The sequence below is a fragment of the Molothrus ater genome, chromosome 10 (assembly GCF_012460135.2).
Source record: "Molothrus ater isolate BHLD 08-10-18 breed brown headed cowbird chromosome 10, BPBGC_Mater_1.1, whole genome shotgun sequence".
Taxonomy (NCBI): Eukaryota; Metazoa; Chordata; class Aves; order Passeriformes; family Icteridae; genus Molothrus; species Molothrus ater.
This window is the reverse complement of record NC_050487.2, coordinates 10,733,419-10,877,597: the sequence shown is the minus strand read 5'-3', so window position 1 is coordinate 10,877,597 and position 144,179 is coordinate 10,733,419. Positions and strand designations below refer to the sequence as shown.

Below are 144,179 nucleotides of genomic sequence, written 5' to 3'. Positions count from 1 at the left end.
TGCTCCTTTACTTTGAAACTCTCACTGGACCATTGCAAGATCATTCATAAACACCAAGAATTTCTTACTGGTTATATTGGTTTAGTCAGATATATATCTAAAAGTAGGAGAATATTTTAAATAATGGCCATGAGGCCTGAAGCAGTCATCTGTGTTATTCACATCAATTATGACTTCAAAGAAGAGGACAGCATGACTGTATCCACTTTCTTTAAAATATCATGCTGGATATAGAAAGGAGGACAAAACAGTTAAAATAATAAAGTATCTCTTCAAGTACCATTCCAGTTTCCTCCAATAATTTCAGCTCTTGGGAAGAAAAAAAAACAAACAATAACAACCAAACTTTTAAGAGCTGTTTTGGCTTCCTCTTCTTATTAAATGTCCTGGAAAACACTTCATCTGTCACTCGTTAATCTTAGTCTAATTTAATGTATCTCACAATAAGAGCTACAACAAAGTTGCATCTTTGCCAAGCATCAGAGACTCTATTTCAGACAAAAATAATCCTTTGCCTTTTTTCCACCCCTTGTATCATTCATCATTTGCTACTTATTTGACACTGGTATTTTGTTTCATGTGCCTGCTTGGTTTACTACTTTTAGACTGCCTTTTCAATGATTCCTAATTTCCATTATATTTGATGCATTTTTAAACATTATCAGTTTCTAGAATACCACAATCTTTATGCAAATGTGTCTTGTTAGTCCCCAAAAAATTATTTTAATTAAGTCCTTAACAGACTTGTCATTGTTAATAGCAGAAGAAAGAAAATGTTCTCTTATGAATATCCAACAGGGAGTAACTAGTAATTAATGAAAGGTATTTTCCTCTACAACATACTGAATAAATTATTGGTGATTATCATTTTCTCTTTTCATTAATCCTCTTAAAGGTTTCTTACCTGCTTATGCTGAATATGCCTTTTATTTGCTGGACAGTTCTGGCTCTATCAGTTTATTAAAGGTTTCCCTTCTTTCTCATTTCATAAAAATTAAATTAGTGTAACATAGGAGCTGAACACTACAGATATAAGCAAATCAACTGCAGCAACAGCTTAGTCTCTATTTCCAGCTAACTACAAGCTTCCCTGCCAGCAGTATGGTCAATGGGGGGAGCTTTATCCAGGAGATTTCACTTAGTGCCATGAGGATTCCAGAAATTAACATCTTCTGAACACTGCTGGTTCAGATATACCAGTCATGACATTACTTCCATGCTGATTCTGACAGAAGTTGACATTTGGAACGAACAGTCAAAATGCTGAGCATAGAAGAGCCCAAAACAGCCAATCAGGACTAAAGGGGCTCAACCTCACACAACTGAACAGGCAAAGTCAGGCACAGAACACTTCTGACCCTCTCCTTGTTCAATATGAACTGAAAGTAAACCCTGAGCCCAGGACCTTGGGTCTAGATGAATATTTTTGTTGTTTTGTTTACTTATATAAGAAAGGTTTAAACAACCACAGATCCAACTACATTGTCAGTTGCAGGATGTAATTGCAGCAGCACGTTAATACCTGAGTTAGTTTGAATAGTGACAGAAAGGAAGATACACAATTGCTCACTTCAGCCTAGGCCAGTCACACAAATTCCTGGGATCCCAGACCTGGTGGAATCACAGCAAAATCCCTAATCTTGGTGATCTTCCAGGTTTCCACAAACACTTGAGGCTGAATCTGTGTCACTCTTCTCAACATAAGGTGTTTGTTCTTGATCCAGGTAAAGGGTTAAGTCCATTCCTTCAAGAACCAACTGCATCACTTTTGTTTGTCCTGCTTCACTGCCTTGCTGTGCAAACACTTGTGCTGGCCCAGGGAAAAGGGGTAGGAACAAATACCTGTGCCTGGGAAGTGGTGAGCCTGCCTCTTTTGGGAAGCAGCTCTTGGAAGAGCTGGCACCACCTCCTGTGCCTGCTACCTCTTAACACAGCCTTGTAACTTGTTTAAACTGGTAGGAGCCAGGCAGATACCACACTGCTCCCAGTGCCTGGTCCTTCTCCAGGCTGGCTGCTCCCTGGGGACAGGGAGATCGATGGCAGCGAGCAGAGCAGCTGGCTCACCAGACACCCTCCTCCTGTCCTGAAGTAAGGGAGCAGGGCAGGCTAGGGGTGGGAGCCAGGGTCAAAACAGGTCATCAGGCAAGTTCATGACCATGAGGCAGGTCCAAGGTCAGGCTGAGAAGTCAGTCTGCAAGTGAGGGTCAGACACAGCCCTGTGACTGACAGGCAGGTCAGTGATGCCAGAGCAGAGCTGAGGTCAAGCCAGGAGTGGTCCAGCCTCGTGATCCCCTGTCAGGACAACAGTGAGAGGAGAGAGCCGAGGTGAGGCTGGGAAGTCAGTCCATAGGTCTGAGGCCAGAATAGTCCACAATGCCCAGATCAACAGGCACAGATACAGGCACAGGTATGGCTGTGGTGAAATAGGTAGTGAATGTAAACAGAGCCTTTGGGCCCATGGGTAGGGCTGTGGGGGAGGCCAATAAAGGGTTATTAGAATCATCAGGGTCCTGACAGTTCTACTTATTCCTCTTCCCTGCTCCTCCCACCCTCCTCATTCTAGCTTAGTGCTTATGAGGCTGCATGTGGAGTCAGAGCAGCTCAGGAGGAAACCAATCCTCTTGGTAAGGTTATTTCCCCACACTGCTGTGTGAACACCAGAACTGGTGCTGTGGAATTGGCTGGAATGTGTGGCTCAGGGCTGAGAATCAATAGACAGGGGTAGATGTGACAGTGTGGTCTAAGTGGGGTCTCTGCCACTTGTGAAACTACACTCAGAGTCTTCTGAAATAGCATAGATATGAATTTTCAGATTGCAATTACCTTCTAACATAAGAGCAAGTGTATTGCAAGTGTCACTGCTCACAAACATAATTATAGAATTAATTTTTAAATTTATATAGCTCTACTTGGTGATCTGTATGCAGCTGGACTAGATGGTTGTTGTAGGTCCTTCCCAGCTGAAATATTGTATTCTATAGACACAGTTGTGGATATACTTATATTTGCCTCCAAGTACTAGAAGACAGTCAGTGTGTCTAAGAGCATAGTCTGGGCTAGAAACATTAAAATAAAGGAGAACCAGTCACAAGGAAGAAGAAAGGGAAAAGGAAACAATGTCTTTTTTTTTTTTTTCAAATCAGAGCTTGTTTTTTCTTTCCACACTCTGTGTAACAACCCATCAATGGAATGCAAATTAACATTCATGGTTTTTTTAAACAATAGCCTTTGTGTTCTGAACCACACTGACAAAACAGAACAATACAAAAAAACACGATCACAAAATCTTTTTCCAGCAATGTGCAAACCAGTTTTGTTGGAAACATCTAACTGCAAGGGAATCTATTTTGGAAAGTAATAATAAAGAGAAGTAATAAAGAGAAGTTGGAAGTCCAACTTCTCTTTACTCAGTGGAGAATGTATTTCATTTATTTCTCAAGCTGAATTTCAAACTCTTACATCACTGCAAATTCTGTGAAGTCAGTATGGTCCTGGGCTCTAGGTCTAGGCAGCCAGGCTGAGCAGACATAAGCAAGGGCATAACTCAATTTCCAGGATTTTTGTTATCAATGAAAAATGCACTGAAAAGCACAGTGCTTCACTGTCAGAGACCTGACCACTCACTGTGCTTGCAAATACAGAAAACAGAATGTATCACCTAAACCTATTGCCTTTTGAGTGGAAGGCACCGAGAGAAAATATTCATGATACTTGATGCCAGCTTTACTTCTGAGTAGGAACACTAAAAGGTAAAAATACATGTAAAAGCATGCTTTCTCCTGAAAAAAATGAAGTTTGGAAACCTAATCATGATTGCAGTTACTGCTGGTAGATGTCAGCTCCTGTGGAAAAGAATTTATCTGCTGCCCGATTAAACTGCTGTGTAATCTCTGTTTAGGCCCAATCACTGCTTTCAACCCACCTGTGTAAAATATCCCAACCTATCTTTCATGTGGGCAGAACCACATGGCCTGAGAGACCTTCCTGGAAAGTGTTGAATAGCTCTGCAGGACTGTAGAACATCTGTCATGAAGGTGTCACAAATGACTGGTCCATTGGTACACTGGCAGTGCTTGGCAGAGGTACCCCAAGTAGAGCCAACATGAGAGTTCACCTGCTCCAAGCATGTCCCACTCAGGGGGGGAGGCTGGGCACAGCCTGCTCTGGTCCAGGACAGCTCACAGGGTCTCACTCACGACAACTGTTTATAGGGTTGCAGAAGAGTTGGCTTTAGTCATAGCAATTTTCCATCCTGGTCACAATCAGGGTCAGTGACTTTCTTCGAAAGTTTGATAATAAAAATGTTGTTCCACTCAAGTTGTTATTCAGGCTTGAAAACTAATTTTCCAAGGCTATTTTTTGAAAAACGGGACCTGACAGAGTTTCTGACAAGCTCAAGAGGAGCTTAGTCCAGGTGCTGTTCATAAAGGCCGAGGCTTAATGGGTGTTTCTGAGATGATAGTGCAGCCCAGGGAGCAGGGGGGGATGCACCACCAAAGAAGGCAACCTCAAAGATACACTCCAAGGTGTTTCTGTCTACATTCTCTGAAATGATAACCACCAACGACTGTCACCACTCTGAAATCCTCTGTGTAAACCATCAGAAGATATCCTCTCCATTTACAGTGGAGAATATACAAATAAACCATCATAATCCACTGAAGGGAGAAGGACCACCACAAGGACAATTGGTTTCTGTTTGTCTTTTCTGCACAGCATGCAGTTCTCAGCCGTTTTCAGCCTGTGGTTACTCACTGTGGGTGAGCAGGTTGGCTGCTGCTGCTCTCTGAGGTTCTCTGCCACTTTAACCAGAGAATAGTGGACCAATGTCCATTTTACAAAAGCAGAGTAAGAGCAGAGACAAAATAGAGTATTTTGCATTATGCATTTAAAGCATTAAAACACAACAAAGCAAAAGTAACTTAAGAGAGCTTTTTAGAGCTCTCATAAGGGATAAGGAGAAAGGCAGAAATTAGCTACATCCCTCATTAGCTTTTGCCTACCTGACAAAGATTCTACTGGCATTACCTCTTACTTTTATAAGGAAGAGCTCTGTGGGAGAAAAGGATTTGATGATCCTGGAATATTTAGTGTCTTGACAAATATAACATGCTGAGCATACTTGTTTGAGAAAGTCTGTGAATGCCTTAGCTTGTGGTCTACAATCATCTTACTATGATTAAACTGCATAAAACCTGGTATTATCAAAAGTTTTATCAACTGGAATTTACTTTAACTGCAAACTCCAGTTTGCAGTTTAAAAGATACCAAAATTACTATTGTTATAACAGCCACCATAAATCTGCATTAGTGACTGAACTTAAGACCATCTGCTCCTGGGGCTGTAACCCCAAAGAAGCCACAGAAAGGAAAAACTGTGAACTGCTTCCTGATATCCAGGACATAGGGCTCTTTGCCAGGACAAGTGCTTGTGAACAAGACACTCAGAAGAGAGGCCTCATCGATCACACAGCTTGTGTTACCAGAATTCTGTAGAGATGACTGTTTCAGTTTGCAGTTATTCTAAATCTGGTCATGTTACTCCAGTCTTCACGCAGACAGTACTTTTTTCCACCTGTCAGCTTGGACTTTCCCCGTCCTCCCTGTAGCAGGACTCTTCAGAGCAGGACTCTCCTGTTCTGATTCAACACTGGGAATAACAGGGTAAAATAAGAAAAGCAGCAGGATTTCAAATTACTTATGGAGGAAAAAATATTAATAATTCCAAGTTGTTTTATTTTCTAGTATTTGTCAGGAGTAATTTTTAGGTTCCGTTGCTAATATGGAGCAATGGCATTATATAGATTGTTTTCATATCTTTACATAGCAATTCAGTGATGTTGAAATGTGTGCATTTCTAAAAGACCTGTTCAGGAGTTGTGACTTGTACAGGAGTTGTGACTTGTACAGATCAGACATCCTGTGTTGTTTTTGACATCCTGTGACGTTTTCTTCACTGAGCTCTTGGTTTAAACAAGCGCTCGAGAAGGCGGCCCCGGAAAGGCCCGGCCGAGCAGCCCAGCCCCAGCCCCGCGGTGGCTGCGCAGGGCGGCAGGGGCAGGGCTGGGCGGCTGCAGGCAGCCGCAGGGCTCAGCTCACACACAGACCTCGGGCTGCTTCTGTTTTCCGAGTCATTACCTGCGTGCCATTCTCTCTGCTACACTGCGACGCAGGCAACTTTTTCCCCCATCATACCTAAAATTCAGGGCTCATTCCAAAGTGGAACTCATTATCAGCTGACTTTAGTTTTCAGTCTCTGTGCAAACTGTGCTGTACGTATGACGACGGTAACAGGCTAAAATAAAGACCAAGCTGTGGGCTGTGGTTAGGCTCATACTTCCTCTTTTTTTTTTTTTTTTTATTTTTTTGTGTACTTCAGGTTACAAAGAGGGATCTCATTGGCTCATCTAAACCCACTGCCAAATAAGCAGGTTTTAACTACTTTTTCATCTGCTTGCCAGATCTGCAAGACCATGTGGACAAGGCCACTGCTTTCAAATTTAAATGTCACAAGTTGTGCCTGTCAATATGTAGGGAATGGTACAGTAATGCAGCAGCTACTGAAATTTACCCTGAAGTACAATGTAACTTTTTTCCTCATCGCAGCGTTATGAGATAGGATTTGGGGATCCTATTAATAGGAAGTGTATTAGCATTTATTTAAAAATAACTTCTAGCTTCACAGATCTTTATCAAAGCTAAAAGCAAATATAGCCTGTAAAGTTAAACATTAAAACACAAGCGAACACCAGATTTGCTTTCGTTTAGTTTTATAATCATTTAAAAGCTGACAATTCATTTTCTGGTGTATGTACTTATGAATGATCTCTTGGAGTTCACAATGCTGGCAAAATTTTCAATTAAAAATTATTCTACTTTTTCAGATTTCTATGTCTAGGTAGCCTCTCTCAAAATAAATCCCCGAGGATTTAATTAGCCTTACCTTACTTCAAAAGGCAACCTCTAGACTTTCCAGAGCATACAGTGAATGTAAGGAAGCCAGAGGTGTAAATATGCATGTCTTTCCTCAAGTACAGCAATTTTAGTGGTCCTACAAGAACAATGAATCAGCATTGTTAGATCAAGAACTCATTGTTTTAAATAACATAAACCAAAAGAATTTGTGCTCCTATTTTTTGAAGTATTTCAGAATTCAACAGTAAAAAGGACAAATTCACCAAAAAGGTAGTTCACTAAAATCGTAATAAAACTTCATTGGTCTAAATGTAATGAGTAAAGGAAAAATAGATGTGTAAAAATATGTGTACATCTTTTCATATATTAAAAACTATTCTGAAACTTGATTCTGCAAGTTGATTTTCCATTTGGAAATATTGTTAAGTGGAACCTACTGCTGTTACTTGCCTATCTAATAATAGTTACCTTCAGATAGACTCCATCGTATTCTTTGTAGTCATAATTTTCATTGCCAGTGAAAGTAGGTTTTCATTTCTTTTAAAATAAATCCTGTTTTAGATTTCATTTGGCAAACCTGCAGCATTCTCACATGCCAAGTCGTACTCTGTCTTCTGCTTGATCTTGTTTCATAGCAGCTTCATAGTAGTAGGGTCATAATAACAAGAATATGAAAATTGTTAAAGGAACGAAGCAGTTCAACTTCCCTTAAGTCTCAGTCAGTGTCATAAAAGCACTTTGTGCAGGAGTATCTAAGGCTTTCTCCTTTATTTTACAGTCCTGATGATCATAATTTCTTAGAAAGTGGAAAGTTGGAATTTTACATGTAAGATCACTCACCTAGTTCAGCAAACTAAATAGCTGCTGTGCCATTAATGTTTGCCATGTATTGAGTAATTGCACCAAGTCTTCACCCCTTGAATAGCTTGGTTTGCAGCTCTTTGTTTCACTGACCATAAACCACAGGGTTAAAACACAGTGCAAATAACAAAGTAAGAAGGGCTGTAAAATAGTGCTTTCATGGTGTCTTCCAACAGCTGTTATCAGAAGTAGCAAAAAGGTGCAAACTCAGTTGCAGTCCATGAATAATGATAGTTTTTCTGGGCTTTTTATTTTAGATATTTGAATGCCCATCATGTTTTTCTTCTCTGCAGAAGAGACAGTAGTCAATTACAATGATGATTATAGGAACTATAATTAAAACAATTCCAGCTGCTCTGACAAAAGTAGCTCCAGGCAGAGTTGGCCATGAAGTTCTGTTTGAGTATACCTTGAGGTGTTTCTTTTCTGCCTTCTGTAAGTAATAGGCAAATAGCTTCAAGGTTTGTTATAATCCAAGCACAAATGATGACTTGGTGTTTCACTGAGTGCACTGCTGGTAAACACTGTGGAGATCAGCGTATGCAGCGAGATACCGGTGAAGTGCCATCAAAGTGAAGTGCCATCCTGCCACGTGCTCCTTGTATTCCAAACATTGTCCCTATTACAAATCCTGGAGTTACCACATTAAGTACTTGTAGTGTTTAACAGATTGCACCAAGGTCACAGAGGAGGGAAAAACAGAGCAGGTAATGGCACAGGAGAAAATACTGCACTTATTTCCTCATTTGAAAGCATTTTCAAACTATCTCTAGTATTAGCAAACTAAGTGAAATAATAACAATATAATCATCTGTTTAAAGGAATGTTTTTAGTACACTTTCTATATGCACTGATACTGAGAATTTCCCCTCAGGTGAATTACTAAACACGTTCATGATCTTTAAAGGCAGCTCCTAGGTCCTGTAAAAAAAAGAAAAACCCAAAGGTATCATAATTTGTTCAGTTAGCTTGATGCTATTTCTTCCCACAACCATAACAACCTTGGTGGAAGCTTTCACTTTGCTCATGGCCAGCTGTTAGCCTTAGGATTCCTCCTGACAAATTTTCCAGGCTGCTTTGGAGAGCCTGGTGACCTCATTTTTATTACAATGAAGACCAGCCTGTGCTGGGCTGTTGGGTAACAGCAAGCCACAACACAGGTACTACATAACATTTCTGTCTTAACAAAACCCTAGAGCAGATTTTCCATAGTTCACCTACAGTCATCTTCTTCCAGAATACTTCTGAATACAAACAGCATATGGATGGGGGAGAATCAGTATCTCTTACTGACTCTGCATGGTTCAAGAAGGTGACATAGAACCTCCATAGACATGTGTGGCCTTTGGGCACATGGAGAAGAAATAAGCATTTAAAATTATTGCATGGGCTGCAAAAAGTCGGTGGAAAAATACAGAGTATATGAAGTTTATTTTGATGAAAGTGTCAGGGACAGCTTTACATAAAAAGAGAAATATTAGTATTTTTCTTTTGTTAAAGCAAAAGGGGCCAGTGACTGCAGCTTCCCTCCAAGGGGCTGAATCACCACTTCCTGCCAACTTGTCAGCACTAACACATCACTTCAGAGCTACAGCTCCAAAGCTTCAAACTGCTCCACACAGGCCAGCTTCTGTTTGTACAGTGCAGTCACTGAGCTGCACTTCAGCAGTGTCAATACTGGTGGCTGGGGCTATTTTTAAAGTGCACTGCATTGTCATGAATCAGCCTTCTGGTCTCCTACTGTAATCTGTTAAGCAAATGGTGCATTTAGCTACTTCAGCCACTTTATATATCTCTCTATCTCTCTATCTCTCTATCTATCTATATATCTATATATCTATATATATATATATGTATATGCATGTTGGCACTCAGTCTTCCATTTATTGTGCAGGATGATGAGCTCATTGAAAGGGTGCATTAAATAAGCAGAAAACTGCTATTGTTTTTGTTAGAATCTCAGAATAGACATTGTAGAAGGAAACCACTGAGTCCTATGCTTGTCAGGGGCTCTAGAAAGTCAATTTTATATGTGCATAAATAAGGAAAGCTTTGCTTAGTCATTCGTCTATCAGTTGGTCTTTTCCTATGTACGGGCAAAAGATAACAGTGGTTAAAGGGTCTTCTTGGCAGTTTAGATCTGTATGCTGATTAAGATCAGTCTGCAAGGCATGTGGTAAAATTTCAATTTATGAATTTTTACAGTTCTTGTAACAGAGTCATGGGGCCTGTTCACTCAAGTCTTTACCCACAACACATGGAAGTCTTCATCTTGCAGATTTTCCAATATTGCAAAAGCTTAAAGAATGTTAGCACCGAGTTTGATAGGAAGTGAAGCCTGTTTGAACATCAGTTTCTACATGGAGCTAAAGCTTCATTTTAAAAGCATCAGACTTAATTTGGAGTTTTTATTTAGACTACATGGAAGTAAAATTATTTCATTTTAGCATTTTAGCATTTACACAAACAAAAAAACCCCTCAATATATCAGTTGTACTATTTCCCATGGGCACTGCCCATGGACATTAGAATTACAATATATTGATAAATAAATCAGGAGACGTTTAAAGGAAATCAAAATCAGATTGCCACTGTAATGTGTCGTATACTATCTTCTATCATTGCTGCATTCATTGACTTTCAAAACTCCAAACTAATTTTGACTAAATATATATAGAAATATTTAATAATCTGAAAGCAGTATTTCATCACTGTGGAAACAAAATGATTTTTAATACTTAAATATTTAGTGGCTGAAGTGATCTGGTAATGTAAATCAAAGAGAATACACACCCAGCAGAAGAGAACTCTCCCTGCTCAAGAGGGGCAGTTTGATCTGGCATGCAGGACCTCGTGTTCACCAGCTGCCAGGGCTGTGTCCTGAAGCGTCCCTGTCTCAGGAGCCTGGCTGGCCCATGCTGCAGCCAGGGCTGCTGCAGTGTGACAGGAGAAGGAGCTGCCCCCTGTGTGACAGGAGAAGGAGCTGCCCCTTCAGCAGGTGTAGCTGGGACAGTACTGACTCAGCACTGTCTGCTGGCAGTGCCTGAAACATGGCAGCTCCAGGGGTCACACACTTCAAGCCCTCTGTGCTCCAGAAGAATGAGGCTCTCTTTATTCTGACAGCCCCATCACATCCAACAGCCCCCTATGCCTGTCTTGGCTAACTCAGGGTGCTTTAAAAGGCACTGGAAGCTTCCATTTAGGAAACTGAATTTCATCCCAAATAACACTGCATGAGCAGCCTGCTGCTCTGATTCTGGCCTGCTTCTAACTTTAATCCTGATATGAGAGAGACTTCAAACAAGGAAAAATGTGGATTACAGTGTGAGATTGTAGGAAGGCATCACTTGCTAACAGGTCAGACTGATGTTCAGATAAGGTATTTCTAACTGTCTGTAATACCCCAAAGCTGACTGGATCTATTCTGAAAAAAATATCCACATGATGACAGAAAATTATGTGTTACTCTAGCTAAAATAATGGACTTTCTTCCACTGAAGCCAAAGGGTACTGCTGGTTTCAAATTGGACAGGACTGGTTTAAGATGGAAGTGTGGGAATTGATGCTGAATGCTTTCTAGTCTGTTGCAGTTTTATTCAGACTCATGAGAAAGAATGTTGTTAGCTATAGGTAAAATGTTAAGAAGATAACAAAAGTATTTTGATTTTGTACCAATGATCTATTCCCAAATTTAAGAAATATCATTTGGAGAAGTTTCACAATACAAAAATACAAAAAGAGTACACAATACAAAAAGAGTATAGGAACATGGGGAACTTAAAGGGACAAGAATGATGAAATAAAAATAATTCAGAAGTAGAAAATTTTTAAGTTTGAACCTACTGAGGCAATATTTAAAGACATATATGACTCAAATCTTAGGGTGCAGACTCGCTGAATAATATCAAGAATAACTTTCAAATATATCTTGTAGACTTTAAATATAAAAGTATATTTTCCAGAAATAGTTTTTCTTACTACTGAGAAGAATAATCTGGTGTATCCCCACTCTTTTGGTGTTTAGCTGTTGGGTGTAGTTTTATTATTTGAGTGTAACACAAACTCTTAAATTCATCTCTTTACTGATAAGAGTTTCATGTAGAGAATACCCAGATTTTTATTTGGAAAAGACAAATTTTAAAAATAGATAAAACATCAATTTCAGTTGTACACTCATGCCTATCAAGCCCTGATAATAAAAGGAATATGATGTAACTTGACTGTATCTTCAAAGAAAGTTAACTTACCTTGTATTTTGTCTCTGTTCAAACTGGAGTACTTTTTGCATGCTTCCTTCTCTGTGTTGCTAAAACATTGCTCATTGTAAAAGAAGAAGCAAGAGAAATTAAAGAGAAGCAAAAATAGAGAAGTTACTTGGAAACCAAAATGTCTACAATGTCATTACATACTTAGAATGTGTGTCCTTCTAGAGGCGTTTACAGTTTTTTATGCTATTAAAGACTCAAAAAGTAATAGCGAGAGATATAAATATTGTAATAAATACAGTAAGTTCACAGCTTACTGGTGTGAGTACTTACCATAGATTTACTGTGGCCTAAAATTTTACAGAAACAGAAAAAGTAACAAATCTCAGCTCCCCTTACTTGGAATGTAATTCTCCTAATTAATTAGCTGTGGTAAAGAGAATACCTGCTAATAGCCTAAGACATATTGTGCACATATATTTTTCATGCAAATTTTGGTCCCAAGCCTTAGAATGGTAACAGCCTTTCCCCCAAACTAGCTGTCAATAACAGTCCTAAATAAGTATCTGCAAGCTGGTGTCATAGGTAGAAAACAGCAGCAACCAGGGGTATCTGCACCAGTATATTTTGTATAATGACACAGGCACGGGGGAAAATATGTCTCCCATCTTCTCTGACTTGTCCTCGAAAGCTCCTCCTTTGCTCCAACCACCAGAGATCAGCAGGCAGATTTTCCTTTGGCTAGTTCTTCATGCTGATCGTACCTTGTGGCTGTCTCCATGTACAAGTACCTGCTGCATCAGACTGACATAGCTACAACCCACTGCATTTTGTTAATACTTCTCAGACAGGGCTTGTGACTTAAAAGGGGCTGCAGCATGCTTTCAGCAAGACCACAGTGGGCTTGCAGGCTTTGGGGTGTTTTTTTTAATATATAATTTTATGAACTAGGGGTAATAAAGTTATTCTAGTTCCATTGAACACATGGAGGTAGATAGAACACGTCTGAGAAGCTATATTATTGCTAGTTCTCAGGGAAAAAAATCTGATAATATGCTGCTTATGACCAGCAGAGAGGATGAGGGCCTTGCTCTATCATGTTGTTGAACTAGTGAAGATTCTCAGGGTACCATTACCCTGGCTCTCTGGGTGACAGTGAGCTAAGACTGCAGAAGTGGTAAGGTAAGGAGAGTTGCAGCAACACACAGGTAACTTTCAGCTAACATCCTACAAACAGCAGCTGCCAACAGCAAATTAGGTGATGGCTGTGTGCTGAGGCAGTGAGCAGGGCTTTTCACAGCACAGCCAATTTGGGGTGTGCTGTAATTGGGGTTTGGTAGGTGTGCAGCAAATTCAGGAAGTGCAATTTGCACCTCTTTGTGCCACAAACGGAATGAGTCAGATCCTTGAAGCTTCAATTTCAGCTTTGCTGCTGCCTCCTCATTGTTCTGACTAATACAATGATTTCATACCCAGCTAAGTATGGTAAAAGCCAGCTGCATGGCCTCTAGGTTAGAGCCAGCTCATGCTGGCGTCAAAGCTAAAAGACTCCCACAGACTTCAGGGGAGCAGCTGCAGGCCACTCCAACTACCTGTAAGCAAAATTATTAACTACACTAAGAAACATAGAAATCAAGGTACATTTAACAGTACAACACACTGCATCAGAAGTCATGAGCATCTCAATTCTTCGGTGCCTAATTTGAAACATCTGAAAGAGGCCAGAAGTTCAGAAAGAACAAAGCAGATGGGCATAAGACCTCTAACATATTAAAAACCAAGAAACTTAAAATAGGCAGGAACTTTAAATGCAAAATCTAGCTTTCTAAACATAAGAAAAAAAGCCCTAGAAAAATGGCGTGTATGGTTTTAGCCCTAGATGTCCCAAATTGCTGCACGTCCCAAATGCACTGTGCTGTGATAAGTCCTGCTCAGTGCCTCAGCACATGCTTGTCTAACACCACAGGATCAGTGTCCTGTGTTAACTTGGTCTGACCTTGATCCTGGGCAATGGGCAATACTGAAACCTCTCTCTTTCATGAGACTTTATATATGTACCCTGGCACTTTTCATGGTCAGCGTACACATTTACAGAATACAGGCTTCTTTTCAATTTATTAAATTACTTATAATTATTTAAAAAACAATTTTTTACTAATGGGTACAACGATTTTTCCTTCTGTTTATAAATTAACTTCAGTAATTTGTGAAGAACACTGAGGGTGAATGATTTAAAATAATGTAACATTTGAAAGATTTAGTATTTCCCTGTGTGCTCCTACTGGAACTACTACTTGGCAATGCATTTGATAACTGTTTTTCCTTCTGATCTTGTGTAAGCCAAAACCTTGGTCTGACAAATGATATTGTGAGAGCAGTTATCTAAAACTGCCTGGAGCTCTGGCAGAATCAGGCCAAGGGCCTTGATGCTAACCCTGCAAAAAGTAATCAGGATTTGCAGTTGGCTGTCAGCAGAGTAAGATTAGGTTTGGTTCTGTAAGGCTGTAACTCCAGAAAATGAAGACCTCATCCTTCAGCAGTGTTCCTAGTTAGTCCACAACATTTTTTCTTAAAAGGTGAGGATAAGGTCAGTGGTGAGACCCAGAAGCTTCCCCATCTCTCCAGAAGAACTGCAGGAAGAAAGATCAGGGTAATTTGACACAGAGGTCAGACTTTGTATGTACTTGCTGTACAGTATTCTCTAGTCTCAGAATAGTGCAGCTGACAGCTAGGATCCCTCCTTTCTAACAGATGTCAGGTGTATTTCAGTAAATATCGAAACCATGGATAGCTTTCTGAGCCTGATGTGAAAACAGAGATTCTAAGGTTTCCTGCACGCAATTTCTAACCTCCTTAGAGGCCCCGATGATCAGCCTTGCCTGCCTATCAAGCACTACTCGCTTTTTGGGTCAAAGAGGCATCAAAATGGGGTCAGAGGACGAGCTCATTATTTCCTGTCTTCTCTGCAGTCTGCTCCCAGTGTTTCTTGGCTCCTCTGTGACGAACCTGGCATTGTTTGTGAAACAATGTCATGTTTTAATGATTTGCAAAGTACTGTGAATCGTGCATATGAAAGATACTCAGAAAGCATAAACAGCTGCCATTTAGTGCAGCAAAGTTTTATAAAATTTCAAGAATATAGACTAATTATGTGTTGAACAATAAGCCCCCATCATAGTGGGCTTACTTAAATAGCCCATCAAGACGTCAATAATTTGACAATAGCATGAGAGAAATTAATATAGGATTTAAAAATATTTTTAATCTAATTTGCTACATCTAACGTAGCGATATTTTCAGATGGATCTTAGTTAAGTATATAAAATAAATATTAAAAATACATAGAGTACACTTGACAAATAATTGAACTTTCAGAACCCTATAAAGTGTCTGACCCCAGAGTGACCCGCTCTACTGCGCGGGTCTTACCGGCGTCATTCCCGCCGCGCCCCGCCAGGAGCGCCTGCCCGGTGTGTCCCGTCATATCAGCACCTGGGTACCCTGCGGAGCTGCTGCTCCAGGCCGGGACGAGCCGCGGCCGAGGCTGCTCCCGCTTGCAGCTCCCGCACGGCCCGGGCGCTGCCTGGGACGCGGCGCTCCCGGAGCAGCCCCGCCTGAGGCGGCCCGGCCGCTGCGCCACGGCGCCCCCTGGCGAGGCGGGCCCGCCATGGCGGCCCCGCTGGCCCCGCGCCCTGAAGGAGCACCGGCCCCAGCGCGGGATGGCGGGGAGCGCGGCCCCGCAATGGCCCCACAGCGGCCCCGCAATGGCCCCACAGCGGCCCCGCTGGGAGCACCGGTCTCACACCGGGATGGCGGGGAACGCGGCCCCACACCGGCCCTGCTGGGAGCACCGGCCTCACACCAGGATGGCGGGGGACGCGGCCTCACAGCGGCCCCGCAATGGCCCCACAGCGGCCCCGCTGGGAGCACCGCTCTCACACCGGGATGGCAGGGAAAGGACCTGCCGGAGGCGCTGGAACATTATTATTATTGGGGACACTAAAACGTTGTGGTCACTGCCCCTTGCAGGAAGCCTTATTAAAACTAATTGTTGCTCCTCATTAGAGCCGCAATACAGTTCTGTTAAGAAGTACATTAAAAGATACAAAGTGGCAGAAAAGTCCGGCCAGTAATAGTATAAGCTGAATAAACCTTCCATTTTTTAATAAAACCTTGAGAATAGGGTCTGCAATATTTAACCTAAAAGACAATGTGCCTGGTTGGCAGAAATCATCATCATCCCAGTATCAGGAGCACATTAACCTTTCAGAGTACAAAAAAGAAAGTGCTTCCAAAATGATGTTTGTAGAGGTTAACAATCATTTCCTTTCATAACATATAAAAAAGTTGAATTGAAATAATATTTACATTCCCTATTAAAACAACTCAGCAGATGACCAGCTGATTTGGGCTAAAGAGCATTTACTAGTTTGTTTTTTGCATTGCAGCCACCACAACAGCAGGACCAGCACCTCCAAAATCTGCCTGGACCACTGGCAGCACCAGCCCCTGGAGCTCGAGTCCATTTTGAAACCAGGGCGAAGTGAACAGCTGGCTTGAATGAACGCCTGGGAGCCCACACCCTCGCTCTCCCTCAAATAACAATGTTTATTGCATTCTTGTTGCACTGAAAGGAAAGCAATAAGCATTTGGGAAAACAACATCTACAGGCTGGTGTGTGGGAGGACATTGCGATGTCATCCCGTCAGCAATCTCTTACTTCTCTCTCTCCATTTGATAATAAAGACAATGACTGAACAAATGTCCCTTTCATACTTGGTCCTCTGCTTTTTGTTCTTCGTCACTCTCCCTAAAACAACACAAACTGAGCCGGTAATAGTTTGTCAGATTCCAGAGTCTGGAATGCATTTTCATCAGCCCATTTCTATGTGGACAGAAGTGCAGAGCTGCTGCAGCAGCCACAGAAGCACAAGAGGTCCCATACATCCCTGTGGCTCCTCTCATGCTGGAGGAGAATTACAGCTATCGATAGGAGTCCATACTCACATCTCTGCCATCTCTCCTGTGACATCTCTCTGCACACTGTTCCATCCCCCTCTCTAAGCTTCTGTGCTACTTAAAGCAATTACAACTCGAGTGACTCATGACGCCACAAGTCTTGGAGTCACTCCCCCATACAAGAAAAGAAAAGCTCTCCCTCTTTTCTACGAGATCTACTTTCTGCTGGTATTTGAGTGAGATGGTGGCAACCCAGACAGAACTGTCATCCAACACTTCTTCTCAAGTAGCTTTTTACCCCTTAGTGACTTGGTAGGAACAACAAATACAAAAACTCAAATGAAATGGAACTGGAATGCTCCCAGTGACACACAGTGCAAGACAGGGACTTGCAGGTGAGAAAGTGCCTCTCCCTGAAAGATGAAGACTCTGAAGTTACCTACTGACAGCTCCCCCACCTACCTGTGTGAAGTTTTATATGGCAACAATGAAGAGAAAGAAAAGTACTAATAGAGAAAGTGAGATAACAAAAACACAAAATAGAAAAATATGCTAAAAAGAAGCTCAGCAGCAGAGTTAGAAATCAAAATTTCCCCTGAAAACAGCAACAGGAATCTAGCCAAGAAACAATGGTCTTGGTATACTTTGGAAACTAGAAGTAGAATAATTAGAGGCACATCTTATTTAATCAGTAATACATAAGAAGTATTTTCTAGAATCCTAAATATGGATTTAGTCCTGTAAATCTTTACTTGCGTAAGAAGTTTGTACTTGCAATGAATAGTGAATACCTGGAAGATGTTTATGCTGTTCTTTAAAAATTTGTTTATTAGGAGACTGAAACAAAGCAGTAGATTGTAGCATCTAATTATGAAAAAGAGGATACACATCACATCCAAGTATTTTGACACTCTCTTTCTTCTTTTAAGGTGAACACCACAAATGCTGAAAACATTTGGATTGAAATAAAAAGCTTATAATTTAGGTACATGCTTTTTAAACTGAGGATCAATCTGGCAAATGCCAAGAAGCAAGCTGCTCCTGTTCAACCTAAGCATGCTGTATTGTACTTCTGAGATTAAGCTATTTATAATCTTTACCGCTTTATTGTTGTTTTAAAAAGTGCATAGATGTATGTAAATATTTACATACATAAATATTTTACTATCTATAGAATAATTGTATTCTGCACTTGCAGAAAAGTATTAATATGAAACCATATTAAAATGCTATTCATATAATATTTATGTTATACATGAAAAACAAAATATTGTATATTTTTGGTCAGAAAAGCTTTCAAGCTCTGACAGCATTATTTGACGGTTTACATATGGAAAAATGGAAAGAAAATTATTTTATTATCCTCCGCTAGAGGGAGAGAGAGCAGCTCTTGTTGCTGGGCAGATTCTACACTTTCATTCTGCACCATTTAAAGCAAAGATGTCAAGTTTTGGGGAAAAAAAAACCCGAGCAATTTAGTTCATTATATTATCAAATACGAAGTAACTCCTAAAATACTGAAGACATGAAATCTAAAGTTTCATTGCTGCCAGGTTACTTTCTGGAATCAATACTATACCAAGTTGATTTCTTTAGACATCCACGTTAACATAATTATTAAAACATCTGAAATAAACAGCAAAAGTAACAGAAATTATTATAGTTACTAATTTGATAATAAAACAAAGTTACCTATATTGTACTTTCTATTCTGTATTGGATGTGGAATATTACTACAGGTACTGCATTTTTTTACTGCTTCCTTAGAAATAAGAGCATGATTTCTTCCACCCAGCAGGTGCCCTCTATCTCAGAAGCTCAGACAGAAGCTCAGAGAAGTCTCCCCTCTCCAGAGACAATTTGACAGCAACTGTTCAGAGTGTCGATGTTTCCATTTCACCTAAATAACCTGATGATCCAGTCCATGATATCCACACAAGTATCTGTCCCTTTCAGTCCTCTGGACTCGTGGTCCTGCTGGTTTGCAGTTTGTGGTGGGGTAAGAAAACAAGAGCTGGTGTCTGTGTGCCCACAGAACGTGTGTGCCCCAGCCCACAGAAACATGAGACTCAGAGTACTGAGCAGGACCAAGTTTCTGCTGCATTTATAAGGTCATTTGGAACAGTGGGCACGGGATGCTCAGTACCTAAAGGACAGCCATAGATGGCACATAATCAAAAGCTGAAATGCTACTTTCATCTAAAACCCACCACAGAAAGAGTAATGAAGAAAGGCTAGGAGGGGTTAATATGTCAACTGTCAAAGCAATAATTTAGCACTGGAAGTTTAAGTGACCTTGAAAAGTAAATATTTCTTTATATACTGTGACATGGACAAACTAAGCACAAGGCAACAACTGTTTGGTTTGTGCTCATATAGATTTCAAAGGAAGCCCTCTGTTTATGGTTCAAGAACAAAAACCTAACAAGGAAACACAAACCAGGCCTTAATACAATGTTTGAATTTAATTCTGAAGTTTATAAAATGCTCACAAATAAAAAATCCCATTAAATATATTTCTGTTCTGCAGTCCTGATTATGTTTATTTAAGTTTTCTAAGGAACTGGAGGCAGTTTAATAATACATTCCTTTCCTCTATCTCTGTTTAGGGAAAACTGTAGTTATTGACAGTATGAGCACTATGCAGAGATAGAAAAAACTCCAGTGAAACAAGCAAATGATATTGGAACAGTTACTGAGAAGGAAGGAATGGCTCTATCTTAGACACATAAAGGCAGCTTTTGTACAAACAGTTGTGGCTGAGCTGTCACAGGGATCTCCATTGCAGGACTTTGGGCTTTTTTGGCCTAATGGAGATCAGTCACACTCCAGCTCTCCAAAACAGCCCGTGCAGCTGTGGAGAGCACGACAGCAGCAGGACACTGAGCACACCCTGGCAGCTTCACACAATGTAAAAATCCCTGGTTCAGGGACTGCTGCAGATGACCTTATGAGATGTGAGCTACTAATGGGACACTGCAGTTTAGTTGTGAGCTGAGGAAGTCACCTGCTGTAACTTGGCTGAAATATTTACAGCTCTCAATTCAGTGGAGGACAGTGTATGTGTCTCCTTCTGTCTCTATGCATTGTTTACCTGCTCTGTTCTCATAAATCATAACACCATTGCTGTTCTGGTGTTTAAAAAAGACCTTTTCTGAAAATATATTGCTTTGGGACTTTACCCAAATCAAGTTATTGAAAGGTTGTGTTAGGATTTAATGAAAGTTTTGATATTTCACAAACTGTTTATAAAGAATGTAATACTTTGGCAGGGGTGCTACAGCAAATAAAAAGGGAAACAGAAAGGAAAATCACACAGTTCAAATCAGTCTCAGAAAATCTCAATGTTTACAAGCACAAATGCTGTTTTATATTATGTTTTCAAAATGTTTAGAGATTGGAAGATTCTTTTGACCAAAATGTCTGTCAAGATAAACATGAAGAAAACTACAGAACAAAGCTAAGTATATATTTTAAACTTTATGCGTAATCTGCAGCAAACCCAAATTTATTGGTTTGCACTAGACACTGCCCACTGGAATAAAACATTTCATGCCCACTGGAATAAAACATTTCAAGAGCAAAAGTTTAGAAAGCTACTGTGCACAGTACTGTGATTTGAGTGCCATAAAATCAGACATAGCCTTGGTACCACTAAAGTAAATACATGACTTTACATTAACTAGTTCAGTGCTAATTTGACCTTGCAGGAATTTGGAGTTAATTTGGTATATTTGCAACAGGTGCACCCCACAACCAAGTCATGCACTGCATGCTCTGAGATCTCTTACATGCCCAAGTCTGACCCGGAGGGAGTGACTGCAGTGCCAGTGTGAGTCATGCTGGAGGCCCCAAGTTCTCTCTCTTCACGCGGTACTTCAGATGTTCAGCCAGCTGCAACCACACCCTTATACTCACATGTTTTAAACCAGAAAAGCGAGATATCACCGTGTGCAAAACATGTTAGTGTTACAATTACACTTAGGACTCATAGGATTTTTCCTGATAAGACAGTTTATCTTCCCTTCTCAATATACAACTTTGCTAGCAAAGAAAGCCGAAGTTAAATAACACCACAAAAAGGGTTTTTTATCACCTCTTCTTTTGTTTTGTTAGCAAGTGTCATTCCTCCTGTGCTGTGACTTTCCGAATTAGGGAAATAACTATAATGAGTTGCAGAACACACATTTTCCTGTGGACGTCTTTATCTATAACATGGAAATGTAGGTTTGCTGTTGCTGCTGCCGCTGAAGAACTTAAGTGTGTGGGTGGCAGCAGTTCAGTTCAGAAGCAGCAGCCACCACACATACTCCTACCCATACAATGTACCCTGCCAGCTCTTTAGACTTTTTCTGCAACTCAGTGTCCTGTTTCTGCTCACTTTCTCCCTTCATTCTTGCTGCACTTCTTGTGGCAGGATGAACCTCCAACTTCTCATGTGAGGCAATGCTCAGTTTTGCTGGGAGAATCTCTAACATGAATCTTGACAAGTCACTGATAAAATAGCCTCTCCACTCTGAGGCAAGACTGTTAACCTCTGCAGCATTCCCAGCTGCTGAGAAACATTCTTTGGTTCTTTTAATACAGTCCAGGAAACTTTCGCATTTCTCACCGCATACACAGTGTGTTTTTTACACAATTTAATTAAAAGAGGGTAGCCTTAGATTAAATGGTGCAAAGAAATTCTTCCCTATGAGGGTGGTGAGGCACTGGCAGAGGTTGCCCAGAGAGGATGTGGCTGCACCATCCCTGGAAATGCTCAGGACCAGGCTGGACAGGGCTTTGAGCGACTCGGTCTAGTGGATGGTGTTCCTAACCATAGGAGGGGGTTTGAAACTACATGATCTCCAAGGTCCCTTCCAATACAAACCATTCTATGATTCTGCACTGTCCTCCTGAAGGATCTAAGGAAATTGAACAGGATCTTCTCTATCTGTAGCTGACATAATTCATCAGCTCTTGGAGAGAGAAGAGAGAAGACAGAAAAGAAGTTATTCTCCAAAAGGAAATCTCCATGCCAGCAATGATAAAAATGTTGCTTTTTCCTCTACTTTTGAATTCCATTCCCATGGCCTATCCTCAGTATTGGGTGAACTTGAAGATAGCAAATTTGTTCATTCTTTCCCATTTGAGTAAGACCCTGCAGCTATCATGGGAGTAGGCAAGGGAATTGCTGAAAATGTTCATACTTGCTCTGAGTATTGTTTGGTAATGTTGTTTTGTGATTGAATCCACCAAAGATACCAAGGATTCTCTGCAGACAGGCAGTGGGAAAAGAAGAAAATATGCATTATTTCTGTTTGGCAGTTTGGAGTTACCAAAATGAAGAGAGGGCACAAGCTTTTAGGGTGTTGCAAGGTAGCTGTACTACTGTGCAGTCTCTATGCCAAATGATAATATTGGGTTGTTTTCCTTTTTGCCTTTTTACCCAGCACCAATGTAACATGCCCTTGCAAATATACAGAATTCGTCAGTCACCCAAAGAGGCTCATGGAAGAAAGAGGAGGCAAAATCTCTAAATAACATAAATTATCTTTCCTTTTAACAGTAAGTTGTGTAATGAAGAATTGGCCAGGTCATTTGATGATACTTTGTACTGGTTAAAAGTTCAGTAGCTGAACAAAACAGGGCGGACTTTTTTTCTGTTCTGTATCTTGGTGCTGCAGCAGCCAAGCTCCTATTTCAAACCTTTCCTTCTTCATCAATCACTACAGCACTATGACTTCATGGGAAGCAGGGTGGCAGCTTAATGAGAGCTTTAGGGAGGAGAGGGATCAGCACTACAGCAATGGTAGAGGAAAAATGCTGGGAAGATAAATAGCACTTTATATTTTTATCAGTATGCATTTGCAGAGAGCTGAATCGTCTGTGAAATCTACAGCACAGCTGCCCTTTTAAGCAAGGGGGATTAAGCAACTGGTTGAAGCTGAAGAGTATGGTCTGAATGAAGGAACTGTGAGATGGGTTAAAACTGCATGGAATCCTGGGCTTGAAGAATAGGAATCAATGCGGTGTTTAGTTGGTGACCAGTACAAGCAGAACACTCAAGAGTCAATACTAGTACCAGAATTGTTCTTTACTTTGATTTTAGCTTGAATAATTATATAGGATGCACCTGCAGGAGATTTTCAGACAATACTAACTTAGAAGAGGTGATTTCCAAATCAAAAGTGGAGATCCAGTCAAGAGGCCTTTGGGATACTTAAAAACTGAGGCAACAGAAACCTTACAAAGTGTGGTGAGGAGTGCAAAGGGAACACATGCAGTTGAATAGTGCCAGGCTCCCGTGCAAGCTGCCAGAGCAACAGCTGAAGAGAATGTGGGGTCACAGTGGACACTAAGCTGAACATGAGCCAACGAGTTTTCATTGTGAATATTTCACCCTCTGAGCTACATTAGGAAGGGAGCACGGACAGCAGATGAATGGAGATTATTATCCCTCCTTATTTAGTGATAGTGAGTCCACATTAGGAAGGGAGCACGGACAGCAGATGAATGGAGATTATTATCCCTCCTTATTTAGTGATAGTGAGTCCACACCTGGGATAATGTGTCCTGTTTGGGGTTCCCCAGTTCAAGAAGGATGTCAAGAAACAGGAGAGGGACATGCAGAGGGGTGGATAAGATGGCAAATGGCCTACAGCATACAACTTGTGAAGAGTTTAGAATAAGTTGGGCTTGGTTTGCCTGGCAGATAAGAAAATAAGGGGATATCTGATGACAATGTAAAACTACTCAAAGGGAAGTGGCAAAGATTATTGAGCTGGACTCTTTTCAGTAGTAGCAAATGGCAAAACCAGAAGGAAAAGTCACAAGCTGAGTCCTTGGAGTTGTGTCTGAATGCATGTGATTGAGCATGGCTGGTGCTACACAGGAACATACTGCCCAGAAAGGCTGGCCAGTCTCTATCCTTGAAGGCTTTCGAGCAAGGGCAGCTTAAGCAAGGCCATGACTGACCTGCAATACCACAGGTCACAGTCCTGCTTCAAGTGGAAGGCTGGACAGGGTGGATCCCAGAGATCCCTTCCATCCACCACTTCTAGGGCTGTGCTGCCACAGTGACCCCCAGACAGTAAAGGAAATTGAGTTATCAATCTTCCTACTTCTGCCTTCTTCCGTCTCTCCCTCCACTCCTCTTTGCCTCTAAGTTATACTATGACATCTAATTACCTTCATGTTTAAGGGACTAGTAAATCATCCTTCCTTTTCATTTGGGGTTACTCTGCTTGCCATCCAAGCATTTTACACAGTTAAGATTTCTAAGGTACCAGTAAAAGCTACCTTAGAAAGGTACCTTTTAGATTAAAGATTTCTAAGGTACCAGAGTCTGTCACACTTTGTTTACCTCTTATTTTACTGGATCAGGCACCTTATTCTTCCTACCTAAAAATGGCAGACTTTTTCTGATACTATAGGATTGTCCTCTCCATTCTTACAAAATGGACTTTTTTCCTTTTGGAACACAATTCGTACTCTTGCTGTTAGACCTGCACAGTTTAGTGGTTACAATTCAAGTAGATCCACACATACTCATCTTCCTAAGGGACAACATAAATCCAGAACAATAGCCCAGAACCCCTGTGGTATATGAACCAAAACTGCTGAAGCAGTATGACACAGCTGAGTAAATTCTCCATCAGATCAAATCTCTGTTGGCACAAGGATTTAAGCACATAGGTGGCACTCAGGTACTGGAGGCACTGGGTTAACAGCCAGTCAAATCTGTTTCTGCAGCAGACTTAAAGGATGTTAGCATGTTAGATAATACATAAATCCAAGTGTATGTGTCTCAAACTTGAGTACTAACAGTAGTCAGTAAGCAGCTAATTTCAAGTGCCAAACCCCTAGCATTAAGCCTTTTAAGAAAGCAGACTGCAGTCAAAAAGCTAATGCCAAGTTATAAATTAAATTCTGGGATACAAGTGCCCATACACTGTTGGGCAAGGTATTATTGTAAAAGATTAAATCATCAGGGAACATGTGTACTGTAGAATGACACATATTTGCAATGTACTATCACAGTCTTTTAAAATGGAAATCTAGTTTTGTTTATGAAGGAGACATAAATAAACCTAATCACAAGTCTCTGACACTAATCTAGTTATTTGTTCTGCAAAAGAACTTCTTTTTGAAGACTATAACACAAAGTAGTGTTTTATGTAAAGACTGAAGCCCTAGCAATAGTTCATAATCTGCCACACACTTGAACCTGACTCAGATAGAAGCATATCATATTGATATATTTGATAAATTAGATCCATAATCAGCATCAGCACATTTTTAAATGAAAAAAACAGATCAGACTTGCATTTATCAGTAGATGGAGGAGTGTCAAGCAAAAATGCAGAAAAAATATTTAAAAGCCCCAAATTAATATTTTTAACCTTCTTCTGACCATTTCTTCTCTAACAGATTCTGTGCCATGTTTTGCATATAGGCAGTATGTGTAACACAGAACGTTCCTGTTGGCCTCTCCTCATTTTGTCTCCTCTCAAGATACTTCTTATGTCTTCTTGAAGAGCCTTCATTTATACTACTCAGTGCACTGCTAGGACATCAAGAATCTCTGAGAATGAAAGTTATGGGGTGGCATATGGTCACCTTAGCCTGGGTATATTCACTGCAAATAGAGCAACGAATTGCAGAACGTAAACCTCATTAGTCAGGTTACTTAGAAAGATCCAATGGAGGAGCAGATACTGGTCTGAAAAAGTAATGTATTTTTGCAGCTCTTCTCCCAAGGGTGGAATATTTTTGAAACTTATTTATAGTATATAAATATATATATATATATATATATATAAATACAGTAAACTTCCCAAACTGCATTGTCAGGGTGGTTTGGATACATAAGTTCAACCAGCCACTCTGAAATAAACATATTCAACGGCCGTTAAAATCTCGATACTGGCTGATTTTATTGGATCATATCCTCCAGCTCTCTGGGATGTAAATTTCCGGCCATAACCTGTGCAGCAATAAACTTCGTTCAGCCACAAGAGTGTGCATGTGAGAGGATTGCAAATCTGCTCTGCCAAACCAGAATTAGCCGGTATCGCAGGAATGAAAGAGCGTGGAGATTTCAAATTGCAGAGAATGGAGACAAGGCGGTGCAGAGGACGAGCTGCCTGGGGAGCAGGAGGCCCCAGACCTGTGCCGCACTCTTATGGAAAATAAGCCCCAGGGTGGTGAGCAGGGGCGAGGCTGAGCCGGCGCGGGCGCTGAGCGGAGCCGGGCGCAGGTGGACACCGGAGCCCGCAGCAGCCGCCGGGGTCCGGGGGCGCGGAGCAGCGCCGCGGGTTGGGCTGACAGCGGGACACGGTGCCGAGGCGCTCAGGGACGGCGGCGTTGGCGGAGCTCGGCGCGGTGAGTACCTCGGGAGGAGCCGGGAGCCACCACACGGCAGCGGCACCGGAGCGGGAGGGGAACGCGGAGCGGCCGCGCCGCCTGCGGCAGAAGCGCGCTGGGCTGGGCTGGGCTGGGCTGTGCGGGGCTGGGCAGTCCCGGGCTGTCCCGGGCTGTCCCGGCGCGGGGCTCCCGGGGCCGGGGGCGGCGGCCCCTCGGAGGTGCGGCGGACCAGGAGCGCGGCTGCCGCAGCGGGGTAACTCGCGGTCATCCTTTGTGCTCGGCGGGCGGGCGGGCGGTGCCGCGGCCGCGCCGCCTCCAGAACGCCGCCCCCGCCGCCCGGCCCCGCCGCAGCCCCCGCGGGCCGAGCCCGCGCCCCCGCCCCGGCCCCGGGCTGCGGGACAGCCGCGGCTGAGCTGTCCCTGTGGCAGCCCCGCGGCCCGGGCGGTGGCGGCCGTCCCCGCCCAGCTCTGCTTCGCAGAGGTGAACCGAACCTACGCTGGGAAGTGCTGGGAAGGCGTCGCTTGTGAAGCTCCCAAAGCTGTTCTCTTGGGAGAAAAAAGTACATCCCCTGCCTTCGGGCCGCTCCCGAAACAGGCTGTAAGCCTGTACAAAATAGAGGTGCACGCTTGATGCAAGCCGTGCACGCCCTTGGGACCAAGGGGAGATAACGGTTCACCGTCTGAGCCATTCCTGCTGTGTCCGGGGACGGGGCGCCACGCGTGGGGCACAGCGGGGCACAGCAGCACCGAGGGGTCTCCGGGGAGGCCGCCTGAGCAGGGCTCGGAAACATCCCTCAGGGAGGGGCAGCAGGGCAGCACCCCCGGTCTGGAAACGGAACTGCCGCCGACTTCATGCAAACTTGTGACCCTGGCAATTAGTTTAGCCTTTTAAGCATTTAATTTCCCTGATTTTGTGCTCCCTTCTGGGCATGCATTTTTATGCACTGGGGCTCTGACTGGCAGAGGTGGCCGGTGTCCACATCTCCGTACAGCTGCTGACAGGTGAAGTGCTAGGCATGTTAGCAAGGTGAAGTCAGACTGCTGAAACATATAGCAACCAAAATAAACCATGTTTTTAACAATGTTTCCTCTGTATGCCTTCAGCAACCAAATAATTACATGTGTCATGATTCTGGGAATATTACAAAGTAAACCTCATTACTAGTTATAATGCATATATGAGTTATCCATTGGAACTGTCTTTAAAGTACAATTTTATTCTATATTTTTTTAACACTGAGGCAGTCAAATGCTGGAGGTAGTTGACCAAATATATGTAAATTATTCATCATATGGACTTTTTATAGCAAGAGCAGATGTTTTTCAGTGATCTAGTTGACCTACAAGTTAGAGAGCCATAGCTTCACTATGGTACATAGAACTTGGGTGTTTTGCTGCTAACTTAGGTCTTATTGCAGCACCTGCATTTGTCCCTAAAATAGCTTATGAGTCAGGTTTTCAAAAAAGCTCAGCATCTTCACAGGCACTAATGCTTGGGCCATTTTTCTAAGAGCTCTGCATACTTTGTGTGCATTTAGTCTAAAAAGCTTTTCTGGGGGAAAAAAAAATCTCATTCTTTTACAGGTAACCAAATAAGAATCCAGATTCCCCTGCCTTTAAATGAAATTCTTCTGAGGGGCTGTATTCAAACACTGTTACTGTGAGTGGCTCTTCCCTGCCTAGCTTGTTGGGGAAACTGGCTGGCTTCATCAGCTGCTGTCATTTTCACTACAGTTTCTCTAGAATTTCACAATTGCAAAGGGTTCATTTGGCTCCTCTGCCTTTCATGAGCCTGTTCTTGGCAGTGCTGTGTGGGAAGAAGGTTGAAGGCAGGTATGTGCCTTTCTCCTGGGTGCAACAGGCCATGGGATGATCAGACTGTCCTGGGGAAGAGATCCAGGCATCCAATCCTTGCTTTATCCAGGGACTGAGTTTGTGCAGTTATTGGAGATGACCTCCTCTGCTTTTGAGTGTATTCACTCTGAACTTGTCACCTTAATGAAAAGTTAATAGTATGAAAGTAATAATAAGCAAGAATTCAGTTCAAATGGAAAATATATGCATTTTCTGAAGATTTGTGGGGGTTGATACAAGCATGACATTAACTTGCATCTACTCAATCTAAGCCAATTCTGTCAGCAAGACTGCAAAGAGGAGTGTCATAACTTTGCAGCTCAATATCAATTATTTTTCTTCAAATAATTTAAAATATGTAAAAGATGTGCCTATTTCCTGTCCAAAGAAGAATTTTTTTTTGTATCCAGTATCAGGATTCAGGTGTGCACAAAACCAGTCAAAAGTATAAGAGAGATAGGTGAGCCTTTACATTTAATCTTGACTCTGAATCTTCAGTTACATAATTTTGTATTCCATTATCTAAGATGCACTGTAATCCCTCACACATTTTCATTAATCTTATGCAGAGCATGTACAACAGCTTGCGATTTTCCTTCATTCTGCCTCTTCTCATTATTTCCCATTAGCATGATTATTCACTGTGTTTATCACCTTTTTGCACCTAGTCTCTCTCTGCCTTGTGAGTGGGCTGAATCCTCTGTAAGTAGTCCTGTAACCTCCAGCAGCAGAGGATCTGGCTCCCAGTATGTTATTAGGAAAGGGTTGAGATGTCATCTTTAAGACCTATCATTTGCAGAGGAAGGGTGAGGTATAATTATGACTAAGGCTGTCCTCTTTAATTTAATTAATAATATAATTTAATAATTGTGACCAGACTGTCCTTTTATGGTCAAAAAACCAGTCTGTAGCACTGCATGGCTCTGACTTGTTCCCCTGCTGCTCGTCCTCCCTCAAACACCCTGCAGGACCTCTAGAAGCACCTCTAAGCACTATCCCCATTCTCTGTTTCCCAGTTTGGAAAGGAACAGCCTGGAAGGCATTTTAGTATCCATTTCCACTGGCAACTCATCAATTGATCCCAGCTGATCTGTCTGTGCAGCAAGTGTTAAATGTGCACAGTTCTTGTTCTTCCTCACTGTGTCACCAATACCTCCCATGGCCAAGTTAGGGCAAATGACAACTTATGGATGTTCTTACTACAGAACATCCATCTGTGAAAGATTTGCTACCAGGAGTGCAACATATTTTAGCTGCAGCTCACTTGTGAGGCAGATCAGTGTGCTCTCAGAACCTACACGCTCAAGCTGTCCTTAGTTACACCTGATTCCCTGCACTGCCAGGAAGGGTCAGGTGGCACTCGAGTAGAAAGGGAACTTAGGCAGCAGCCAGGCTGCTACCAACAGGTGTTCACTGGTGTCTGGGACTGGCCAGCTCTGATTCCAGCTATGGGTTACTGTGGAATGCCCCAGCGCCTTCTCTGTGTGTTTATCTAGCAATAAAAAAAAGCAAAATGGTTTGGAAAGGTATTAACTTGAGAAGCAAAATGTACTCACATATTTAAAGACAAATCTTGAGTTGGTACAGAATTAAAGAATCTGGGTTTCTGTTTACTGCCTGTTTGCAGCAGTGAGGAGCCAGCCCAGAGGCACACATTCTGAGAGCTCACAGGAGACATAAGAAGCTTTTAAAATCAATTTTTGATAACTGTTTTCCCTTTCCACTGTCGTGAAGCTGATGTTTCTTTTTTATTTCTCTGGAGAAGAAAAGAAGACAAAAAATTACCATCTCTGGTAATTTGTATCATTGCATTCCTAGTCTCCATGGAAACCTATGTGGTGCTCCACAGTTGGGTAAGATTTGAATCTGTTGCTGCAGAAATCAGATGGAGGGAAGACTGGATTATGCACCTCGACTGTTAATCAATTAAAAGAGGTTTTGAAATTATTTTCACCTTGTGTTGCAATCTTGACTTAGAGTAACAATAGAATAAATCAAAGTAATCAAATTAGGCTAGTGTGACCCGATCCTATGTACACCTATGCATGTAACTCTGCCACTCAGTCTGATTCTGATAGGCATTGTCATTAATTTGGAAGAATTCTTTGTTTTTAGTAGGATTATAAGGATTAATACTATGGAAACTGAGCACATAATAGCAAACTGTTGTCATGTTGACTCTATTAAAAAGAGAGGCAGTAACAATTGCCTTGTTGTGATTTATGTAAGCAAAACATTTTGAAAATTAAGAATCTGAATTCCTTATCTTTTGCTGTCTTCATTTTGTCCTTCCACTGCTAAGGAAGAAATACATCCCCAAACTGGTTTCCTCTGAAAAGATGTGGTAACTTCATCTACCTGCTGCTTCTTTACTCCAAGCTTTATGAACTGGAACACAAAGGCACATCATCTTACTGGGACAGCAGAAGGTGACACAGAGAAGTAATATACAGAGAGACCAATCTTTTTTGTGACCACAGTCAACCCATGAAGAGTGAGGGCTTTCAGCCACCTAAAAGTAAGTAAAATATATAGTAATGGAAATAGTGCAGCCTACTGTCAGCCTGTAAATAGTCCTGCATAGACAGCCATGATAACAAGTTACACAAAGAAATAAATTAATTGGACAATTTCCTAAGCATTTTACATTTGAACAATGAAGTCACAGTGTTCACTACAACTGCACTAACTACAGTGGTGAAATATGATAGTGATTTATGGCATTCACCATAACCAAACCACAAAATCGGATTATTTTGTATGTACTTTTAGGTATTTACTGCATTTCCTTCAGAATACTGTGGAGAAAATGTATGCTAGTCGAGAGGATATTGGATATGATTTTGGAGATGACTCCAAAGTTGGAAGTAAGCCAATTAAACCTAATCCAAACATCGATGGAGGATGGGCTTGGATGATTGTACTTTCCTCTTTCCTTGTGCACATACTCATCATGGGCTCCCAAATGGCCCTTGGAATACTCAACATGGAATGGCTTGAAGAGTTTAATCAAAGTCGTGGCTTAACAGCATGGATTAGCTCCCTCAGCATGGGCATCACACTTATTGTAGGTATGTGCCAGCATGACGTATTTTAAAACTAGATATATTTTTAGAATATGTTTGCCATTCATCCCTAAAGTATTTTCTTATGGTTGTCCCAAGCTGACCTTTTAAAGTCACCAGGACAAATTTTACAATGTAGATGGAGAAAGGGAATAACAGGGAAGATGACAGGGAAGACAGTTAGCCCAGCAGACTGCATGAGCAGGAAAGGAGGGCTGTGACTTCCAGGTCTGACTAGAATTAAGAAAACATGATCTGTGAAGCTTGGAGTCCTCCCCCTGCTGCATCTGTGAGGAGAAAATCTTGAATTCACACAGTTTGTATTTCAGTTTGGCAGCTGAATGAAAGTGTATTTTTTCAGTTGTACTTGGATCAACCCAAAATAGTATCTGGAGGAAATGTTTGTGTGTATATGTATATACACACGTATGACTGCCTAAATGAAGACTGAAAAAAGTTATGTTTATATCTGCCTAAACTATTCTACTGCAAACAAGATAAAATGCTAAACTTCTGGTTACTTGTGAAAAAGTCTTGCACTTATAGAGCATCAGCATGGGGAACAAGAGTTTCATCTGATTCCTCTCTTTAAACTGTCTCTTCTTCATGGGGCAACTGATTGTAGGTCTTGCAGGTATTTGCTAAGTATTTAATCAGTTGGTTGTATTTCTCTTTCCATGATTTTAAGAAATAATATGAAAAATAAACTGACTTGCACGAGTTGCCTGATGTTTTAACATTTTGTTTATAACCTTAAGAAACTTAAGGTGAAAAATTATTAGAGCATAAAGAATTAAATACATAATTTATAATTTCTTTCATGTTTTTCAACAGGTCCTTTTATTGGTTTATTCATCAGCATGTGTGGGTGCCGCACGACAGCCATAATTGGAGGGATCCTGAATGCCCTGGGTTGGATACTGAGTGCCTATGCCTCAAATGTGCACTACCTCTTCCTCACCTTTGGAGTGACAGCTGGTGAGAGCTACACTAATGTCTGAAGGTTCTATCAATTATTTTTGATTACTTTGAAGCTTATTTGAGTGAGTAAATAGGGAAGGTAGACTGTAAAGTTATTTCAGCTCAACTTTCACACTTTTTACAGCCTGTTATCTTTTTAGGAAACTTATTCAGTGGATTGGGCCCAGTGACTTCTGTTGTAGTTTAAATTTGCCATGTGAAGGTGTAACTTCTATCAGTTTCACCCAAGTAAATATATTAGAGGGCATTTTTAATTAGGGGAGTTACTGTAACCCAAACTCTGACAAGTAAAATTTAAAGATGAATTTCATATCTAGCTAACTCCTCTCCTTGCCACAGGAAAGAATTTCTATACATAAATTTTTATCTAGCTTTCTGGATGGAGAAACACTGAGCTTATCAAAGATCACTCTGATGACTCTTTACACCACCTTACCGTAGACTTCAGTAATATTGTAAATTCCTGAACAAAGAACAATGATCACAGAGAGGATCCTGCCTTTTTCAGAATTTCTGCTCACTGTCCCTCCCTCACGAGCTGATCACTCACTCTCGGTCCTGCCCGCTCACTCCCATCCCCTCACTCACCATGCCCAGTCCCGGCCCATCCAGGGAATTCTCTCCATGTTCTCATGGCTGCCCCTGGAAAGCTGCTTTTCCCTTGCAGTGGCCACCTCTTGCTGCCATCACCTCTGGGCCTCCTCGCTGTGCCTGTGGGCCTGCTCATGGCTGCTGCCTTCAGGCCATCCCTCCGATCCCAACTTCATCTCTCCATTGCAGCCACCCTCAGCACATTGCCGAGGGCCCCTTCCCTCAGGGCTCCACAGCTCCTGGCAGCCGGCTGCGCTGGCAGCGCCCGGGCTGGCTCCTCACGGCAGCAGCCCCGGGAGCAGCGAGCGGCTCTCCTGGCAGCGCCCGGGCTGGCTCCTCACGGCAGCAGCCCCTGGAGCAGCGGCTGCCCTGGCAGCGCCCGGGCTGGCTCCTCACGGCAGCAGCCCCGGGAGCAGCGGCTGCCCTGGCAGCGCCCGGGCTGGCTCCTCACGGCAGCAGCCCCAGGAGCAGCGAGCGGCTCCTCTGGCAGCGCCCGGGCTGGCTCCTCACGGCAGCAGCCCCGGGAGCAGCGAGCGGCTCCCCTGGCAGCGCCCGGGCTGGCTCCTCACGGCAGCAGCCCCGGGAGCAGCGGCTCCCCTGGCATCGCCTGGGCTGGCTCCTCACGGCAGCAGCCCCAGGAGCAGCGGCTCTCCTGAGGGACAGAGAGGTCTCCCCGAGTCTGTGGTTGGGTGTGGGGAGGGACACTGGTGCAAAATGAAAGCCCAAAAATAAAAGCCCAATTTGTGTATTTGCCTAGGTAAGAAAGAAATAATTCTAACAAGCAAAATAGGTCAGCTCTGGTCAGCGTCACTGTTGTGACATTTAAGGGCTTTTTTTCGGGCTTTTTTGGAATCACATCTTTCTCTGGCCTAGCTGCAGCTAGATCATGCTGTAGCTGCATGCAGCTATGTTAGCACCTATTTAGGAAAACTTCTAAGTCACAAAACACTTCTGAATTACAATCACAGTGAGTTGGGAAACATCTTCTGCCTACACCTGTTCCAATCCAAATCCCTCTATGAAGAATATGCTGTAAGAAAAAATGGTGAACTGTTACCTCTAATGATGTGCTTGCACAATTCATCGCTTTCTGCTTGAAGTATATGCCATGAATACCCAGCCTGGTTTTTAACTACAGGTGAAGGGTTTTCAACAGAATTAGAGATCTGCCTTGTAAGACTGAGCAGCTACTGTGTGCCCTCCCTGGACTGCCCAAAGAGAACCAACCTGGAAGCCACCTGAGGTCCCACCATTGCAGTAACCCCATGTGCTGACTCCTCAAATACATGTCAAGGTCACTGTGGCTCCAGTAACTGAACAAGGACAGGAACTCTGTGTGAATCTTCATTGCTGGGGAACTTAGGTGAAAGCAACAAGATGTGCTCACTAAGCAGTTGTGGTCACTGATACCATCAGATGTGGGTATTAAAATTGCAGATATTTCAAAATAGGCTGTGTCTATGTTTGTCCCCATAGTAACTGTCACTGATTGGTTGTGGGACATTTGTAACTTTCAGTGTTGTCATGCTGACTTGAGATAAAGGTTTTGTATTCCATGTGTTTAGTTTTTCTGGCAATAAATATCAGTGTTGCATTCTCTCTAGAATGAATATTGCAGATTTTGGAAAACACTATGAAACGGAAATGAAAGCTAACATCAGAATTGAAAATCTATTATTGGTGTTACTACGATGCTTACACAAAAATGAGGAATAAAACGGATTTTTTTTCATTGCTTTTTATGTTGTTGGCAAACAGTTCAGATTTATTTATTTTTTTTTATAGGTATTGGAAGTGGCATGGTTTATCTGCCTGCAGTGGTCATGGTAGGGCAATATTTTCAGAACAGAAGAGCACTTGCACAAGGGCTCAGTACCACGGGAACAGGGTTTGGAGCTTTCCTAATGACTGCCTTACTGAAGTATCTCTGCACTGAATTTGGGTGGAGGAATGCCATGTTCATCCAGGGGGCCATTTCCCTGAACCTTTGTGTCTGTGGGGCACTTATGAGACCACTCTCCCCCAAAGAGCTCCGTGAAAAATATGTGGTGGGAAATGATAGTGAAGAAAATCGGGCAAAAGCTCTGTCCCAGTCTACAGAGACTATAAAATCTAATGGAGTCCTTGGGGAAGAACCAGAGAAAAAAGAAGAGACAGCAAATGAAGAAGTGCTTGGCAGTGTGCAGCACATAGAAATTGGAGGTAAATCTGGAAGTGGAAGGAGCATGTATGGACTGCGCCTCTTTAAGACAGTGAGCCAGCTGACAGTTACAGTCAGGAAGGGCTTTGCACTCTGGTACTCCAGCTACTTTGGAGCTGCATCACTGTTTACCAATAGAGTATTTGTGGCCTTTATCATTTGGGCTTTGTTTGCCTATAGCAGCTTTGTCATTCCCTTTATTCACCTTCCAGAAATAGTCAAGCAGTACAAATTATCTAGGCAGGACAATGTTTTTCCTTTGACATCCATTATAGCCATTGTTCATATTTTTGGTAAGGTGATCCTTGGAATCATCTCTGATCTGCCATGCATCAGCACATGGAATGTCTTCCTCATGGCTAACTTTACCCTGGTCACCTGCATTCTTACTTTGCCACTAATGCAGACATACATTGGCCTGGCTGTGGTTTGTGCTCTAATAGGATTTTCTAGTGGCTATTTTTCTCTAATGCCTGTTGTGACTGAAGATTTAGTTGGAACTAAACACCTTGCAAATGCCTATGGCATCATCATTTGTGCCAATGGAATATCTGCTTTGTTTGGACCACCCTTTGCAGGTAAAAAGTTCAAGTTGCTAACCAACAGATGTTTGTGTAATGACCGTGTGACTATTTGTATTATTAAACATTCTTATACTATGAGCATGTGTAGTTAACAAAATCACAGCTGCTCCAGAATGGACATAACATCAAGATTTACACTGTACAGATTTACAGCTCACAACCTCTGCCATCCCCAGTAGAAGGGAGAAGTGCATGTATGCTGTCCCTAGAGTTACTTAGGTTTAAACACACATTCATTATAAATTTCCTCATGGAAAGAGGTGGGGGAATACAGAAGAGATACAGGTACTGATTGTCAGTACTATATCAGACTCCAGCTCTCTTTTACAGAGGTGCTGCTGGGAAGAAAGCTATGAGAAATTTGGCAGTCATGGCCTTAGTCAGCCAGGGCAGCTCTAGGCTGAAGGGAAGGCAGCAGCAGCATGAGCAGCCCAGGAAAGCGAGAGCCCCTTCTCTCCCCACCCCTTGGTGAGTGACACGAGCGAGAAGAAAGCTCTCTCAGTGCCCCCTGAAAGTAGCAGTGTTTTACTCTGCCACGTTCCCTCAGCACCTCCCAGTCTGTGCTAAACCACTCTCTGAATTTGGTCTTTGGTTAAGAAGCAAATTGGATGCAAGCAGCTGATGTAAAGAGAGCTTCTGATCTTGTGGGTACATCGCAATGCAGCCAACGTGGAGTGAGGGAGTTTGGCTTATTTGGGTTCTCAAACCTTCCCGAAGTAATGAATGAGTAACTTTAATGAAGAAGTAACTTTAATGTGTTTTTGCAAAGGAATTGAGGCTGGAATGAGAGTCATTGCAGTATTGAGATTGTATCTCTTGAGCAGTCTTGTATTGGTATGTGAGGCTTAGAGACAGCTATGGCGAATGTGTTTGCTTGCACAAGCCATAGCATTTTAAATACCCAGTATTGGGCATTTTACAGAGGCAGTGATAGGGAGGAGGAACTAATTGGTTTGGGATTACAAAATGTTGATTTTAAAATCAAACCTGTGATAATGTATTTGAAAAATACTGTTTTTCCACAAAGCATCTATGGATTTGACAGAAATGTCATGAAAGAAATGTGAAGTATTTTTTGAATTTTCTCATGAAATGTACCTTTTTGGCAAACTTTGTAACAAACATGTTCTGTTCTTATTTTCCAGGTTGGATCTATGACATCACACAAAAATACGATTTTTCTTTTTACATAGCTGGATTGCTATACATGGTGGGAATAATATTTTTACTTATACAACCTTGTATTCAAAAGAAACAGTCAAGACACAAATCTACAGAAGAAGCACAAGTATAGAAAAAATTCCAGAACTTTTTTACAGAACTTTTTTGGTTTTGTGTTTCTCTTGTGTGACAGTATGAAGATGTTTTTTCTCATAGAACTAACCACATTTAGCTGCACTTAAGTGAAAAGCAAACGTGCTCCATAAGGCTTATAAATTATTGGAAATGTGCTTTTAAAATTAGTTAAGATATTTTACTTTAGAACTGCCAAATACAGTGATTAAAAGTACACTGCTAGTTAATCAATATTAGAACAATGATAAGAATACTTACCCTTGCTTCTCTTTTAATATTTCACCATTAACCATTGGTGAAAATCCACTGACTGCAGTGCAGTTACTCTGATTTACACTAGTCCTGTGAGAGAATTTGGTCAGGACAAGAATTATTTATAAAAGTCCTTTCTACTGTGTATTCAATCTGATGAAAGATTAGTTACTGGGTATTAGAAAATGATTGTATTTCTTGCCTGGCTACTCAAATACTGTTGAAATGCTACTATAATAATTCAATTAATTCAGCATACTAAGATTACTATTTCTGTGATGCAAATCTGAAGAAAAGTTCTCATATATTTCTGAAATTATTCAGTTGGACTCAATAGGTCCTTCCCAACCCAGTATATTCTGTGATTCTACTTCAACGACTTTCAATTTTGTTTTTTAAAGTATCAACTGCATCTAAAGTAGCCACCCTCAGTATACAGGCTGCATTTTAAATGCTTTGACACTTAATGCACCTGAAGCAAAAAACCCATAAAGGAAGAAACAGGAAACATATTGAAAATATCATTGTGACTGGAAAATGTTTCCAGAAACAGTTTGAGTTCTTTGGCCCCTTTACCTAATTAAAGTTATTGTAGAATTTAATAACATTGCCACTGACTTTTTCCATGGGAATGAACTCTACTACAGCACACTAAATTTTGTTATAATTTAATTTAATTGTTCATCAACTTTGTTACATATGAGCAGTTGTGTTGCTGCTTGTAATGTACCATGAACTGACTAAGATTCGTCATGTTTGAGAAATTTATTCCCTAGAAAATTAGATACTGCAGAGCATGGAGTAGCTAAAGAGCATTTAAAATATTAAAATAAATTTTCTTAACGTTAAGGATCTGGTAACCAGTGCAGAAGGTGATGTATGGCGGTTGAGGGCATAGTTTTTTCAGCTTTGAGAAGTGAGTTTGATGTTAATTTTCCTATCAAATAAGAACCACTGTAAGCTTTCATCCTCTTAGCTTTATTAAAGTTCTTTGCATGACGAATCAGGTTCTTAGTTTAATATTTCAACGTGCTGCTGGAATTCCTTAAAAGCAATTGGAACTATTCCATTATATTGAAGAACTGTTGGGAAATAGTTCAGTACACAACAATATCAATATCCTTATCTTTCTAGCTGCAAGGTTGGTTAACAAAAAGTAAGTTCTGAATGTGTATTTTTCTATATTGCAATTCACCAGCTTCTTAGTGTTGCACTTCTACGACTCTTGTCAGGGACATACTTTAAAGTATTCCTTAAAGATCACTGAAGTGAGTCAAGTTAAAAAATAAAACCTTAAGAAACCCTGAATTAGTTTAAGATTTACATCAGTGCAATCATATAGGGTAGTTATGTATGGCCTTTAAAATTCACATAAGACAACTGAGGTGGCACTGAACTGCAACACATGGTGTGAACACACAGTCAGTAACTTAAAACCAGCTTTTGTTATTGGAGAAAATGTACATGTAAATTTTCACATCAGTTCTTTGTTACAGGTTAAATGTCTTCTTGGTGGGAATGCTGCTGATGGCTCATTTGATCTGAGCTTTTTTTTTTTTTGAAAGATATGTATCCTTCATACATAGATCCTCACTTTGTCTTTTGTCAAAAGCAATGGTATTTGCATATTACAGTAATGAAAAATATGTTGTTCACTTGTGATATCTGCAATAGATCTTTCTATAGAGGTTCTTACAGGGCCATATGTTGGGAATAAACTTACATTACCCAAAAATACACTTTCTGTCCATTTATTAAGTTAGTATAGTATTTTAGCCACATAATAGAATTTGTATTTGTCATTATCCTAAAAAGAAATAATCACAAAGACGAAAGAATATATATGGAAGTGCTTCATATACATAAAGATCAACAGTCACTGAATGTTTCCAGCATATTGGTATATAGTTCTAGAACAAAAAATCCTTAATATAAATCAATTAATATTTAAGTATTAAAGTACTGGTTTATAAAGAAACAGAATTATACAAGAACCCTGTATTCATAGTTTTTAATCAATTTATAAAATTCAAGTTTAATACTTGACATGTTAAAAATTGTAAACTCCTTACACTCTTCAAATATGAAACTAGTATATCCAAATACTGAGATCACTGGTTTAATACTCGGGTCCTAGATCTAGTAAATTGTAAATGATGTATTAATTACCCTCTATAAATGACAATGCCACAGCATCTCCCATAAGCCATGGAGTACCTGTAGCATAGATACAAAACAGAGAAATCAGAATGAAGGAATACAAAGTAGCTACAACCTGTTCTATTGCAGTAACTGCTATGATGCTGATAAAACAAAATTTCAGGATACCCAACCTATTAAACATTGTAGTATTTACATGTTGCTCCTGGTAAAACATATTTTATTTTTCCTCTTTCAATCCTTAAAAAGTCTGTTTTCTGTAGTAAAGAAGAAAAGTCCGTATGTCTGACCCAATAAACAGCCATGCCTTACAACAATTACTTCAATGGAACATGCCCCTTTATTCAGCTAGTTTTTCGTTCTTGGCACTTTGCTCCTGCCCCCTTTGGAGCCGTGGCTGACATTTCTGTGTGCGAAGGTTCCCAGCCCAATTCCTGGGGGGCTCTTTCATTTCAGGTGGGGCTGTGTCACGCAGCCTCTCCACAAGAGCTTCTCCACAAGAGCTTCCCAGGGCACATTGCTGTCACGTAGCTACTTGTAAGAGAAAGTAGAGGCTTAAAATCATCATTTGGCTTACTCACTGCTGACTATTCTACTCCACAAAATGTGTTTAGACAGCACAGAGGCCTTGTATGAAGGTCACTTGCAGTGCAAGCTGCCCACGCATTTTGAAAGATGCAGTGATAGTTAAACTCACAGGAGATCAGAAGTTTTGCCCAGGGTTGCCAGTGCAAGATACCACATGTTTTTCTGTGAAAAATCTGAGAAGCTATTTTTGGTATAATATCCAAGGCCTTTCTGCCACTGAAAAAAAAAAAAAAAAAAAAAAGCAGCTGTCATGCCACGTACTTTCCTGGTGTGTAATTCATGCAGCTGCTCTGAAATCAACCAAGCTGTGTAAACTGATGCCAAAACCTTGTCAGTATGTAAAAATCACCTCAGAAATAAAATCTGTTCTCAAGGTAAGTAAAAGAGTCCTTGGGGTTTGAACAGAAATGTGATTTTAGAAGACTTTCAGATGTACTGTAAGATGTACTGTTTCTTGGGGGATGCTTCCTGCTTTCAGAATGACTTTCAGGTGGAAATAACATAAGGAAGAAAATGACTCCATAAACAGAATCAGGTGGAAATAATATAAGGAAGAAAAAAAAAGATGTAATCTGTTAGATAACAGAACCACCACAAAAAAAAAAAAAAATAGGAAGATACTCTGTGTGATATATTATCTACTCATTGTAGAACAAGAACATAGAAGAATGTTCTTTCATACAAGAACACAGAAACATTAATTTTCCCCACAAATGTTCCACTTTTCTTTGCAGGTGCAGTTGCAGGAGCCTAAGTGCAGTTGTACTCAATGACTCCAATGCAAGTGGTAACAGAAATAGAAAAGCAAAACTCCCGGTGTAACTTGTGTTACACACTGCAGATGTAGCTGGAACTGCTTCCCTCACTGCCTACAGCAAAGCTGTCTCAGAGTACGTGTGGTCCTGGTTGTTCTTATGCAGGCATACACAACATCCTAGCACATTCTAGCAGAGCAAAAGGAGAGATTATTGGGGGAAAATGTGTATAAGTGCTGAAATGAAAATGTATGAGCCTCTTAAAAGTTCTCTTTACATTTCTGCTTACTCTCTGCTCTCACCAATCTTCTTTGCCCATGAAATAAGGACACCATGAATGGTGAAGTTTTTAATGAAGTTAAAACAATATATACTAGTTTTTAGTATTGCATATTTTTATTTCCAAACACAGTGCTCTATAAAAAAAAATACAAGAAGAAAAGCAAAGCTGATTATCCCAGCCATTCCTGTGGCTCTGGATAATCCTGGTCATTCCCTGGCTCTGGGTTATCCCAGCCATTCCCTGGCTCTGGATCGTCCCAGCCGTTCCCTAGGGGGCTCTGGGTTATCCCAGCCGTTCCCTGGCTCTGGGTTATCCCAGCCATTCCCTGGCTCTGGACTGTCCCAGCCATTCCCTGGCTCTGGGTTATCCCAGCCGTTCCCTGGCTCTGGGTTATCCCAGCCGTTCCCTAGGGGGCTCTGGGTTATCCCAGCCGTTCCCTAGGGGGCTCTGCATTGTCCCAGCCGTTCCCTGGCTCCGGATTGTCCCAGCCGTTCCCTAGGGGGCTCTGGGTTATCCCAGCCGTTCCCTAGGGGGCTCTGGATTGTCCCAGCCGTTCCCTAGGGGGCTCTGGGTTATCCCAGCCGTTCCCTAGGGGGCTCTGGGTTATCCCAGCCGTTCCCTGGCTCTGGGTTATCCCAGCCATTCCCTGGCTCTGGGTTATCCCAGCCGTTCCCTAGGGGGCTCTGCATTGTCCCAGCCGTTCCCTGGCTGTCCCGAGGCGCGCTGACAGCGGCCCTGCCCCGGGGCGCCCTCTGGCGGCCGCCGCGCCCCGCAGCGCTCGGGATTTGAGGCGGGCCCGTCCGAAACAGCGGCCGGGGATCGATCGCAGGCGGGACTGGCGCCGGGACGCTGCACAGAACAGCAGCTCGCTGCCAAAGCATCGGGAAAACACACACAGTGCTCAACGGTGGTGTCCACGTCAGGACTTCTGTTACAGGACGTAAGAATAGCACCTAGTGAACAGTCTAAAATCCTCTGAAATGCACATTGAAAGAGTCTGGATCTCCTGGAGAGCAGGATTTATGCTCACAACTCCAGTCAGAGCAATGCCATGCTTGGGGTAACAATGCAGACACCTGCTGAGTTCAGCCTGCAAGGATGCACTGCATGGCATGGACACACAGAGCACCCACATTCCACTTTCCAGTCCTGAGTGGAGAGACTGTTCTATTTCTTCTGTTCAGAAATCTGAATATGCTACTTGATAATCCCACAGAAAGCAGCATTCCAGTATATACATAAATTACTCTGGAAATAAAAACTCGTATTATTTAGGCAAATTTTTAATTCCCTAGGTATACTGCTGAAATGAGAGAAAGGGAGCATGGCTTTACTTGTTCTCATAGTTTACTGCATTATGCCAAAATCATGTTTTTATTAGTATGCAACTTAATGCTTTCTAGGATTTCTTTAAATTCCAAAATATCTAAGGCTTTGTGTTAAACTAATGAAAAGTTTACTGCCCTCCATAATACCTTATCCTACTCCACTCACACTCTTCAAAATGACAGATGAATTCCAAATATACTGACAAATAATTTCCTGGTCTCTCATCAATCCATTCTCTTCCTCTCCTTTAGTTATTTTTACTCCCTTATTCTCCATTCAGTTGTTCCCCAGTCACAATATCAACTGATTTATCTTCAAACTGAAATACAGCCTAGAATTTTAGCAAGCTCATCTACTCCCATCTGGCCTTCATTTTTAAATTAATGACACGCTCTATATTCCTGTCTCACCATTTCCTCCTGTGCTTTCTTTGCCCCGTCCCCTTTTTCTTGTGCTCACTTGAACTCACTCTCACTAAAGCATCTGTAATGCTTTGGTAGCCACACAACAGGAACAGCAGCACAGCCGCATTCTCTGGAACTGCCAGTCTGACACAGAACTTTTCTTGAACTCTTGTCCCACATAGCCTCAAAATAATACAAATCCTGTATAAAATGAGCAATCTCATTTTGATTGGGATGTGCTCTGCACCAGACATGTCCCACTCTCCATACTACAAGTTTAATCTGCCTCTGAAGTCTTTCAGAGCATATCTAGTTGTCACAGCAGAATCAAGAGAACTAAACCCATTTTACAATTCCTCATAAGGTCTCACTGGTGCTTATGCTCTCATTAATAGCTCCACCCAGAAACTGATAGGTTTCATTCTGGGCCTCTACAGCACTCTTAGGGATAAGAATAAAGTTATTTTTCTCTTTAAAACATTTCTCTTCCAATTTTCCATAAGATAAAATATTTTTCTCTCCTACCTGAATACCTGCAGCAGCCTTTTTCAGGCTCTGACAGGGATAGAAAATACAATTTTGAGGTCAAAAATAAACTTCCTATATGATAGCTCTGAATTTTTTAGCTTTCCATCCCAATTTCCTGACCCTGCACAGACCAGGAAGCTGAAACAGTTGACCTCCCAAAGGCCTTTCCAAAACATTTTCTCTCTTTTGCACCAACAGATTGCCCCTCATTCTCCTGCAGCTTCCAGGTTATCCTTCCAATCCCCTACCCCTCATTCAGCATGGAGAGGATACCCTTAGCTCCAGTTGTCCAATAATGGCAACTTCTGTTATTCACTCTTTAAAGTTTCAATTCAACAAGTACATACTATTTCCCGTAATTTCCTGAGGGCTAGGAAGAGCTTCCTAGCAAGCAAGCAAAAGTCACCTCTTTCTCCTCCTGTGTTTCTAACAGTTCCCTGCTGCAAAATCTAAAAAAATATTGAAAAAAAAATCTCTTTCCTTGTGCTCATGTCTTTTGTCAAAGACATAAAATGTAAGGAATTTTTGTTTGGTGATGATAAGGGGACCCCAGTCTGAGGGTGACGTTTCTAGACAGTAAATAATACAAATCATAACACAAAGTAAAGGTTTCACATTTCCAATACTTAATCCTGGAAGTAGTGTGCAACACCCAGCCATGGGCTGCAATGGAATTACCTGGATCACTAAGTTTATTATAAAACAAAAGCTTGCAGGATAAACACAGCCTTTCTAAGATCTGGTTTTTACTGCAGCCATTCAGTTTGATTCATTTATTGTCTCAAAAAAAATGACAATCCTTATTTACTTGTTGTCTTAAGTAAAGCAGACAGATTGATGATTATGCTAAACCATGAATCAAAGACTGCTGCTCAGTAAAGATAACTATTTCAATTTGAATTTTTTGGGTTTTAAATTTTTACTGTCTCAAATCTGTGTGAAACTTGAGAAAGTCTGGCAATGTCTTCAAGCTCAGAAAGGAAATGATGTACAGGAGCAGTGGGACAGGAAGCTGTTTCAGGAAGTCATAGTTACCTCGGCACACATTGAGGACGTTCCAGAACTCTGGCACCAAACACTACAGCAATCTGAAGTGGGAAAAAATGAAACCAAATACAAGAGACAACAGATTTGTAAAAGCCTGGAATTTCTTTCCAGGTTATGCAGGTACATCTTAAAAAAAAAAAAACAAACAACACCAAAACCAACCCAACGAAAAGTCAGATTTTTCCCCCTATGTTTTTCTAGAGAAAAAATTATTTAACATGAATATTCAGATTCATTTTTGGATCAACTTTCCCACATACATACAGATTTTTTATGTAAAGACTGTGCTCTTTACTCAGAGGGAGGTTAGTAAAACAACTGAAAAAGATACTTCAGTCATATGCTTTGGGGAAATTAATGATGGCTCTGACATCATGAGTCCCTGTAGTTCTGCTTCTTATCTTACATAGGTACACTTAAACCAACATGAAACTGAAGGCAGTTCCCTTCTACAGGGATGTGGCATTTTTTGACTTATTCCTTTGTGATCCAGTACCAAACCAAGCTGTCCTTCTGTAAGTCTCCTACCTAGTGAGCAACTGCCCATCCTGCAGTCAGCTGAGTATTTCTGCTTCAGTGTCCAACTTGGAACTTGGCCTGTTGAGTTCAGCACTGTTTTCTTCAGATCACTTACCTAGTTTATCAAATTTCTGTAATAAAATTACTGGTTCACTACAAAATAGAATCCTGAATTCAATCTGCTACACCTTTAATGAACAATCAGTGGTACATTCTGAAGCTGCATGTTGTTTCCTAACAAAATGAATGCAGCCATCCAGATTTGTACAGGATTTTTCCCCCTTATTTTTCATGGAAGTTGAAACTATACTGTCTATTGGCCTATTTTTATGCAGCAGTTTACCTTCCAAAGCATTTTGTCAGATTAATTACAAAACTCAGCATTGTGTGAACACCTTTGAAAGAGCTTTGAAAATGACACAATTTTAAGATGTTAAGATTTTTTCTTCCCCCCCCCCCCCAATATTCCTGAGGTAACCACATGGGAGGAAGCTATCACCTTATCTTCCTTCATGTATTTGGGTAGGTGGCCCAATATTCTGCAGCTCTCTTTTCCATGCCATATCACACTGCAGAATCAGTTTGCTGTCAGTTCTCCTTTGCTTTTTTGCATTCCAAGCATCTCTGTTCTATACAGTTGGTAATTTCCCTCAAATTTCTTATGCAAGTACAAAATGATCTACACAGTCAACTAAAAATGGTCCGGCTGATCTAATTCAAGCTGATACGAAAGAATGCTTCAAATCTTCTCATCCTGGGAATGATGGGGGTAAATATTTTCACTGCACATCTATTTAATGTTGAATGATCAAGCAGGCTACTACACACATATTTGACTTTTTCTTTATTAAAAATTATTTATTTCTAGAAATAATAGTATGGCTATTCTAAAATACATTTAGTATTGAATTTTTTAAAATAATGTATGTAAAGCTAACAACGAACTAACTGTGAAAATCTATTCAATTTTAAGTTTTCTATGACATTTTCATTCTGAAAGTGCTGGAGAATATTTGATGACTTGTACTAATTGTTCACTCATCCAGAAATATAAGTAGAGCTTTCTTCTCTTGCTCAACACTATCATCAATTAATTTTCTATCATTGCAAATGTAAAAACCAAATCCAAAATTGTGCTCTATCCTCTTGGCTTCATGAAATAATGAAAAGAAACATAATGATATGTTATTTCACTGCCCAAAAAGAACAGAAAATATCTCAAAACAATCATGAATGTTTACAGCTGTATGGTTGTTCTTATAAATTTAGTTAAATGGTAATGTTTAGGTAATGTAAAATTTAGTAAAATGGTAATTACTAGTTCAGGCACCTTACTAAAAGAAAAGTTCTCTAAAAATCCCAATCACATGAAGAGAGATAAAATAACAGGAATGAAAACCAGGAGATAATGACAGGAAATACCAACACTTAACAGGAAAACATTTTAGTGGCAGGAGGGCACCAAATATTTAGCAGCAAACCATGGATCTGGTGAGAAGTATTTATTTGAACTCTCAGTTAGCAAATAAATCAGTACAGATAGCTAGAATATTATTCCAGAATATCTATCTATCTATCTATCTATCTATCTATCTATCTATCTATCTATCTATCTATCTATCTATCTATCTAATCTCTTCTTCCAGTGTGTATATATATATATAAAATATAATATATTTATGGAGAATTAATAGAAAAATAATAGAAAAATTCTATGTGTGAATACTTAGAAGCAGCAAAGCTCTTAACAGGAGGTGAGGAGGTGTAAAAACATCTGATTGTGTGGAACAGCAAGAACTATGGACAGAAATAATATCAGTATGACAATACAATTCACAAACGTAGTAATTTATACTTGTAATACTTCTATTTGTGTTTGCATTTTTCTAAAAAGAAAGCACCCTTATTTTATATTACAATTTTAATAAAAAGTAGAGGGAACCCTTCAATTTTAGCAGTACTTTCAGAAGGAGAAAGAAATGACTACATCTTAGAAAAGAATGGCAAATGTGGCTTTCAATACTTCCTATAGGGAAGGAAACCTTGGAACCACCAGTAAGACTTTTCAAGAAAAAGCAGGCAGATCTTATTTATAACCTACTGAATTATTTGTAACCTACTAAAACCACAGAATAACAGCAGAAACCTGCTTGCTAACAATAATTTAATTACCTAAATCATTGCACCCATGTAACATAAAACAGATGTTTCATTGTGACATCATATTAATATCAAATGCTGCAGAAAAACCTTACACTACAAGCAATGAGTAAAAACTAAAAAGCTAGAAGCCTTCTCACCAGCATATATTCACATCTCAAATCTACTTTTATAAGGTAAATAAAAAAAAGAGGTCAACAAAAAGAGTATAGAAGACTACTTCTTTGAAAGCTCAAATTTATAAAAAATTATGACCAATTTTGCCATGAATTAAAATGCAGTACAACTTTTTGCTTCAACTAATGGAGCAATTAGGAACATCTGCAAAACTCCAGCATATTTAAAGAGTGTCTGAGCCTGAGCCAAGTTCAACAGGCAGTCCATTTTCTGTTGGTTCAGGCCATATTCATTCCCCTCCTAGTCAAAACAAGCAGTAATAACTGGAATTAAAGATTGGTTTTTTCATGGACTGTGAGTGCTGATTGAAACTTTTTCCATGCCTTGTGCATATATATCCAGTCCCTTGAGCTCAGAATGTGAAGCCTTTCCATCCATGGAACACTAACAGGGCTCACAGCCCTACACAACAGCTTAAGGTGGTTTTATTATTTCTATCAACTTCACTTGAAACTGACCAGTTGCAAAAGTTGTAACAGCGAATCAGAAACACAAATGTAACAAACACAAACCTAAACATAGAAATTCAGGCCATATGAACTCAGCAGGGCTAAAAATCTCTCAATTGTGCTGTAGGATGTGTTCGATTTTAATAAGCAAAGCATGGAGAATGTGTTGGTCTAATCTGAGACTCTGAGTGAGGATACACTCCAATTTATTCTTGAAAGGAGATAAATGGTTGTACCCTCCCCTACCCCCACACCTCTTTCCCAAGATTCATATACTTTCTGGGAAAGCAGATCTCCTCCACCTCTGTGTAAATAATCACAGAATCACCGAGGATGGATTAGACCTTCAAGATCACCCAGTCCAACCATCAGCCCAGCACCACCATAATCATCCCTAAATCATTCTCCAAGTGTCACATCCAGACACATCTTGAACACTTCCAGAGAAAGTGACTCCAGCACCTCCCTGGAGAACTTACTCAAATACGATGATGATTACATAAGATGGTGATTCAATAAGATTATGTCAACCAAAGCTGTTGATGAGAAAAACAAAACTTTATTTCAAAATGACACTTTTCAAGGTCATCATAAAAATGGGATAATTATGAAGTCACATTGTAAATATTTTTTAATGTCTGTACAGACTCAGAATACAAAAGCAGTTTATTTTTAAAAAAGTCAAGATCTCACCAATCTGAGGTGGTTTGTGCTATTAGGTCTTGGGCTACAAAAGAGACTGCAGGTGCAGTTATGAAATTTTCCATTTCCAGACTAGGCATAGCTCACATCACCCATCCCCAGCAGTTACTGAATAAAGATGTCTCTGGATTAGTATTTTCAGAAAACTGTTTTCTCTGTGAACCATGATCAACTGCATCTTGTAACATGACCACCCCCTAAGTTAATCCATTACTGGGAACCAAAATTATAAGATGCAGAGCAATAACTACCTGGGACACATAGTTCCATGGAAATTTGGGAAAATGCATCATTATTTCAGATGTTCTCAGTGGCCAGTCTGTCTCTGAGGTTAACTTAGTGGTGTCCCCACTGCCTTTCTTTTCCTGGCTGTCTGCTCCTGGAGTAATTTTGCACTTGTATGGTCCCAGTCACCTGTTGCATTAGCAGTTGTTTGTGTCAAATTAGATTGGGAATTCAAATCTGGGTGGCTCACAACATGGCCATAGAAACAAATGTGATGGCACAGAGGATTATGTGCTATCAGCCATAAGAACATTGCTTTCTGGCCTATATTTGTTGCTAAAATCTCTGTCATTGTCTTACAATGAAACTATCAATGTTTCTGGGCATTATCATATATTTAGGTTTATTGTCACATCTTTTTGTTTTTTTGATTATTCATACATTAATTTATATTAATTAATTCATAGAAAGAAGTATGTTAGCCAAAGCAATCCCATCTTTCATGAAATTTATTGCAGATCAATATTGCCACCCAACATTTGTAATTATTATTATCCTCCTGGGATGCTTTAATTTCTCTAGGTCATAAATGATGAAATTAATTCCTAAGGGAAATTTTCCACTACCTGAAAATTACCTACAACTGTGAAAGAAAAAAAAGGAAAAAAGCAGATGAAATTAATATCAAGCACCATGAGATAAATATTATACCAGATTCAGGGCTGGGGCTATGTAAATATTACTACAGTCCCAAAAGAAAGTTTTCCTAAAAGATCAGACCACAGTTACATTACCAGCAGCTTCAAGGGACAATAAACATCCCATAATGCACCTGCAACAAGTGTAAAATGTTTTAACAACACCTGTATGCAAATTGTTCATAGAAATAAACACATACTTTACACACAAGATATCTCAACAGGCAAGACTATAAAGATTCTGGTTTTGTTTCTCATTTATTCATAGAATCCCAATGTATCTGGTGTCAAGTTATGTGGTTAAGTAGAAATACCCATCCAATTGCTCAGGCATTCAAAAGTGGCAGCTTAGAAGTTAAACTGGGATTTTAACATTTTGTAAAAATCAAAACTAATAGGACAGTTCAAAGCTCAGCACTTAAGAATTCTGAAAATTCTGGCAAAAGCTTTCCAGAAGTAATGTTCAACTCACATTTTCAGAGACAGAAAAAGAAAAGAAAATCTGCATTACAAAGCATGCAACCAAGACAAAAAAAATAAACGTGAATAGTAAACTAGATAGCTATGAAATGATGGAGTATAAGTGGTCCTAACTACCAGTAAGTTTCCCAGAGTTCTCTTAAAACATTACATACGTGCTTGAACAGTGTGTCACCTTTTAACACTGACTTTCTTTTTGTTGCTGTCACAGCTGGGCCTACACAAGAGGAAAGTCATCATCATTCACACGAGTTCCTCATAAAGAGCACGCTCCAAGCCACAAGTAAAATTCACTTGCTGTTATAGACAAGGTTAAAAAAACCCATCTAATCCAGTGTTACTAATATTATTCCCTTCCATTTAATTGAGAAAAGTCAGGACTTTACACTGCCATATCTATAGGTGGGTTCCTGACATGAGGGATAAAACTGATAAATGAGAATATTAGTGAGGTGAATATTTATAAACACATTCACATACATGTATGTATAAAAAAACATACTCCATAGATCTTTATTTTTTCTACTGACATGCCAAAGGAAAATTAAAAGCAAGCCTTGCATTACCTGTCAATACTTCCATATACTGACTGAAAAAAATGGAGTTACTTTTACAAATCTTAGCTCTGACAACAGTGGTATACATCTCTTAACATCAAATTTAACTTTAGATCTCTCTGGTATTTCACTGCTAAAATTGAGATTTTAAAGTTGAGCATTAAGTATTTGTAACTCCCAATGAGTTGTATTCAGTTTAATTTTCAAATTAAAACTCAGATTCCAGACTATCTGCTAAGGCAGGCCTATACCAATCATGTCTGTATTTTTCAAGTTTTTCTTTTATCCTGTTGATATCTCATATACAGCAGTAAATAAGTTAGAATAAATGCTTAACATTTTTATCTGAATGTCAAATATAACCAGGTAAAATTTATCATTTTGATGGTTATTGTGGCTAATATATCACTATATGGGGTAATCATAATGGCTAAATCACATATCTGATTGCATACATATAAAACAGCTTTGATTAACACTCAGAGATATCCACAGTACTCTGTAAAACAACCTTTTGTGTGAATAAAAGGAAAAAGTCCTACTCAGTTACATAAATTCATTTTATTTTACAATAAACAGTCTCTAGTCCTTTGCAGTGAAACAGTTGCATCTTTGAAGGCAAAAAAGCCCATATTCATCCAAAATGCATTCTAGAATTTAATATATGAAAAATAAATATCCCATTGAAACCTTTGATACAGTGGAATTAACATTTCTGCAAGGCACATGCACTATATAGACTACCATGTTAAAATAACACAATTTCATACACCAGTGGTAATGAGGATTCAATGCAAAAGGGATTATAAAGCCCTTGTCATTCTGTTTCACAGATGATGTTGCTACCTGGGAAGGCTTTAGAACTCGAATGTTTGCAGCCCAGCACAGGGATAATAGGACAGTGAATGCCCTACTGTACTTCCTAAAGCTCTTTTTATCTCCAGCAGTGTAGGGAGAAGCAGCTACTTCCATTCTTATTTGTGGAAAACATGAGGTGAGAACAGGGTCAAAACAAAACTGATACACCAGTAGAGAAAGAAAAGACATCTCTAACATGTTCCTCATCTTGCACATCCTTCAACATGGTCCACATGAATACAGTATATAGCAGAAAAACCCCATTGTTGACGGAGAAAAGAAACATGGTTAATAGGCTTTCTCCTGGCCTTTTCCTGTTACTGTTGGAAGTGACATTTCTTTAAAAAACAAACAAACAAACCAATTTGTCAGCATGAAAATGCCAAGTGTAACTGAAAAACAAAATAGCTACCTGTCTCCACAACCACTTACCAAAACTGATTAATAACTGTAGCTTTTAAACTTTTGAACTTGCATACCTAACAGTGTTCTACAGATTAAATCTACAAGTCTATACAGAAAATTAACTATACACAATTTTATAAGTCTGATTCTTTAAAAAGCAGAGCTCTGTTGCACCAGAGATTACAATGTGTTGGGATCTGTAATAAAATACATTAATCAACACTTTTTGGTCTGGGATATACAGTACAACAAAACAAAGTGCATACAGATAGAAAATATTCAAAATCTGCACTGCTGTAAGCAAGACAAACTTTTCACAGTAAGTATTCTATATAATTTTTTCTGTTATTTTGTGTATGAGTGAATTTATCTATAATGTAAGCTTAAATATACGTGAGTGCCCAAGTACATACTTATTCTAAACACTAGAGTGAGCATATGTGTGTTTAGACTCTTGAAAAAGGTTTTTATCTTTTCAGAATCTAACAAACTTTAAAATGGAATATAAGCCAATACTCTGCAAATGAAATATCCTTGTCTATTACAGCAGATGTTTTAATATGGGTATACAAATGTACTTTCTTGTACTTTCTTGTGCAATATTGTTGTACAATTCCAAATTATTGTTTTATAAATTGCAAGACATTTTAATAGGAATTTCAAAAAAACTAAAGAAATACATACTTCCATAACATTGCCTCCTCTTAAATGCTGTACCAGGAATCACACTGCCATGGAACTCTGCCAAATGGAAAGATCAGGCCAACATGTGGAGGCACAGGAAAAGTAAAATATTCAAGTAATTTTATTGAACACCACTGTGACTTTTTGAAACATTATTCTTCGATTTACAGTGGAACAAACTGTCAATAGCACCACTCCATTAAAAAACTGCTTTATGTACAAATACCCAGGGCAAATTGCAGTTACCTTGGTAATTTGTTAGCATGTGGTTATTTCAAATAAAAATATTGCATAGATTTTATATTACTCTACTATTTGCATAGATTAAAAGATGAAGAATGGAAAGTGTTATGAGTGCATCCTGGTTACCATGGACACATTCCATTCTCAATGTTATTTGGAGGTGCAAGTGGTAAAGGAATTCACTACCACACTGCTTATTCCATAGGCATTTTCGTCATTAAAAAAGAGAGAAGAGGAAAGGATGAGCAAACCCAAATCTAAACAGCAGGAACCAAACAAAGCTTCAGGTAAAAAGTAATTGCAATTTTTTAACCAATAAAACAAACATTTTAGTGAAAATTAGCAAAAAATAAACTATTTAGGAAGTATCTATTGTCAAAATGAATCTGAAGTGTAGATTACCAGAAGCATAGAACTCTTTACATTGTATGAGAAAATAATATTTGAAATTTGTCACATGGGGAGCCACCTTCCTCAGGATGTGGGTCTCACTCTTCCTTTACTCTCATTCAGAAGCTATAGAAGTAGGCAAGTCTCTCACGTCAGACTCATACTGTACACTGAGAAACCTCTGGGGGAGCTGAGACAGACAGTGTGAATTGTGAAACCCTGTACAAAGGCAAATATGAGAAACTTTCTCCTTCCCCAGTACACTTTATTAGGATTTCCCACTTCTTCAGATTCAGCTTTTTGCTTTGCTTAAAACTAGTAACTCAAAATAGAGTTTCTCAGATTACAGGCTATATGGAGGTTAACTTTTCCCTTAAATTATTCTCCTTTAAATAGTTAAATGTTCATTGGAGAAGGAAGGTGACTACAGAATCTAGAAAATAACACTGTTGAGATTCAGGAGATCTAGATTCAAACATTTTCCTCTGTCCCAGGTGAATGGCCTAAATCCCCAGTCTTTGCTTTTAGCCTTGGATTTGTTACTACAGTTCAAGATCTCATTCCACTGTACAGTGAAGGAGCGATTGTGTCTTCTAGAGAGAAAATGTCACATTCTCACTTAGTCTTAGAGACTTTATCTCTACTAAATCTCTTTACCCAGACTATTTTATCACACATTATATTACTTCCCTATCATATTTAAAAAAAAAACCAACAACATGTGCTTTGGTTGGGTTTTGTAGATTAAAGAAGACCAGAAAATTTTGATTTCAGAATTAGAGTATTCAAATGCTTCTGTCACTCATTTTATAATTTTATCTTTTTTTCTCTTGCACAGTGTTGTTGCATTTTTACTACAATTGCAAATTAATCTATTGGTTATAAAACAATTAACTTCCATGTGTTTTGGTTAAAAAATTGCGCATTTCACCCTCACTTAAATCTTTACAAAATAAAAGTGGAATAAATATTAACATTACTGAAATATCTTAAAGGAGATAACTATAAATTACACAGTTCTAAAATTTTTACTTATGAAAAGGCACCCTCTCACCATAGTTTTTTCTACTTCTACTCTAACATAGTTGCATCTAATTGAGAAGCTGATACCATAGTAGAGGGGTTTTTTTACTTTATAGTGAAGTTTTTCACACAGTTGCATTTACATCCACACTACAGCTTTGACTGCATAAGAAATAAAGGAAATTTTGAGTTGGACAACAGAAATTGTTAGGTTTAGACAAAGCTATGCTTATTCTGCAAGTGAATGAAGCTGAGGCTTCTAGGTCACTTTAAAAAATGCAAAACAGGTACCTTAAAATTTTACTAAATTTTCACCAAGAAGAGGCAAACATGTCTTGTGTCTAAACTGTGAAAGAGCCAGCACTGACAATGGACAGGTATTTGCAAAAGAACTAAATAAATGTTTCATAGCTTTAGAAGGGGCTGGAGTGAGGCTATCCTTAGGCAGGGACACTGACCCAGCTCAAGGCAATGCTATTTTGATCCCTGTGGGATAAGCTGCTGCAAAACAATAACACACATGGGCAATTGTTCCATGAGAGCCTACAATGGCATATTGTGATTAACTTAAAAGCAAGAATGCAGGTCTTGTGCAACTGAAGAATCTGTTAAGTCTCCTTTTTTCCTTCCTGCCTCCAAGACCACTTAGACAGTTGGTAATGAAAATATATGACTGGCCAAAGCAGATTATTTTGAGAGTTCTGATTTGGTTAATATGCAAGAATGTGAACACTAGCAAATGCAGTCTGGAAGAAGGGACTATACTGGTTTCAGGACTGGTGCTGGTATGTTGCTCAAAATTGCTGGCAGGGTTTGACCTGAAAAAGAAAGTAAAATGGAGTATCAAGAGGTTGCAGTTAATGAAGTCCTAATTTATTTGGGGTTCTCAGAAGTCTTTGAAGGACAGCGTTTTAGGAGTAAACACAAAAAATGACACATCTGGGTGCAATAGTGCAAGAGTCCACCAAACTGAAGACTCTGGTGCCATACACTGGTGCCATTCCACAATTTGGGGATGAACAATATGAAATCAAACAGTTACTACTTGCTGCCTGTTATGTCTGTGAAATCAGATGCTTTTAGTTCTTTTGGAAATTTATTAAGCCCTACCAAATTTAAGGCTTACAAGGTTCCTGCTTCATTTCACAACTGATACAAAACCTCAACATCTGCATTTGCTATAATATAGGAAATTATAGAAATTATACCAATTACTATTTTGTCTGTACTGATAGGATTACATCTCTACAAGATAAAAGCTTACTTCTGATGTGCACTCCTGAGAAATAAAAGTAGGTTTATTTGGCATTTACTAGACATGGTTTGTGTTTCAGTCTTTCTCAGAGATGTCCACTTCATTATGCCAAAGAGTCTAAAGTGTAAAAGCTAATACCCAGCTGTGCTAAAGGAATTGTTCTTCAAGAAATAACCATACACATCATTGAGTAGAAATTCTGGACAACAATGTGTACCTGAAAGTTTGTACAGATTCTTCTCAGGACCACATTAGTCATCATGGAAACCCACATATTTCCCTTCCCTTATGTCTGCTTTGGTTTTGGAGAAAAAGAAGTTTTAATAGCAAGGAAAGCTAAAATAAGCTTTAGTTTGCTTTAGTTAGCAAACAAAAATATACCAGTGACTGTAGCAGAGTTCAGAGATAAAGATAATGACACACAGAAAAAAGGTAACTTCCTGGTGTCAAGGCAAACTCTTTTGTGTGGTGCTTTTAACAAATATCTCAAGTGCATGAAGAGAAGAGAAATGTCTCAATTCTAAAATTTCACATATAGCAACTAAGAAGTTGATAATTTTTCCCTCACTTCACTCACGCTTGGAAACATCAACCCACTTAAACCAAGGGATTAGCTTTGCGTGTGTGTGTGCATGACTACCGAAGGCTCCCACTTAGAGCATCTGAAAAACGTTTTAGTAAAATTCAGGAGGAAGATATAATAAAAAGCTTGGAAATAATAATTGTCTTTTCCTTTGGGGAATGCAGCACTTATATTTGAGCACAAAATTTGTTGTCTTGCCATGGTCTCTTCACTTTCTTTCAGTTTCATACCAGGTTAATTCCTATTTTAGTATCTTTCTTCCATGGTTTTCCCAGAGCTTGTGGGTGGGAGAGAGAATAAATAAAAAGTGAAGAAAGTAAGGAAAAAAAAAAGTAGCTAAAGCTGTTTATCACAGCTGCTTACAGCAAAGGTGCTTTGGAAGATAAGGTGTACCTTTGTCTAGAATATGCACACATATCAGAGAAACAATACAAGAGTGAGAGACAATGCAGAAGGGAGGGGATGTGCTGAAGGGAAAGCAAAACTATCAGAGGGAATAAAATATTACTCTAGAGGATCAGAGTCTTCACTTATGAGCATGATACTTGCTATTTATTAATGTGATTAAACAGGCAGACCTAGATCAGACCGCCACAAAGAGATTATTCTACTATTTAACAGAACAAAGCATGTAAGCTAAGTGCAAGACATAACACTCCTTTCTAGATGGATAATACACTGACAGGTTTAATTTAAAACCATTTCTTTAAGTTTTGTCCTCCTTAATTGAGTTTCAAGGTCTCCCTCTCACAATTTCAGGTCTAGTCAATGCTTTGATTTTTTTAAATTTTTTTTTTTTGTGTGTGTGTTTGAATTTGTTTCATCTTTATTAGAGTAAAAAACTCCAAACAACAGAACAGAGCAGTCAGACTTTTGCTATCTCTCTAAAATGTCCTGAAGTACAGCAGTGTTACAGCGCAAAGTAATTTTTAGGGAATCTGCACCTCTTTTAGCAGGGTCTGTACATATAACTGGCAATCCTTTTTATTACAGATGAAGTCTTAGTTAAATCATCCCACTGCTCCCTTCTTGGATACTTCTTATCTTCCTGATTTGCACATATCTGCCACCCGTTTAATATCTGCTGAAAACTGTTTTCCTATATTCGTACGTGGGCAGCTCACTTTCAGCTCACTGACATCTCCTACTCTAAATTTTGAGGAACATCTATTGCACTGGCCCCTAAAATCTCACCACATTTTTAAAGAACAAACTAACACTATCAGTGTGTTTTTCAAAGTTCCCTTGCTGTCTATTTACAGCTTTAATTCCACCTCAAATCAGAAGACAGGAACACTAACGAATCTATCACATGGTGCAGGCATTTTCATATACTTGGCTCCTACGCATGACTCCAGTTTTTAGAAAAAGCTGTGTTAACAAGTGTGCCCTTTCTCTCCATCAGTTTTTGGCCCAGTACTACAGGCAGCATGTGCTACCTGTTGGTTGATTTTGTTTCCTGTTTCTTCAAACACTAGGATTTTTTTCAGTTCAATTTTAACTACTCTTTTTGCATGAAACTTACACTGATTACCTCTAGGTTTCAGTCTCATTATAAACTGCACAGGAGGAAACAACTGTACAACTCAGCTGTAGCACCAACTTAGCAAAAACTGAAATCTCTCATTATCATTTGCCATGATAATTTGATATGCACATGTATTAAAACATAGATTGCATTTTCTGTCACAAGTATCTGCTTGCTTTTTTGATGCTTTCCAGCTACACAGCTTCTCTTGCTTGCAATCCCCATCTGCTGTCATTCCTTTCACTCCATTGTTCACTGTCATCCTCTTATGTTATTTAGAACTCTGGCTTCAGACACTCTCCCAGGTTTCTGTGTCTACAGTATTATTTTGAGTTTTGCAACAAATGATTTCTATCATTTTACTGTGCACTAGTGTTCATTCTTCCAGTTCCCACCCTTCTCCAGATAATTTGTGTAATTCAGGCTTCAGCCAACAAATGACATGTACACTGGTTGTACCTAATTTTAATCTAATTTCGTGAACTCCATCCAAAAGTTGCAGGCACTTTTTCTTTGGTTTTATCTAGGCTTATTTCAGTTTAACAAAAACTGATTTAGTGTATACCAAATCAAAACCAAGCAAATCTGTAGAATAAAAATCCATAGAGCAGTTCAGACCACCAACTTTGTTTAAAAATTATTTCTAGGTTACACTGGTGCATCTTTGGATAAGACCTTTCATAGCCTAACTCACACTGAGATAAAAATTCGGAACTTTTTCTAGCTTTACCTTCTACACTTCTTGCCTTCTTCTTTCCCTCCAACACTTTGCTGAGTGCATTTAATTACTTTTGATAAATGAAAAAAGTATAAATATATGGTATGCCTAGTCAAGTAAACATATTTGACAGTTCTTCATCATGAATGCTACTGTGTATATGGAAAATTAAATAATGTAAACAGTTCTTGGTTAACAAAGTGACAGAAAAAAGAAATAATTATTTTTCTAACTTGAAGCAGGAAAAAGGAAAACAAAATAGGCAAGAACACAAACTTACCTTTGGTAACATGAAAGTAGAATTACTCTTGAGGTATCCCAAGACAGAGAACAAGATTGATAAGGATTTACTACCTAAGTATAAAAATATAACTAAATCTTTCTTTGTTTCTAAAGAACAAGCACTGTCAATAAGGAACATGTGCACATGACTTGGTTACAGCAAGAAACGTTTACATTATTAAGCAGAAAGTAGTTGTGATTGCTTACCTTGAGAAACTATTCACTTCATGACCTGAAAATCATCCTTGTCAGGCAGGACTAGATCAAGTATGATACTTTTAAAGAAAGGCACAAATATTAAAGCCATGCATAACAGTTAAAATGGGAGCTTAAACATTGCAATTCTGTGAGATCCTGCTGTCTGTATATTAAAGACTAGTTATAAGTAGACAAAACCCAGCTAAGACAAAAGTAGAAAATACATCTCTAGGCTACCAGTGATATAGTAAAACCAGATTAATGGCAAATTAACTATGATTACTTTATCATCTTTAACATACCTTAATTAAAACTGATATGAGAATATTACAATGCATCTTCAAATAACAGCTCAACCACTACTGAAAAAGGATTTTATAAGCCCACATGACAGCACTGCATTATCATAGGCTCACTAAGAACTCAACTTCACAAGTAATTATCACTCCATATAAGTTATATATCTAATTTCAAATCAATAAATGAATGTTTCACAGGGTTAAGCATTTAGTAATGTTTGTGGGGAAAAAACCCCAAAACAATCACCCTCCAAAAAGAGAATTGAGCCTTCTGGGAAGGTAAAACCCCACCACTTACATTGCTGTATGTAATGCCTTCTGTAGAGAAATCTTGTTCCGCTAATAATGAAAGCCCTGAAATTCCAGCATTGCCAGTGCAGCACATCACCAATTGCACTTCAGTTGTTAAAAGCCCAAATTTTCCTATGTCAGTTCTTGTGCTGTATTACATTTTCAGTATTGCAGCATGACCAAAGAATTCCCAAATCTTCCCCAAACCTTATGGATAAGATCTAGCAACTGCATGCACCCAGAGGTGGCACATCACAGAAGTGAGAGGTACCATCGGGCATCCAAACCATAACATGTCACAACACTGCTAAACTGACTTATTTTAGCTTTGGACTGGAACATCTAACAACAATATTCATGTTTTTGCAGTTCAGCATTATTTCCCTAGAGAAACTGTCTCCATTTTCTCTGAGCAGCTCTACTGTTTACTTTGATGTCTGAATTAGAGACAGCAAAAAAAAGCAAAGGTGATTTCCCTATGTATTTTAGGCTTAACGAACATTCTCCTGATAATAACTGATTAATACTGTGTGATAGCATTACCATGAAAATGTTTGATTCTTTTGGGAATACACCTTTTCAGCATAGCAGAGCATTTCCAGAGCTGGGACAAAATGGCTGCTGTCTCCTGGTCTCAGCAAACTATACTTGAAATATTTCTACTTTACAACAACTAGAATTTCCTATTTTACGCAGTTGAAGTCCTCCATACAAATAGCTCATAATAAAATATAATTTTTTAAACTCCCTCTTGAGAAATTTCTGTGGTCTTTTGATTTGCTTAGAGCACAAATTTCTGTTTGAAAAGTCAAAGAAGAGACTTGGATAGAATCTGGCTAGGTAGTAACTGGTATGGCATCCCTCAGGGTTCAAATGTAAATAAAATAGCAGAATTTTGAAAAAGGTTCATCTCCCACAGATATTTACTTAAAATAAGACTTATCTTTCAAAAAATTGTTTAGTGTAACATGAAATTAATTTCAGCTCAATTACTATTAGAACATCTGTTAATTTCCCCCCCCTCCCATCCATCTGGCTTAAGCACTTCAAATGGCATCTGCTGTCAATCAAATAGGTTACATATCAAATGTCATCATAAAGACTTGAAAACAAGCCCAAGATATAATAGTTAACTGTATAATACCAAATGGAGGAGCTATCCTTGCAGGTTTAATAAATCATGAAGGTTCTCACAACTGAAAATCAGCCAGCCCACCACTACAAGGGTCATTTATTAATGTCTCCTAAAATGGAAATTTTATTAAAAATGATAAGTTGTTGGCGTGTTTGGTTTAATTTTTGGGTTATGTTGGTGGTGGTGTGGTGGTGATTTTTTGTTTGTTTGGGTTTTTGTAGTAGAGATCATTTAGAGAAATGGGTTGTTTATTGAAAAAAGATTTTTTTTTAAAAAAAGGTTCTTTAAGATTTAAGTGCTATAGGTTCAGAATTTTTGCTTACAACTAAAAAAGCCCGAAAAAACCCTTTATTTTTAAAATTAAAACAACTAATTATAGGATCTTTTAAGCTAATATTATAGTACTCAGTATCGAAAATAATGTGCTGTGCTCAGAATGTATTGATTTAATCAGAAACTGATTGAAGACAGAGAGGCAAACACTAAACAATAGGAGCAATGAGGGGTAAAGAACAAGAACATTCATGAGAACTGTTTGCCCAGTTACTTACACTGTTTGCTCACCTACATGTCCTGTGTATGTCTTTGAGAGAACCCAGTTGCTGATCTCTGGCCAAACACACCATTCTGCAGTTGCATATTTGACAGAGTCCTGGCTGTTACACGAGCAGATCATGTGTGGAATTTTGCACAGAACCACGGCAGCCCTGTGAATGTACCAAGCTGGTCTTTTGTGGGTAAGTAGCTGAACATTTTACTAACATGACAAAATCTTCTGATTAGTGTAGCATTCATTAAATGGTGACAGATGCTAGTATTAATTACATGTTGAGCAGATCATTTTCCCATTACATTTCTTTTGTTACCAGCCTCATCATTCCAGTTATCAGCCTGCCCTATAAGCAGATTAAGCACCAGACTTTTTTCTTTTTTGAGGGTGGGGGATGTGTGTCTATATTCCTGTTTGACCAGAATGAGTGACTGATCTTTCCTACACTACCTCACCATCTGGATTCCTCTCTTGCACTTTTCAAAACCTGTACTTATCATCTGTTAGACAATTTATAAGAAATGTTATTTTGGAAGGTTATTTGCATGGCTCTCTCAAGCCATCTTACATTAAATGTTGGAAGCCATAGGATTAATCACTTGCCTTGTACAAACAATATCTATTGTGTTTTGTGATAAACGTTGCCAAATTATAACTGGCATATAAAACATTAATTTGGCATTTCAAGATTGAAAAACATGTACAGTAAAAGGTATATGTGAAACAAGTTGGATCCCTCGTGTCAGTCTTGAACAAAAAGATTCCCATTCTATGTAATAGTACATGCACTCAAACAAAACAAAAACTATTCACCATTCTAATGAATACTAGAGGGATTCCTAGAACACATTTTATGGCCAAGAATGATTTTTTATTTATTATGTTTATTCTGACATGTATACTAACTTCTCCTTCATAATAACTCAGAGCAGTGCTGGAGAGGAAAAAAAGGAAACAAACAAACAAACAAAATTAAATTGAAAAGCGCAAATGGCAAAGTCATTTATCTGGAAATAAATTCTGCCATAAACCAAAAGGTTATAAATTGAAAGTTGACAGAGGAGAAAGACATTGGAATAATAACTAATTGAAGGATGATCAACAGTCATTAATGTGATTTTGGTAGAGAAAGTTAAATACAAACCTAAAATTTAAATCACCCAGGTTTTTTCAGAAGACATGGGGAAGTAACAATGCTTTTGCACACGGTGCTTATTAGGCTTATTATTATGAAGAACAAAATTATTAATGGGAATAAGTGCAATGAGAAAATGAGACTGACCAAGAAGCAGAGAGTCTGTTTCACAAGTGGAGACTGATAAAACAAAACAAGCCCTATCCAGAGTGCATATTTATTAAATATATACAATATATCTCATATATATATATATATATATATATATATATATATATATATATATATATATATATATATATACACACACAGCATTGTTACCTGCACGAAAGATATCCAAACAAAATAAATGCAAATGAATAAATGAATTTATGTAACTGCACTTCTAACCATCAGAGAAGTGATGATCTGGAGCAGTTTTTATGTGTGAAGTAGCAGAGGAAAAAAGCTTCACTGCCTTTGAAACACATCAAATCCCATTTATGCTATGAAGATCTATTATGTAGCTGGATGAAACAGCAGGCACTGGGACTGGATGACCTGAAGTTGTCCCTTTCAGTCTTATATTTCTGCAGTGGAACTGGCAGATGCCCACACAGGGGAAATATGTGGAATAGTTTCTGTGCATTTGTAAAATTATGATTGCTGACTTAAAATAGCTACTTGAAAAAAATTATTTTCACTGATGGCTCAGAAGATCTCTCCTTCCACACAACCCAGCTGGGTGAATTACACATTTATGCTACTAAGTTTCTTGCCCTAACACGCTCTTAAGATTTTCTGTATTTGTACAGGATTTCTGGTTCTATGACAGTTTGACTTTATATTCAGCTGATAACTGGAAATCCTGGCCATGACCACAGGTCCACAAGCCTTGAAGCATTACAAGATATGCCCAGTAAATTTATAACTTCATCCTGGAGGAGCTGAATTTACTGCTTATGTAAAGCCCAAGTAGATTGTTCAAAGAAGGGCAACACTGGACAGTGTTATTATGGGAGCTTTCATGCAAATCCACTATGCAGCCACAAACTCCCCTTTTTGCTTTTAAAGAAAATAACAACAGACAGTGCTGAAACCACTCACTTCCAAGAAATGGGCTGTTCAAAGTAGCAGGTTTCAGCATTCATGTAACCCGGTGCTAAGCTGGAGGCTTAGACTGTGAGGCCTTTCAGGCAAAGACTGTTATTTATTAGGAAACTGCAAAACAGCTCAATGGGAACATGAGCCAACAGCGAGGCCTCTTCCATGCTAACCCAGGATGGCTAAATATATTTTACATGAGACACAACTTGGAACATCAGTGATGCACATACCTTCAACTGCTATTTTTGACACAGGTCTCTTTGCAGGAGATTCCATAGCCTGGAGAAAGGTTAACTAGCATCCAGAAGTTTTACATGTACAGAAGTTAAAACTGGAGACACTACTTACATGAAGGTGTTTTGAGGAGTAAGGAATTAAAATTTGAGTGAACTGGAAAGCTTTGCTGGAATCAGATGCATTAACTTCAGAAAATATAGTGATATATTCAAATGCATACATTCACTGCACAACACTTAAATGATCTTATTGCCATCAAATCAAAGCTGAATTTTTCAAACAGTCCAAACCAGTTATTTTTCAATGACACCAGCTTTCTGTTAATGCTTTGTACAATGAACATTTGCAGAATAATTTGAACTTACTTACACTGACAGTTATGAAGCGTTTTTTGCATGGTTTATGTTAACTGATTTTGGTTCGTTTTCAGGATATATTTGGGCAGCTGAAAACAAACCCAAGAATAGATACCTGAAGTGTGGGACAGGAAACAGATATGAGAACCAAAAACCTGAAGACAGTAATAATAATAAGAACCATCTTATTTTTATTATCCAAGTGCAAAAATGAATAGCAAAGACCTCACAATACTCAGCCACATTCCACAGACAAACAGAGCACTGGTAGGATTCCTATGGGGTCAGTGGGTCACTACAAAACTTCAGCTACTCAAAACCACATATTTCCCAATTATTGTGCAGCAGTTCTTCCCTGAAAGAATATATGTTCATTATTTTGGTTTACTTTATGAAGACAAATTGAAACTTCCTCTTAGTTTAAAAATATGTTGTGTTTTTTTTTGTTCTGGTGAGACATTTAAAGAACTTCCTCAGAAAAGTTTCTGAAACTTTACATTTTCTAAATCATTATGTCCAGCTTGAGACAAGTATTTGTGTTTGTCTCTCTAATAACTATAAGTAAATATAAGTAAAATATAAGTAAGTAATATATAAGTAAGTAAAATATAAATAAGCATATAGAAGTATAAATAAGTATATAGAAGTATAAGTAAGTAATTAAGTATAAATAAGTAAAATATAAGTAAATAAGTAAATATAAGTAAACTAAGTAAAAAATGTCTCAAAATGAAACAAAGATTATAGTATATTTGCATTTTTATTTCATAATCTTATAAACTCATAATCAGATTTGTTAAATTTCATTTGTTTACTGCCCAACATTTCTCATTGATGATTCTATTAGATTACTCTGAAAAATACTCATATTGCACATTTTGAAGGATATTTTAAAACAAAGGTTCAAAAAACTCTTCCAAGATATTTATCATTGCTTATTTCCCTGTTTGAAAAACCAGCTATCTACACTGGTGGAAGGCAGGACATGTAACATCTCCAGGTACAATGTGGAAAATGTACACGGCCTTTCCACTCCCAGATGTTAACTTCATGTCCTTGGAATGACATGTTATTGTTTACCCCTCCGCATTACGTCTGATTACCCCGAAAGTGCAGCTAAACTTTTCTTTAGAAGTAATACTTAAGGATTTGTCGTTTATTTGCGTTAAATGTCGTGCCACGTTTATTTGTGAGGCATTTCTGAGAGTAAACTTAGGGATGTGCATATACTACTTCGCAAGGCTTCTAACTCATATTTCTCTTTTCTCCTTTCCTCCGGTTCCTCATGCAGGGCCCCATCCCACAGACTGGGAAAGCCCAAGTAGAAGGAATCTCCCACATACCGAGGCTCCCCGTCTAGAGGCACTTTCGCCATGTCTGGAAATACCCTTTTGGTAGCCGGCCCTCACGCAGCCGGGCGTTCCCGGCCCTCAGGAGGCCAGGCCAGCGGCACTTACTGGTGGCGCCTCCCGGGTCGCTTCCTGGCGGCGTTAACGGAGCCCCTCGTCCTCCACCGGCACGGAGGGGTTCCTTCCCGGACGACAAGCCCTGGCTAAAGCCGGTGCCGCCTCAGGCTGCCGGTCGGTCGGTCTGCTTTCCTTCCTTCTTTCCTTCCTTCCAGGCGGCGGAGAGAGCAGCGGCCCCGCGCGGCTCCGCCGCCGCCATTTTGGGACGCCGGCGGGCGGTCTCCATGGCAACCAGGAAGGGGCGGACATCGCGCGGGGTCACCGCTAGCCCGGCCCCCTCTTAAAGGAGCAGCCGCGGCGGCCCCGCGGTGCCGGGCAGGGTCTGACCCCCGCCGCCGGTGCCACCACCGACCCGCGCCCCGGCCGCCCCCTGGCCGCCCCGAGGGGGGACATTCCCGCGGACCCGAGGTGACGACCCCGGCGGAGGGATACCGACTACCGACCGCCGCCAGCGGCTCCGCCGAGCGCAGCGAGCGGGCCGCGCTCCGGGCCGCGGCGGGGGACTGCGCGGGGTGCGGCAGCCGGGGCAGGGGCCGCCCGCCGGCCCGGGGCGCGCGCGGGCCCCGGCGGGGCCCCGGCGCCAGGAGAAAGTAGTCCCGCGGCCTCCCCCTCGCGCCGCTGGAAGGGGTTCGGCGGCGGAGGCGGCGGACGAGGCGTCGCTCGGTGCTGCGGCTTCAGCTGATAATTGAAGGGAAGCGAGGCGGCTGCTGCCGGGAGGAGGGAGGCACGGAGCGTCTGCGGAGGCCGCACCGGGACAAACTAGGTACCCGGGGCCCCTCCGCTCGGTCGGGGGGCGCCGGGGAGGCGGGCGCGGGGCGGCGGGGCGCTCGCTGGGCCCCTCGGCGACTCCGGGCCGGGCCTGTTGTGTCATCCTGGCATTAGCCGAGCTGCCCTTCCTGGCGGCCCGGGGCAGGGGGAGGGGAGCGGCGCCATCCCGGAGCATTGTTGCGGATGGGGGTGGGGGGGCGAATGGGAGCTGGGAACGACGCGGCGCCGTGCTGGTGAGTGTATGGGGCGGCCCGGAGGGGTGGAATGGGGCCCTCGCCGTGCAGGGAAGGGGTGGAAACGGAGCTGACAAAATGGCCAGGCGATTCCCGAGCCCGCTGCAGGGATATCCCTCGCCCCCCCGCCCCGGGCAGGGGTGCCGGGGGCCACCTGGCCTCTCCCGGGCCGCCTGGCGGGGAGGGGGGCGGCAGCGCGGCCGCCCCTCGGCGGGCCCTATGTGGCTGCTGATACAAAAGGGCAGTGTCAGTGTTGACACTGCCGTGCCGATTTCGATGCCCTTCCCTGTCTTCCCTCCCCCACTCCGCTTGGCCCCCTTTTCCTTAGTGGTCCTTTCTTTCCGACCCCCCCCCTTTTATTTTTTTGTTCCCCTCTAAAGAAGCTAGGAAATATCTTCAAGGAAAAAATAGCAATTTCTTTTTCTTTCCGTCCTGCCCAGCTCGGTAAAATGCTAAACAATCGGCCGACGTCCATATTTCACAAGCTTTTTTGGGGGGAGGAAGAAGGTGGGCAGAAAACGGAGGCGCCCGTGGGGTCGGAGTCACAAAGCTGGCTGCCCACGAAAGGGATTATTTTCGCAGCTAAATGTTTTCGAGCTGATGTTTTTCTTGTTTTCAGTCAAGAAGCAAGTTGCCTGGTCCTTGCGTTTGCTTGCATAATGCGTCGTACTTGGAGGCTGATCAAACGCTGGGTTCTGCCTTTCCTGCCTGGCTCTTCCTCCTTCCCTTCTCCCGGGGGGCTGGGTCGTGGCACAAGTTTGAGGGGGCTGGTGGCGCTGGGACCCCGGCTGCTGCCCCGGGGATCCGGGCAAGGGAAGGAACCGAGGCCGGGGCTCTCGCCAGACCTGCAGGCCTGTCTTCCTGTGTCCAACTTTTTTATTGTTCCCCCTTCCCCCTTCCGAGTGCTCGGGCTCTCCGGCAGGCGGGGGTTTGCTCGGCTCGGCAGTCCCAAAGTCTAGACGGGGAACCGGAAAATAATAGGGGAAAGAATGGAAAGTTATGTCAAGGGCTTTGGGGGAAAAACATCGACGTATCGAACAAAGGTCCTGCCTGTGTTGGAGAGAGAGGCCTGCATGTGAGGCCTGATTGTGTCGCATTTACACACGGGGAAGAAATGAGTGCTTGGTACTGGCCTAAATTTATTCTGTAAGTCTGGCATAGAACTTAGGAACGCTTTCAGAGAGTGTGTAGTTTGTTTTGGGAGTGTTTTTATTACGTGTAGCAATCCAGTAATAATTTTTATTTTAAATTCTTTTTTTCCTCTAGAAAGAGTTCAGGTTGTTTTCTTTTCTTCCTGCCTTCTTCAGCAGAAATAATACTGATTCAGAGCTTCTAACAGTGTAATGCAAAACTGAACTCGGACTAACTTCCACTGTTTTGTTGTGTGTAATATGAATTTTGAGCTTCCTGGTGCTTTAAAGGCTGACATAAAGAGGAATTGAGTAGTAACCAGCTGATAAATTTGAAGTACATGTATCATAATGAGAAAGAAGAGGATTTCTGAGCACTTAAATTTTTCAAGATTTTCTTGTGGGAACTCACACTGTGGATATACTTTTGTAAGACTTTAAAAGCTAGCAAGCATTCCTGTGATTATTTCTGTTTATCTCTGGTGTAGTCTCTTCAGTTCTCCCTCTTCTGCTCGCAGAACTAGAGTTCTAATTGTACAGAGTTGGGGTTCTGGTTTGGGTTGGGGTGTTTTTTTTTAAATTTTAAATTTTTTTAAAAAAATTTTTTGGTATTTGATTTCTGAGGTTTCTGAGATTTATTAAGGTTTTTGTTAAGCTATAAGTTTTTAAGCAAGTTATATTTTATGTATGCAAAAATATCCGTGATGGACATGAAGGTGCTGGAAAAATAACTATATCTTTCTATTTTTTGGTAGCCTACTTAAATATCAACAGGAGTTAAATGTATTTATGAAAATACTTGTATTGCAGTTTTTGCAGCTGATATTTTAACAAAATATGTTGTATCTGAACTAAGAAATTTAAAACAGAGGCCTGGTGAACAAATTCTGAAAACTATGCCTAAAGTTTTTGGTAATATACATGTTTTTAACTTGTAGTTGTTTCTGTATTTCTAAAATGCAGCTGATTGTGAGCAGCTCAGTTCTTTTGATCTTAAATGCAAAGGTGTTTTTTAAGTTTTATTGTTTGGTGTGTCTTATTGTTGTGTAAGAAATAGAGGTAATCAGATTTTTTTTTCCCTTTCTTAGGGTTTTTCTGAGAAAAATGAGTAGTAAACTTGAGCTAACAACCTTTAAGACTTCAATCTCCAGATGGTTGCATAGGTAGGAACTTAAACATGTCTTAGCTGTTAGTAGAAAGATAGTAGGTCATCCTCAGTGTGACATTACTGCTTATTAATATAGCAGATCTACTTCAGTAGGAGTGCCAACCTGTTGAGTAAGTGCTTATGAAAATGGAGTCTTTTGATGTCTTGCAAAAGTTTTTCAGGTCAAAGTGACCATTAGGGGAAATATTCTGCATCTTCCCAGTAAATAAATAATCAAAGCTGTCATTCCTAATCAGGAATCATGCACAAGTTTTTGTGGGTTTTTTAAAATTATTTTTAGTTTTCCTTTTTGTGTTGTACTTTGACTGTCTTTAAACGCAGAATGTAGATATGACAGGAAAAAACTGTAATGAAAACTTTTTCTTATAAAATCATTCCTAAATTTGAGGCCTAAAGCTATAGGTGACAACAACACTATTCCTTCTGCAGCAGCATAGCAAAAATAAGATGATTTGTCTTTAATGCCACCAGTGGAGACACAATCAATTTCCATGTAGATCCTTACATCCTGATTAGTACAGTTACTTACCTGCAGCAGTCCAGAAGCATAACCTGACTAAATTCCTTTTGTTTCTAAGTGATGAAGCTGAAGCAGGAGTAGGAAAGTTAGTAAGTAAACTACATGTTTGTACCTAATTTGCAGCTAAATGAATTTCACAGCTATCTGTGTTAATCTTGTAGTTGTAGGCCCTGCTATGTGCTATGTTTTCTAATAAACTACTTGGTAAGCATCATGTAGAACACTTTTGGTCATGGATCTGCCTTTTGTCACACTGAGGCTAAATTTTTGTGACAAAGTATAATTAAATACCGAAGTTGTACAACATGATTAACTAGAGCTTTGGCAAAAACTTAACCCAGGATGTGTCTGGGATCTCCCGTTGGCCTGTTGGGTGATCAGTGTCCTGTTCATCACCTGTCAAACTCGTAACACTCCGCGTAAAGCGCTTTGTTGACTCTGTTACACTCTTTTCATCAAGGTGTCACTGCCCCATTCAGTAGTGACTGAAGGTAGTACCACACTGGATTTTTTTTTTTTTTTTTTGATAGAGTAACATGTTAATTTTGGGTGAGTATGCTTAGTTTTCTGAAGAAGTAATATTTTAAATGTGCTCTTAATATTTTAATCACTACATAGTATCACAACAGATTTATGGTAGTATATGAAGCAACTTCTTGCTGAGTGTTTCCATAGATCAGTTTTAACGTAGGACATGAAGTTGGTAATTGCAAAAAAGTCATATTAACTTTTTTTCCTACTGATGTATTTTCTTTTTCAATTTATATGAAATAAAGTGCTTCTCAAAGAGCAAAACTATTTTCAGAGTTCTCAGTGATAAGCAGTAATGACAAAAATGCTTATATGTAGCCACTTGTCTCAGGATCTCTTTTTTTAATAAAATAATTGCTGAATTCATGTTTTAAAGTTATCTTCTGCAAACAAAGAAATTTTAGGTACCTATCAAATGTACAGTGTCTGAGGAGGACAGGGCTAAGTCAACTGGCTTCTCCTGCCTGCTTTCAGATTCCAGCAATGGTTGCTTTAGTATGAAGTTGAGTTTGAGGAGCAATTGTTCTCTAATCCTGCCATCAAGTTGGTAGAGTCCAACTGTGTAAATATGCATATTCTCCTTCAGTTCTGTCTGGCAGCCAGGGTTCAAGCACACAGAACCAATCTCTTTCCTTGTCTGTGATGATGCTTGTCTTGCAAGGTACTGACTGTTGCCAGTCTAACTTGACTCAGGAAGGTACTTGGTACAAATGTGGCAGCAAACTGCCCTGAGAGCAGTAGATGGTCAACTCTGTAGGGAAAAATGGAAATACTGTTTTCATATAGGAGAAATGGAAAATTTAGGTGTATTATCAAAAAAGTTAATAATGATAGTCTAATATTGGACTTCAATATTAAAGATGCATGAGAAATACTAGCAACGATGTTCAAGCCATGGTTGCCCTCAGTTGCTCCAGAAGAGCCTCTCTTGTAAGGACTCATACAGGCCTGTTAGGAAACCTCAGGAAGTTACTTGGCCCTTCTCACATTTGACTTCTTATACCCTTGAGTAGTTTTTAATTGGTTACAGCCTGCTAAAAAGGGGTCCATTTTCTTCAGTGATAACAAAGGAGAAAAATGCTCAAACCTTACAAACATACAAAGGTATTCTTGGAGAAGAAACTGGAATGATTCTATCAGTGTGTAGTAATACTCTGGACTGGAGGGGGAAAAAATCCCATTTTCTTGAGTGTTTTCTATATGATTTGCTTTGATGGTGTCCACAAGAAAGTGCACACGCTGAACTGCAAAGATCTGACCTTCATGAAAGGTATGAAAGGGTCTGAGTCATCTTCTGGAATGTGAACCTTGAGTTGTAGGGAGCAATTTGGTGTTTGAAATTGGAAGCTGAGGTCCCTGCTACTTTTTGAATAAGATGGCTTTTTTAAGATCTGAAAGGCAAGGTATATTTCACGTTTGTTCTGCTTTCAGAGCAACTTGTTGCTGACAACTTGTGTTGTGTTTCATGAAGTCCAAATAATTAAACTTAATGTAAAGAAGGGCACATAGTTGCTAGACTTTTGTAAAGCTGGAAATAAAAGAATACAAATATGTTCTTTGTTTTCTGAGGTATGTATGTGTTTTTGGGAACAAAAGTGTTAAACTTTCAGGAGGCTGTCAAGCCCTGAGATGGGCATTAGTTAATACTGACAGTGTGCACCTGTGTCAGTTTTGTGGCTGGCTGTTTGAAGCATGGTTAATACCAGTTTTTGTTAATGCAGAGCAGTAGCTAAGTTTTTACCTTGATTTTCAGGTGTAGCTTTTAATAGTAAAACTATTAGGAAAAATAGGTCTGTGACAAACTCATGCCCCTAGGTAACTAGGTGTAGATTTAGCTGTGTTTCTTTCTGTTCTCCCTCATTTTTCTCCTTTTCTGTCTTACTTTGAGCTTGTGATAGTTTGTCTTAGCAGCTCTGGGCAGGAGAAATGATCTTGCTGTGTGTGGGCTTTTACGTGCTTGAAGTCTGTTCTGTACCTCTGCTCTAGTCCAAGACTGCTTAGATGTAAAAGTACAGGTAAATAAGCGTGGAAATAAAAAAATGCACTCTTGTATAGTATCTTCTGAGTTGAAAACATTGAGTTTTTCTAGGATCAGGAGCAACATAAATGAGTTGAGGCACCTAAAAAGAAAAGATGGAAACAATGCGTAGTAATGCTAGTCAGGGAGGACTCCAGTATCCCCCATGCCTGCCCTCCTCCCCCTTCCCTCCAGCCCTAAAGAAAAGGAAAAACACACACCTGCATCCCACCCACTCATCAAGGGACTTGAATTACATGTCCTTGATACTGGTATAATGATTAGTTGCTTACTTTACCTCCTGCAGTTAGTGAGGAGAAGCTCTCTTTATGTTATATATGCCTTTGTGGAATATGTGGTAGATGAGTGTTTTTGGACAAGGTAATAGTGTAAGATGTGGTTAATGTCAGGGCTAGAGGATGGCATCTTATCCAAGTTAATAATGTTCTGTGTCTTCTAATTGTCAAATCCCTTATGTAATTAGCTTATTCAGTGTAGGGAGTGTCCTGTCCTGGAAGGTGTGTGCAGTGTAACTGAATCTTCTGATCACAGGTGAGATGTGGCTGTGCATTTAAAGAGGACAAATGGAGAAAGTAACTGAGGGCGCATGTTAATAGGCTGTGCGCTGAATTTAAACTTGGAACTCTGCCTTCCTTAGAGAGTGTTTTCTTCCTCTTTATTTTGGGGATACACTTTATTTATAATCAACTGACTGACTGCAAACTGTAATTTCTCCTTAAAACCTCACTTGTCTTGAGCTTTGCAGTTGTTTCAGGTGTGATGGCCCATTGTACAGGGGTGAGGGGAAGGTAGGAAATCACTCAGCTGAACAAGGACAGCAGACAGTCATAAGCTGTGTCAATAAGCCTGAGAGAACAGCACCTGAGAAGCAGCTACATAGCTAGGTAGGTACATATGAGATCTTTAAGTTAAGCAGCTGGAGAACACAATTTCAGCTGAATCTCATTTAATGAAGGGGATGGAAGCTGCATAACTTCGACAAACTTTAGGCCACAAATTCAAGTGTTGCAGCTTATACTTTAAAGATGTGCTGCAGTCTATTCTACAGTGTTTTTCAAGTTCATATGACGATAATGGATGCTGCCATATCTTACTTTGGTAATATTCTGCCTTTTATATTTAGCAGATCATAGTTTACAATAAAAGACTGTTAATAAAAATTAAGATTTGGATTATACCATAAAATTATGGAGTAAAGAAGTTAGTTTCACTCCCTTACTCAGTTACAAGAAGCTTGGCAGAAGAAAGATACGTTCCTTTGCCAGAAGTAAGATAGGAAATACGTGTTTGTCAAACTTCCTCCATGGCAGTTTTTAAATTGATATAGTTCTGCTGTATATTTGTAGACTTGCAAATGAACATAGCCATGCTGGATACCTGACTCTTGACAGCCCCTCAGAACTTTGATCAGCACTTTGTAACTAGAATTGGAAGAAGTTTGTTAAGGGAAATGCCATTGCACACCTCAGTCTGCACATTTAAATGCTCCATGGAGTGGGTAGAGAGTGAGCTCTCTTCAGATTAGCTGTGAAGAGGAAATGTGAAATTTAGGATGTGAAGGAATGGTTCCTTAAATGCCTGTGGTTAATGTTGACATATTTGAGCACTATGGCCATACTTTTTTTTAATAGTTCAAAGGTTCTTGATGTATTATCCAAATCAAACCAGAGTTGGAACAGAATGAGCACTGAAAATTCCAACTTTATTGTGCTTTATGGAGAAGAACTCAAGTAAGCTAGAACCTGAGAACTTTAATAAAACTGGGGATAAATAGGAATGTAGTGATGAGTTAATTTTTGGGACTACACTTAAACTAAATGTAAAGTGCCTGTGAGACTCCACTGCAATGACAGGCCAAGTAATCTCAATCTGTCACTTTCAAACTACAATGCAGTGACCATACTTGTTGCTATGCTTCATGGCTTCCAGAGGTTGCCTGGAGTAAAGTGTATTCCCTGCTTTTCCTCTGTCACAGACTTGGCCAAAAGCTGTTAAAACTCTTCTTGTAGTTTAAATAAAGTAGATTCCTATTAAGTAACCAGTCAATGGATAAACAATTTTATCATCTGTTTTTCAAAACTTCTTCGTTAGTTTATTTTATTCAGATGAAATCTTGGGTTTATATCAGATTGATATCTCACACTTGAATGAAAACTGATTCTTGCTGGTAGTACTTGTATTGTTATCAGGAACACTCCCTCAACCTGTTCTCAGCAGTCTGCCTGTGCTAAACTAGTGTTGCTTCTGTTTGTGGTATCTGTTCATTGGTTTCACATCTACCTTGCTATTACTGGAAACCCTATTAGGACTCATCTGTCCTATTATTTTAATTAACTAATTTTAATTGAAATAATTTAAATCCTATTTTAGTGGTGTTTGAGCATCTTAAAAACTTTTATCACAAGTAAGACCTGTAGATTGCTCTGCATTTCCAAATTGTGTAGTGTGTTTTAATTTAAAAACTGTTCCCCTTCAGCAAAGTAATGGTTTCTTCCTTAGACTCCCAGATTTGCAATATTGTTTGTCTTCAGCAAGATGATGTCAGGCTACTTGGAAAGTCAGCTCAGTAAGATGGCAAATCAAAACCAGATAACAGGTGATAGTGCTTATTGATCTAACAGCAGAGTTCAATTGGTATTTTGACTCTGTTGTGTAACCCACTCTGAAACATCATTTGAGTTGAATGTTAGCAACTCAGTTACAATATTTCTCAGCACTTTCATAGGACTCCTATGTTTTTTGTCTGCTAGTTCTACATGGAGCTCTTTCCACAAATGGAATAACTGGTTTGGTTTTTGGAATATATTAACTTTGGCAAGTTTCCTCCCCCCCTCCCCCCCCCCCCCTTCCATGTGGCAGATATCAAACATGAACATATGGGCACAGAGTGACACAGCAGTAGAAGGATCAAGCTGGATAAACAACCTCTGCACAGACTAACCCTATCCAAAAGTGTGGTGTATGGTTTGTGGTTTTTTATTTTTAAATCCTAGAACTTGCTGCTTACTGCAATAACTTGCTTTGTGGAGGGCTGTCTTCTGCCTCCCCTCTTCTTTCCCAGGAGAAGGTGTGGGGACAAGTTTTCTCTCTTCAGTCATAACAGAGCTTCAGTGGTAGGTACAATGGGACAAGAAAGACAGGAAAAGCTTCTCAAATTGTAGATAATAGAGGTGTTGGCTTCTTTGCAGTGTCTTCTCTAACTTCTTACACATTCTGAGAAAGAGGATGCCTGTTATTATAGCAAGAATGGTGTTCTAGTTACTTCCTTAGCCAAAAGGTCCAAAGGGGGGTACTAGCGTTTTGTAGGTACTGAGCCTTGAAAGAGATTTTTATACCTGAGCACATGAGCATCTCCTCTCTCTGGTGGGCATAGTAGGACAACAGAACTCAGTAGTTGTCTGTAAGGACAATGTCATACTTGCCTTTTTAATTCTTTAGTCCTCCTGGGATATTCTTTCAGCATGTCATGTCTCAAAATTTAGGATCATCTAGTTTCCAGCCTGAAAGTTTCTCTTAACTGTTTGCCTGCTAACTGTGTTAATACTATCCTCTCTTTATTTTCTTCTGTTGATGTTTTAGTATTAGCACTTACTGAAAGTATTTACAACCTTGTTGCCAGGCTAAATAATACAGGTTTTATTAGTTAACTTCTTTAAGATCACCCTTCTGGTTTTTGGCTGGAATTGATGTCTCTTGACAAAGGCCCACTGTGATGGGGTAGAGTATTTCAGATAAGCACAGAGAATTCTCAGTTTCTTGGTAATGGTGCATACACCTAAGCATTGGTTCCTCTTCCACACCTCCTCTCCCATTCCCCTCCTGCATCACTCTGGGAGGAACTGGAACATGCTGTGACAGGGTTTGGCTTACAGAAAATGCTTTTTGGGTTCAGTACTGAAGTACAGCATCTCCATCTTGAGTGGTAATATTGTACTTCATAGCATTGCAAGTGTCTCTTTAAAATCATTTACTGTTCCATATTTGGTTATATCCTTACTATTTTGGGAGAGGGACAGAGGAGAGAAAAGGGGACTTGCAAGTTTTGATAATTTTGGAAAAAGGGGAGTTTTAAGGGAAGAGCTCTGTGTTTAGATAACCATATCACCTGTGTAGTTATTTGTAAATAAGCAAGGCTATAATAATAACAAAGCTTTCATCTTAATTCATACTTTTCTTCTATGGGTAATAGTCTTCTGTCATTACAAACACTTTCTGTTTAATTTGTGCAATGATGCAATCTGTTTGGATGCTACTTAAAAGCAATCTAAATGGTCTTGGGTTTAACAAAACAGAAATAAAATATGAATGACCTCTCTTCTGTGAGCCAGGAAACAGTAACAGGTGTCCAGAGTTCTGCTATCAGAAACCAAAATCTTTTGCTTCTGGAGTCTGTTGATGTTCTGTCATTACTGAAGTAAGATTTCAAGATTTAATAGCATTACAAGTTGAACATTATTGCCTGCCTTCAAGTGTTAAAAATGTTTAAGCACTCACAGCCTACAGAGACACTATTTTCCAGTTGTTTTTCAAAACCTTGGGCCTTTGTGCATTCAGAGTAACTGAATATTTTAAGTCTACTATATCTGAATGGTAGAATATTCTTACTTGAGTGTGTTTGCTGTAACACAGCTTTGAAGCCTACCAGGTGGCAGCTGTGGTCCTCATCAGAGAACGTTTTGCTAAACTTTGAAACTTTGGTTCAATGAGAATGTCTATCTGCATAAATTCATGGAGTAAACAAATATAATGTCACAGCACTACTGACATAGGGAAGGAAGGTAGGTTGTCCTGTGTAAAGTACTTGAAAAAAATAGACTTTGTCTCTCAGCAAAGGAGAAGGCCTATTCTGGAAGTACAGTCAGCACTGAGGGTGTCTCTTTAAATAGTAATTTATTTTTTTAAAGCAAAGAGACAATTCTTCCTTCCTGTGTTTTTTGTACTGCTTTAGGCTGGAGGACTTAAAATACCTGATTTTTGTGTAAAATACCTAGTTGCCAGCTAAAGGCTAACCTGAGGGGAAAAAGTGAAGTGCAGAAGTATGTACAAGTGTTCAGTTTTCATACCACTGATTTTAGCTGTGTTGTCATAAATGTTACATCTGTACCAGGAGAGATGGTTTTCAGGCATTATAAAGATGTTAACCTGCCATATACCTGTCATATACCAGGCATTCTAAAGATGTTAACCTGCCATGCCTGAGCCTTGAATAACTGAGTCAAGGAACTCAAAAACTCAGTTTTGTGCCCATGGATTCAGGAATGCTGCTCAGAGATCACTGAGTGTGACAAGTAGAGGAGATGCAAGCTACTGTATTTCCTCAAATTTTCACCTAAACCTCTGAGACACTGCTGAGCTGGGGCTTGTGAACCCCTATCCTTGCTTTATGTAGATGACCTGCCCGGTTAAAAAGCCTACTTGATAAGGAGTTGGGCTTTCTGTTGACAACATCAAATGCAGGATGTGACTAGTGCAAGCCCAGACCTGTGGCAGCTAGAAGCAGCAGCTCAGCCTGTGGCAGAATATAGTGATTTAAATGGCTAAGTTTAGCTTAGATGCGTCCAAAAGCAAGGTAGTTTGTTACTACTTAATAGTATTCCAGGTTATGACAACAAATTAGAAATTCATTTATTCTTGGGGTGTGTTTGCTCTATTTTTGGAAAGGTTGGTGGCCCAGCTTTGAAGTGGGAAGAACTTGAAAATACAAATTTGTGACTGGCTATCATTTAAACTGTTTTGTTCTTTGTACTTCAATAGACTGGAGTAATGTTTGTGGTGGGAGAATAGAGGAGAAGCTGATGTAATTTCAAGTTGCTTCATCAGGATTTGAAAAGTCTAACTTGTGACAACTGGTGATAGATCAAAATGTCAGGTTTTAAATTGTCTATGTCAACTTGTACAGATGCAATCTATATTTTTGACCAATTCCTTAAGTTTAATGTGCTGAATTTTAACACGAAAATGGTCTGCACTGGCATAATAGTGAAGCTTATGATTGTACTCTATCCCCATACCCTCTGAGGTGTGTGCAACTTCGGATAAATACGTGTAATAGTTGGAAATTACCTTCTGTATAGTACACAAGACTTCCATGTAGGTTTGGATTAGAGCAACCAACTTGACTTCCTATTTTATCTGGGTGACCATACTCACTAGGATGTCTTCCAAGAAATGTAGTTGGGATTTTTAACTTCCATCAGTACTTGGTATTCTTTGGGAGATATAATGGAGCTCAGCTGAGCAACTGCATAGTGCAGACTCACAGCTCTAATGCCCTCAAGTCTGACCTGTTTGTTTTCTCTCCTTAGTCTGTGCTGTAACTTCAGTAGTGAGTTAAATATTGTATGAAGAGTATAAGGAAGTGTAATCACCACTAAGCTTAGAATTAATGGAGTTACAAAAAACCCCAAAAAACAAGTAGGTGTTTGGCTCAGAACGTCTGTTGTACTTGAATATGTGCAGAATATTTATGCTGTCATTTTAATTTAAAAAGTATCCATTATAAAACTCAGACTATGATGCCACATCTGAAATGTTTTCTTTAAAAATGAAAAAGCACTTCTGAAACTTTCAGGCTCTTATCATGCAACTGTTTAATATAATAAACACTACCATGTTAGTAATATGCTAGTGGTCTATTCTGCCCTTGATGTAGGAAAAAATGACTCTAGTATTCTGTTGTGAAAATTCAATGTTAGGTGCTTTATATCCTCCGCTTTTTACCAAAATAGACATTTAATAGGAAATAGTTTCAATTAGTTTTTCATAGATAACTGCATGTTTGGAGAGCTGTGTTTTCATCAGCTTTCAATTATGTGGAAGAAGTTTGTGTTGGACGGATCAGGCTATTTCCAAATAGCAGTACATGATGTCTGTGTCCCAAAACTGGTCTGTCAGGGGAGCCTTTAAATAAAAGTAAACATAGAGATAAATTTTGAAAAGTATAGAATAAAGCCCGTGCAATAATTTGGCATCTTTTGTAGCTGATAGGGGTTGAGGTGCTCTCCTTAGCACCTCATCCCAGTAGTTGATGGGAGACAAGATGTATTTCCAAGACTTTACATTGGGAAATGAAGATGTTAAAGATCTTAGGATTACTAGAATGCTTTTTTGCTCATTAATCATATGGGGGATGGGGATGTGCATGCTCCCGAGTGTCTTTGGTTTGCAAAACAGATTGAAGAGTAAGAGGCTGCAGCCTTTAGGAAATAGGTGTATTTTACCTGTCATATGTAAGATACTGTGCAGAGGGGAGGGAAGAAACTGGGCACACTCTTCTGCTGGGCAGAGGGGAAGGAAGAAACTGGCTCAGTTCCAGATATTTTCTGTCTTTCTTTACAAGCCTATCTACTTCATATTCTTTCTTTTATCTTTCCCTGAAGCCACTCCATTCCCTGTATGTTTTTTACTAAAGTGTTGTGAAGAGTTATTTTATCTTGCACCATGATGAAGCTGCCCTCTCCAGTTAAATACCCTTTTGTTTGTCTTCCTTACTAGTGCATTTTTTCAAATGGCTTATAAGAGGATGAGAGGAAGGAGGATGATGTGGAGTAGTTTTGCAGTGTCTTATGGGTATTCTTTAAAGAAAAAAAACCCAAACCATGAAAACAAACCAGAAACACAAAAGATCTTGCATGGGAATTGAGTGAACTCTGCCTCCAGTTCTGGGTCATATTACCAGTATGGGGTTATTTTCATGCATACAAAAATGTATTTTAGGAGTGGAGCAAGATGGATGCGTTGCTTTGCTTATATCATTGATGTATGCACAAAGCACTGGGGAGAAACGCTGTCTTCTTTTCCTCTCTTCCTCACCCAATTCTTTTTCAGTCCTAGATGAGACCAAAAGTAATGTGTTGTTTTGCAGGGCAGTAGGTTCTAGGTTTTGCTCATAAAGCATAGTTAATCATTAGTTTTGGATGAAAGGTCACCAGCATAGAAGACAACCCTTTGAGTGTTCTGATCAGGTCACAGAGCAAATTGCAAGAGCAAAGGCTTATCAAACCAGCTATTGTAATATCTTCTTAAATAATTTTGATCAAGCTATAGAAAACTTAGAGCTCTGCTTGTTCTTTTATGAGTGTCTCAGGATGGTGAAGAGATTTTTCTTCTATTATGTGTTCTGTATTCATCAGAAGTTAACAAAATGCCTTGAACAGATTTAGGCAGTACCTATTGGAACATTTTGTTGTCAGAAAGTAAGGAGCCTTTCTTCCAGCCCTGAAGTGATTGACTATTGACAGGAAATTCAGACTTTGACAAACCTGGCTATGCCAGGACCCTAGGAAAAACACCTCATTAGTGTTAACTTCTTAGTCTTGTGAACTGTAACATATGGGCATAGTTACAGTTGTTCTTGTTCAAGGCAAGTGTGTGGGTAGCCTGGGAAAGATGAAGTAAAAATCATTGGTGAGGTAAAGCAGAAAAATGTCCTAGTGGTACTTGCACATAAGGGAAGGAGGAGAGGAATTTGTAGCGGACTTTTTTAATGTGTATTTGGTGAAGTTGAATTCTCGTCTAGCTTAAAACTAAGACTAAATCTAGCATCCTGCTAAAAAGCACTTGAGAGCTCTAATACTAGTTTTGCTCAAGGTCAGCATCATGTACAGTGCTGTGTTACCACAGCATTCTCTTGTTTTATTTGTGGAGCACTGAGAAGGTGTAAATGTGCAGAGTGTAGTAGACACTTGTCAAAAAAGCATGCCATAAATTTGTTAATTTCCTTTATAAAGCTCTGGCTTCTGACAACTTTTTCCATGACTGTAAAAGAGTGAACCTTCCTTAAATACAATTGTGGGACATATATTGTATATTGTTACCTGTATTTAACATGAAAGAATAGCTCTGAACACTGTAAAGTCATCAACTTACAATTCATAGGATCAGTTTAAAGACAGCTTAATCCTTAGTGTTAACAGGTGTTTCTTGGGTTGTGACTTTGTTTTGCTCAGCTTTACACAGAACTTCTTCTGTTTATACAGATACTTGGTTGGCAGTTTGCTTCATGATTTCATACAAGGTAAATGTCTTTAATTGTGCCTGTGTCAGTAATATGGTATGTGTATTGGAGCTTGCTCCTAATTACATCACTCTAAGATAAAATGTAAATGTATAAATTTTTCTGTGGTTGACAGAATATGTCTCTGGCACACAATTCCAAGAAGCTGCTGGTTCCAAGCACTGCCCAGTTTAGAAAATTTAAATGTGTTTTAATCCCTTTGTTTGTTGTTACAGTGTTCCTGTGATAGCAAAAGATCCATATGCAGATCCAGTGCTGAGGAAGCCGGAAACTTAACCTGTTTAATTGGATTTCTTCCTCAATGACTGCAATTAAACCATTTCCCAGCTTGTGTCATGTGGCGTAGGGCTCTTGCTATGCATTAGGCCTATTGCCTTTTCTGCGTAGCATTTGGATGAAGGCTCTGTTCAGGGGAACAACATAACCTGCTTGAGCCAGTGTGGGAAGGGAAGCCTCAGTGGGCATTAGTCTGAATCAGTGCTAGACATCAGTGATTAGAAAAACAACACGAAAACTCCTGAAATCCTCCTGATTTCTCCCAAACTTGTCTAAATTATATTTTGAAGATGAAAAAATCTGAGGACCCATTCTAGGTGAGTAGAAGATAGATGAGTACCTCCTATGTGGCCTTGGAAGCATAAGTTATTTTTTGAAATTTTTGTTTTTAGCTTTGTAGTTTTCCTCTTTAAAGGCACACTGCTATTACTGAACAAATTGGTAGGCTGGTTTAGAGCTGAAGCAGAGTGTTATGAAAATGAGGATCCAGTCTTCTGCTTCTTTACCTTGTTTTTATAGTACACTTAGACCTGTGCTACTTTTTTAATCCACATCTACAAGTCAACTGGTTTTTGTGTTTCTTTTTCCAGCAGTAATTGCTTTGACATCTAGTCTCTGAATTTCTTCAGTCCAGTGGCTGATTAAAGTTCTTGGCTTGTTGTTGTTGGTTTTGTTTCTTTTTGTTTTTGTCTGTACCCTTCTAGTTGTTTAGGAGATTGCAGAGATCATCTGGTGTTAATTCATCTTGTGTTAATTCAGACTTTGGGTGACCAAACCATGTTTTACTAGTTACTGAGCTCACTAGGTCTCTCAGTAATTTAAGACAGCTTGGCAAAAGTTGGTGAGGAATTTGGCAGGTCTCAGAAAACCTTCCATGCTGCAACTTGGGACAAGTATTGTCTAACAGGCTCTGCAAGTAGGACATGGCTGTGCACCATATCAGTATTTGTCTTGTGCTCTTGCACTTGGTTTTGCTTAAGGGCTGTATGTGCCAGATGCAGGTGAATGGCAAACTGCAAATGAGGCACCATCTGGTCTATGGCATTAGAATAGGGAATAGGCTTGGTGTGTGAGCAGTAGGTTCTGCATTCAGACTCAGTGTTGTGAGTAAATCCAGCTATGCAGCTCAAAGGCAGCTGGGCATTAAGCATTGGTGGTGATGGTTTTGAGTACTTCTTGGGTTACTTGCAAGAAAGTACTGAAATAAGCTACTAAATTGAAATTTGTATAAAACACACAGCTAATTTTTTCTTTTTTTAATCTGGTAATAAATACGCCTTTTCCCAACTTTGCCACACTTCTTTTACTTGGTCTTAGCTTGACCACCTGCTTCTAGTTTGCCTTTTTTTCTGGCAGTGTCACTGATCTGTACTTCATGAAGGATTCTGTGCTTTGATTCATGTTGTCTCACAGAAGATAAAGCTCCTCATTCAAGTGAATTCCTGTCTTCTGAGTGGAGTCTTCTTCATTCTTGCCAGACAGTGTGGTTTTGTGTTTGTTTTGGTTTTTTTAATGTTTTTTGTTATGCTGTTAGTGAAAGCTTAAACCACTGTTCTGATAGTGACAGCTAAACAAGGGTTTCTAGAGTCTGAAAATGAAGATCAGGTAAGATTTTTACTTCTGTTGTTTATGATGTTTTTTAGTTAAAAGTCTGGAAGAAACAAAGGATTCACATCAGTTCACTTTACGTACAAACAGCATGGTTTTGGTCAGAATTTGACTGTTGGAAAATGTATTCTTTTCTGTTGGAGAGAGCTGCCTTTGTTTGATTTTTAAAAAGGGGAAGAACTATTATTTTCATTGTTATTACAAGTTTGAAGCTACACTTCCATGAACACTTGGTAGCAGAGTATGAGGCTATCATACTGTAGACATCCTCAGTATGTAACATTGCTTTTAAAGGTCCTGTAGAGGTGAAATCAAGTTCTTGCCGTAGGACTGATTTGGCAGAAAAATTTTGCTCTGTGACACATGTGTACAGAAGATGCAACTTTGAATATATTTGTTCCTCACTTTTCTTTTGTTTCTCATTGCTGTGCTAAAAGGGAAAAAGTTCTGTCAATAAAGATAGGAAACATGATTCAGTATTTTGCAGCAAACATTTGCTATGTTTGTGTGTGTCTGTTCTGTGTGGTCTAACAAATCTTTTGTGTTACTGACATGGCTTAAATACCTCTGGGCTGCTTCTGAAGCTGAGCTGTCTCTGTCTAGCTTGCAGCTATCCAGATCAGACTATTTCTTTATATAGATTGACTCAGGAGTTTCTGGGTTCTTATGCTTTTGATAATCTTTATATCTCAGTAGCAAAAAAATGAACTGCTGCAGAGTTGATGGAATTATGTAACAGAACTTCATATTTAGCTGGTTAAAAAGCCAAAGTAATAGAGAACACTGAATTTAGACTGAGAAACTACAGGTCTTGTAAACATAAAAATATTTTCTTGAAGCTTTGAGTCCTGGCTGTCGGTCACAGCGATAGCATTCTCTTCCTTTGTTAATAAATTCAAGTCAAACTGTATAGTAGAGGAAAACTTACACTGAACTAGTTTGGACGTGTTATGAAGGGTGACATGGAAAAGTATCAAATTTGGTTTATTTGGAGGAGAAAAACTTTATTATTTTAATTTTTTTAGAAGGGCAAATTCCTTGAATGAAGTAGTGAGTAAATGTTCCAGGAGATTTTTATAGTTAACTCTATTACTAGTGCACAAGAGGAATAGTAGCTGTTGACAACACTGTCAATACATAATGTAAAGCTACAGAGAAGCAAGAGGAAAAAAAATGAAATGCTTTCTATTTTCCCTAGTTTCTCCTTTGGATGAGGATCAGATGATGCATGTGTTGTTTTGGGAACCAAAATGCAGTCCAAAGAGTGACACAAATTGTAATATTTCAGCCCTTGATGAACATAAGAGATAGAAAGCAGTGATGTGACAGAACTGAAGAGGGATGTCCTCAAGAGACCATTATATTTGTTCCATTACTTAGTTTTTCTCCTTGGACTGCATTTTCTGTTTTTCCAGAAGACAAAAAAGGACTATAGGAGTAAGGACTTCTACTGTCCTAATGTTAGGTAGCCCTCTCAACCACTCTGCTAGAGTTCAGTTAAGATTTAGACCTGGATTTAATTTCTCAGTGCACAAATACAGTAATTTTATTTTTATTCACTAATGAAATGAAGCTCAGGATTCCTGTATACCATGAGCTAGGAACACCAGTTGTACAACCATACCTGATATACCTGAGCTTGAACTTGTATCCTGTACAAGCTTTAAGTTTTTTGTTCCTTTAAGCTATTCAGATGAGTGGGAAGGTTCTGCTGTCTAACTTCTGCAGGTGCTTAATCTTTTAAGTTTTTTTAGCCAACTTGTGGCCCTCCCCTCCATCCATAGGTTTCTCTTGGTTCTTCAGCTGACAGGCTAGTTGTATTGTTGGCTGCCAGTGGTACCTGTACTTCTCAGTAATTCTGAGTAGTGCCCCATTTGCTAATTCACTTTGACTTTTCCACAGCCCAGGAGGACTTACTGATGTTCAGGCTGTGGCATAAAGGCCAATCCATTGTTTTGATGGCTGTCAGTTCTCTGTAATCTTAATGGAACAAGTTTTTACATTTCTTACAGGTTCCTGAAGTCTTTAGTTTTCTTTTCCCATATCAAGTTCAATGAAAGGTCTCTGCACTCTCAGACTTCAAATGCAATTGACCTGCTTGAAGCAGGGGAGACTATTCAGCTTCTGCAACTCAATCATTGTCACAGAACTGTTCTTATCAACACTGAAACATGTGATACTTGTCTTTAGATCTTTTCTTAACCAAAACTTCTCATATCTTCCAGTCCTCGCAGAAGGACAGTAGCCAGAAGTCAGTAGGTAAATGTGCTGCTTTGCTTGCTTGGGGTCATGGCATGGATGACCTTTTGGATCACATAATCCTGATAGCCTGGGCATTCCTCTAGCAAGTAGTGCAGTGCATCTTTTCAGAGGTGTTTTCAGTGTCCTTACCACCTGTGGGGACTTATAAATCTTCTGGTTGCAGATAATGAGTATTTGAACTGCCAGTTAGCAGTAAGAGATTACAAATGTAGACTTTTTTGCTTTTCTTCCTTCCTGTTTCATACAGAGACTATGTCATTACACATATATGCATAAATGCAGTCTGGAAACTTGAGTAGTTGTTACATCCTTTCAGGCTCTTAGCTGCTCATTTTGCTGTTCTGTCAAGGTGGCCTTCAGCACTGCCACTCTCTTGGCTGGAAGGGTAGGCAAGGGCTGACCTCTCCAAAGTCTGGGAAAGGGAAAGCTCACTTCCTAATGTAGCAAGGCCTGAAGTTTGCCTTAATTTTCTGATGGCTATTGGTTGTAAAGTCAGTGGAACAGGGAATAACTCCCGTTCCTTGACTGATTTATTTTACTTTTTTTCTTCATATTGAAATCACTCCAATGATTCCAGAGAAACTGAATTAAAAAGAACTCTTCCACTGTAAATGAATCTAGGAAGACTATTTTACTGAAGCTTTTCTCTTTCTTTTTTTTGGCAACTTGGAAAATGATGAGTGGATAACTCTTGAATTTGGAAAGTATAGGAAGGGAGAATATTGTGTCAAAACCAGCTGCAGAAGACTGAGTTTAAAGCAACTCCTTGGACTAAAAAGTCATCTTAATTTAAGTCAGCTATTGAAGTAGAAGTAGTAATTGAGCACTTGCAAGTGCTTGCTTGTAAGGCAAGTAAAGAGGTGTGTATGTCTGCAGGTAAATGAGGAGAGCCTTGTGAACAGTGAGCAAAAATGAGGTGCAGCTGAGATCAGTTGAAAATGATGTAAATCTGAAACAATTCAGCAGTTACTAAACTGTAGGCAGTAATTTCTTCAGTTTAGTCACAATTGAAGTCTGAGCTCTTAAATGTGTTGTATGCTTATATATTTAGAGTGTTGTTTCTATCTTAAGTGACAAGATTTATCACAGAAACAGCTGATCATGTAAATTAATGTTGTCTACATTGAAGTAAATGAATATATATTTGAACTCTTAGGCTTAATATTTTCTGATATGTACACTGAACTCTGGGTTCTGGCGGGCAAGATGTGCAACTTGCTGGAAGAAAATGTTCTGAACTTGCAAGGTATATAAACGTCCTCCTGTCTTTTCCTTCTTCCCCTCCTCCTTTTGCCTAATACTGACTTCAGGGCAGTAAGTCTGTACAATTTTTAGGAGCTGGATTGCTGCAGCAACATTAAATAAGGCACCAGGTGTTTCGGGCTAAACTATGAGAGAGGAAGGATGCTGACCAGTGCACTTAGCTCAACTCCAAGCAGGTAACAAGTATTATAATGGAGGATTGTAGGCAGAGGTGCGAGGCATATCCTGAAATATTCAGGAGAGTGCAAGAGTCTGAAAAAAAACTCTTGCATTACCAGGATTTTTGCAAGGAACTTCAAAACCAAGAACAAAACAAAACTACCACCTAAAGCAACAGAACAAATCCAAACCAAACACCCTAAACAAGTCTTAGAGCTTATGCAAGTAGATTAAGAAGGCCCTTGTGGAAGAGTTCAGTTCATTTTTACAGGTACTGTTACTGATTTGTCATGTTACCCTGTAGTGGCCCTAGAGCGTGTTCGTGTTCTTCAGTTTAGTCATTGTCTTTTTTTCTCAGTAACCCATGTCAGGGTAGCTACATTAGCTCCTAGTATCCTGCAGGGAGTGACTTGGATACTAAGCAAAGGCTTCATGTGTAGTTCTCAGTTTTCCCAGTTTGCTACAAAAACATTGGAAGCATGTTAGTTGTTTCCTGTTGGCTTTTCCACAAGAAGAAAGGTAAAGGCTTCACTCTAAGTAACAGGTGGTTTTTGTCTTGTGTTCCTGTACAACCGCTCTGAGCCACGTGTTGGCCATAGATTAGCTATAGTGTTTGCAATGGGTATGTTAGGTCTACAGAAATGAATTCTAGTTGCTTTCCTGTGCAATAACAAAGATGACTTTAAATAGTAATCAAATAGTGTTTGCTGAAACTCAAATACTATGCTGCAGAATAAAAATAAGCACTAGATAGCAATGTTGTTACATAGCTTCAAAAGATATGTTGTGGATTTATATGAAATGCTGGCCTTTGGAATTAATCCTCATCCTAAAGAGTCTGCTGGTGGTGAGGACCTCTCCAGACCCATGCTTTGGCATCATCATAGCTAGGAATATGGAGTTATGAAACATTAACTAAAAAGGCTTGTGTGCAGATAACTTTATGCTAGAAGGGACCTGAGCTTAAAAATTCCAAAATAGCATTGTCTATTGTGGAAGCATGAAGGTCTGATGGAGGGTTGTAGGTTTTTGTTATTGTGGGTGTGAGGAAGAATCAGTGTAGTTGAGGAAATTGTCTTAAAATCTGGCAGGACTGCACTGGTTCATTTGGCTGGTCTCTGCTGAGCTGCACGTTTTTTTTGAATGTTGGCTGACAGTGGGAAAAAAGCCAAGTGCTTGGAGTGAGCTCAGAGATAGAGGGACAAGTCTGAATGAGAACAGCTGAGATTTAGGAACCTCTGGGCTCTGCTCTTGTTGTTTTAGGATGTGGAAGGCACAGTTGTGAAAATGTCTCTTCATTGCTGGACTAACTGGGCACATGGTATTTTGTGGCTTGCAGTGAGACTTATGTTAGCATTTTGATGTTAAAGGTCACAGCTGAGTTGTGAAGCTGCATTATATTTAAAAGCAAACTGGGAGTCATGTGGTAACAAGTACACAATAAGAAATGCAGTTAAGTTGAGAGGTATCAATATAGAAGATAGCTCTGGACATCATCTTGACTTGATAGATGCCTTATAGGATAAAACAGTTGTTATTTCATTCTTCTATACAGCTGAAAATACTGTGTGTATGACAGCATGTTGTGCTACATAACTTCTAAGCACAGACTACTTAAAGTGTCTGGCTAAACCCTGTGTCATGGTTTAATCCCAGCCAGCAACCAAGCACCAGGCAGCTGCTTGCTCACTCCCCTACAGTGGGATGGGAAAGGGAAATGGAAGGGTAAAAATGGCAAAACTTGTGGGTTGAGGTAAAGAGTGTGATGGGAAAAGCGAAAGCCATGCATACAAGCCAAGCAAGACAAAGAATTGACTGCTTCCCATGGATGGACAGGTGTTCAGCTTTCTCTAGGAGAAACAAACACCATCACTTTAAATGTCCTCTCCTTCTTCCTCCTTCCCAATTGATACACTGAGCATGAAGTCCTGTGGTCTGTAATATCTCTTTGGTCAGTTTGGGTCACTTCTTCTCACTGAGTCTCATCCCAACCTACATGCACCTCAAGCCTCCTAACCAGCCTGACTAACAGTAGAAAAAGCAGAAAAGGCCTGTCTAAAGGTTCTGTCTGTGATAAATAGGGCCAGGAGACCAGCTCCTTTAAAAGGCCTTTATTAAAGACAGCTCTGGGTAGGGAACTCAGGGGTCGTGCACACCGCCTGAACGACGCTGAGGAGGAGGAGGAGTGCAGCTTTGTCTCTCGCCAGAGCTGGGGCTTCTGTCCTCACGAGTCCTTAGGAAGACAATATTGGCTCGTAGCCCAGGGGTATCCTCCAAGCTGGGTCCTATCAAAGTTATGGTGACAGAACAGAATCCAGCTCTGGTCAAGAGTGGGTGACTTAGTGTGGTTCTGGTGGGTTAAAGTCAAAGTTTATGTGCTGGTTTGTTGTTTTGAGAGGGTTCATATAGTTCTCACAGCCTCTCATTTGAATTCCGTCCGGGTGCAAGGCCTCCTGGGAGCAGGGGAAGTGGTTCCCAAGGGGAATGGATACAAATCCGGGGTGAGACAGAAAGGGGTACAAACGCAGAGTATGACGGGGAGAGATACAAATACAAGGTAAAATACTAACATCTAACAGCAGCAACTAAAGGCAAGTATTAGAATTCTAACATTCAATGTTTAACAACAGACCAACACTTCAAATTAAGACTTTATCAACTTCACTAACATCAACTACGAATTACTATTCTGAAAAAGAGCTCTCATCTCCAGGATTTAATTCCTCACACTGTCTAAGCCCTTTTCACCAGTAACTAAAATGTCTGTATTATCAACACTGTTGATATTGCATCCATATTATCAGTACTGCTCTATTATCAGTGCTGTGTTGAACAGAAATCCAAAACACAGCCCTGCCCCAGCTACTTTAGCGTAAATTCAGGTTTGTCAGAGACAAAACCAGCACACCCAAGCAGATCAGTGTTAAAGTTTTTCTAGGGAGGGCTAGGATTGCCCGTACAATGTTTTCTTCAGCTGACTCTTGTGGTGGTGTGTGGAGAAGCCCATGTTCTGGCCCTAGGTGGGAAAGTGCATGGCTAACCTAGCAGAGGTCTAGGTGAGCACTGCTTCTTGTGGAGTGGAACCTACTGGAATGCGCATTTTAATCCCTACAAGGTGAGACAGGGGTTCTGTGGCAACCATTTTGTGGTATGACTGAAAGTTTGACATGAGTACAGTTTCAGTGCCAGCTGACCTTCGTGCAGAAGGGGACACTACTCCCTCCTTTTAGAAAATGCACAAAATGTGCCTCATTTCTGATAGTAGAGAGGTGGGGTTTTTTTATTTTGGTGTTTGAATACAAGGAAATAAAAAGAGATTGCACAGAAACATTTGACAGTGCCTGTGACTGACTCCAGCTGGACCCCCTAGGTGCTGAGCCCTTGCTCAGCTTTCAGTCTGATTAATGCTAGGCTTTGTTTCTTGCATTGCTGTTCTGAAGAGAGTGCTACAACTTAGGAACTTGTCTGGTCTGGCTACACCAGCAAGCTGGCATGATTTCCAGCAGTTGCAAGCTTTTTCTGTTTTGTTGTAAATCTTTTTGTGCTCTAAAGTATAAAAAGTTTTAGATTGATGGTGTTACATGTTACTGAAAAGCTTTAAAACTTTCTGTTAGTGGGAATATTGCCTTTGATTAAGGAGTTTGAATAAGAGGAAACAATTGTGAAGAGGGAAAGGTCACCTTTTGAGTAGTAGTGTTTATAGCTTTCTCAACTTAGTCATCAGGACTTCTATCTAAGAGGTTCATCAAACCAACTGTATTTTGTGGGATTGTGTATTTTGTGCTTTACTTATATTCTTTCAAATTCCTAAGCATAAGGTAAAAATAAACCCCAGCCAAAACAAACGAAGGTAAAAGTGATTAGTTAATTAATTCTACTTTCTGTGTTTGCTTTTTGCTGCTATGTTGGACTTCTTAGTAGAAAGAACATGAAAAACTTTCAAAAGATGCTTTTGGCTCCTGTGATATGGGGATTAGGATGGGGAGCAATTGTTCTGCCTAACTTGTATTCTTATTCAATTCCTGGAAATATTTGAAGTATTTCTGGCATGCTGAGTGTGACCTTTCAATATTAGGTTGTATTATTACAGTGTAACAAGACTGAATCTGAGCTAGCAGAATCCTGATCAATAATTTCCTTTGCTGCACAGGTGTATGGATGATATATGTGTTCCTTGTAGCATTATATATGAGGTAATAGTTTGGATAATGTGAGTTTATATGCCTGGTTTCTCATGGCCTACAGTAAAACTGAATCATTTAGGATTCTTTCTTTGTCCCCCCCTTCCCCTCCTGTCACCTTTGTTCACTTCTATGAGCCCCTTTTCAGAAGAATAGACAATTATGTTCAGCTATTCACTGTTTTTACTGACAATGCCAGATCTTGAAAATAATTTCATTGGAGACATTTGAATTTGAATCTGAAGCCTGCAGTGTTTTAAACTTTTTAATGTCAGACTCCTTGTTTACTGTGCTCTGGATATCAAATCAGTATATAAATGGAGTTCTTATACTTGGGTTACTTTCCTTCTTACAGCTTCTTTTTTTCACCTGTGAATACCTTTTTTACCAGATTTCACAAAATTAGAAACAGTAAAACTGGATTTGCTGGTTGTGGTCCTGTTGCTATGCTCTATGTGGAAATACCAATTTAGCACAGGATACAAAAGTCACCTCTCTTCACTGAGGAATTAACTGAGGCTTGTTCTTGAAATATGTCTGTTTCAGAGGACTGTGGCTGGGGGTTATGGTAGTCTTTAATAAATAACTACCAGAATAATATCTGTAGATCTCTAACAGTCACAAAGCAATACCAACAGTAGTAATACAAAACCATCATAGATATTTTTTTAAAAATAATTGTATGCACTCATTAATCCTTCTGTCTCAAATATTTTTTCCCTTTAATTTAGCTCTCATTAGCAGAACTTCCTGATTATAAAGCTAGATCTTTTTTCCTGAATTGACTATGTATCTTGCTTTATGCAAATGAAAGTTGCATAAATCACACTAGAGAAAGAAGCTGTTTGGAAAGCACTGTAGTTATTGTGAATACTGCTTCTTATTCCTGAAATGGGCTTTGTAATCTCCTACAGTCAAAGTTAAAATACTTGAATGTTGTTGCTGTCTATCAAGCACTGAGCTTTTCCTTAATGTTGATAAACAGAGATTCTCCTAAATTGCGTTTGTCCTGTCTCCGTATAATTAGAGAAGCCCGCTAGAAAGGAAGCGTGTCATCACAAAATCATAGAGGAGTTTGTAGTTTGGGTTGGAAGGGAGCTTTAAAGGCCATTTAGTTCAGTATGCTATATATACCAAAACCTGGTTGCTCTGTATTAAGGTTCTAAGTGTCTTGACAAGAACCTTGTCCATGTGTCTTGTAACTAAAAATTGTTTGAAAATTCTTGCCTTCAAGAATTTGCCTTTTGTTTAAGCAAAAACAATACCATTGTACATTTGTCTCTGGAGGTGTGGCAGTGAGTCTTCATGCTATCTATCTTATGGCTCTTCTCTCTTGTCTTGCAGTGAATGATAGTGTCTAGAAAGGGTATGTCCCTTCAGGAGAGAGGTGCCAATGTCCAACCGGCCTAGTAACAATCCAGGGGGGTCACTGCGACGTTCACAGAGGAACACTGCCGGGGCCCAGCCACAAGACAACGCAGTAGGAGGAAGGTATGGCTGCTATCTGAATGTTCAAATGTGTAACAGTGAAATGCATGTCATTTACAGAATGTTTTCCACCCTGCAATCCAAGCACTGAAACTTCTATAAAATCTTTTTGCCCGTGAAATGCTGTCTGTACTGTTACTGCATGGGATAAGCCCATGGATAAACTCACTACCATACATGTTTAGCTACAGTAGCAGTAGTAGAGCTAGCTATAGGGGGGAAAAAGCTTTTTCCATAAATCACATGTAGTAAGAAATTCTTTCCATGTCTTTCTTGCTGATATTAGAAGTATGGGAGGGGGATGACAGGAAGAGTCTGTTACTGGGCATCTGGGAAAATGTTCCTCCTTGACAAGGCTGAATAACTGGTACTCTTTTACCTTTGCACTGCATATAAATCTTGTGCAGATGTTGAATAATTCAAGAAAAAAAGGTTTGGCATAATTTAATATGCCTGATACAGTGAGCAAGTGGACCAGATTGTATTTGGTGTCTGTAAGTGGTTGGCTCTGCAGTGCAGAACAAAGAAGATCCTTAAAACTGTTCCATGGATGACTGTACTGTTACTGCTGTGAGTGAATCCTGTATGGATATAAGTGTGTCTTTCAGTCTAATGAAGAAAGGTTATAGGGTGATGGTAGGCAAATCTATCTATTCTACTCCTTCAGATACATTACTGGTGCAGTTGTTGAATATGTGTACCTTGGGCTTGAATTTTTTTTTTTTTTTGGGATGAGTATTAAAATATTACAGGTCAGTGGCACAAAAGCTTTTTACTATGAAGGAGCTAGGCTATAAAGTTTAATGAAGGTGAGGTGTATTTCTTACTAGTATCAAGTCTAACTGAGAACAAGTTGAACAACTGTTGAATGGGTGAAGAAGGCCAACTTCTAAGGAACTTTGGGGAGAATTCAATCTGAAGAATGCAGCTTCACTTTCTCTAAACTAGTCTACTGTACAAGTAGAAGAACAGATGATAAACACAAGGCTTCTCCCCTCAAATAATGTGGCATAAGGAAGGGGAAGTTTTCCTGCCTTATGTAGCTGATTATTTTGTAAGCTAGAATTGGTTTTGCAGAATATTTTTTTTAACAGAGGCATAGTGAGCCCTTCGTTCCCTTCTGCCGTCTGTGTTCTGCATCTCAGTGGATGCTTAAATTAGGTGTTGCCCTACCAGCTCTTTCCTTTTACGTGGAACTTCACCTGGAGTGAATAAAGCTCTCCCTAGAATAAAGGATTGGAGGCAAGTTATTTGGAGATGAGATGGGGGATTCTTCTTCAGATATCTACCGGTAGTTCAGTTTTTACAGTAGAATACCAGGGAGAAGCTCCACCATGAGTGAGTCAGAAAAACTGAAGCATTTTAAGGGTAGCACTGTTTTTTTTTTAAGGAAGTCACTCATCCATTGTTTTGGTGCATTGTGATCTGTTATGCTGTCATACATTGATTGAAGATTGACTTGTCTGAAATGACTGGACCTCTTCCACCCCTCACCAGATCTGTGCCAGACTTCCATGAACAAGAGTGTATTGCACTTTTAAAGTGTGTTCGACCTTTATCAGAATGAGAGCTCCTTGCTGAAGTAAGCAGGATGGAAGAAGCTTACAGTCCTCTTTGAATCTGGGTCTCTTTAGAACAGGACCTCCCCTGCCTTTGCTTTTCTGAACAAACATTTTGAGCTGGCAAAGCCTATAAAAAGGCCTGGTTAAAGCATGGTGGTTAATATAAAATTTAAAATGAATGTCTTCTTTTACTGTCCTCAGCATCTCCTTTTGAATAAGGTGCTGGGCAGAAATGGCTCTTGTACAAGGACCAATGTAAATAGATCTGTCAGGTCCTTACCAAATCTGTGGATGACTTGGAAGGAGGCAGGCTCTCAGGTAACAGTTTTTAGCTGGCACCTGTCTTTGAACAGAAGCCTCACAGAACTCACCCTTCCATGTATGTAGCATGCAGTGGTATAGTATGTTTCAGTTCTGCTGCTGAGCAGTATGCAGGAGGGTCTAGAGTTCACAGCTTGATGTGTCTTGTTATGTCTTGCTGTACCCTAGTGATAAACATCGCTTTTGCTGCTATATTAAAAACCCAACAAAACCCCAAACACAGCAAAAAAAAAAAGTTTTCTTACATTATGGAGTTCTTTGGGATGTCTGAGACAATTTATTTTCAGTCTTTCTTGCATTTGTCATCAGTGAAATGAAACTCTTCAGTTTGAGCTGTAAAATCACTTAATAGAATAAACTGTGGAGAGAATAGTTTCAGTAATATGCTCACATTGAGCAAATAACTGAACTTGGGATATATCTATGTTAGTATTTCAGTTGGAGCTGGGGATGTTCTTTTGAAGCCAAGCAGTCATCCTTACCTGCTGTGTTTTGGCTAATGTGGAATGGCCTTGGAGCACTTGAACAGGAATCCTTTTGGATGAAACTGAGCTGAAAGTTGTGCTCTATGAGAGCAGTTTGTGTATGCTGGTCACTTGGGGTTGTAATATGGTATGCTTTGAAGTAGAAATGATTGAAATGCAGAGATGATGGACACTGATCCTTAATGGTAACTGTCTTGCTTTATAGATTTTCTTCTGTTGATCCATACTATTTGTTGATGTTGTTGTACAGACGGTGTGAGATCTTATTCAGCCACTTTATTAGGTCCATGTATTTCTTGCCCTCCCCTAATAAACAACAGGCCAATACACAGAGATTGAAGACTTCCAACTTCCCCCTTTCCCAATAAAAAGAAGGAATTAGACAGCAGTGTGACTCTGAGGGGTTGTTGCTTCATGCCTAAAATTAGCCACGAAGTTTGTAAGCAGACTTAAGGGCCACACCTTCTGCAGTGTTGGAGGTTACTTCACTTTGGTCATAGATATGCAATCATAACCCTTCCAGCAAGGACAGGTTTCGATACTGTCTGAACTTGTGTACTTGATTGCATTTCTGCTTTGTATAAATAGCTTTCTCAGTGCTGGAAATGCAACAGCTTTTTTTTTCCAAAGCTTTTTTGTGGCTGAGGTGTGTGCATTTTCAAAATACAAATTAAGTGACGAAAGCTTGGATAGTTTATGCAGTTTGTCACTCATAATTTCAGACTTGGGTTTGAAAGCCAATAATCCAAGGTAAGTGTGTGGTATGGCCAGATGGCCTTGTAATAGCATTAGAGTTGCCTTCATCTCTTTTATGCTCTGACTGGAGTGAATGCAAGAGACTTTAGTTGATAAAGGTGTTAAAAAAGAGAGAGTCAGAAGAATGGTAGTGCTGCCAAGCTGAAGTGCTAATGTATGTCTTTCTATAATCTTTGACACGTCTACAGCTTAAAGGTCTTTTGTTAAAACTCTGCCAATTTAACTTGCTTAGCTGCTACTGTTCACTTGTATGAAGACTTTGGAAATTCCAAACTTCTCTCTTGCCTGTTCTAAAAGCAGAATCTCCCTCCTGTTACATTGAGTATTGACAGACTGGCTTAACCTGGAAATAACAATGCAAACCCATTTTCCTCTAGACTGGGCTTGTTTGATGTCCCCACAACCTCAATACCTGAGTCACCATGAGCAGGGGACGCCTGTAATGGTTTTCTGCTGGAGTTTTACCAGCAATTCATACTCAGTATAGTAACTTGATAGGAGCTTTTAGAGTTTGATTTTGAGGTGCATTGTTTAAAGGTACAAGCAATGATACTAGGCTCAAGGAAGTGTAGAAAGACAGATGCTGTTTATTTGCAATTTGTGCTGTGACAGTGATGTGTGCTTTTCTCTAAAAGAAGAAAGAGGTCTGTGTTTGAAAAGGGATATATGAGCTGGTGGTGGTGTCATTCCCTCCCCATGTATGCATTCGAGCAAATTGGCCTTAGTGAAGTTGGACTAATGTGATTCTTCACTTTCTTCTGTCATTAGTTATGTTGCAATAACTGTGCTTTGGGTGAATTTTAGATCTTGTGGGTATTATAGTTCTTACTGGTTTTACTACCATTTTGAAAAGTATTTAGTGTTTACCTCTGAATGTAGAATTACTGCTATGATTGCACCAGTTTTGACTTCATTGATTAACTAACTACCACATTACTACCTTTTGGTAAACAAATCTCTATAACACATTCTACATTTGTCTAGCAACAGGTGTAGCAAGTAGAGATAAGAATTTTTTAAATTCTTTCTTTGAGTTTTCTTACAGTTTCTTGCAGCTTTCCCCAGGGAAAAAGCTTGGCCTGTCCCTGTTCTCTGTGGTCAGAGAGCTGCTGCTACAGTTTCCCTTTGCAGCAGTAACTGAAGCAGATGTGCTAATGAAGCTTTCTTTTTATAGGGGTAGGAGGAGGGGGTGGAAGGTACTTATTGCATTCTTATAACTGTATATTGACATTGTTACCATGTGTGTTGAAGAATTGTGCCCTCCTGGCTTAGTTCCCAGTGATGCCATAGGATTTACTTCGAATGGGAGCAGTTTGGAAGTGGTATTGTAAGGGACACAATAAGATCTTTTCTGGATGTGGAGCAGTTGATTGTTCCTTTCAGTTGTGAGCAATGTTTGACTGTATAGAGTATATGGATGTGGTCCCATGTACTAGAACTTTCTTTACCAGTGCTGCAAAAAGTATTTTTTTTAAGTAGTGGCATTAAATGACGGTGGTTATCTTTTTGCATATTATTAGTCTTAAGTAATCTTTAGGAGTAGTAGTATTTAACTAGCATATCACTTTGACATAAATAACTGCTATACTGTTGTTCTATATGGAAGTAGGGTACTTTACTTATAAAGTTTAATGTTTTGGAAGAAAATATATACATGTTCTTGTGTATTTGGAATTGAAGGCTAAATGATAAATGAGATCCTTGTTGGCTGTGTGTAGGACTTTAATATAAGCAGAAAGAGCGCTTTTGTCAGTTATATTGCTTTTGTTCTGAACAGGAGATTTGGTTTTGGACCAGCCTTGGTGATATGTTAACTGGTAAGAACTTATGTGAGACCTGTAAAAACCTAAATATGATGTTTGAGTTGGTGGGGAAGACATTGAGAGTATTTCTGAGGAGAGAAAGTAGGTGGTTTTCCACAGCTTTTTTTCATCTGTGCTATTGCCTTTTTCTTAATCTCATTTTTGACAGAAATAAAAGAGTAGTTTTTGCAGACTTTGTTTGGAAGCATTTAATAGCTCTCTTTCAGCTGCTAAGGGACATGACTTAGATTAAACATTTTGTTTATTAACTAACTTCAAAAGGTTTTTTTAATATGCACAGAGTAACTCTCTGAGAACAGGTTCTAGTTGGTTCTTTATTATGGTTTTGCTCAGAGCTGGCATTTTCCACCATGTTGTTTATATAACACAGCAAGCTAAATGGTGGTTATCTTGTCAACTTCTGTATATTTGTGTTACTCTAAACTTGAGTGTCTGCCTCTGAACTAAAATCTGCATCAGCAGATAGCTTTGCCCAGTTGAATGAAGCCTTGGAGCTGTTTATGAAATTGTCTTTAATTTGTGGAGGGAAGGAAAACAAAAAAAATCCTACAAAACACAGCTTGAAGGTGCAGCAGGAGCTCAGTCTTTCTGGAGGTACCCCTGAGAGTGGAAATGGAAGAATGCAAGCTCATAAATACTTAGCTCATGATATTTTGTCATTAATGAGGACCTTAGTCTCTCAAAACACTTCTTGCTGGAATGACAGTTCTTAATGAATGGTACATTAATGGAAAAGACTGCAGAACTTGTAATTGTACAAGTCTGTACAAGTGGAAAGCCTTGGTTTATAGACCAAAATACATGTAGCTTACAACCTTAAAATCTGCCTTCCAGTTGTGCATATATCTTCTATAGCACTTGATTGCGCTGCAAGCATTGCTTGTTCTGAGCTTTACAGACTATTCTAACTACCTTTGTATGTGCGTTAACTTTTGTAAGGAGACCTTAAGTAAGCTGGCACAACTTAAATATAAATTGGGACAGTGATACTTGTTGATGTATGGTTAAAGGTTTTACCTTAATCCTGTAATCAAATTCTCAGTGTTCTTGTATAAACCTGAGAGGAGAGTTCATGTCATGTTCCTGGTGACTGACATGCTACTGCATGCACAGTTGCTATTGTATTGTGGCCTTCTTTTTGTAATTTATGCAAGGTGAATGATTAAACTCACAGTGAGATGTGAGAGCACAGTTTAAAAATAAAATCTCAGTTGTGACTCCCCATTTGTGATGTAACCTTTCTGCTCAGAAGGCTGTTTGTGCTGAGTGCTTGATGGATAAAGAAGGCAAAGCAAATGCTAATACTCTGCATGTATTCATGATCCCTAGGATGTGGCTGTAGCTTTAACAGTCCATACAAATTGGATGTTGGTATGAAAGTGTATTTGTAAAACTTATTAGAATCAGAAGGGTTTAAATGTGAAAGGGGAGGAGCCAGAAACAAGTAGAAACTCTTCAGTGCATGTTTTGCATCTATTGTTTTAGCAGTATTTTAGTTGAAAAGTTCTTCAGTTATTGTGTTTTGTGAATATCTAAAGCAAAACAAAAATCTTTACAGGAAAGTAATCTTTTAAAATATACTTCAGAATAAATGAACCCTGATGAGTTTAGCTTACATAAAACTTGAGATTCCTGCCAAGTGCAAATTATGTAATAATGTCTGTTACTCCCATAATAAAAACATTTCATGGGGAAAATTAAATTTCACGCCTTAATCTTTTGTTGGGAAAAGGAAAATCCAAATACTCAAGATTAGGTGAAACATTCCCAAGTTTACCTTGATGGAGTTTGCTATTGTGACCTCAAGAGTTTCATTTCACTTGCTTTTGATAGTAAACAATATTTCTTATAGTATGATAAATAAAACTTAATTACTGGAGTCTGGAGAAGATGCTGTTAATTTAATCTTTTCAGACTGTCACACTCTTAGATGGGGCACAGAAAATGTTGAGTATGTACTGTCTATGTGCATTCATCTGAGTAACTGCCTAAATGAGAATAATTCAGAAGAAAGCAGAAGGAGGAAAGTTATCAAGAAAAACAGTCATATTACTGAAGTTTTACTGTTTTGACTCTTAAGTGAATTAGCATTTGGTTATCATCTGGATGGTTAAACTTGATACTTGTTTTCGACTGAGATTCAAGTTTGTGTTGAAGTCCTGAAGAGGATGGGGAAGCTTTCTGGTGGTCAGTAGTATACTTAGCTCTGCCTTTACTACCAGACTTCTGGCATTTCAGTGGAAGTTGTTCATTTTAAAGCTTGTGGAACTCTTGCCAGTTCCACTTAGTCTATTGGCTAAGCTTTGTGATGTTTGGGGTCATGGGCTGGAGCAGGATACATAAATTGGAAGTCTACATTCTTCCCCATCCTCCATGGGTGTTTGCTGAGCTCAACTCAAAAGCTCTCTAGGCCTGGGTTAATAGCATGTGACCATGTAATCAGCAGTTCTTTAACTTTGAAACTTCACTTCTTTCAGCATTAATACCAGACTAGTTTGAGATTTTTCAAAGGTTGGTGGTTCTTGGGCCTTCTGTGTAGGTAGCATATGTTCAGTAGGGTTTTCCTGGTGCCAGCTGAGTCAAAAACTGCATTTTATCCAGGGAAGTGCAAGTGAGATGTCTCTTGCCTTAGAAATTATTTATGCTGTCCTGTTTTAAATGCTGATGAGCATTCTCTTTTGAGTCTTGCAGATGGTAATTCTGAGTGGGTTTCAAAGTAAATGTGGAATATATAAAGATGTCACTTAAGACTTAAACTTTATCCAGTGTACAGTATTATCTTTGTCCTTCACTCAGAGCTCATACAATAAACCATTTTTTCATGCAGCTGAAAGCTGCTTAGAAGACGTCTTACAGCTTATCTATGTGAAACTCGTTCCAGTCTTTGACATCACAAGTTTCCTGTCTCATTTGACTGCCTTCATTGGTGGTGTGCATTTCTTCATTCCTCTTCCTTCAGCTGTTACCACATAGTTCTCAATCTTATGAACTGGTAGATGTTGCAGCCAGAAAATAACTGGTATGGTTGAGCTTTCCTACCAAGTGGAACTGGCTGCATTCCCATTCTGAGCACTTGTTTTTTGTTTGTTTTTTTTTTTTTTAACTGAAGAGTAAAGATGTAAATAATCATAACTGTATAAAGACTTAATGCCTGGAATTTGGAGGTAGATGAGAATATATCTATTTTTGAGAAGAGATCTTTGACAGATGCTCTAGTCTTGTGCTTTACTCTGCTAGGTTAATCATTAAGTGAATAATTCAGTAATCTTGCACACTAAAAAGATCTGAACTTATCTGCAAAATTCAGATGTAAGATGTTTTATTCATTTAAAATTACTAAATAATTGTGTGCTTTGCAAAACAGTTACACTGGTAGTGACTTGTAACTGCATCGGGTGGTTCTTGTGACATGCTGCTTTAATATTAGGAGCTGATATGGAAAAATTGGTAGCTGTGAATTAATATGTATAAATACTACAAAAATAAACAATATTCCACCTACAGGTCTGTATCTGTATCTTAGAATCCTGATAGCTTTCTGTTTTGACTTTCTACTGACAGGTCACATTTAGGGCGGGCAAAGCATAAGGCACATAGCCCTCCTGAGAGTAGAAATCTATTTCAAAGACACCCAAAGTGCAGTCTAATACTACTTCTGAACAGTCCAAGGGACACTTTTCTAAAAGGTAATTGTGCTTCATATTCATATGTTAACCAGTGTTATCTGCACTTGAAAAACTTGTATAATTACTGAGTTACACAGAGTTCTAATAAAACATATGACTAATGGATATTTAACTAATCTAGGTATTGCATTCACTGGATAGATTTCAGTGTTTCCAGTTCTGTTTGCTTTTTCTTTTTCTAATTCACCAACTAAGAGCATTCCATCAGTGATGGGGAGGAAATGATTTCTGCATAACTAGTCCTGGAATACTTGCAAGGTGTTTCTCCCCTTCTTGTGCTTCATGTTGGGGGAAGATTGCCCAAGGAGTTTAGAGCAATGTCCAATATGAATTGAAATGTGCAGTAATATAAAGGCCTGTAGTCCTGTGTTCAGGGTAATCTTGGTATTGCTTGTCTGCTCTTCTATGCTTCTGCTATATACACATTGCAACAGTTTTCTATTACATAGAAGAGAATTTTGCCAATTTTGTATGTGATTCACTACATCAATTTAAAGATTGATGAGAAACTATCCTTTCTTTAAGAGCCTTTCTTGAACTAGAATCCAGTTATGACTAGTTATGCATTACTGAACACTCCTTACTCTCTTGTGGAACTTATATTCTCAAACATTCAGTTAATAGCTTCATGGCTCGATTTTTTTTTGTTTGGTTTTAATCAGTTTGACATACATATAAAAAAGTGAAATCTATTCAAGTTAAATTTACTTTTTTTTAAAAAAAAGTGGTGTATTGTGCTTTTGTTTTGCAATATCCTTAGGTTTTATGCTAGCAGATATGTGCAGTACGACTGTTCGCATCCAAGCATGTGGGGGTTTTTGTTTGTTTGCTTCAGGGTAAGCTGAACAGTGTTTCTTACATGCAGTATCCTTTATTATTAAACAATGATGACATTTATCATGCAAAATTCTTACAAACTGCGAGGCTTCTTGAGTTCAACTCTAATGCTGTTCCTGCTTACTTCTACAGAGGCTGTAGTTCATCTGCTGTTTTAATACCACAACAAGAAGATCCAGAGAGAGTCAATACTTCAGAAAAGCAAAAAACGGGGCAAGTGCCTAAGAAAGACAATTCTCGAGGAGTTAAACGCAGTGCTAGTCCAGATTACAGGAGGACCAATTCTCCTAGCTCTGCTAAAAAACCCAAAGCACTTCAACACACTGAAACTTCCTCAGAAACTAACAAGCCACATACTAAATCTGAGAGAAGACACTCAGACCAAGAGCAGCCCAAGTCTACACAATTGCCATCAACAAGCAAGGCTCACACCAGAAAGGGTGGAGCTGCTGGTAGCTCCCGAAGTCAGAAAAGGAAAAGGACAGAGAATCTGTCTTGTATAGAGAGTGGGTCATCAGTTGAATCAACTGGCACTGAAGAAAAGTCAGCAAAAGTCTCCAAGCTGGCTTCAAAATCGGTGACCTCAGCCAAAGCTGGGTGTAGCACCATCACCGATTCTTCTTCTTCAGCTTCCACCTCCTCCTCCTCTTCTGCTGTTGCCTCTGCTTCTTCTACTGTTCCTCAGGGTGCCAGAGTGAAACAGGGAAAGGACCAGAGTAAGGCTAGACGTTCCCGTTCTGCATCCAGCCCCAGTCCAAGAAGGAGTAGCAGGGACAAAGAACCAAGTAAAACAGGTGGCTCTTCAAAGTTTGACTGGGCTGCTCGATTTAGCCCCAAAGTCAGTCTCCCTAAAACAAAACTGTCTCTACCAGGCTCTTCCAAATCAGAGACATCAAAACCTGGACCTTCAGGACTACAGGCTAAGCTAGCAAGTAAGTATTCTTTTCTAGTATTCTTTTCTGGAAGAATAAACACATATGTTTTAAAATCAAGTCTTCTAAACAAATGCTTCTTTTTTTTCAAGCTGCTTATGATCTTCCTAGAAATTAATTTTTAGTATGTTCTGCTGAGTTAAGCTGTGACTGAAATTGACAGCTAAAACAGACAATTTAAGTTCAATCAGTGTTCTGTGAATTTAAGTTGCTTCTGTGTCTAACAAATCAATTTTAAAAATACATGCAAAATAATTAGATGTTGTGATGGGGGCATATATGTTATAAAACACTCTTGATTATATTCCTTTTGTCAGATTTTTATTCCCCCTCATTTTCTGTCTTCTGTTTGGAAGTGGGAATGATAAATGCTGGAAAACAAATGGATCATATGTGGTATCCTCTTTGAGACTTACTTCCCTGTTTCTTCCTTGTTGTGGGGATCTGACATTTAAGAACTGTAGTCTTGTAAACCTGGTGTACATAGCGCTGGGCATATCAGTCACTTTATTTTCTAAGTTGTTCTTACAAAGTATGGCTTCTCTCTGGTGCTGAGTTGGAATAGCAGCTACTGTTCCTAAACATGATCACTGAGAAATGCAGGCTGTTTCCAAGCAGAGCACCTGCTTGCTAGTATGCAGATATGCTTGTAACTCTGTTGTCTTGAACAATTGTTTTTTAAAAAAAGTGTTTTACTGTCTTTGTCTACTGAATGGTTTATTTACTGCTTGCATTCTCTAAACTTGAGGTAAGAAGTTGGATTCCTAAGCTTGCTGACTGTTGTTCCTTTACTTAGGCGTGATCACAAGTAGCTTGTCTGAACGGGGACACATCCATAGCTAATACTAATGCTGGAAGTAGGTGAAATAATCAAAAGCAACTGGCTCTCTTTCTGTAGAATCAACATAGGTCAGTTAAATTTACAGGTGTGTTTTGGCTAGTGTGCATGACTGGAGTATTGATTCTGGAATGACCTCACCTAACAGATGAAGAATGGCATTTGAGAAGGAGAGAGGAGTTATTTGCTTTACAGCAAAGTTTTTTTTCCCCTGCCTGCTCTGTGATTCAAGGCTACCATGTGATGAATTCCAGAATCAAAACTCTGAATTTGCATAGGGTGAAAGGAGAGGGAAGTGACTAGAAGTCAGGGACCAATGGGAACGACCAACAAGTTCTGAGATAAGTCAGGCTGCAGGCAATGAAGAAAGGCAGCAGGAAGGAGAAAGAGACTTTACCCCCAGCAAGTGAACAAGAAGATGAAGGCAGAGACTAATTCATGTGATAAGTTAAAAAAAATTCTTGAAGGAGTGAGAAAGGGAAGGGTGGAATAGTACAATGTAAAGGATTGTGAGTGTATGTCTTGTGTACCTTGAGAGAACAGCATTTAGAATTTGAGCCTAAACTGTTACTGCAAAAACTGAACTGAGAAAGATACTATGACTTAACTTTCAGGTCATAGAAGAGCTCAAGGTTTTTTGCTAGAAGGTGCTCAAATATGTGTGACAAAACCAAGGCGGTGTGGACTTGGTGTGTGTATGAAATGTCACTGCTAAGGGGCACCAAGCATGGTGAGAGATGTTTCTACATGTGATGGAGAACCAAGTTATTTTCTGTAGATAACATTTCAATTTGAGGAAGGGGAGAAGTACTGACAGATGATATTAGGAAGTCTAAAATGTCTAATGCCTCTTTACCATAGATTGCAGCAAAACATACTCCAGTAAATATCATTGATCACCAAATATCACTGTAAGAGCCCAACCTAGAACAGAAGTCTTAAACTATGATGTTTTCAAACAGTCTCAACTTTCCAAATAGTGCTCTCTGACAACAGGTTGAGGTGATCTTGGAATCAATAATAACTACTGTTAGCTTAGTCTTTTTAAAAAAGAGAAGGTGTGTGTGACATGCACTTTCAAACTATTTGGAAAAATTTGAAGTTTTTTAACAAAATACACATTTTGCATAATGCTGAGAAGTGTCATGAAAACATGAAAAAAATGAACCACTAGGGTGGGTTTTCAAGAAAGAATGGGTGAGTTCAAATTTGTTTTCTGTAGCAGACCAGTAACCTTAGAGGATAAGGTTGCAGAAGAAAGTGATGTCTCACACAAATATTAACACTGTGGGGCTTTGTAAAGCAGGAAAGCAAAGAGTGGTCTAGATGAAATTGAGGTGTACACCCCTCTACCTGGAAACAAATCCTTAGAAGTCATAGTAATTCTGTGTAGAAACGAAAAGCTTAAACTTGATAGGCTTTGGTTGAAAGGGATCTTAAATTCCAAAACCCCTGCTACAGGCAGGTCCACCTTCCACTACACCAGGTTCTCAAAGCCCTATCTGGTAAGTCATGTCTGTATAAATGCAATGCTGTTATTTTCTGGAGATGATGCAGTTTGAGGAGTGCAAGGATCATTGTTAGGGGTTGTGATCTTTGAATGAAAAATAACAGCAGCTGATCTCTACTGAAGAGAAGAATGAGGAGAAACATGGTTGCCATCTTTGCAGAAGTTTTTCACATGCTGAAGGGAGAATGAGGGCAATACCCTGAGGTTTCTTGTCCATCCCTCCTGGATAGCTTAATAGGTGTTAAATCCAGCCCAGGTGACTTTCAGAGTGTTAAGCTCTACATAGCAGTCTCCATAACAGAGCAGTGACAACACTGAATAACAACTAAAGAATATATTGGAATAATAAAAACAGGCTACACTCAAGTTCTTCACATCTATTTGAGTAGTTGAATATTTCTTCCTGGGGAAAAGGGGGAAGAGAGGAAGAAAGCAAGTTTCTCATTTTGTTCTTGTGACTTGACTATATTCACATCCCTTTCAGGCCATATATGTTGGAGGGGCTTTTCAAACATTGCCAATTGGGTCATGTTACTGATTATGCAACAATATAAAATCAAGCTCAGTTAACGTTTCCATTATTGGGGAAATCTTTGCTGTCCTTTGTGTATTGTCTTGTTGCCCCTAAGTAGGAGGATGCTGGCAACAATGGCTGGGACAGTGCTAAGAGCAGGGTAACTTAGGATAGCTGTCCCTGCCTGGGACAGCTCTTATCTCTACCTAATACTTGGAGATTTGGAGGGTTAGGGAGGTTATTGGAGTATGCACTGAAAAACCATGTGAACATAAAGATGGAGTGTGAATGGTATGCAACTCCTTCCTTTGAGGGATTTGGCAGAGGTGAGGGAGAAAAGAGTGCTCTGAATCAGTTTATTTGGGATTGTGGGTACAGTGCTGGTTTGGGTGATGGTAGTTAGAGCCTTGGAATTATGGATTTGGGATTGAGGCAGTAAGATAGCAGATAGTAAGCTTGGAGATACTTTGTTTAGTTGTGGTGACAGGCTGTGTGGTGCTTTAGTAAGAGCTGGGGATGTCTGGGTTGGTACTGAGGGAGGGTAATAGTGGAATATTACAAGAACAGGAGGCTGTCTTGCCTTGCCCTGCTACAGCTCTTTGTACCCTATCTCAACTGGTGAGAAGAACAGCGTCACACAGGAGCCAATCTGAAGACTAAAATTCCAGTCCTAACAAGTAAATCACTCCTGATTGCCTTTCTGAACTGCACATGAAGGGCTTCCTAGGTTATGAACTGTGAAAGTTTGTCTAACTTTGTTTTGACTTGAGTAATATGTTCAGACTTAATAAGTGATTACAGTACAGCTGCATTCAGAACTTTTCTTTTGCACAACAAAATCTTCCTTAAAAAATGCTGACAAGTAAACACACTTAAATGTGAAGTTAAGATATTTTAGTTTGATTTGTTAGGCTGCGCTATTTCAGGTTTAGCCTGTTTGAATGTATTTTCCTTCTGACTCATAAACATGAGTGCTTGGCATGCAAAATAGGATGATGTCAGGGCATAAGCAGTATATGTCTGCCATAAGAAAGCCTCTACTTCTACTTTAATTCTGAAGTTTACTTCTGAAGTTCTTGCAGGTGCTTAAACCTGGTTTTCTTTGAGGGGTTTGGATTAGAGATCATTTAGGTAAACTTGACACCCACAAATCTATGGCCCGTGATGGGATGCACCTGCAAGTGCTGAAGGAGCTGGCAGATGTTACTGCTAAGTCATTGTCTATCATCTTTGAAAGGTCAGGGAGAACAGCAGATTTGCCTGAGGAAAGCCATTGTCACTTCAGAAAGGGCAAGGAAGATGATGTTTGAAACTCTAGTCTGGTCAGCCTCACCTCCATCCCTAGAAACATGATGGAAGAGCTCATCCTGCATTGTCATCTCTAAGCATGTGAAGTAAAAGAAGGTTATCAGTAGTAGTCAACGTGGATTCACTGAGGGGAAGTAATGCTTAACTAGTCTGATAATCTGCTGTGATGGAATGGCTGGCTGAGTAGATAGATGAAGGGAGAGAGGTGGATGTTGTCTGTCTTGACTTCAGCAAGGCTTTTGACTCTGTCTCCTGTAGCATCCTTGTTGCTCAGGAAGTGTGGGTGAGGTGAATGACAGTGGGCTGGGTTGAGAACTGACTGGATGGTGGAGTTCAGAGGTTGTGATCAGCACACAGTGTCCACTTGGAGGCCTGTAGCTGCCAGGGAGTCAATATTGGGTTCAGTCCTGTTCTGCTGGTTCATCAGTGACCTGGATAAAGGGACAGAGTGCACCCTCAGCAAGCCTGATGATACAGATGTCAGAGGTGTGGCTGATACACCAGGGGCTGTGCTGCCATTCAGCTAAACCTGGAGAGGCTGCAGAGGTGGGTGGAGAGAAACCTAATGAAGTTCAAAGGCAAGTGCAGGGTCACACATCAGTGCAGGTTAGGAGCTGACCTGCTGAAAAGCAGCTCTGCAGAGAAGGACCTGGGGGGCCCTGGTGGAGAGCAGGTGGTGCATGAGCCAGCAGTGAGCTCTTGTGGCTGAGAAGGCAAACAAAATTCTGGGATGCATTAGGAAGAGCACTTCTAACAGGTCTATGAAATTTATCCTGCTCCTCTACTCTGCCTTGGTGAGGCCTCAGCTGGAGTGCTGTGTCCAGTTCTGGTCTCCCCAGATCAAGGAAGACAAGGAACTACTGAAAAGGTCCCGTGGAGGGCAATGAAGGTAATGAGGGGACTGGAGCATCTCTGGTGAGGAAAGGCTGAGATACCTGTGCCTGTTTAGCCTGGAGAAAAGATGACTTGCCAATGCATACAAACACTTCAGGGGTAGTTGTCAAGAGATTAGGCCAGACTCTTTTTTTCAGTGATGCCCAGCACCAGGACAAACAGCAGAGGACACAAACTGAATACAGGAAGTTCCACTGACTAAGAGGAAAAGCCTGTTTGAGGGTGGCGGAGCGGTAGAACCGGCTGCCCAGAGAGACGATGGAGTCTGCTTTTCTGGAGATACTCAAAATGTGCCTGGATGTGACCGGTGAACCTGCTGTAGCAGTGGGGTTGGATGGTCTCTGAAGGTTGTTCCTGTGGGTCTGTGACAATTGCTGTATGTGTTACAGAAATAGTGCTGAGTAAACAGCTTCTGGAGATGAACATCAAACCAATTCCTCTGGGAGCCCTTGCTGTCTGTCTGTGACAGTGTGACCCGTGCTTTCCTCCATCAGGCATACACAGGGCGTCCTTCATCTCATTTTCCTGAACACTGCTTGTGCTCTGTTTACTGGTGAATACTTGCCACTTTCAGCCTCCTGCAACTCCTAAAGACACAGGACTAACCTTCGATTTGAAGGCTGTGCTGGCTATCCCAAATTTTAATGACTATGTGAGTGAAGGGAGGAAGGCTCAGTCTGAAGAGATTAGCAGTCCTGAAGTTATGGTATTGGGAAGACTAAAGGATTTGCAGAAGATGCAGGTGGTAAGAGTAAGATTGACTTAAAGTTGATTAAGAAGGCTTCTTAAGGACAGAGTGGCATTGAACAGCAGGAAGGGAACATGCTGTGAGAAGACTTTCTTCGCTTTCTCTTTTAGCCTTTAAAATAAATAGGGGGAGGTAGAAGCTCAGTTGTATCCTGGTAGATGCTCAGAGACAGAAAAGTAAAGACTTGGGAAAAGAAAGATCTTCTGCCAAGTAGAACATTCTTGAACAGTGGGAAAAAATGTGCTCAGTGTTTCTGGATGCTCAAGGTGTGATGTATTCTGCAGCTCAGCCACCAAGCAGTAAGTGGGTAACTGTACATTCTCTACAACCCTCTGAAGTAGTTCAGTTTAAAAAGATGGCTCAGCTAATTTTTTTAATGCCACTTATGGAAAAGGACAACCTATTTTATTACATCTTTGCCCTACTGCTTGATGCTGTATGTGCTCATCTGACCCTTAAGCAAGCTCAGCTCACCAAACTGGCAGAATACTGAAACAACAAAGTGTGTGTCAGATGTGTACTTGATACATCTTGGGATTGATTTGGGGAAAATAAGAGATGGATGGGTCATACTTTTAAACAGCGGTAAGCTGTTAAACTGGCTCTGCTGCTTTGTGAGATTCTTGCCCTTAGCAGAAATCCAGTTTTGATACAAGCTAAGTCAACCTTCATTTACAGTGGATGTGTGGTGTCTCATCAATAGCCTGTCCTAAGCTAATATGAAGTTACCTAACTTAAGTTTGATTACTTGAAAATGACTACCCACAGATTTGGGGTAAATGGTAATTTGGAGTAAATGGTGTGGTGACATAAAGGATGAAAATGTGCCTTTTTTCCCCAGTAAACTCTCCTGTATCAAGGTGATTATTTTATTCTTCTAATGTAAAGCAAAAGTGCATTTCACTTAGAATTTCAGCATAGGGTTACAGTACTGAGTAACCTAATTTTCCATGTGTGTTATATATGAGAAAGTGTATCTCTGAACTCAGTGGGGCCAACACATTTTACCTGTGGAGTAGTACAGTGCTATACCTAGTGCCAGTTGAAGAATGCATTTTCTAGTGTAAAATACAACCAGCTCTGAGGGAAATGTTGATGTATCACTATACTTCTGAGTACTTGTGAAGTGTAGCTATGGCATGGGATCCTGCTGCAACCATTTCAAATGAGTTTTGTCTTGTATATCTACCTTATGACGTATTTTGTCCTGTTCTCACCCCCAGTATTACATATACTATATGTAAGTAAGGTTTGAGTCATTGTGTAGTGGTAACTTCAACTTACAGTTTTGGTTTCAAAGCATACCTAGTAAAAATGCCACTACTTCTTGAATATTCAAAAAAGTTACATTTGTTCTATATGTACAGACCATGTGGAAATTCAAGTGACTGGCCTGCTTCAGTTCAGTGCCTGGTGACTTTTAATTACAGAACATTGTTTTCTTAAGGTTGCCAAATTTCTTGAGTTGCTAAGCCAAGTGTGTGGTAAATACATGAATATCAGGTTAACCTTCATCTGCATGGACCTTACCTGCACACAGTGTTGTGTTTCTGGGTCAGATATGCTGTGGTGTTTGAAAGGTCACACTATTGGCCAGATCAGTCATAGTTTTGTAGATCACTTTTCCTTTTCTGTTAAATATCCAGTCAGAGACTGCATAGTTATCATTTCATCCTTCAGTACCACAACTCCACATTCCTGGAATGTTTTAGGATTAAGGAAATAGGAGCTAGTTTGATAACTTCTGAACTCAAATACATTGCATGTTTAAGTATGTTTTATTTCTGCTTTGTTGCCAGAAGAGGGAGCAGTGATCTAACTTAATTTTCAAAATTGTTTACATCTGTTCTAGTAATAAAATGTCTGAATTCAATGTTACGATGTTCTCTTCTATTATGTTTATTTATTGTGGAGATGTGTGGATGGGGTCACTGCAATGTCAAACTGGGCCTGTTAAAAGTTTTGATTTTTACCCTAAATTATCAGTTTTGTGCTTTGGAAGCTGCCATTGGATATTTCAACCTGATACTAAGCCTGCTGAGAATCATCTGAGAATGTTATATTGCATGGGTTTTTTTGTGTGTTTAACCTGGTTCTGTGGTGGGATGTTACCAGAACAATGACTTTGTCACCTAGAGCAAGTTATTATCAATTGGGTCAGCTTTTCAACAGTGAAAATGCCTGTAAATTAAACACTGAAACTCCTTTTCCAAAGCTATGAAGATGTGCTTGCTTATTTACATCAAGGTTTGCTTTATGACAGTAAGAGGGGCTGAAGGGCTGTAGTTGAAATAGGAACACAAATAATACATGGGATAGATCTCAGCACTGGCAGTGCTTGACTCCTGGAGGAGAGCATGGTTCTGATTGAAGACAGTTATTTTAAAGCCATATAAGTGTGAATAAAACTGACTAAAATTTGAGATTGCAACCACTACTGCCTTCCCTCTTAAAATATAGTTTCTTTTTTTTCTGTTTAAGGCTAAAGCATCTTCTTTTAATTGTTGGAACGTAGAAATAATACACTTGTATCCCATAATGTGATACCTGTTTAGCATGAGAAAAATGCTTTATAGCTGTGATATATAGTTTAGTAAAAGGTGCTTACATAAAAACTTGGAGTTTAGTATTACTTAAGTAAATGAGTAAAAGCAAATGTCTGAATTTTACTGGTATAGCAGTTCAGTGTAGTCTGACTAAAATTGATGTGGGCTTATTGTGGTTCTTATGTAGAAGCTGTTCTTCCACATGGAGGTTTCCTGTGCACAAAACTTTTAATTTGTTTGTAGAACTGCTGTGTATTTAAAGACTGATTTAGTCTCAATTCTTTACATATTGCATAGGTCTAAGGAAATCCACAAAGAAGCGCAGTGAATCACCACCTGCTGAGCTCCCCAGTTTACGGCGGAGCACACGGCAAAAGACCACGGGCTCCTGTGCTAGCACCAGGTAAAACTTGGAGAAATGAAACTTGTTACTACAGTGAGTTGGTATTCGTGTCATTTCCACGCATGACAATTGGCCTTGGCTGTCTCTGACATGGCTGTTGTAAAATAGCTGTAGCTTTTCAGGCCTGCTGGATTACTCTGTACACTGGTGTCATGGATAGCACATAGAGTTTGTCACCATCAGACTTCCAGTAAATCCCCCAGCTGTGGAGGTGGAGGAAGAGAAACAACCAAAGCCAGCATCACAAACTTAAGTAATCCTGTCCTTAGAAAGGTGTTTAAGAAGAGAGACAGTAGTGCTGAACTACTGTATCTCATGAATAGTGAAATAGATAATTGTTTTGAAAAAGAAGACTTCATGGTACCACATAGGAGTCAGTTTTTATAGGGTGCACTGTTAAGCTGACTCAGCTTGTCAGCAGTTTCGTCTGAACTGCATCTAAGTACTTAATGTACTTCTTGGTAGTAGAAGTAGGAGGAGGAGTAGTCCTGAATTAGTAATTTTAAACAGCTGGTAGATTAAATGGGAGGAGAGAGTTTATGTATCCTGTGATGCAATAAACTTCTGTAGTTGCATATATTGTGGACTAAATGTAGGAAGCCTTAACAAGCTTTATTTTTGTTCTTATGCCTAGATTAGTACTTCTAGCACATCCTCTTTTCCCTCTTCCATACCATTAAAAAACCACTTCTGAAGTCTTGATTTTGCTGTCAAGTGTGTATTTGAATTTGACTGTTTACTTTGTAGGCAGATGTATTTGTAGTGATGAAGACTGTAGTGTTTAAAACTGCAAATCTAAATAGACTTATCCTCTCAAGCTTGTTCTGACTCTGAAAACCAAGTTGAATGTCAGAGTCCTCTTCTTGCTTTCAGTAGTTCAGAACTTCCTCTAAAGATGTTCATTGGCCTCAATCATCAGCCTTCTCAAATGTGTGTATGACTTATAATTCACAGTCACTTTAACCTTGCTCATTTTCTCTGTTATATTTTAGTAGAATGCCTGGTATTGAAATCTTTAATGTCTGTAATGCCTTAGTGTAAACAAATCACTGCCATGGTGCAGGGCAGGGAATGTAACAGAGAGGTTGGATAATTTTATGAAGATTGATTCTTCCACAAATTGCTCATTTGTGCAATGTTGTGGCAGTGATGTACATAAAGATTATGTAGTCTTTAGTAGGCTTACATTAATAAATCTCTTATCTTAGTTCACAAGGTCTGAAACTTTGTTTTTTGAACCTTTAGTCGGCGAGGCTCTGGCCTGGGCAAAAGAGGAGCAGCTGAAGCTCGCCGACAGGAGAAGATGGCTGATCCTGACAACAACCAGGATGGAGTTAACTCTTCAGCTGCACGGACAGATGAGCCTCCCCAGGGAGCTGCAGGTAAAAAGGAATTTCAACTGAAGAATTTTTAGCATAGTTGCTAGTATAAAATTCTTAGCATTTAAAAATAGTTAAATGGATTAAGTTCTGAAGAGTAATTGTTTAAGCTGGTAAATAATGCTGGAAGGTTTTTGAGTCAGAGGAATCCTTACATTTGAGTATGATTTTTTGGCTATTTGGTACATTTTTCAGTTATGCCTTTTTGTAGTATCCAAACTATATCCAGTAATCCAGATGTTACCTTTTAAGTTTCTGCTACTTTTTTTAAAAGTAACTTCAGCTGATGCTGCATAAATATCATCAACTGAAAAGACATCAAAGTGTTCAGAGTAGAGAAGGCATGCATTACCTGTAAAAGCACTGTTGAAACTACTCAAATATTCTACAGCTTTTCTGTTGAAATTGCAAGCCTGTGTGTACTGGAGAAATTTGTGACCAGTTGAATACTGTCACTTGCACAGTTCTGTTAGATAATAATTTTATCAGTTGGTCCTAGTTAGTGAGTTCAAAGGAACTGTGCAGTAATTATACTGAATGGTAGAAAATACTAAACATTCTATGCTTAAAGGTGGCTACATCAGTACAGAAAGTAGCAATGGAAACGAAGTATAGCATAATACTCAATTAAGAAGGGTATACATTTATTAAGGATACAGGTAAATCTGTATGAAACTTAATTTTATGGACTTAGCTGTATTTCTTTTTCATTATCTTGTGTTGATAAAGCCATTTTCTACAGCTTTTGGAAAGTACTAGTCCTCTTGACTGCTCTGTTTTAAATTAGAAGTTTGACAGGAGTTTGCTGGTGGCAGCACTAAATGCAGAGTGCGCTTTTGATGTTGGAGCCTTTTTTGGATGTGAGTTTTGTGGCTTTAAAAACACTGTAACTTGTATTAATTAATCTCTTACTGTTCCCTTAGCTTCTAGTTCTGTTGCTGGAGCTGTAGGTATGACAACTTCTGGAGAAAGTGAGTCAGATGATTCTGAGATGGGAAGACTACAAGGTATAAAAGTTGTCACTAATTTACCTTTTTGGTTGTTAGCCTATAAATAACCATACCTACACAAATTCTGTATGACATTCAAGTGAGAAGGCTCTATTTTGTTTCATTGTCTGTGAATGTGTTTCTGCTCACAGTAATTCTGAAGTAGGGATTTACAAGCCTTAATTCATGAAAGATGCAAGGATGTCTGGAGGAGGGGGTGGGGTAGTGTCTTTATTAATTTAAATGGTGTGTAATACCCTACTTCTGATGATTTTCTAAAAGGAGGTGGGGGGAGAGAACTGAGAACTCAGTCCTATTAAGTGTGTAAGCTCAAATATGAAAATATTCTTTGCAAGCATGTTTTAAGTTTAGAGGGTAGGTTAGGCCTACTATACTCTGCCTGCTTCTGGATAACATTTTTTTTTGTGCTTGTCATTGGTACCCATGTTGCTGTAAGCTTTGACCAAAAAAAGTCTGAATGTTCTTAAAATGCTTGCTTTTGTGCTTGGGCTAAAGAGCCTGGTCCCTCAAAACCAGAGAGTATGACAGATATAAACTCAGTATGCATGTCCTGCAACTGGTCTAATGATTTGCTACTACATTGCAGGGAGTCCTGAGATCATCATCTCCCTTGCAAATGACAGGTTTTTGTTAATCTGTATATTTAATGTGGGAGTGCTGTCAGTATCAGTTCACTTGCTTACAGTTCTCAGTAAGTATAGGTATGCATTAGAAATATTGGGCTAAATTGGTTTTCACTATTAATGATCAGCAGTAGTGATGGTTGCTTACAAAAAAAATCAGAATCACCCACTTAGTTTAGCTTAAGTAACAGTACTGTAACAAAGTGTTGAAAATTAATCAGAAGAGAAACCCGCTAATACTTACTAGAGTTCTTCCTTCTCCTGCTCATCAGCAAATAAAGCTGTTGAACCTGTTTTTCAGTGCCATTTTTTTCAGAGTAGTAGTGCCTGCAGGTCCTGAAAACATGAAGATAAGCTTAACCTATCCTGTGTAGTTTGAGTTCAGCTTTGAAATTGCAGCCTGATGTATTTGCTGCTCTGGCTCTAGGCTTATAACAGTTTAATATAGATGAGGTTACTTTTGTGAAATACACAGCTGTGCAAACTCAGCGGGTGACTTTGTAAAGGACCTTACTGCTCTGACACAAGCAAAAATTAGTTACTTGTTCCTTTAAGGTCATCTTTTTGATGTTTTTTTCAAAATCGAGGTAGCTGCAATCATCTAATCCTAACTCTTTAAATATCAACATTCTAGTAGTCTTAAATGATAACATCACGGAATTTAAGCTTTTAAAAATATACATAGAAGCTTTGACAATGGCTGTTATCCTCTGTTTGCTTTTAGCTCTATTAGAGGCTAGGGGTCTTCCTCCTCACCTGTTTGGCCCTCTTGGTCCTCGGATGTCGCAGCTCTTCCACAGGACAATTGGAAGTGGAGCTAGTAAGCAAAGTTTGTCTAATTTGACTTAATTCTTTCCACTTCCAGACTAGTAGAATTCAGCCAGTAGTAAATCTAATATTTGTATTAGCTTCATAGTTTAATATAGTATTTTACATGTTGAGACTTGTATGTCATGATAGTGCTGGACCACTTGTCAGCAATTCTAATTTGCTTGTCTTCCTTTAAGGAAGAAAAATTTGCCTTAGCTGTATTTCTTTGCTTTTCTTTTTTGGGGCATCTTAATGTTCCCTTCTAGGTGGGGAAGGGAGGGTTCTTACCTTTTCACCCCTTCCTTATCTTTTTCTTTTGCATGATGGGCTGCTTAACAAAAGACCTCTCCAACCCCTTTGGGTTTTTTGCTAGCTTTAAACAAATGCTTAAGCTAGCTTTAAAACAATTAGTAAATGTCGGTTCTAAGTTATGTTGGTTTTAGTTTCAAAAGTGTCTTCGGTTTTGGACAGAATGGATTTCCTTCAGACGTTGTGTCAGTGAGAATGTGGGTCAGACTTGTTGCACCAGGTCTGCGCTATGCAGCTGGATGAGATGTGCACCTTCCAGTCCAAGTCTGGCTTCCCAGGAGAGCCAGAGGCAGCCTGTTACACTGCATGCCAAGAAGAGGATGGGGTCTCATGGGTGCTCCATGTGCTGGATTAACTGGGGGGTGCTGCACAAAGGTGGGATGGTTTGGGTTCCTGCTGTAGGTTGGCAAGATGGCTGTGCTGAGCAGTGTGGTGGACTCCCTGTGCTGACCAGTCTGCACTGGAAAGGCAGCCAAGAGTGAGATTTTTGTCTCCCTTCCCTATTCCCCCTTTTTATGACAGGGAAAGGAAATGAAACTACAAATACAGAGGAAAACAAACTATCTCTGGTCTTCCACTCTGGCAGAAGTATAGCATAACAGTTCCCTTGTACACTTTCTAATACCTTTTTTCCTAAATTTTTTTCTGGATATCTAGGTTCTAAAGCTCAACAGCTTTTACAAGGTCTCCAAGCCACTGATGAAAGTCAGCAACTACAGGCAGTGATTGAGATGTGCCAGCTGTTGGTTATGGGAAATGAAGAAACATTAGGAGGATTTCCAGTCAAGAGTGTTGTACCAGCTTTGGTAAAGATTTAATCTCAGATTTCTGTCGGAGGATATAATGTTTCACTCAATGTCTTGATTAAATTAAATCATCACTATTTATATTGTCTTCTTAATGTGTGTGTGTATCTATCTTATTATTTGGTTTTGAGAGGATGTTTTGCTAAATTTTATAGTTCTATTAATTTTTTAATAGCTCAAGAATAGGCAGTGGTTGTTTTGGAATTCTTACTAACATCCAGAATCCTGAGTCAAAAGCTACAGTAGTGATTTGTACCGTTTTTATGATGATATCTAGATACATTTTTTTAAACAAACAATACTTTTTTTTAAACAGATAACGCTGCTGCAGATGGAGCACAACTTTGACATTGTAAGTAGTTTGTAATATTTAAGAAGCTTTTGAAATATTAAAATGTTATCTGAACTTAAAATCAAATATCTGTGTATTTAATAGATGAATCATGCATGTCGGGCCTTAACATACATGATGGAAGCACTTCCCAGATCATCTGCTGTAGTGGTAGATGCAATTCCTGTCTTCTTGGAAAAGGTAAAATGAAATCAAAACAGTGATAAAACAGCATGAGGGGATTATATAGTTTGTTTTAACTTTAGAAAATGCCATTAAGATAGTGGCTTCTTTTCCTGGCTTACAAGGTAATACAAAGTGCATGATAAGCTTCTAAAGCCAGGCTTAATCTTTGCTCTCACCCTTACTGAAAAGTGCTCTCTCCTTCACTGAGAACTTTTTGTTGGATTGGTGTTACAAACATACAAAATGTGTAAATAAATGAGCTTTTACCCCTTGGAGTAGCTCCATGGCTGGGGTAGCCTTAGACTGTCAGGCTTAGTCAGAGCTGGCCTCATTAGCATATGTGTCTTGGTAGAGGCTGTGTGTCTGAGTGTTAATCAAGATGATTATTTTTGAAAATCTGTTTAGAAGTTGATATACCAGCCTTTTTGTTTTCTTGTAGCTGCAAGTTATCCAGTGCATTGATGTGGCAGAGCAGGCGCTCACAGCCCTGGAGATGTTGTCACGCAGGCACAGTAAAGCCATTCTGCAGGCAGTAAGTAAAACCAAAACAAGGCAGGTTTGCCTCTGCCAGCTCTACATCTTGGGGATCGTCTGTGAAGATGAAATAAGAAAACAACTTTCTGTGACTTCAGCAGTACTGAGAGTGAAAATGTTTGTTTGTTTTGTTACAGGGTGGGTTGGCAGACTGTTTGCTGTATCTGGAATTCTTCAGTATAAATGCACAAAGGAATGCACTAGCTATTGCCGCCAACTGCTGCCAGAGTATAACACCTGATGAGTTTCACTTTGTGGCAGACTCTTTGCCACTGCTAACACAAAGGTTAACCCATCAGGTAAGAAGTTGTTAAAAAAATGGAACATCTTGATTTTGATCTGAAAGCAGTCTAAGGATGTCTCCAGATACCTGTTTCTTTGCTGTGTGTTATTTGCCTTTGCAAGGTGATAATTGAGTTCAAGTTTCTATACTGTCAGGTTGTGATATACCAATGTACATATGGACCTTCTGTGGTTCTGTAACTGACATTTTATAAAACAAGACAAATAAGATACTTTAACTCAAAGTATGAGTAATGGTTTTGTAGTCCTTGTAAGAACAAGGACAACAGTAAGACGAAGTCCAGTAGCATTGCTGGTTTTATTTTTTCTTAACAGATGGGCTGCAAGGTTCTCTCCCACTTTAAATCAGAACACCCTCTGTTTCAGTTTTTGTGCGTTTTTTGTGCTTTAACTTTTTGGGGGATTTTACGGCATTTTTGAAAAGTTCCTGATTTTGTACAATAGTTTGAAGTGATGAATCTGAAATCAAGGGGCTCCTCAGGGCTACATATCATGCAGTGCTGCTGTGTTTATAAATGAGCACCTAAAATAACTGCTGCTCCAAAAGAGCTTTTTGGTGATCTGCTTGGTTGGCAGATCCCTGTTAAAAAGATGAAAAAGGAGAAATATTTTGTCTGTTAACAAATGCAAATAATTGGAAGCTTCCAGGTAATGGTTTTATGTATTCTTGTGCTGTTCTTAATTTTGCCTACATCGTCTTGCTGAAAGACTGCTTGAATCTTTGAGGCAGCTTCTAAGAAGCCAAATGACAGCTTTAGATTGTACTCTAGAAACAGGAAGCATCATTCTCACCAGTAGTAGGGACAAGTACTGATCCTGATCTCTGAAGAGAAGCTGCAACCCACCAAAGTAAGATTTCAAGAAATTTTGAAGTGGAAATTTTCTCGAAAAGAATCTTGCATTAGCTCTTAACAAAATAGTTGAGGTTGGAAGAGATCCCTGTTACCTAGTCCTAGCTTCCCTGCAAGTTGAGCTAGAGCAGATTGCCAGGAGCATGTCCAGATGAGGTTTTTTTTTTTTCCGTTTTTAAATATCTCCAAGGATGGAGACTTAATCTCTCAGGCTAACCTCGTCCAGTGCTCAGCTACCTTTACAGTTAGTGTTTTATTATGTTCAGGTGAAGTTTTTTGAGCATTTCATTGAACTTTTAACCAGAGCTATTTTCAAGGCAGTCTTTACTTGTCTCTTTGAATTTGCTGTGTTGTATGTGCTGCATAATATCAAAATCAGGCTTCATGTAGTCTGTAGAATAGTAGTGTTCACTCCTGCTTATTATCTATAACTCCTGTTACTTCAGTTTTTCCCTATTGTTTCCTCCTTTCAGAATCCAGAAGGACTATTAGAGATCAATTTATTTATCTCTAAAGGTCCCTAAAGGTATTTGTGTTGCAAGGTGGGGGGTGTTTCCCAGGGAATATGTAGGAAGCACAGCTATATCAGGAGGTCATGTTCTGTAAAATGTGATTAGACTGGCCCTTTTGGAGAAATTTTATGAATGCCTCAAAATGGCAGCATGTTCTAATGCAAGTTAAAACATTTCAATTTAAACAAAACTTTCTTATAACAGGACAAAAAGTCTGTTGAAAGCACTTGTCTGTGTTTTGCACGGCTAGTGGACAACTTCCAGCATGAAGAGGTAAGAGTGTGGATGGGGGTGCATTTCTGCTTTCTTCTCCACCCACCCTGTTTCTCTTGAGAGCTCACCTTTCAAGGACTAATGTTTCCCATTTTGTTGTTCCCTTCTTGAAGAACTTGCTGCAGCAGGTTGCTTCCAAGGACTTGTTGACAAATATCCAGCAGCTCTTGGTTGTGACACCTCCTATCCTGAGCTCAGGAATGTTCATCATGGTGGTGCGCATGTTCTCCCTGATGTGCTCCAACTGCCCCACACTTGCAGTCCAGCTTATGAAGCAAAGTGAGTTTTTACTCTTCTGTGTTCCAGGGGGCCTGTTCATGTTAATGCTTACAATCAGTGTGGACCTCTATGTACTTGATTATATAAATACTCTGTTCTTTCAGTTTTTCTCTCTCTTACTGTTTCCCTTGGGATAAAAAGTTGATTTAAACTTGTTGAAAGCTTTTATCCAGAGAGGTTTTTATCCTTTTTTCCTAGCTGTTGTCACTGCAGTGCTCATTTAATTTTGAGTCTGTATTGGCTGCACAGGCTGTTCTCATTCCAATACAAGCTGAATAATTCTTTTCTTAGTTGTGACCATGTGGGGGAACACTGTGCTTTAAGTACTTTTCTAGGGGAAAACACTAATGAAAGTAACTGCTGTAGAGCTGTCTTAGTTGTCACTTGTTTTCTTTGTTCCATCTCACAAATTTTGACTGACCCCTTCAACTATCCTGTATCTTTCCCTGTTTTCTTCTGTGTCTTGTATATTGAGTGGTATTTCTCCCGTAGTTGTCCCTTAAAGGAAAGAATCACAAACCTAAAAAAGCCACAAACTCCAGACCTGAGAACGAACACATTTCTTAGTGTTCAAAGAAACACTTTTGTCATATAGTCCACTCTCTGTTTGCTTTGGGTAGTAACTATCTCTTCTGTGTAGTGTCCAAAAGAAAATGGAATCCATATCTGATGCAGGCATCTCATGAATAATAATTTTTTATAGATATTGCAGAAACGCTTCACTTCCTCCTTTGTGGAGCCTCAAATGGGAGTTGTCAAGAACAAATTGACCTTGTTCCACGAAGTCCTCAAGAACTTTATGAACTTACTTCTCTTATCTGGTAAGTCTTGCAGGCCTAGGTTTTGGGTGTGGTTGGTATGTTAAAATCCTTAACTTGACTAAAATAAGGCAAACAGTTTTCAGCTTAGATGGACTTGATTGTATACTTCTAGTAAAATACTGTTTTAATGTTCTTTACAGTGAACTGATGCCTTGCCTGCCAAAAGAGGGGATCTTTGCTGTTGATACTATGCTAAAGAAAGGAAATGCACAAAATACAGATGGTGCAATATGGCAATGGCGAGATGACAGGGGTCTCTGGCATCCCTATAACAGGATTGATAGTCGAATAATAGAGGTAGTAATTCCACACATTTGTGTGGTGATGCTTTTCAAATCTGCGTGCGGTTGTATAGGGAATTGGGTGCTTTCTCTGTCTTTAAAGATACCACTCTTGATCTTTCTGAGTAAGAAACGCAAGTTTCCTCAAACATCCTGCTGTAATATTGCACTATTTTGGTGTTCAGCCATACAAAATCACTTACTTGCTGTTCTTACTGAATTTCTGTCACTGTTTTTCCTACTCTGTTACCCCTCTCCTCACCTTTCATATAGTCTTCTGTTTATTAGGGGTTTCTTAACTTTATATTCTTCCTTGATTTTAGGCAGCTCATCAGGTTGGTGAGGATGAGATAAGCCTGTCTACGCTTGGGCGTGTCTATACTATTGATTTTAACTCTATGCAGCAAATAAATGAGGATACTGGAACAGCTCGTGCCATTCAGCGAAAACCAAACCCTTTAGCCAGTACAAACACTAGTAAGTACTGTGGGTAGTAACACTAGTAAGTACTGTGTACTAGTAAGTACAGCTCAGGAAACACCAGTGCTCTCTAGCTGTGGCTAATATATGTTGGGTTGTGCAGCCATTTACTTCTTAATGAATAAATTTCTTATGGCTTCTGTGGAACATCAAACTATTCTGATTTACATGAATGTAGAAAATTTCATAACAAAGCTTATACTATTGACATGTGTGCTTTTTAACATGTAAGCTCCTCCTGGGACCTGAACCTGTATCGAACTGGGGGGGAGCTGGGGTGTTCCTGGCTTGGGATTTCTGAAACACTTCTATTCATACAGCTCTTTTATTTAAGGAAGACTCTGTGAGGGCTTCTTACTGTTATACAGAAATACTTAAGAAAACTGAAGAAAAACAGATTAAACTCCTTGAAAGAGTAGGTTTTGTACCTTCTTACTCACTTTGACTTCTGGTTCTTGAATTTTCTCAATTTGAGAGCTGAATTGAATCAGTTTTAACAAAAGAAATTAATTATCAGAGCAAAGATGCAAAGGTCTGTCCAGTGATTTGTTGTGCACTTTCTCACAGGTGGACATTCGGAATTGAAGAAGGATGATGCTCGAGCACAGTTAATGAAAGAGGACCCAGAACTGGCAAAATCCTTTATCAAAACACTGTTTGGTGTTCTTTATGAAGTATATAGTTCTTCAGCTGGACCTGCTGTTAGACACAAGTGCCTTAGAGCAATTCTTAGGATAATTTATTTTGCTGATGCTGAACTTCTGAAGGATGTGCTGAAAAACCATGCTGTTTCAAGGTGGGTTCTTTAACTGCTGCAAATGAACCTAATTTTGAGCTTGCAGCTCAAACTTTTGATTACTTTTTTTGAATCATCTTTTTCAGGGGAAAATGATACTTTAAAAGTCTTACTTATTTTTAAAAAGCTGAAGCTGCCAGCTCTGCAGGATGTTTTTTGCATCATAGATTTTGCAGTAGTTGCCAATGCTAGACATTCTTACTAGAAACTTAGGTTGCCTCTGGCTGTGTGTACTAGAAGTGTCAAATACTACCCTTTATTGGTTTTTTGATTTCTAAAACTTGCCTATGAAATTCTGAGGGCAAGATAACTTTTGAGGTAATACAATGTGAACAGTAACAGACACTAATAGCATTCAATTGGTAAGTTTTATTCATGAAACCTCTCCTACACGTTACATGTAAAGTTGGGGATCTGAGGATGCAACTGGAAAATAAACCAAAGAGATTTTCAGAGACAATACTGAGTTCCAGAACATAATGTTTATAAAAGACTCTCTCCTTTATGCTATGTCAAAACTTGGTAAAAGTGATATAGGTAGGAAGAGAGCTGTTTCAGTCCTTTTATTGATAGCTTTTATAAAAGCATTGTGAAATTTGTTTGCTTTCAGTCTCCAGTGCCGTGTGTATGCAAGATGAACTGATTTGATTTAAAAAGAAAAAATCGGCCAAAGCCTCACAAAGCTAATTCTAATAAATTATCTGTTTTAGTCATATTGCCTCCATGCTGTCGAGTCAAGACCTTAAGATAGTAGTTGGAGCCCTGCAGATGGCAGAGATTTTAATGCAAAAGTTACCTGACATTTTTAGTGTTTACTTCAGAAGAGAAGGTAAATCATGGTTTCCTTTTTTTTCTTTTCTCTTCACCTCTTTATGTAGTATTTTAAAAATGTGTGTCCACTTTTCCCAAGCTGTAAAAATTGAATATTGTTCTTGAATAATAAAGGCAGACCTGTGCAAGATACTTCATACTAGCAGGGAGGAGCTGGCCCAGACTCTGGAGGAAACAAGCTTGTGTTTTCAGAGTCTGAAGCAAGTTCGTACAGGCTTACTGGATACTGGTGAACTCACTTAGGCTGAAGAAGGCTTTGTACTTGTCTTTGCACTTGGGGTTCCTTTAGCTACTGTTCGTACTGCTCTAATTTTTTATTTTTAAACCATGTAGGTTAACTTTTTGAAGAAAAGATTGAACTGCCTTTAAAGCTTGGTATTGATGGGTGGGGTGAGCAAATACTGCCATAGTCAAAGCAGAGGTTCAAGTGACATTCAGTTCTACATTTTCAAACACACTTGTTCCTATGACCGCATCTCTACCACCCCCTCCTCTCCCCCGACCCCAGACCAAGCCACCAAACAAAGATCTCTTCTTTCTCTAAGGGGTGATGCACCAAGTGAAAAACTTGGCAGAGTCTGAGGCTTTGCTAACAAGCCCCCCGAAGGTATGCACCAATGGGTCAGGGACGCTGGGAACCACTACAACCATAAGTACTGGGACAGCCACTGCTGCCAGCAATGCAGCTGCAGATCTGGGCTCTCCCAGCTTGCAGCACAGCCGGGAGGATTCCTTGGATCTGAGCCCACAGGGGTAAGTGCACTTCCTGAAGAGTCATCTGCATTCTGGCTTTGGTGCTTTCTTGTGGGGGTTTGCGTTTTTCTTACCTTATTTTTTAAAAAAATGTCTAGGGTAACATGGGCTGCCCACATTATCATCTGCATTTTGCTGTGGTATTTTGCTCAAAAGAACAAAATTGGAGTGATGTTGAATTTTTCAATGGGTAGTTTTGATATATTTTATATTAAATGTTTAAAAGAGGAAAAAAAGTGACCGAATAGTTAGGTCATAATTATATTAAATAATTTTCTGTTTTGGGAGACTGTCAAGAGCAACATCTTATAGTCTCACATCTAACTGTTGAGGACAGTGATTCTTTGAGAGCTATGGAGCATGGTTCCTTTCTTCTGGAGACTAGAGAAAAAATAAATTGTCCTTAAGTTTTGTTGAAAGGCAATAATTTTGAACACTTGTAGAATTAAAATACAGTGTAGGAATAAATTACTAGTTTGCTCTTATTTTAAAGGTCAAATATTTGTCACTTTAAACAAGAATTGAAATATGTGAACTTGTGAAATGTAGTGATTGATAAGTAGAAATGCCACAAATTGTTTAAGAAGTGTTTTCTGTGCTTTTGTAGAGGAGGCATGTCAAATATCCAATGTTGGTTGGTCTTTATTCAGTAGAGATTTGTGGAATTTTTTTTCATTTTAAGTGTATTCAAATAAATGGATAAACAAATGGTTACACAAATTAAAGCATGAAAATCATGAAAAAACTATGTAGTGTCACTTCTGGCTGTATTTGGCTGCTCATAATAGAAAGATGACAAGCAGCAGAACTCTTTCTTACTGGATGGAGTTAGTGAATATCCTGGTTACGGGATGGAACCTGGTCTTTAACTCTCAAGGAAGTAGTTGGCAGATGCATCTTAAACTTGAGAGAGGGGTGTGTGCATGAGTATGTTTGTGGGTGGAAATGAGTAACTTTATTTTTAAATTTGGGCAGACGACTGAGTGATGTTCTAAAGAGAAAAAGACTGCCAAAACGAGGGCCAAGGAGACCAAAATACTCCCCCCCAAGAGATGATGACAAAGTAGACAATCAAGGTAAATAATTCTGAACATGATACTCTTATCTCCTTTTAAACTACATTTATAAACTGCAGAAAGAATTAGCTGTGATAAACCTCTTGATTCTCTTAAATTTTGTCTTTACTTCCTCCAGCTAAAAGCCCTACAACTACACAGTCTCCTAAATCATCTTTCTTGGCAAGTTTGAATCCTAAAACATGGGGAAGATTAAGCACACAGTCCAACAGTAATAATATTGAACCAGCACGAACAGCAGGAGTAAGTGGTCTTGCAAGGGCTGCTTCCAAGGATACCATTTCCAATAACAGGTACACACACACAAAAAAATATCACAGTACTTGTAACATGATGTTGACCATGATCAGGTGATGAGGTAGCACCTACAAAGAGGTTGGAGCTTAACCACAGTTAAAAAATTTCTGGGAAAAGAATCAAGAAATTAAGGTAGAGAGAATAACATCTGAATAGTTTAAAGGTGCATGGTGGGGGAAAATTGGAGAACTGAGGAAAAACCATGCAAGAAGTGATCTACAGAGAAAAGTACTTGATGATGTTGGAGTGAAAGTAAAGGGTTTTCTGTGACTGCTGTTTAACATGGTGAAAATTATACTCAGGCTGTATTTACTTGTAATATTGATGTATGCAGATGCTAAGTGTGGCTAAATGCCTTTTGTGTGCTTCTTTACAGAGAAAAAATTAAGGGCTGGATCAAGGAGCAAGCCCATAAATTTGTCGAACATTACTTTAGTTCTGAAAACATGGATGGAAGCAATCCTGCACTAAATGTATTACAGAGACTTTGCACTGCAACTGAACAACTCAACCTCCAGGTTAGAAGTGGCAAACTTACTTAGAATGGGGGGCAGTCATTTCTTGCCTTGACTTATGAGTCATTATGACTTGGAGTAATTTTTTAGAATGAGTGTGTACGCTCTGACACACGCCACTTTATGATAAAAGACCCATCCTAGCAATGTGTCATTTGCATATCATTTCACATTCAAAAGTTCTACAGTTAAGTGTCAGGGATTAACTTTATTCTTAAAGAACAATACTGGTGTAGTAAGAACTTTGAGACTGGGGGGAGAAGAGAAGGAAGCAGCATTTTGTTAAAATTATAGAAGATAATACAGATTGAGGTAAATGTGGTGCATGTCAAGAACTTCAGCGTTACTTTTCAGACAGTTGTGCTCCTTGATAGGTGGTCCAAACATGTAACTTCTAAACCAGCACATGAGCTGAGCTGTGTTCTGTGCTTTGATCTGAGCAATGGTTAAAATATGAAACTTTCCCACCTCCTCTCTCCCACACAGATGTCACATAAAACATACAGCAATCTGAGTTGTTAGGGTTTTGTTAGTAGCTTTTTTTCCCCCAAACAGAAAAGCTCCAAGCAGGGGGGCTATCTTTACCTTGCATAAGATGGAAATGGCACCTTGTATTTCTCTCAAAGTAGAGAAAATGTAGATGTTGCCAGTAATGTCTCCCCTTGAATAGAGACGTGCTTATCCTCAGATTATTTGCCCTGCATTGCTGCTTGTATTGAGTTACTGTACATTCCAGACTTTCTTTCCCCCCCCCCCCCCCCCCAACCTTTAGAGCTGTTCCATGCAGTAGAAGGAAAGCTAGCATTTCTTAAGCCTGTACTACCTGGGTAGTAAAACACTGTTCATATTTTTCAGGTGGATGGTGGAACAGAGTGCCTTGTAGAAATCCGTAGCATTGTCTCGGAATCTGACGTCTCCTCATTTGAAATCCAGCATAGTGGGTTTGTTAAACAACTGCTGCTCTATTTGACATCTAAAAGTGAAAAAGATGCTGTTAGCAGGGATATCAGATTGAAAAGATTTCTTCATGTATTTTTTTCTTCTCCAGTAAGTTTTCTTTTTTATTTTTTTTCATTCTTAGAAAATTTGAGAGAAAGACAACTTTCTCAAAAAAAATCTGAAAGGTTTTCTGTTGACCTTATCTTAAAGGTGGAATACAGAAAGAATGTTTTGTTCATGTATAAGTTGTATAAAACTGCAACTTTCACATTGTTCAGCATTTTTATAGGTCATGAACTTTTTTGAGCAACCTGTGATTTTGAGTAATCACAGAAAGTTCCACACAGCAGTGGAAAAAATGCCAAAATGGCCAATTGTCTGAGTCTTGAACGACTTAAAAGTTGTTTCTGTCTTTTAAGAAGTTGATATGGAAAGAGTTTGGATAGTAACATTATCACTTAGGACTAAATACTGCAAGATACTAGTGTTCTGTTTTTAAAGGAAGAAATTTGAAGTGGAAGAAAGAAAAGCAGATAACTAAAACTTCCAAAAAGCTTGTTGTTCATGGTTAAGAGTGAATGCTTACAATCTGTTGGACTATTCAGTTGAAACCAGGAGAGAAAAGTCCATTCTTTGAAACAGCTCTTTGATAAACGTGTGTCATTTACTCATCCTCATACTGCTGCTACTTTCAGTGAGAGCAGGGATTCTTAATTAATGGTATAAATCGTTTAGGATGTTTTAATTCAAGCAGGTAACTAAAGACTGGACTGTATTTCAGCTTCCTGGAGAAGAGCCCCTTGGAAGATTAGAGCCATTAGAAAACGCACCTTTGTTGGCATTAGTCCATAAAATGAACAACTGCCTCAGTCAGATGGAACAGTTTCCTGTTAAAGTGCATGACTTCCCTAGTGGAAATGGAACAGGGAGCAGGTAAGGATTAATGCTCAGGTAACAGTTTTGTTGGAAGCTTTTGTTTTCTAAAACTTGTTTCAAGCAACACTAAAAGGACAAGTACAAGTAGAAGTACAATTACCAGAGGAGGTAGTGGAAAATTCTGGCCTTATTAAAGACAGAAGCAATGACACAGTTGGGTTTTTTTTTAGTCAGTAGAAGATGGAATATTTTTCTAAATGTTTGCTTACCATCTTGAAACTTGTCTCACTTAAATTGGGGGTGGTAGATTAAGTTTAAATGCAATCTCTAAATTTACCCTTTAAATATCCAAATGTCTTCCTTGTCCCCACGTAACAAACACTGGAAAGAAACAATCTATTGCTTGGACACTGATGCTTTTTAGCAGAGGAATTAAATTGCAGAGAGTGTATTACAGTGCTCAACTTCATTATTCATCTAGGTTCTGTTCTCTAGGATGGTAGTGGATTAAGTGATAAGTCTTGGCTGTGAATAGAGTTTAAAATAGCTATAGGCCAACCCTGGGTCTTAAGATACAGAATAAATTTGGAATCCAGCTTAGTAGTTGTGTTTTAAGTAACAAATCTGAGTGAATAAGGACCTGTTTCTACAATTTCTTTTCTATACCTCACACTATAGCATTAATCTAACATGAAAATTCAGTACTTTTTTGGTGAAACTTAAAATCAGTGGGAATTAATGCAGTACACAGATTTCTTATTAGGAGAAATTAGTGTCTCTATACTGGCTTTTGCATATAGTATGTGCTCTGTAATCTCAGAATGCTTCCTTATGTATATTATTTTGGTAAAAAGTGGGATAACGACCAAAATTAAAAAGCTGCTAATCAGAGAAGCAAAATCCTGCTCTTCTTTTTGATAGAAAATGAAACACAAGAAGCCAGAGTGCTGTAGCATCGTTTGACTGCAAGTTTTACTGTGGATTATGTCAGTGAGGATTTTGAAGCATTAAGTTTTGGTAGTCTTTTACTAGCACCTGGAAATAGAAGCAGCCCAAGATAAGAGGCTTGTTGTATAAACCAGCTAGCTTGAGTATTGGTAGTTTGGTGAGGTGGAATGTATATATAAACTATTCTTGGCAAGAAAAAAAACAGAGGAGCTTTCAGGTTTTCTCTTTAGGTCCTTATTGAAAAAAATCCATTTAAATGAATACTTGCATTTTCCATGCCCATTTCTGATCCTTGTTGCACTGCACATAAGCACAGCTTTAAATCTGTGCCATCAGCTGACCACTGAACTGCTTCAGATTTTGAAGATGGCCAATATAGGCCATCTTGTAATCAGACCTCAGGCTGGGCTTTCTCTTAATTCATAGAACCTCTCTTCCAGATTTTGTCCAACTTGGATTCTGGTGTTCTTGTAGATGAAAACTTTTTATCCAAACCATATTAGCTTATTTTTAGAGAAACAGTCTGACAAATAATACTCTGAACAAGTAAAATTGTAAATGCATGTGTAAGCCTATTTTACTGCATTTTTAATGCAATTGTGGTTATTAGATTCTTTGTGTAGCAACTTTTTTCACAAATTATTTTGAGTTTTTCTCTTAACAGAGGATCCCAAGCTTTAAAATTCTTCAATACACATCAGTTAAAATGCCAACTGCAAAGACATCCAGACTGTGCTAATGTGAAACAGTGGAAAGGTGGACCTGTGAAGATTGATCCTCTGGCTTTGGTACAAGCCATTGAAAGATACCTTGTAGTTAGAGGTATTTATTTATTTCACAGTCACTTGCATTTTCCTTTTTGGAATAGTTCCTGCTGTCAGTGTAGAGTCTGTAAAAACCTGTGAGGGTTATGCTGAAGACAAATGGAAGGTACCTATGAAGATAACCTTGCTCACAAGGGAGGAGATAAAAGCTGTAGAGAATCTTCCTTTTCTGGGACAAACTGTTTCCTGTGGTAAACAGTTCAGTCAAAATACTAACAGAGGTATTACTGCTTTACTGTCACACTGGCTGTAGCTTGGCAATTTTGATGCCAGGTGTTGATACTGAAATTTGTTTTAGCAGTTCTGAATCTTACTGTTTTTAACTGATACATTTTGGAACTGTTTTAAAAGTTTTAGTAGTTATAACAGACAGAGTACCAAAGCATTGTTACCTTTTCATGAATAAAAGCAAATAAGGATGTCTTGTCTCTTGCCTCAGGCTATGGAAGAGTTAGAGAAGATGATGAAGATAGTGATGATGATGGGTCAGATGAAGAAATAGATGAATCTTTGGTAAGCTTTTGCTCTGGGAGTGCAGGGAGGGTGAGGAGGGCCTTAAAGAAAAGCTATGCAACAAGTTTCCTCACTTGAATGGTTGTTGTTTTTGTGTTTTTTGGTTGTTCAGGCTGCTCAATTCTTAAATTCAGGGAATGTGAGACATAGATTGCAGTTTTACATTGGAGATCACTTGCTGCCATACAATATGACTGTGTACCAGGCAGTCAGGCAGTACAGTTTGCAAGCTGAGGAAGAGAGGGAGTCTACAGATGATGAAAGTAACCCACTGGGGAGAGCTGGGATTTGGACAAAAACGCACACTATTTGGTAAGTTGCCTACAGAAACCCAGGAATAACTTCTCCAGTTTAATAAATGTATATACACCAAGAAATTTGAAATATAGCTGTCTGTCTTCTTTTTTATCCCTTTGAAAAATGTGGAGCTTTGAATTTCTGATGTGCTTGAGATACTTAAAACAGGAAGAATTCATTGCTAGCTCCTGATCTTCTTTCTAGCTCCTGAGTAAAGCTGGTGAACAAGAAATGGGGAATTTCAAATGACACCTGCTAGATGGGGGGGGGGGGGAACCATTCTTAGTGTTAGATAACTAACCACAAACAGTAGAGAATGTGCAGTATACAACTAATGGTTGACTTCATACTAATTTTCCCAGTTGATTGCTGTGAAAATGAATGTATCCTGTGGCCATACTTTGCCAGAAACATTGACATACGACTGTGCTGAACATCTTAATATTCAGCAGTTGCTTTCTTTTTAAAAATTTAAATGTGCTAAAGAAAAAAGCAAGCAAATAAAAACCCATAAAACAACAACCAAAAATTGCCAAAACCTAACCTACCCCTAACTCTCTAACCTCAGTCACTTCGGGGTTTTGTTGATACATTCACCTTCTCTCCTTCCAGTTCATGGAGCTGAAGGGTCCCTGTTTTTTCTCCCCTGTAAAATACTTTGCTTCAGAGGCTGGATCATATCTCAGTACAGTGTTCTTGTCTTTCTGCTTTTAAGTGTCATTCAAAGAAAGTTCTGGAAATCTGAGAGCTAACACCTTTAAAAGTGCTTTTGTTTCCCTGTAATTTAGCATTTCAAAACATATTTTTAACTTTTGTTTGGTTTTTAGGTACAAACCTGTGCGAGAGGATGAAGATGGTAATAAGGACTGTGTTGGGGGTAAAAGAGGAAGAGCACAAACTGCTCCCACAAAAACCTCCCCTAGGAATTCTAAAAAGCATGATGAATTGTGGCATGGTGAGTGTGATGCCTTGCTATGGGTTAGATTTCCTGTCAGTCCTCTCAGAACTTTCACAATGTTTACTGCCACTATAGTGTTTCTTTTAAAGCAGGCATAGTATAAAAATAGTAAGCATATATATTTAGCTGTATATTAAAACTAAAAGTAAGGTATTTATTGAGTTGTTTAACTTAATTGTTGCAGTTAAGTGAATGCCATGACTAATACTACCTAGACTCCTAATAATTAAATCTTGGGAAAATTCTAATTGAATTGTTTTGCTAAGATGTTGTTTTTTCCTGCTAGATGGTGTATGCCCTTCGGTGTTAAATCCACTGGAAATTTACCTCATATCTACTCCACCTGAAAATATAACATTTGAAGACCCCTCATTAGATGTTATTCTTCTTTTGAGAGTTTTACATGCTATCAGTCGATACTGGTATTACTTGTATGATGTGAGTAGAGCACTTTTTAAATCACTTTGATACTTGATTCAGGACAGAACCATCTGTAACATTTTAAATAACCTTTCCCCCCTCTCCACTGCCCCTCAAGAAGACAGAATAATGCAAGTACTGCCATCTTCCACTTCATGTTTGTCTAACTTCTGAAAAAATGAAGGCTTTAAATTTTTAATGTCAGTCATATTTTCTTTATACTACTTTGAACACAATATCCATGCTTTGTCCTTCTTTAAGTTCAAGACCAACGCTATTCCTGAAAAGAACATTGGTAGTAAACATCTACTCAATCCTTCTTTCATGTCTGAAACTGTGGATGAACAAAATGGCAGTGAAAGTTTTTTTTACTTTCCATACTAAGCAAGTTAGAAGCATTAAAAATGTTTTTTTAACAATGATTTGCGATTTCTTTCAGCATTTCTCTAACTAGAAATACATTGCTTTCATTTCACACAGAATGCAGTCTGCAAGGAGATAATTCCAACCTCGGAGTTTATCAACAGTAAACTGACAGCAAAAGCAAACAGGCAGCTTCAGGATCCTTTGGTAATTATGACAGGAAACATCCCGACTTGGCTGACAGAACTTGGAAAAACATGGTATGAGTGATTTGCTGTGTAGTGTCTCTAATTCCAGTTAAGTAGGACTCTTGCCTGGGCAGCACAGTGCATCATCCTTACAGGACTTGAGAGTGCAAAATGCAGTCATAGAAGTATTGCCATGTTACATAGTGGCATGGATGTTTACACCTATATTGCATAGTTTAAATCACATTCTGAGAGATAGAGTATTGCAGAGTTTGGATCACTTCTTACAGGAATTGCTGAGCAATCTGAAGGTTTTCCACTGAAATTTTGATTTTTCAGGTGATATTTTTTCTCCTGTTAAACTGCTTAATAGCATCCTTACCATATCACACTATTTATCTTCGCACGTTCAGTGTGATACAAAGGAACATACATTTATAAACAATACCGATAAAAGAATAAAAATAATTTTTATGATGCTATATAGATAGTACTTTGTAGTATCTTCTACCGAATACAAGCTGTAAAGTTCTTGCACTTGAAAGAATGAGAAATCAGAGTTGACATTCTTGGGTTTTTCAAGCATGTTAATAAAAGCAATATTGTTGATGACTGTGGAAATACATACTCAGAAACTCTTTGGCTTTTAAGTTTAAAAATAGCATCTCTAACTTGCTTCATAAACATTACAGATAAGATGATGAGCATGAATGTATATTCTTAACCATCTGTAGCATTATTTGTTCAATAAAACTGCCTTTCCACTTAATGCCAATGGAGGACCGAGCTGTTAACATACACATGCCTTTGAGAATAGTGGGAGTGATAAATTAAAACAAGAAGTTTCTCTGGTAATCTTCCACAGATTATTTAGCATATTTTTTTGTAAATGGTGGAAGGTAGAGTAGTGGTGCTGCTCTAGGCAGGTTCTCATATCTTTCTGCTGCCAAATATGGGAGCTTGAGCTTAAATCTTTGATCTGTTTGATTTATTAATTGCAGAACAGTAGTGAACAAGGAATTTTATTTTCTGATGTAAACTTTGCACAGCCAAGGCATTGAAGTATTTTGAGTTACTTCTCAAGAGGAGTCAAAAGTTTCTGGAATTTTTTATCTCCTTCATATATTGCATTTCTCAAAACTCCTGCTCCTACACATTGTAACTAAAACTAAAGTGTGCTTTGGAGGCTGCTTTCACCAGAGAGTGTAATAAATCACTCATTTTGGACATACTAGATTTCTCTTGTGATTTAAACCAAATGCTAGTCTGAGATGCTGCATGGAGCACAGCTGACTAATCTAATGCTCTTCACAGCCCTTTTTTCTTTCCATTTGACACCCGCCAAATGCTGTTTTATGTAACGGCCTTTGATCGTGATCGAGCCATGCAAAGGCTGCTGGACACTAACCCAGAAATCAATCAGTCAGATTCTCAGGATAGCAGAGTGGCACCAAGGCTGGACAGAAAAAAAGTAAGTAGATCTTCTTTAAAATGGAATGAAGGATCTATTTGTTTTTGTGTTGTCTATAAGAATATCATTGGGAACAAGGCTTGTTTGTAGAAGTTGATGTTTCGGTGGGATCGGGAAGGGGAGGTGGGTTTGTTCTTACAGTCCCCCAACAGAGGGCGCAGTGTCTTCTCCATGCCGGCCGCATGAGGGCAGGAGGGGCACCCGACATAATTCCAGAACCAAACTGCAGCAGTGAACACAGAGTTTGAGACACCATTAGTGACATTTCCACACACTGGCTTGTAGATCTGTTTTGCTTGATTCTCAGAAGAATTCAAGTATGAGAGTTAGACCCTTAAGCAAAAATACTGTCCTTGTATTTGGGGAAGGTAAATCACCTGTCGTAACATAATAAAAGTAAACTCTGACTGTGCACAGTTTGAGGGAGTCTTGGATGTCTGTCTTGAATCTGGAGATACATTATTTTAAAATGGTATCTGCTCTACATACTATATGACCTCAAATACCTGTGGGGAAAAGCAGCAGGAGACACAAGAATCAAGTTAAAAAAGAATATAGCTGCCCACATGTAGGAATCCCAGTGCTGTTGGGGTTTTTGTTTGGGTTTTAGCATCTTTACTCTATTTCCTTGTCTACACATTAGTTTGAGGTATTTAATGTCACATGACAATATTTTGCTGTATCATAGTCCTATTGCCATACTCTTGGCAAGAATAGTACCTGTTAATTATACCGATGTTAAGTGTAAGGCATTGTTTTTTCATTTTATATTGAACACATTTGTTCTAAGCAGTTTTCATATAGAAGCAAAAATTATTATATCAAAGCAATAGCTTACATATTGTTGAGCCGAACTGTAGAACTATTGGCATGGGGTGGAAAAATGTGCATAACTGATTTTTACCTGTTGTAACTGCCTTGGGAGCTGGAACTTGAAGCCATAATTTCACTACATAAAACTTCTCTAATTTGTAGCGCACTGTGAACAGAGATGAGCTGTTGAAACAGGCAGAATCTGTGATGCAGGATCTAGGCAGTTCAAGAGCCATGTTGGAAATCCAGTATGAGAATGAAGTAAGTAATATCACTGCAGTCTAATTTATCCCCTTTTTACTGAAGATTAATACAAAATAGCTACAGCTTTCTTAAAATGGCTTGGTTAGACCCTTTGTCTTTCATGTAGCTGGTGCTAAAGAATTTTATTTTAATATATCCCTAATCCTTGGTTGTGATTTTTAGTTGCTAGGAGAAGCTCTTTGTGATCTAAATTTCATAATCAGTTATAGTCAGCAGAACTCACCTTTTTTCTAACTCTTAAGCAAACAGTGTGTTTCCTCAATATATGAGCATTAGGTGATTAATGCTTTTACTGCACTGTCTCTTTCCTGTTACCTGGTCTTTCCAGGTTGCCTCTGTCATGTTGTGAATGTTTCTGTAGTTAGGTTCCTAGATGCTTTTTGCCATGTAGTCTTTTTGATAGCAAATATTGTATAATGTTTCTCAGACTAAGTAAAGGTTTTTATATTCAAACTGACCTAATGGACTTCTCTGTCTCCTTCCCCCTCCTCTCCCCTCACCCTCCATCCCCTGAAGGTTGGCACAGGCCTAGGCCCTACACTAGAGTTCTATGCACTTGTATCTCAGGAACTACAGAGAGCAGACTTGGGCCTTTGGAGGGGAGAAGAAGTGACTTTAGCCAATCCAAAAGGTAATTGCTCTACTACCTAATCTATAAATATTGATTAATGTTGAATTGATTCTAAGTTGACTTCAGTTATGTAAAGAGCACCTCAGTTTGTGGTCAGATAATATGCCTGATCATAGTGTGTGGATCTTTGTGAGTTTTGTTGGGGGTTTTGTGTGTGTTTGGTTTGGTGTGGCTTTTTTTTTTTTATTTGTTTGTTTTGTGGGTTTTTTGGGGTTTTTTTTAGTTTGCTTTTTTTTATGAGAAGCTTAGGTTAAGCCTATCTGAATGCCACTTGCATCTTGAAAGAAACTAGTAGAGTAAATACTGAACTCTTTTCCTTCTTTCTTCCTCAACAGGAAGCCAGGAAGGTACCAAGTACATTCATAACCTTCAAGGCCTTTTTGCACTTCCTTTTGGTAGAACAGCCAAGCCAGCTCACATTGCAAAAGTTAAAATGAAGTTCCGCTTTCTGGGAAAACTAATGGCCAAGGCAATCATGGACTTCAGACTGGTGAGAATGGAGTAGAAAATCTATTCTGAAGGGGTCACATAAAAATACTGGTTCTGACTGTTGAGGGATAAAAGCATTAGGAGTTACATGATATTTATTACTTTCAGCTCCAGAAGTAAGGGCAGTCTGAGGCGGGGCAGGGAGGAGGACGAGCACGCAGTGAAGTTTTGTGGGGGGAAAAGGGTAATACATGTTGAAGATCTTTACAGTGGCTTTTGAAACCATGGAGTAGAAAGGAAAATCCGTTATCTGCTCTGTGTTGCAATCTTTCCAGGCTTTCAAGAATGTTTTGTTGCTCCAGTTGCTTTAATGTATATACACTAGGCAGTCACTTGGGTTTTTTGACTGTAAATGTCTGAGGCAAAACCACTAGGACATGGTGCTTTGGTGTGTGCCAGAACTATGAGATAGTATTGTAGATCTGGTCAAGAGATGAAGTAGTAAAAGAACTTTTGGAAGACAGTTCAATACTAAACAATTCAGTGCTTTGCTTTTCAGGTGGATCTTCCTCTTGGACTTCCTTTTTATAAGTGGATGCTACGACAGGAAACTTCCTTGACATCGCATGACTTGTTCAGTATTGATCCAGTAGTAGCCAAATCAATATATCACCTTGAAGATATTGTAAGACAAAAGAAAAGACTTGAACAGGATAAAACTCAGGTGGGAAAATAACCCTAAGCATGAAAGAGTGCATCTTTATTCATTTGGATTTTATGAAGTAGCAGTAATTCAGCACGTATCATAGGGCTTAAAACTGATTGTATTAGTGATAATTACTTTGTTCTCATGCAGAGTAGTTTTAATGTTATTAGATTGGTGGCTAATAATTGTAAAAGTCTTTTTGTAAAGTCTAGCATGAGAAATTCATTATGAGATTCTTCTGTGTGATTAAACACAGTCCGAGCAATGTCTAAAACTGTCAGATGTTTGCCTGACTTGTCTTTTAGTCTTTTAAAGTGAACCAACCAATTCTAGGATCGGTGGAAAAAATCTATCCTTGCTTCTTGAACAGTCAGAAGTCTGGCTTTTTTACTAGTTTGTTTAATCAAAATTTCATATTTCATAATAAGTGCCTTTTATGTAGGATTTTTTTTCACTGAAGAGCTGTATGCAGAACTGAGGTGAACTGTCATCATGCATGAGCATACAGGTTCTTTCAGACATAGATTAATTTTTCAAGAATATCTACTCTTAACTGAAAATACCACAGTTCAGTCAGGCGCTAGTGGTAAAAGGTCTTTGGCACACATGGTTTTTCTAGCATCCAATGTTAATAGATGGCAAGAAGTAATAACCTAATTTATATTCTTAATACATCTGTCTGGTTTGTTACTAGTGAAAGTAGTACAAGTTTGTGGGTCCTTGTTCCTCTTTGCCTGATTGTCTCACTCTCTCTCCTTGGTCATGGCTTTTAATTTCTCAAGAATTTGAAAAACCTGAAACCTGGTGGATGAAAGCTGAAAAATGTCAGTATGCGTGCCAAATATAAATGCCATTAACTGTTCTAAGGAAAAAACAGCCTCTGAGCCTTAGCATATTTCACATTTCTTTTTCTTGCAGTAGTATTTTCTAGCTAGTTTGTCTTCTGGCATGTTAAGTAATTCTAAAACTGCTAGAACAAAGTGTACTCCTGTGATCTTTCCAGTTTATCCATTAAGCTTGTTTATCTGGTTTCTCTTGGTTTACTGTTCTGTATGAAAACTCCAGGAGAGCAAGGACAGCTGCAACAGTTTTAATGGTCATGCTCTACAGAAATGTCTGATTAGTCGAAGCTGCTTTAGAAGTCAAAACTTTGGAATAAGTTTATTTGAATTAATTGTTCTCATTGGTTTTCACTTCCAATTTTTTAGACCAAAGAAAGTCTACAGTATGCATTGGAGGCTCTGACTATGAATGGCTGCTCAGTGGAAGATCTAGGGCTGGACTTCACACTCCCTGGGTTTCCCAACATAGAGCTGAAAAAGGGGGGAAAAGATACACCGGTCACCATCCACAATTTAGAGGAGTATCTCAGAGTATGTAAAAGCAAACCTATGACTGAAATTGTCTTTTTTCTTGCTCCCAGGTCGTTTGTTTCCATGTATATTTCAGTTCATTCTCATAAACAAGGCATAACAGTAATTTTCTTGCTTCTCTTCTGTACTAGTTTATTACTACAGTAAGACTGTTAGAACCTAATTGCACCTGACTTGAAAATTGTGTAGTACAAGAAGTCTGGTTTGTATGTAATGAAGTCATCAGAAGTTTGGCTTTTTGGAGAAAAAGTATTTTAAGTGGATTCATTGTAAGTGGTTATGATAATGAATTTTTTAGGAATAGTAATTTAGCAAATCATTTAGCAGTAGTGATCTGGCATTCAGTGGCCTTTGAACTCCTGTAATAGTAGTGTAATATTTTTGGGCTCAGTCTTACAAAAACATCAGCAGTTGTGAGTCAAAAATAAAGCACTAGCTTTTTGTCCAAAAAGCCAAAACCAAACAAACAAAAATCCCAAGGAAAACTGAACCAGTCAACCAAAGAACTCCAAACACATGGGAAAAAACCCTAAACCCTAAAAAGAATAAATAAGGAAAAGATAACAAAATATTGCCAGAATAAATTGAGACTACACCTATGTATTGATTTATTCCATGGCAAAAGGGACGTAGAAGAACAGAAGGTAGATATTGCTGAACAAAAGTAGGAAGTTGTTTCTGTTGAAGGAAGTGATAAAGGGAATTGGTTAAAAACAGCCTGGAAAAGAGATGAGGACAGCCAAGAAGAATGCCATATTATCCCATGAAATTGTGAGTGGGATGGAGGGGAGGATCACTGTACTTCAGTTGCTAAATAATGCATTTCCTGACAGGTTAGGGTACTGCCAGTTTCACTCTGAGGGCTCCTAAGTTCTGAAGCACTGATAAGGAACATATCTTGATATTTTGGTAGAAACAATTCAATAAGGGTTATGTAAATTCCTGCCTGTCAGCTGAGAAATTTTGCAAAGCTGTTCTGTAGTCCTTACAAGTGAATGTTGAGCAGTTTCTGTTTACCTTATAGTTCCATACTGTTACCCATCCGCTTCTGTTTATTTGTTAAAAGTAAATTCTGCTAGTCAAGAATCGCTTGCAGAATTAAATATATTTGGATTTGAAGCTCTTTGCAGACCTAACAGAGGAGCAATACAAACTTCCACAGTTTCTTCGAAACAGAATTTGCAGTCTCCATTTACTGAGTAATGTTACATTCAAGCATTCTAGACTGATTCCTGTAGTTTGCAGTGTTTTTTTTTTTCTTCTCTAAGTAACTTGTATCAGATATCTGATACACTGAGAAAGGCTTACACATGGCTCAGATGTCCTGTAGTTGTCCGGCTGCAGGTAGGCAGTCTTTGTAAAGGAAAAGAAGATTATAACAGAAAACTCTCTTCTCCTAAAAGCTTTTGGAACTTTTATTTTCTTAAAGGATCTCTGTGCAGTTTTTCCTGTCTTTATAGCTTTATGGACTTGATGTGAAAGAAATGGAAAATATTTCAGAGGGAAAATTAGTGTGCTCTCCATCACAAGTACAATGAATTGCATTTTAGAAACATCTATTTAATTGCTCACCTGGCCTGTATAGCATCCTGTGGGTCAGCTGCCCTGCTCTTGAACATGTCATTTTTATTAAAATCTTGTGTGAGGATTAACATGAAAAGTAGTTTATAAAGCTGGGATATCCTAATGTTGCTTTTCATGCCTTTTCTGCCATCTTGTCACTCTTCCCTCTGCCTCCTTGTTTTCCCCCCAAGGACAGTTCCCACAGGAGCTGCCTTTATCAGAAAGTAGAACTGCTTCAATTACCAGTATAGTGAAAGACTTTATTATCTATCTTTTTTTTTTTGGCTTTTTTTTTCCTCTTCTCCCTGTATTATAAAGGGGCCACCTTGCTTGTTCTAAATTTGTGAACAAAAAGTTTCAGTAGTGTAGATTTTTGTCTAGCAATTTGATCTTCTCTTTGACTCTGCAAGAATACAGTGCAGCTTAATTATGCCACATGCTCTCTTGACCATAAAAACTAATCACAGTTGCAGGTAAGCAGCTCTGCTGTTAGAGTAGGCATAGACTATTCTGTGTTGTAGAAGAGTTTTTTGTGCTGCTGGTGCTTGCTACATTTCTCTTCAGTATTAAAACTGGTTTGTGGAAGTAGTGCAATGTATCTCACATGAAATTCAATGCCTGACTCTTCTATTGGAAAACTTATCAGCAGATCCTAATGAGCTTTTGTACCTTGAGAGCTTTCTGGAAGCAGTAACTCTTCAGTTATTGGGATAGGGTGACAGACTTGCTTTAGGACTCCAGCAGGATCTATGAGCTCTTTAATCCTGTTCAGATGCATCCATAGATGACTTTAATCAGCACCACAGGCCAGAGCTTTTAACACATTTTAAACTAGTAGTTCTGTGTTGACAGCACATCTTTTATGACCAGCCTTTGTTTCCTGCTGGGGTTGAGGATATCCAGGGCAAGTGTAATCAACAATAGCTCTGACTGACAAAAAATCTGAACTTGGCCTGCAATCTGCTCTGTAAAATATCTTAATTTAGTGGAGAAATACTGGCTGCAGGAGATTTATTTACAAGAACTCTGGTCTCATTTGTGTCATATGACCTTCCTTCCCCCCACTGATTGTTGTTTCAGTATGTGCTGTCCACTTTTGAAGTTACTTTAATGTTGAGGGGGTAACTACAGATAGAAAACCAACAGAAAAATTATGCTTAGAAGGCCAAGATTAGTGTGTTACTGTCTTTTGCATTATGATTCTTAACCATATTCCAGTAACTTGAAATGAAGTTACTGCTTTTCTTCCTATGTATTCTTATAATAAGAATAAGCTACTTGATATATCAAACAGGCTAGAGTTGCTTTTTAAAAACTTAATATTAGAATAGGGACCCATATATTTCCATGGGGGAAATTAAGATAATACTGCCAAATGATGCCCTACGGATTTCTGCTTCAGGTGCTGCATTTTAAGAGGTGTAGAGAGAGAGCACCTAGGTAAGGCTTCTAAAGATAACAAATGTTCAGATTTAATTTAAATTATTCTGTTAAATAGGTTCCATTTAACCAGCTATTCTGAGTTCTGTTTGTTTTGTTAAAAACAAAGGCAAATAAGCTGTTTAAATTCTGCAAAAGTTCATGTTAAGGGTAATGTAAATGATGAATTAAGGCAGAATGAGGCAATGCTGTAGAGCAGCTCCATGAATCAGTGTGCACCCTGTGGGAACTCCAGTGAGCATATGGCTGGGCTGCTGGAGTTTGGCTTCTGCAGTTGTACTTCTTTGTACAGTAGTGATCACTGCATGCTTCCTTTGTTCAAATGGCTTTTTTTCATTTTTGTTTTTTTCTTTCCCTGCAGTTGGTTATATTCTGGGCACTAAATGAAGGTGTTGCCAGACAGTTCGACTCCTTCAGAGATGGATTTGAGTCGGTGTTCCCCCTTAGTCATCTTCAGTACTTCTATCCTGAGGAGGTTGGTGAAAGTGTTCTTGCTGCTGCTTTTATAACCTTTATCTGCATGTATGGGCAGCCTTAGCCTGGGTGCAGGGCACTTGTGACAGTCTGACATTGCATTTCTGATCAATTTAGTGAAACTGAGTGTCCCTGAAATTCTACACTTAACTCTTAAAGATTTCTCTGTTCAGTAGTCACTTACTTAATGCTTTTATTATGAACAGCTCCATGTTCTTTAAAATGTGTGTATCCAGCTTTTCTGAGAAGTGTTTTAATTTATGTATCATACTTCATTTCTCTATGGAGTATGGGTACCCTAATTCCTTGTATTGCAGTACCTCTGAATAGCTGTAGATAGTTGTGGACACTACCTGGATCTTCTGTTAGAACAATAAAACAAGTAGTCAGCTCTTTAACAAAGCTTCAGCAGTAAGAAGAGGTTCAGATGAAGGGGTAAAGAATAAGGATAGTTGGTCTTGCTTTAGTTCCACCACCACCATATCAATTTCTTTGTAAAATTCTCAACACTCTTAAGTGGACTGAATTGAGTCACAATTTTGGTTCTCTGGATGAGAAGAGAGAATGTTTTATTCTTCTTTGAGGGAGTCTGTTTGAAGACTGTACTTTGAGGGGTTTTTTTACCTTTACAAACTCAGACCTCTGACTTTAAGAACAAACAATTAAAGCACACTTTGGAACAAAGTGTTAGCCAAGCCTTTGTGGTACTCCTGTGTTCCTGGTGCTTTGCAAGGCAAAATGGAACATTTACTCCTTGTTGTTTAATTTTACAGTTGGAGCAGCTCTTGTGTGGCAGCAAGACAGACACTTGGGATGCAAAGACTTTAATGGAATGTTGCAGGCCTGATCACGGTTATACGCACGACAGGTAACATTATGTTGGTCTTGTTAAACAAAAAATCAAACCAGTAGAAAATACTTTCTTGAAATAATGTTCATACATTGTTATTCAAGCTAAAGGAATTATATGGCATAGATTTGAAAATGTTCATATTCTTCTGAATATGAATCTGATGCAATTATTTTAGTTACCAACAAAATAATATTTTCTTGGTTCTTTTCCCTCCTCAGTCGAGCAGTGAAGTATCTCTTTGAAATTCTCAGTAGTTTTGATAGTGAGCAGCAAAGACTGTTTCTCCAGTTTGTGACAGGCAGCCCCAGACTGCCTGTAGGAGGTAGGTTTTCCTTATTGCGTATTACTGTGCATGAAATCGCTGTTATTAAAGTATTTCTGAATAAGATGTTTACTTCAGTATAGGAAGAAATTCCTTAACTTATGTATTTAAGAGGTTCATACTGGTTTCCCATTTCTAATTTAAGAAGTGGCTGGGCAGTCAGGTATAATTCTCATAACCTTTGTGTTAATCTCATGACATTTCCTACAGTTGACTGTCCAGGTTTAAATTGTTGCCAGCAAATCTGTCAGAGGGCAAAAGAGAGTTCAAAATTTAAATAAAACTGAAAGCTCCTAATACTGTATTTTTTGGCTAGAGGTGCATTAAGTTATGGCAACAATATGATGCATTGTAACCTGAAGATAATAGTCTCCGTTCTAGAAAGGAGACAATACTTAGGATAGTATTAATCTTATTTAATTTCTCCCCTTTTGAATTTCAGCATTTAGGTAAGAGACAGTGCAGTTAAACAGAGAAATTTAGTGTCTTTGCTAGGGACTATTGTAGAATACACATTTTACTGTATTCTCAGCTGAGTGCTTTGCAGGTCGAAAAAGAATTAATCCATCTGTTCTAGTATTTACATTCTTTGGGATTTGGGGGAAAGACTTGATTATTCTTCTTAGTTTATTTTGGGAGCTCTTCTGTGGAGACATGGTGCAGACACAAATTTCGTGTTAGGAGTATAGAAATGATAGCTGCAGTAAGAATAATCAGGTACTAGAGTCATAGATGATTCCTGTTAAAAATGTGCATGAAGCCAACAAACTTAAAAGTATTTTATACACATACAGAACACAGTTAAAAGGAGATTCATACAGCTTATTCCTGTATTTTAAATTATTCTTGTAAGATGACTCTGCAGGCAGGATTTGAGGTATTTTTAGCTTGTTGTGCAGCTTTATAAAGTCATATTCTGAATTTCTGAAGGTGTCCAGGAGGTCAGTGTGCGATGCATGCTTCTGTCACTGGGCATGTCTGCAGTCAGCTGTGGGTGTTCAGGAGGAGCAGTCTTATTCTGAGTGTCTTTTCTCATTACTAGGTTTTCGAAGTTTGAATCCTCCCCTGACGATTGTACGGAAGACATTTGAGTCCACAGAGAATCCTGATGATTTCTTACCCTCAGTAATGACTTGTGTGAACTATCTCAAATTGCCGGACTATTCAACTATTGAGATAATGCGTGAAAAACTCTTGATAGCTGCAAGAGAAGGGCAGCAGTCATTCCATCTTTCCTGATCACAATGAAAAATGCAATGTCTGCCTGTTACAGCAAAAGAGAAACTCATGATTCTTTTCTAAATATATCACCTGAGTCAAGGAAACGTGTTACGCCTTCTTGTTGTAGAAAAACGGCTTGCAGATTATAAGCAAAGACACTTGGTTGATATTCATTAAAAGCCCCTATGGACTTAAAGTGATCAGGCCCTAAAAGTTGTTGTGACAAGGTTTCTTTAGCAAGTTCTTGTTTAAATTATCATTTATTTGATGAGTGAAGTTTTTAACTTGCTTTGCTGTGTGAAATTTAAAAAGGGATGTTTTTCCAGGCTGGAACAATAAATGTCGCTGTGCAGTTTAATACTGGGCTGTGTGTATCCATCTAGCTAAGTCTGAAGTTTTTCCTCCAAAGACAACTTTTGTACATAAGTACAGAAATTAAAATACACCATGTATTTGACAAATCTAGTTTAGTAGACTAGTTCTGTGTACCCTCACCTGCCTCTAATTTTACCCATCCTCATGTATTGTCTGATGTGCAATTCACTTGGTTCTTTTTGTGTGCAACATTCAAAAATTGTTATGTTTTGGTTAGCATGGGCATTTAACTGCTCCATGCCTCTTTCTCTGATTAAGATAATTTAAATTTTACTGAAATCAAATATATATTGTCAATATAATTCAGCCTTTGTAACTAGGTAGAACCTTTCTTATAGCATAGTTTTACTGTAGTGGTAGGATATAATGGCGACAGTCGTTACCAGAGTGCTCCAGAGCTGTTTACACAGTGATTCAGGCAGCAAAAGCCTCGTAGGGGAGGCCAGGAAGAATTATTTCTTTCATGTAGTTGAAGTCCAACAGCTTGGGCTGGCCAGCGTGTATTGTGGTAAGGCCCAGAGCATTTTGAATTGATGTAAAGTTTTTTAAAAGACAAATTAGTAGTTTCATTCCCTGTTTGAGTAAACAGTTTTCCTGTTCTTGATCTAAGTTCCTGGCTAATTTTGTAGGGTTTTTTTTTTTCTTTTTTCTTTCCCCCCAGTGCTAGCTTGGAACAAGCAGTTCAGCCTTTGTCTTTTGACACAGATAAAGCACCTGTAAGCAATGCTCTGTCCAACTGTTTTATGTGCTGATTTCTCAAATCTGCAATAATTTACTTCATCAGGTTAATGTTTTTACCTGAATATAAATAAAAAAGTTTGCTTCACCTTTTTGTTCATAGTTTTGTACTGTATGCCTAAAGTTCAATTGTGTAAATTACTGTAATGGAAGTAAATCATCCTAAATCTACTTGGCTAACAACCTGCAACTTGTGGATGATTTACTACTAAAACAAGACCTTTTAAGACCTCCAACTATGAGGGAAATTTTTTCCTTTCTATGCGTTCAAAAAACGGGCAATTACAAATATTCCTGAGATGTACCTGCTACATAGGTAATCTTTATGAAAATGTCATAGTTAATTACTTTTATTCAACTTTGAGAAATCAAAATTCCTTTCAGTGCTTAGAAATTGTTAAATTCTGGCTAATCAGGCTAGTTATTT

General features: G+C 39.2%; 2 protein-coding genes and 1 long non-coding RNA gene across 10 annotated transcripts; 2 read left to right on the top strand and 1 right to left on the bottom strand.

Moving 5' to 3' along the window:
- Window positions 1-6,898: 6,898 nt before the first annotated feature.
- On the bottom strand, window positions 6,899-12,096 carry LOC118690012 (uncharacterized). The gene is made up of 3 exons (XR_004980719.1): window positions 12,024-12,096; window positions 7,384-8,697; window positions 6,899-7,051 (listed from the first exon to the last, which is right to left on the bottom strand). It is a non-coding gene; the product is annotated as an uncharacterized LOC118690012 (long non-coding RNA).
- A 13,833-nt stretch (window positions 12,097-25,929) lies between these two features.
- Window positions 25,930-38,113, top strand: SLC16A14 (solute carrier family 16 member 14). Of its 8 annotated transcripts, XM_054515906.1 has the most exons (8): window positions 25,930-26,306; window positions 28,552-28,601; window positions 29,907-29,994; window positions 30,444-30,659; window positions 30,914-31,212; window positions 32,041-32,184; window positions 34,564-35,556; window positions 36,708-38,113. In XM_054515906.1, exons 5-8 carry the CDS (start codon window positions 30,951-30,953, stop codon window positions 36,854-36,856), a joined length of 1,548 nt encoding a protein of 515 aa, XP_054371881.1. In that variant the 5' UTR covers window positions 25,930-26,306; window positions 28,552-28,601; window positions 29,907-29,994; window positions 30,444-30,659; window positions 30,914-30,950; the 3' UTR covers window positions 36,857-38,113. The 8 variants fall into 8 exon arrangements, with proteins under 8 accessions (XP_054371881.1, XP_036244524.1, XP_036244523.1 ...); XM_036388631.2 differs by lacking the exon at window positions 28,552-28,601; XM_036388630.2 differs by having other exon boundaries at window positions 28,552-29,994.
- A 27,431-nt stretch (window positions 38,114-65,544) lies between these two features.
- On the top strand, window positions 65,545-143,840 carry TRIP12 (thyroid hormone receptor interactor 12). The gene is given in 43 exon segments (XM_036388379.2): window positions 65,545-65,656; window positions 91,391-91,537; window positions 100,043-100,089; window positions 100,092-100,167; window positions 101,137-101,936; window positions 110,592-110,697; window positions 111,943-112,079; window positions 113,000-113,083; window positions 114,434-114,529; window positions 115,486-115,634; window positions 115,951-115,986; window positions 116,071-116,166; window positions 116,591-116,683; window positions 116,823-116,984; window positions 118,556-118,624; window positions 118,738-118,903; window positions 119,607-119,724; window positions 119,865-120,021; window positions 120,329-120,482; window positions 121,053-121,281; window positions 121,992-122,110; window positions 122,658-122,865; window positions 123,841-123,941; window positions 124,060-124,234; window positions 124,615-124,756; window positions 125,609-125,800; window positions 126,474-126,625; window positions 128,181-128,338; window positions 128,780-128,853; window positions 128,966-129,165; window positions 129,978-130,105; window positions 130,395-130,546; window positions 131,009-131,151; window positions 132,394-132,550; window positions 133,526-133,624; window positions 134,144-134,258; window positions 134,594-134,748; window positions 135,247-135,411; window positions 136,602-136,766; window positions 140,131-140,244; window positions 141,017-141,111; window positions 141,315-141,418; window positions 142,461-143,840. Coding segments are annotated over 42 exon segments (6,183 nt in total). The 5' UTR covers window positions 65,545-65,656; window positions 91,391-91,439; the 3' UTR covers window positions 142,658-143,840.
- Window positions 143,841-144,179: the final 339 nt, after the last annotated feature.

What these genes read in the sequence shown, in the direction of transcription:
- SLC16A14 (XM_036388637.2), top strand. Translation starts at nt 30,951, where the DNA reads ATGTATGCTAGTCGAGAGGATATTGGATATGATTTTGGAGATGACTCC. An exon ending in GGGCATCACACTTATTGTAG is followed by an intron (nt 31,213 to 32,040) that starts GTATGTGCCAGC and finishes GTTTTTCAACAG; the next exon opens with GTCCTTTTATTGGTTTATTC. An exon ending in GTTTGGACCACCCTTTGCAG is followed by an intron (nt 35,557 to 36,707) that starts GTAAAAAGTTCA and finishes CTTATTTTCCAG; the next exon opens with GTTGGATCTATGACATCACA.